Source organism: Solanum lycopersicum, chromosome 10 (genome assembly GCF_036512215.1).
Source record: "Solanum lycopersicum chromosome 10, SLM_r2.1".
Lineage (NCBI taxonomy): Eukaryota > Viridiplantae > Streptophyta > Magnoliopsida > Solanales > Solanaceae > Solanum > Solanum lycopersicum.
The window spans coordinates 64,322,640-64,463,078 of NC_090809.1; the positions used below are offsets into that span (position 1 = coordinate 64,322,640).

A 140,439-nucleotide genomic window follows, 5' to 3' on the forward strand; every position below is an offset into this window, starting at 1 on the left:
ACTTATTGATAGCATAATTACTCTTGCTATAAAATAAGCATACATTTTATCATTGTTATCTTCTCAATAATGTGAAATAATTTCAAAAATCGAATTAAACGATAAAAATACTGATTTTAAGGTGCCAAATAAATACATTTTACAACTAGAAGGTAAGATATTCAAAATAATATCCATCAATTGTAGAATACTAAAGATATTTGCCTTTCTAATATTCACTCTTTCTAATGTTTCACAATCTTTTATACCAACTAAACGAAATTATATAAATTGCCAAAAATTGAATTACATTTAAAGCTACCAACGAATATAAATGGCATACAAATTAAAATAAATAAATAGATAAATAAATACTGATTAATCCACCACTCGATGGTGGTTTAGCTCTAATTAACTAATAAAATTTCCTAAGACGACACTCTATAGTATCTATTTTTCAGCTTTTACATATTAAATTTTTGTACAATTTAGCTGAACCAATCAAATAAAAATGAGGTCGCTCTATTTCATAGACAAGACTCCTAATTAGAGTTTGAGTCTTCCAAAAAGGTGGACGAAAGTTGATCATTTTCACATAATAAAACAACCATTAGGATTTTCATCACTAAACATTTGAGGCGCGTTCAGGTATGTTGGTGGAGGAGGTGGTGGCACATACTGAGGCTGGTGGCCATACTCGACTACGTAGCCCGTATGAGCATAACCATGATTGTACATTGTCGCGCCATAGTCTTGATTCATATAACTCTGATGTTGCATAGGCATCGCGTAAAATGTATTTGCATTATAACCATAGTATTCCATTTTGTTGACCACCTCACTCCCTCCTCCTCCACCACCACCACTAGCCACCTTTGATTCACCGTCTTTTTTCTCCGTATCGCCTTTTTCTTTCTTGTCACCGCCTTTGCCGCCACCGCCGCTCTCTTTCTCCTTCTTGTCATTGTCACCTTCCTTGGCTTTCTTTTCACCACCTTCATTGTCTTTCTTAGATGGAACCACTTCAACATTTTGCTTCAATTTATCAATCAAATAAGGAGTTAACTTCTTTATATCCATTGACCCCTTTACCGTGGCCAAATCTTTTTCTGATTCTATATTCACTTCTTGTACCCCTGTTCAAAGAAAATGAACATGTTTAATCAGTATATTAAGTTTTCATAATTAATGTTGGTATAACGAATTCTAAATTAGGTAATTAATTAAGGGGATTCAGTGTATGTATGTTACCTTTAATCTTTTTAATAACTCGTTTGATTTTATGTGCACATCCATCACAATGCACCCGAATCTTTAATGCCACCACACTGATTACTTGAGCCTAAAAAATAACCACAAAAAAAAAATTAGTGCTAATTCAACTAATAGAGTCCATAATTAACCAACAGAAAGAACATTCATTATGTAATTAACACTTCTACTTACCTCTTTGGGTTTCTTCTCGTCTTCCTTCTTGTCCTCTGTTTTTTCACCGGACTTTTTATCTCCGCCGCTCTTTTTATCTCCGGCGTCCTTTTTGGGCGGCGATGATATAAGCTCCACCTTCTTTTTGGTTTTGATCTCCACTCTCTCCCGGAGCCATGAAGGGTCAACGTCACCTTTAACCGTCAGTTTTCCAGTTTCACAATCCGATTTCACTTTTTCCACACCTTCATTACAATTAATTAAACACAAATTCATTAAGCCCCAAATTCTGAATTCCGAATAAGAAAAATTAAAAAAAAAACAAATTGGGGAAATCGATAAATAGAAATTAGTTTAGTTTTACCATGAGTATGGCGAATGAATCGTCTGAGTTTTTGTGCACAACCTTCACAATGCAAATCCAGTTTTAAAACAATTGAACTTTCGTTCTTCTTCTCTGCTCCTTCAACTTTGATTTTTTCACCCATTGGTTGAGAATAATTAATATTAGTATAAAGTTTTTGCGACGATTTAATTAATGCAATCGAAAGTATTTATAGAAAAAAAAAGATAATCATGATTATGAAGGCGGTAGGAAACTGACTGCTAATATTGACTACAAAATGATAAGGCGGTTTTGTTACTTGTGCTTACGTGTCAAACCAGCCTAATTTGACTAGTAATACCACATTCCTCCTCATCTTCATCTTCCTTTTTTTTTTGTTACACTTTTTACAGTTCATGAAAATACAACTACTACTATAAAATGGTCTATAAATTCGTTATCCGTAATATTCATATCGTTAATTTATTTATTACTATTTAATAATTTTATTTTAAGTTTTTATCATACATTTTTACAAATAAACAATTTAAAGCTAATCATAATGAACAACGTGCTATAATTTCAAACATTATTTTTATTTAAAATAATATAATATAATACGCTAAAAATTACGTAAGCGAAAATGTCACAAAGAGATAAAAGTTAAGTAGGTGGGTTCAATGGCTGAGTTAAAAGTCATTGGTGACGATCATAATTGTCTCAGCTGGCCCAACAAATAATTATGTACCTTCAGCGTTGAAATTTAAAAATATTTATAATTTTCTTAAACCATCGAGTTAATCAATAGTATAAAATCAACACACTTTTGGGCATAGAAAACTACACAGTTACTAAATACTATTGCTAATATATAAATCAACCTATATAGTAGGTATTTTTTTTTTTAATGTTATATACTTATATTGATTTATTTTTTCTTCTATGAGATGGTCATGACCAGAAAAAATATTTATTTAATTTGTGACACTTTTTGTTTTTCATAATAGATAAGACACGCCAAAATAATAATCCATATAGCAAGGAGAAAAGAAGCTTCCTAGTATGTCTCATTAGACATGTGCTTTTCTTTGAGAAAAATTAAAATTTCTCCTAAAGAGAAACTTCCTTGAAAACGTCATATTTGTACGGATTCGACATGGCATTCCCCACAATTTAAAAACACCAATAACGTTTGTCTTTCGCAGTCAATATTTCCGTGGAACTAATCGTGGTATACCTACCTACCTTGAATAGATAGAGCTAATTGAGTGTGCGAAACGATACTCGAAAATCATGGTATAAAAAAAATATTAGCTATGAGAAATTTTATATTATTATTTATTTATTTAGTAAAAAGTAAAAATAAAATGATGAGTTTAATATGTTAATGTAAAAGTTAAGAAGTAATAAGAGATAGAAAGAGTTTATACTATTATGATTTTACAAACTGCAATTTGCATTCGTTGTTTCATTTTCAATGTTTTAATACAATTTAATTGTATCTAATTTTGTGTTCATGATTTCGTCACATCACACAAAGGTTCACAGCTATTGTTGGACATGGTGGAGTATATAGCTAAATTCACTCATCAAATATTACAATTAATTATTTTGTATATATTTGATTTGATACATCTTTAAAAATAATAAATCAAATGACAAAATAGTTTGTCTATAACGATAATATTGTTCAAATATTTATATTTTTTAAATTTATTAGTTCTGAATTCGAGATAACATACGAGTGCAATTTTTTCTTTGGGAATTATCACTCTAGCATGTCATGCATTCCTTGTATATGGAATTTGATACATAGAGGGATCTCCTGTTGATACTCCTTACTGAAGTCAAACTCAGGTGTTTGGGGTTCAAGTTTTGTTGTTACTTGAAGGTACCGAGTATAACATATAATAATCTTGGGTAAAATATAAATAAAATTGTGTAAATTATTTTTAAATGAAGTTACTTGTTTATTCGTTAACTTTAAGGATATACACAATTTAAAAGAATGACTGTAAAGGTATATACGATCTTAAAGCACAGCGAAGAGTATTAACATACTATATATAATATTTTGAGGTATATTTATCATTTTCTCTTTTTATTTATTATCATGTATAACAATACATAATGATACTATGGCAAATCTGCAATATATAATCAAAATAATCATATATTCAATATATATGTATTATAACTGTTTTTTTTTCAAAAATATATTATGTTTGTTTGGTAAGAAATTGATACATTGTATTATAAGTGTATTAGAACGTGCGATAAATCTATTATGATATTACCATCAGTAAAACTTGTGTTATATGAGCTTTATAAATTGTTGTTTGTAATATGTATTTTAAATTGTATGATAAATCTATTAAAAGTTATCAAGTGAAAAAAGAATGTTTTTGCCATGAATAATAAATATTATTTTAAATAATATACCATAATTATGCAAATTTCTCCAAAAAAAAATGACAAAAGAAAAAAGTAATGCAAAAGGAGATGATGATCCAAGCCCAAAAATTGAGCCCAATTCCATAGAATTAAAAAAAAAAAAAGACTTGCTGCATGTGGGATTTGAACCCACAACATAAAGGCACTTCTTGAACTGTTTTAAAACTGAGCTAAGCTTCTCTCTTCCTCTCAAGGGTTCATTTTAATATATTTATTCATAAATCAGAATATTTTTACGAGTGTGTGCAACTTTTCGACGATGGGTTCGGTTAAAGTCCGCCCCGAATATATATATAATGCAGTATCTATATGTTCTGATAATATCAAACAATAATTGAACATTCAAATAATGTTTTTTCTCTTGATGCCATGGGAGCAAATATATACTCTATCGGTATCAAGGTAACATAGTTATATTTTCTGTAAAACAGTGTTTCATCCTTTATGATACGATATATATATTGATGGTATTAAATAGTAAACGTGAATTAGTAGTTAAAAACAAGGACATGAAAGTAAGGGGGATATGCACTTGTAAATAGCTTCCCTTCTGGGTACAAATGTTATTTTCCCTTAATTTTATGTATTTGTCAACTATCAATCGTAACATATTAATTTTAGGAAAAATTATGCGGTTAATCAAACATATACTAATTAATTAGCAAACATAGTTGAAGTTTGAATTAATTACCACTCGCAGCTTAATTTTGGTTGTAATTACATGCACCTCTCACCTCCTCTCTCCTCTCTATCGCCTCTCTTCTTGCTTACACATATACAAATACAAATTATATATATGCTTATAATATTTATATGATAGATATACAAATGCAATCACTACTTCCTTCTCTCGCTCGCCAGAGATATGTATGTATATCAGTTGCCCATATACATTTATCTGATTGATATACATATACAACTCACCTCTCTCCTCCTTCTCTCAATCTCGCTCATAATTAGCAAAGTATAACTATGAAATCTAATTAAAATTATTTTAGTAACTATTTCTGAAAATTCCCCTAATTTTAATGAGGCCTTGTATCAATTATACGTCTCTTGATTTTTCCGTGGCCCAAGAGTTTCTGAAAACCAGGTTACTTTGGCATAGTGACATTCGAAAGTAACCAAATCATTTTATTGGAGTTACGTAAGCTTTCTTTTTCTTAATAAGTCTAATGGTTTACATTTACCTCTACTTTGAAATAATTATATATATAACAAAATTAATACAAGACAAGTATAAATAGACATATATAATAAGACACATGAAATTAATATTAGATTATATAATAAGATACATGTAATTAATAGTAGACATATATAATGAATACAAGAAATTAACGTTAGATACTTCTATGACAATGAATGTGCTTGTATGATACTCATATATCTAAGTGTTTAGTTTATTGCATAATCATATATTGATAATAAATATATTAAATTAATGAATTTATTACTTTAAATGTAATAAAATGAAATTTATCAAATCACAAGACCAAGATATATAAAATAAAACTAATTAAACATCATTACACTCTTGATTTTCTTGCCTTATATTAAGGAATTTGATTAATTTAAAAAATTTAGAATTAATTATCCATTCGGCAGATACATGTCGAAACATGAAATATGATTGAGGAAGTAATATTTGAAACTATCGAGAATCTTAGTAATTAAGACCTAAACTAGTGAAATTTATGTAGTTGAAAAAAAACTATTTCCCTCTTAGAATTTTACATTGAAAAATATTTTCATAAATATATTGATTGAATCAGTAAAAAAAATGTTCATTCAACTAATTTGATGAAAATAAAGTGAAAAAAACATACTTTATAATAAATATTCTTTTATTAATTCACACTGAGAAACGTCTATTTCGATAATGTGAATTAAAATGGGTGGATAGTTCAAATAATTTGTACATTTGATTTAATGAAAATAAAGTAAAAAAGAATCATATCTCATAACATATCGTTTAGAGCATAAAACCTCGATTTGCGATAATGGGAGCCAAAATGTGTGGACAATTCAAACTAATTTGTCCATTAGTTTAATGACAATAAAAATCATATTTCATAACATATCGTGCAAAACAGAAAAGATCTATTTGCGATAAGGGGAGCCAAAATATGTGGACACTTCAAAAAAATTTATCCATCAACTTTATTTCAATTTAATGAAAAAAGTTATCTTATACATATTGGGATATATAACCTTCATTTTCAAAAGATGGAGGGTTTTTTGTTGTGTTATCATTAAGATGTGATTAACTTTGAAATTAGGTGCAAATTAGATTAAGAAATGTATAGACGTCTTTTAACAACTTGAATAAAGAAAAAGATTTTGCAAAAGTATAATTTGTATGTTATTTTTGCATCTATTAGATATAAAAATGAAAGTCTTCTCCAAAGAGGTAATTTTATAAAGAGTGTCCTTTAATAATAAATGTGATTATTATTATCATTAAAATATTTAAAAAAATCGTTCCAAGAGATAAATAGTCATTATAGTGAAATACTATCATAACAAGTAAAGTATTTGTCAGTTATTGATTAAAGCCAAAACCTAGTCAATCTAGTCGTTTTTTAAAATTTCTAAAAATCAAATTAAAAAAACCATCCACTTGATTTATTCCTTTTTACATTTTTCACTTGCTGATTATCTTCCTACAAAAAATAGTTTTTATTCAAAAGTATATCAATTATAAATTCAGATATAAAATTGTATAAAATACTATAGACTTCAATAATAACTATTTCAAAAAAACATCATTGTCAATAAAATAAAAATTGACAGATGAAATTTGATGATTAGTTTTTTACTATACGTTTGAAATACTAGGCACCCTTGTCTTGTCAGATTATGAAACATCGTAGGGAGAAAAAGAAGACATGAATCCATAATTTTCTCCTAAAATATACTATTTTTTTATAATTATTTTAAAATAATAATATAATCAATACATTTAATTTTTATTAAGACATAATACTTTAAATGTGTCAGAATTCTTCTAATAATTCTCCTCTTTTATATGAAAAGTTTATTTTTCACCGATAGGAATTACTATTATTTTTTCAAACAACTAACAAGGAAAGGTGCATTGGCTATTCTCATAAGTTTAAGAGACAACTTTAATAATATAATATTGACAAAATTTGATTTAGACTGATAGATAATGAACTCAAATGACATACAATAATATTTGAATCCCAAAAAATTGATTAGCTTTAGCGCTGGTTGTGGTGTTTAATTTGTTAATAGTTGATGATCTATTAAAGTTATTGAAATTTTATCGGGTAGAACTCAAAATTTTTCTTTTATCAATTTTTTATCCACCTATCAAAATTACTATTTTATCTTTTTTTTTAATTAATACAGATAAATTTAGAAATCAAAATGATAAATTTGGGGACTAAATCAACATATGAGATCGTATGTGATGATACTATCACTCACAACAATAGAATATAGACTAAACTATAGTATTTTGAAATTTTATCTCTTTCAAATATTGTTTTAATGCATAAGCAATATAACTAAACAAAAACATAACTACCATATATACATAATCTACCATTACTTTTAAAATTTTTATCTAGCATAACTATACTTGAAGTCCTATAAAATTTTTACCTAAATTATTATTTTCTATTCAGATAAGATGAGACTTACCTCAAAACCAAGCTACCACAAAGTTATGAAGCATCAAATAAGAACTAACAAAATTTAAAAATTAGAATCTAAGAAAAGTTATTAAAAATTGTAGGTTACCGTTGAAAGTCAACAACGTGATTTATACATATTTAAAGAGAGACGAATAAAAATGCTGACCTTTATGACCGATAAATGCAATCAAAGAAATAAAATTTTGCATCTATTTAAGTAGTAACTATTGTAACTTATAAGTGACTTAACTTCTCTTTTTGAAATATATTTATACTATTTTTATGTTATTTAAATTATATAAATTATTTTCTTTATTTCATTTTACGTGAATTGATAAAAATACAAGATTTTATCAATCGAGTTCTTTAAATGTTTTTGAAAATATTTTAAATTATTAATTATTAAAATTTTATATTACATTTATTATTTTTAAATAATATATATTATTTCCTCAATCTCATTTTTATGTGTCATGGATTAAAAATTGAGAGTCAAGTAAACTTCTTAATTATTAAATATTCTATGTTGCTAATTATTGTAACTTACCTATAACATTCTTAAGAAATATTTAAATATATAATTATTTTTTAAAACAAGATAAATAAGTTAAATTTTAAAAATATAAAGATTTTGTAAATACTCTAAGCTAGAAATAAACATGTCAATAAAGAAATGTTTGTTTCTAGCTACTTCTATAATGATCAAATTATTCTACTTCTATAATGAAAATTATTCTAGTCTAAAAAGCAATCACGTAGACAGATTTATTTAAGACACTTTTATATAGTAGTAATAATGTAATGTAATTTATTTATTATTTATTATTATCTTTTTAATTAGAATACTTATTTTTATTTTTCAAAAAATACTTTTAATTATTTATGTATTTTTTCACTTCATTTTAAAATCATTATTTCGCCCATCAAATGCAACTGAACTTGTATTCGAAATAACTCTTCTTTTTCTTTTTTATTTTTATCTTCTTTTTTTTCAGAAAACTTTTTTTCCATTCAAATTATATTTAATGTTTAAATATGCTTCAGCATAAGAAAAAGTATATTCAAACAGTTAAACATAATTTGTTAAAATTATAATCATCGCCACTCTCCGTCTTCAACTTCAATTTTTTGAATTTTAAAAAAAATTAAAATAACATATAATAGCCCATATCTATGATCTAAATTTATGACATTATATTATTAATTATTTTGCAAAATCAGAGGAACCATTATGAAACATTACGGCACATTTGGTTGATTACAATCCATCCACGTCCCTTCTATACTTTACTATTGTTCTTAATATCTATATAGATCGATAGATTTTCACTCATTTTGTATAACAAATTTGTGGAAAGAGCAAAAGAAAAAAAAAACACCACCAAAGTACAAAAGGGTTTCTAAAAGGTCTTTTTTCTATATAGTTGTGTTTTTAGTATTATTTCGTTATCATCCCCTTGTTTTAACTTTACTTTCTTACCTCTTTTTATTCATTTTAAAATTTCACTTCACATTATTAAATCATAGTTTAATATGTAAGATTATAAAATTTTGAAGTGTTTTGAATTTAGGGGTAGAGTTATTAGCATGTATACATGTTTGATTGAATTCAATACATTTTATTAAAATAATATATGTATGTTAATAAATTTATTAATATATACAAATATTATATTATTTTTACTTAAAATCGTTATTGTAGGCCTTAAACTCAATAGTTGCTTTTGGTTTTGGAATTATTTGCAGTATTTGTGACTTAACATATCATGAATATTGCCAAGACATTGGGAGTGAGAAAAGGTTCATGGACTGAAGATGAAGATATTCTTTTGAGGAAATGTATTGACAAGTATGGAGAAGGAAAGTGGCATCTTGTTCCTTTTAGAGCTGGTAAAGCGAAATTAAGATTTTAGTTTTATAAATTTTAAATTTTATGATAATAAATAAGTTCTAAATTTATGTAGATATTAAGTAATAATTTGTTAATGCAAAAATAATATTTAGGCAAAATCTATTAGATTATACTAAATTTCCTTTTTAAGAAAAGAGAAACTTAACCTTTTGTTGTGATAGTGGCGTCCCAACCTATAACTCTAGCATGAATAGCATTTCATGCCTCCTTTTTTATTACCGAGTCATAAATCAATTTCGTTAGGAGTTTACAAATTAATATACACATATATTTAGTTAAATTTTTTTAGTTCATATATAACATCTACCAAAAAAATTACTGGATTCGTTCAATCCACAAATCCCCACTTACTATTATTTCATGTGAATATATGCAGGTCTAAATAGATGTCGAAAGAGTTGTAGACTGAGGTGGTTGAATTATCTAAGGCCACATATCAAGAGAGGTGACTTTGCTCTGGATGAAATAGATCTCATTTTGAGACTTCACAAGCTTCTAGGCAATAGGCAAATCAAAAATTTCGTTAAAAAATATTTAAAAATTATTGTACATATATATATTCACGAAAAGTAATTTTTGACATATAAATTTACGTACATACTAGTCTCTCGAATATATTATAGTAAGTTATCTTTGATGCCATATTTTTATATTTTTTTGGTTTAGATGGTCACTTATTGCTGGGAGACTTCCTGGAAGAACAGCAAACGATGTGAAAAACTATTGGAACACACACCTACACAAGAAGTTATTAATAACTCCTCCTCAGATACAAGAGAATAAGTACAATAATACCCTCAAGATTATCACTGAAAGCACTATACTACGACCACGACCAAGACCAGGACCTCAACCTCGAACCTTCTCAAGTGAAAATAATATTTCTTGGTGCACTAACAATAGTATGATCACAAACACATTAGACAAAGATGACGAACAACACAACAAAGAAATCGCAGTAAATATTTGTGAGAAGCCAACAAAAAAAACACCGTCATCGTCTATAGACGATGATGGAGTTCAATGGTGGACAAATTTACTGGAAAATTGGAAAGAATTTGAGGAAGAAGCAACAGCAGTATTGAACTTTGAGGAAGAAAATAAGTTGTTGCCAAATTTGTTGTATGAGGAACATAATTCAACAACCATGCAACATGGAGAAAATGATGACTTTTCAGTTGATATTGACCTATGGAATCTATTTAATTAGTTTTATAAAATTAAAGACATATAATTAATGGTATTGTAGTACTACTTGTACTAGCATTACATTATATTTTCTATTTCTATTTCTTTTATTATATAAGAGACAGTTATGCAGCAGCATGTTTTGACAAAAAAAATTATTTTAATTCAATTATTGTTTAATTTTTTTTGAAATTATGAGAATTTTTTTTTAAAAATTATTTATTTTGTTCTACTTTAATTTAATTAGTGTATAACTTTTTCGAAATTATGAAATTCATTTTAGCTATGGCATTTAATTTTAAATTTAAGACTTTACATTGAAGCAGACACGTCTCCGTCGACGTACCTGCTAACTTCAGCGTGTTTCAGAAAAAAATTACTTCTTTTTTTCTACTTTACTTTAATTAGTATACAATATTTTCAAAATTATGGAATCAATTTTAGCTATGACTTCTAGTTTTAAATTCATATTCTTTAGTTATTGCCTTATTATTTTAAATGTCTGGTAATATTTGTTTTTATCTTGTAACTATTTTGAGTAAAAAATCAATATTGATGACGAAAAATATTTCAATTATGAACATTTTAATGAACCACTTCACAATAAATTTACAAAAAACAAAAAGTACTTAACAACTTAAATATTTAAAAATTTTATTTAAATTTAATTATCTTTCTAAATTTTATCGATACCACATAAATTAAAATAAAAAATACTAAAATATTAAACCTGTCCAAGCACGGACACATGTGTCCAGTTATTATCTAAGTAGGGTCTATATTTTACTGTTTCATATTAGAGTTTTAAAGTTTTAAGTTATTAAATATAAATTTTGTATGAGAGTATTTAGCTACACCTATAGCAAATGCAATCATAAGTTAATACATGATTTCTCTATGCATGTGATCTAAAGCAAACTTTATAAATAGGTTTTAAATTCTTTTTCTAGTTGATAGATATAAATGGAATAGTAATGGTATATTTAGTGTAATTTTATTAGTGAAATCAAGAGAGAATAAAGTATATACTTGTGCAAACTTTATAATGTAGAATATATGAATGAAAATTTTCAAAAAAAAAAAAAATTATATAAAGTTAGAATAATAAAATATAGATCAAGAATCTAAAAGTTTGATATAATAATATCGAAATAATATTACGTTAAATTTGATAAGTTGATATAATAATATTTAAGTGTTGACTTAGCTTGTTTCGGGGCTTGAAATTGAAGAAGATTCCAAAAAGATAAATTTATAATAAAAAATAATAGATTTCTGCATATTACATAAGATTTGACTGTTTGAGTTTCAAGAATAAGTAATAGAATTAGTGAAAGGGAATGATATATGTAAATATAAAAATAATAATATAAGTCTATTTTAATTGTCACGATATAAATAAAAGAAACAAAATAAATAGCGAATAATAGAAAAATACAATTAGCTGGAAACTATTCCATTTCTCATTATTAAAATAATTCTTACATTTTCAGTAACTCTCTCCGCCTACATGAAAAAGCGAAAGCCTTCTAAAAATTGTCATTACTTTAGTTATAATTAGGTAGGTCTCTCCTCCTAATTATCGAAAGTATCGTTTACATAAATGTTTATGATTTTTATAAAATGATTTTGTGATGGAGTGAATTTGTGTGAGGATTCACTTGATAAAGATGAGAAAAGACAATATGTTTGAACGTTTGTTTTGATAGAGTGGCTAGGGAAGGGGATATATCACTTAGGTAACAAAGAAGTGGAAGCAACGAAAGCAAAAAGAAAGACATATGGAAGACAATATAGTTGGGACGATAAAATAACTGAGGAGTTTGTTCCAAGACACCTAGCGATGCGACAGACAAAGCAAATTATTTAACAGTATCAATATGTTCAACTAGATCCAAAAATCCACAAAGAAGGTATGAAGCATCATGTGTTGCTGGATAGGTTTGAAGAGGAAGACAAGAGAAAAATACTTCAAATTACTTTTGATGGGCAATCAATCTTTTTTGATTCATGCTTTCGTAATAGAAATTTTGAGGCTGGTAACTCAACATTCTTCTTGATTGACATATATTTACATTATTTAAGCATCCTAATTTGTAATATCATCATAAAGTATTATAAAATCTGTGATGATTGTTGACACCCAATTTTTGACCCACGTTGATATAACTTAATTATCGAGCTTCGTGAGTTTTTCAAATTATTTAAGTTAATTAGTTTTATAAATCTTGCGAAAATTAAAATATATATATATATATATATAATATTATTATATATATATATATATATGTATATGTATATATATATGTATATATGTATATCTTAAGTTTAGAAAGTATTCTATTAATCTAGTTTGCTTTAAATCACAACTATATTTTGAATCATTATTTTATAATTCAAATAGTTATGTTACTAAATAAATAGGCTCGTTAATGAATTTATACCAAATTCGTTTTAAATCAATTGGCCATTATTTAAATTTAACTCTTTCCTTTAATCCTTTTGAAGAACTGAATTCAGGCCCAACCTCCTTCAATTTCAATCCAACCCAATTCAAACCCAGCGGCCCATTTCTTAATTCTCAGGCCCATCCCGAATTGCCCCTCAACCCAACCCATCTCCCTTTTGATGTGCAAGACCACATGTGGGCCTCCTCTCCAAAATCCGGCGGCCCACTCCCCTTCTCTCCCAATTTCGGCCCAAGTTTCCAACCCCTTTGTGATTCCTCACCCAGGCCCAAATCCCCTCAATCTTTACCCGACCCAATCCCACTTTATCAATTAAATCCAGCCCAAAACACAACTCCAGCCCATCTTTTAACCCAACCCACCTCTGACCCGACCCATTCCCTCCTCTTCCCCCTCCTTCGTCCCCAAATTCCCAGGCGCCATTCTCAGAGAAAAAAACAAAATTCCCAGAAAAGAAAAAAGAAACGCGGAAGAAACAGACCCAAAAATGGAAACGCGACCCCCCACGCTCTCTCCCCCTCGCGTCTCTATCCTTCTCTCTCCCTCTCTCCCGCGTCTTCCTCACGCGTCCCCCTCACTCTCATCCTCTCTCCCACGCTGCTGCGCAACGGCTCTTTGGAGTCGTCCTCGCCTGCAGATCGTACGCAGCCTCCCAGTGAGCACAAGGCGACAAGCGTTTCGTCCTTGTTAGCTGAGATCGAGCCACGTAGCTCGCAAGGACAACGATTTCATCTCAGCCCTCCACCTCGCCTCAAACTCCCTTCCCGCTCGAAATTTCGGCTAAGATTTTGAGATTTTGAATTGGAATGGGCCGAAACTCTTGCAACCCATCCCAATTTCGAAACCCTAAATCGTCTTCCTGTATAAACCCCCACCCTAGTCCTTGCATCCGTTCTGTTGTTTCGAGCATGTTCATTCTGTTTCTTTAGTGCGAGTCTTTATTTAGTTCTTGACATGCTTCATTTGCGTTGAGGTTTGCATAATAGAGAATGGTACCTTGTGCTCTTTAATGTCGAAGTTTAGAGTTTTCGGTGACATGAATGATAGAAAGGGATAATCCCCCCTTAAGCTAAGTCTGTCGTTGGTTATTATTCACTGTTGAAGGGGCCTTTCAGTGGCGTTTTTCATAGGTGAAACTATGTTAGCTGTTTATTTCTTTTCTTTCTCTCTCTTTCATATCACAAGTCCGAGTCAGCGAGCTTCTTGATACGTTTCATATGTGTCTAGGGTTCATTTGGATCAGCCTCTCTGTCTTGTATGGCGGAGGTAAGGCTGAGGCTTCCATGGCTGGATGGTTTGACATTGATGAAATGCTGTTACATGGTGTGTATGTTGAAGTGATTAGCTGTTAGGTGCTGTTATCTATCTGTTTTAAATTTCAAAAGAATTCTATTGTACTGTTCGCTGAAGTTCATTTTCCATGTCAAAGAGAGATTTCTATTTCGTCGAGTTCGAAAATCCATACATGTGCTCTTCACCTACTATTAGCTCTCTTCGGTTGGAAATATTGTGCTATACAGTTGCTCTTTCTGCTTTGAGTTTACTGTGTCGTGCTCAATCTAACTTCCCTTTCTCAAACATGTAGAGTTTATCATAAAATATACATCTCTATTAGTTTCTTTTATCTTCAGTTGCTTGGTTTTTGTGGTTTCATATGTGATGTTTTTTTTTATTTGTCAAGCTGTTTATATTCATGCTTTCTGGAAATTACAGAAATTATTATTACTACAACTTACACCATTTTGATTACTACATTATTGTTATGTTGTTGCTGGTTATTTCCTATCCTTCTTTTTTATATTTATTATTTATTTCACCTTCATTTGCAGTTTGTTTACTTGTCAGCTGATTGTTAATCGATCATTATTTGTTCATGCGATGTCCAGTTGATTGTTTGCTTTTGGTGTTGTGATTGTTACGTATTGTGTATTTTCCTTAGCGTCACTTATATAATCCCTTTGTACGTTTGCATGTAAAATCGCTGGCGAGTCTCGTGGATTTCATCTCCATCTCTTGCATGTCCCCGCTGAGCCGTAAAGGCTCAAAAGCTCTTCCCATCGAGTCAGCCTATCGAGACAGAAGTGCAGATTCGAAAATCCACGGAGATTGAAGAAAATCCAAGAATGGACTAGAAGATTTCCTTAGCTTCTTTTATATATTTTGCATTTATTTATTTTGTAATGGGCATAAGCCCTCGTCGTTTCCATTCTTTTATAGTTTATTTTGTATGTTTAGATTAGGACTGGTACAAATGGGTCAAAAACCCGAAAACAGGTGGGTCCAAATTCGGTCAAGGCGAACAGAACCCGAGCTTGGACCCAAATCTCTCTCTCTCCCTCTCTCTCTCTCTCTATTACTTTGTTTGTGCGTTCGTTTAAATTCTCGTTAGTATTAGGATGGGAAAACTCCAAACCCCTCGGAACGCCTATCTATTTTATCAAACTTAAGAAGTTTAACTAAAGGTGGAATCTCAAAGAGATAAATATTTCGAAACTTGTAAAGTTTGCCTAGATATCGTAAGAAGTTCAAAATTTGCAAGATAAATATTTTAAAAGTTGCAAAGTTTGTTTAAGTAGATCTTGATAAAGTTTTAACTTCGACTTGTAAAAATTAAAACAAAATAGTCAAATAGTCCGTCGTCGGAAAATCGTATTTAGCGGAGTATCTTAGGTGCCTTAAACACCTTCCTAAGATACTAATAGGAATCCCGAACCCTTAGAATAGTTTTCAAAATGATTATTTTCTGGTTAGTTGTTTTGAAAAATAAGTTTTCTTGATTTTTCTTAAAAAATTAAGTGGCGACTCCCAAAAGTCGAAAATACCCTTTAATAAAACAAACTCTTTTAGAAAATTATTTTTCGATAAAACAATGATCAGAAAATACTTAGTTCTCTAGCTCTTATTTTATTCATGCTTGTTAGGTTGCAGAAGTAGCTACACTTCATTAAGATTAGTAAGGTAAGATCTAGGCCCTCTTGTTTGTACTTGTCCCTATTGATATCTTTTATGTTTAATAAAATGAAAAATTTGTTATAAAAAATACTAATAATGGGCATAATCATTGTTATAAAAAAATACTAATAATAGTAATAATCAAGTGTACATTAGGCCTTGGAGAAAATGTACTTTTTTTTAGGTACTGTGTTGTTTTGCTTTTTGTGCTGTTCAATCATCTCTACTTACCATTCAAAGATGAGATGATGGTAAGTGTATGTTATTTTAATATCACATATGTGATTTATTTGTTTATATTGCATGGTTTAGATTCTAAGTTATTAAATATATTTGTTATACTTATTTGATTTAAATAAATCTTGATTATTAAAACATTAAATAAAAGCTTAATATGATTAAGAGAAATTTTGTATGGATAAATTTTACTACCACTCCACCAATTACTATTGTGGATCTTATTATGGTGGAATATGGGTGCACGTGGTGGTTTCATGGACAGAAAAGGTTCCAATCTCTAATAGGTAGCCTTCAAGAAATATCTCCAAAAACATGTATAATATGTGAATATTATATCATCGTTTTATTGAGAACAAGTTATTTCAAAATTAATTATTTTGAGCTTAGTTATTTTGCGATAACTTATCTCACTCTGTATATGGAATAACTTATTTCATCACAATTGTATAAATGGTGAAATAAGTTTTTTCAAACACGTCAACTAAACTAAATATCAAATTCTTATCCCAGGATTATATATTTTTTTCCCTCATATTAAACGATCCCATGCATAAATAGTGAGTATATATATATTTATTATACATGAATTATATGCATATAAAAAAGGAAGCTACTTTTGACTTATTTTGATTTTTCTTCTTCTTAGCCACACAAAAGGAGGCAAGAAGGAAACCTAAAAAGTGTTGCACCCCAAAGACGTATATGCATGGTGACGGAGGCAAATTTTTTATTAAGGGGTTTAAATATGAAAAGTAAACACTAAGAAAAGTTAAAAGGAATTTAACATTTGTATATATATAAAAAGTAATTCTAATTATGTATTAATAATATACAATAAGTTATAGTTGAAATAAATTGAATAAAAATATATTCATGATTAAAGTGTGGATATTTCGTTATCTTAAAAGAGATTCAAGTTTAGTATGACATATTCTTCACTTTGGTATCAGTAGTATAACTCTTGACTTGTTTATTAAAAAAATATAACAGTCCAATAACATCGTATAAGTACTCAAATAATTTTAAATTAATTGAAAAGTCCAAAACTTCATCCAATAAATAATTATTCAAACACTCGACAAGAAAAAAAAAAGCATCCTTCATACAGGTGAGCATTTCTTTCATCTAGTAAATGAGAGAGTAGTGCGATATTATGTGAAGTAAATCATGTAGTATGGTTACAATATTTAAAATTTAATGGGGTAAATAATTAAGTGGTGTAGCATATTTTAGTGGTTATATAAGTTACACCAAGAAATTATGACTTCTTTCACCGCTAATTTATTCAATTTAATATTTATTTTAGCATTAAAATGCAATATACATCAACAGAAAATTTAAATAATATGTATAAAAATATTATTGAGAATAGAATAAACAAAAAAAAAAAAAATTAAAATTCAAAATCATTTCTCCACCATAAGGCTTTCTCTAGTTGTCATATTTTATTATTATACTTGTTATTGTTCCAATTATTTTATGTATGTATATATATCTTGCGTTTTATATTTGATTTCAACATTTTATCCTTTTTGTATGAGATCATAATAATCAAATGATATTTTCAAAATAGGAAAAGGGTGTTTCAAATTTTTTCAACTAACGAGAAATAGAATAAATTTGTCATTTATTTGATCTTAAATATTCTCTTGTTGTTTGATGGGCTGACTCAAATTTGCCACTGAAATATGATAAGTAACCTCTAATTGATTATTGTGATCTCAAATATACCATTATCGTTAAAATACTTGTTTAGATTTACCTCTCAAGTCACTTTTTATTTTGTCAAATATAAATTGTTACTTTTAAAAATTGTAGAGGAAGAATTAGCGCGAGAAATATTGTGGGAGAGATAATTAGACAAGATATAAGACTGCTTTCAACTTATTAAGGACATGATCTTAGATATAAAAGGGTATGGAGGATATATATAGATTAGATAGAAGGTTAATAGGTTTCAGTGTGTTATCTTGTTGTTCCTTAATATTAGTAGTCGTAATATTGCTCCCGTAATTTCTTATCCTTCAATTTTTATTACTATCTATTATTTCTCGTAATTCATATTGTTATTATCTATTGATTTTTGTACTTCCTTTCAATCATATGCAGTGTGAAACATATAATGAATACTCCTATGTGCACATCATTGGGAGTTAGGAAAGGTTCGTGGACTGAACAAGAAGATTTTCACTTGAGAAAATGCATTAAAAAGTATGGTGAAGGAAAGTGGAATCTTGTTCCTTCTAGAGCTGGTAATTAAACGTTATAATAATACTATTATTTTCCGATTCATCATTCTTTCTTTCTTAAATTTCGTGTTAATACATGTGGGTCTAAATAGATGTCGGAAAAGCTGTAGACTGAGATGGCTAAATTATCTACGGCCACATATCAAAGAGAGGTGTCTTTGAACGGGATGAAGTGGATTTAATTTTGACGCTTCATTAGCTCTTAGGCAACAGGCAATTAATTAGTACTTTATAATGTTTAATACTTTAATCTCATATATATTAGTTACACTCGATTACATAAATTATACTACTATGTATTATATAACATGTCCGCTCATGCAATACTATATGTTGTAAAATGTATAACCATATCATCGAAAGATTATGTTATTTCGTGTAGGTGGACACTTATTGCTGGTAGACTTCCGGGAAGGACAGCAAACGATATAAAAAACTACTGGAATACTCGTCTTCTAAGAAGTTAAATACTAATATTACGAATAATGAAATAACAAAACCTCAACCTCAGACGTTATCATCAAATGCAAAGAATGTTTCTTTGTGCAACAACAAAAGTATGATCACAAACACATTAGATAAAGATGATGAACAACGCAACAAAGAAATCGTAGTAAATATTTGGGAGAAGCCAACGGGAGAAACAACAACATTGCCATCGTCTATAGACGATGACAGAGTTGAATGGTGGACAAGCTTACTGGAAAATTGTAAAGAAATTGAGGATGAAGAAGCAGTAGTATTGAGCTTTGAAGAAGAAACTAAGTTATTATCAAATTTGTTGCATGAGGAAAATAATAATTCACCAATCATGCTACAAGGAGAAAGTCATGGTTGGGATATTGACTTATTATGGAATCTACTTAATTAATGTCATTAATATCTCTATTAAAGACTATTTATAATCAATGATATTGTGTACTGTCTGATGAGTCCTGTTATTGTCCCTCATTTTCTCTGTAACTGATAATTTTGTATACTCAGTAACTCGAAGTGGTGTCATTTTATATTATATAGAATGTAATATTTACATGTTTGATCAAGAGTTAATGAGTAAACATATAAGCATTCCTTTGATATATCTGTTCGCGTTTGGTCCTAGTTCGGAGAGTTTTATGAGCAACAACTACTTAGTGATTGTGTTGTTTGTTGTTGTTGTTGTTTCTGTATCAATATATTTTTCTTCCCTGAAACAGATCCTTCTTCCAGAAGACTAGGCACCTCCATTATCTAGTTAAGTTGTCCATTAAGAAGATCAATAAAAAGGCGAACAGTGAATGTAACATCTCTGTTGAATTGTACAGTGAGTAAAGGGAATACAGCACATACGTACCTTTAACGTGAGCTCTTCAAAGCATTGCTCTACATTTGCGCGAGTTTTAGCACTACATTCGAGAAATAAACTTCCAAGCTCTTTTGCTAGAGCAACACCTTCCTCCCTGCGAACAACTCTCTCAGATTCCTGAAATTCCATATGAATTAATCAATCTCCGTAGTGACTTTAAGCATACAAAGAATATATACACAAGCATATTCATTCTAGCAGAAAACTTACTCTGTCAACTTTGTTTCCGACTAACATCTTAACACAATCTTCATTAGTACAATAAAGCTCCACTTCTTTTGCCCACACATCAGACAGGTTTGTGAATGTATCTCTCCTTGTCACATCATAAACTGTGATTTACAGTAATGTTTATCCGATATTATAAACACAGATACGAAAACACAAATGAAAAATTCAGACGAAACATAGTAATACAAGAAATAAATCCGGAAAAAAATGACCCTCTATCAGTCATATAACATACCAAGAATGATCCCCTGAGCACCTCTGAAGTAGGAGCTTGTCAATGTCCTGAACTTCTCCTGTCCAGCTGTAGAAGATATGTTAAAAAATTACAACCTGGCATTAAATCTTCAATACAACTCGAAAAAAAAAACACACCTCGAAAAGTATTAGGACGTACTTCACAGTTAGTCTTAACTGTTACGGAATACAGAAAAATCTTACCTGTGTCCCAAATGGTAAGCTTCAATCTTTTCCCACCAACAGTGAGCGTCTTGATCTTAAAATCGACACCTAGTCGATCAATGAAACGTTCAATTCAGATGCTTAAAAGTAACGGCTACTAATCCAGCAAAATCCACAATAATGCAACCATAAGATGCAGAGTAATTAGTTTTTCGATAGATTTATTTTTTCAAGAAAAAACAAATTATATAGCTAAGAAAAAGGGCAGCCCGATGCACTCTAGATATTACATTAAGATAAGTTTAAATGATCAATGCTCATCTTCCGGAGGATTCCTATTACTGACTCCAACTTAGCTTAAATTAAAGCATACATCTAGTAATATAATTGTTGTAGGATGAAGATGAATATACCAATGGTAGGGGTAACATCGTCAACAGCATTAGAAATGAAACTGAGGAGCAAGCTGCTCTTCCCTACTCCTGAATCACCGATTAATAAAATCTTAAACGACAGATCATAGCTGCTGCTGTTCTGCATGGCCGTTGATGATCCTATTCTCTTTCTCCCTTGATCAATGAAAAACTTACTCTCTCTAGCTCCACCAAGAAAGATGCAATAAAATCCTATGACATATCATTCACCCTGTAATATATAGAGAGGGAGAGAAGAGAGAAAAAAATGGGTGGCTGAAGAGTAAGAACAATGTCATTGCAAGTTATGGTTATTCTTTTCCCTTTCTTCTACTTTCTTTCATTCCTGGAGTGCCATTGAGGTAAAGATAGATTGTATTAAGGGGTCAGGCTCCACCAACAAATATTACCACTTTTTAAACTGCTAAGCAAACTTTAGGCAATATTTTAATATTAATTTGAACTTCTAACTACATAGTATTTTTTTTTAATATGAAAATATCTTGGATTAAAGCACCTGATGGCTGAACTCCATTTCAAATCAAGGTCCTCTATACTGAATTGAAATTCTAGTAGCTATAAGCCTATAACAATATTAATACCAGTAATAGTCTAATTTATGATTTCGAGGATTCTCATCTGAATACTAATAACACAGGGAATCCAGAAAACATTGTGTTGGTGGTATCTTCATAATAGAAAACGGAAGTATAAGATGCAGAAATGTTATGGCAGTAAAGAAAAGTATTGTAGCCAGAAGAGTTCAAATTTATTTTCTTCAAAAAAAATTGAAAATCACTATGTACATAATCTGTCTTGCGTATTCTCACTGAACGCTAACAGTAGATAAATATCTGCCAACTACAAAACAAATCATGGGACTAATCCCTGTTTGAGGTTAAGTATGAGGTGTAAACGACAATGTACAAACTCTTCTAATTTACTAAAGAACGTGCAGGAAACACCTTTCGGATGAACTGTAAAAAACGCTGCGAGTAAAATGTTGGTTCCACAGCAGATATGGACATAGAATCAAACAGAACTGATTTGTGTGCATGTTCTATTTTCTTACGTAGATTGTATACTTGCAATATGTCAATGATGCCGACATACAATACAACATCGTATACTTCAAGAAACATTCGTGTATCACCTTTCCCGGGTATATGATCTGCCCTTGCTGGCATATTCACTCCAAGCTGAATCTGGAGCCTGTTTAGGGACATGAAAGACGTGACTTTTAGAATATATATCAACAAAAACAGTAAACCAAAATGGTACAAACTAATCAATAGTATAGTCTACACGCGAAATACTGGCTGTAGGGATGGAGACAGGTAAGGCCGAGGGGGTTCATCCAAACCTCCTTCGGCGGAAAATTGCATTGTTTATACATAGTTAAAATTATTTTTTATGTATATATAGTAGATGTTGAACCCCCTTCGGGTTCTTCGTGTGCTTACTTCTTCATCTACAGAACACCCTTAGTGAAAATCCTGGCATTGCCATTGACTGGCTCAACTTGTAAGTTTTGTGTTAACTACAGTCTTTTGAGTGGCACGGAACTCCTAATAAACAGTAGTATTCATACTTAAACATACTCGCTGCACTGTGGTTCTAGTAACCTACTGAGTCCTGCAGTACATTGTCTTAGCATGGTTCTCTGAGTGTGCTTAAAATGCACCACAAAAGGAAAGTAGCACGTTCAAGCTTCTCGAAAATACCTTGCTGTCCCAGGGAGGAGGAGATCCACTTCCTTGTCACCACCAGTGGCAGATGATGTTCGCAATCGTCTGCCTCTGACATGAGAACCCACTACTACACAATTATCATCTGCACCACGAGGGACTAAAACAAGGCCTTGGGGTAATATTTCATCCTCTAGAGACTCTGTAATTTACAAAAGAAGAAAAAGTTCAGAAATAGCGATCAGTTCTAGAGGCAAATCCATGATTTTTAGTTTGTGTTCTGGACCATAATCCTTCCTTTGTTGTTTTACTGGGTTCTGGATAAATGATTCATACATAGTAAATGAAATTTTTATACAAAAACAAAGCTAGAGCCAAAGCTATTGGGTTCTATCGAACCCGTAAGTATAAAGGTGGAGCTCCACCCCTGGTGATCGTGCGCCCTCACAAATTAGAAAGGAGATCAGTAATATACATTAAAGAAACTATTATGCTTTCTGCCCCATAAAAAAATTACAAAGAACTCCTAGTATTGATACGAAACTTCTGGATTGTATAAATACATCTAGTATTGATATATACAAAGTATGCACAAGCTACATTTAACACAGAAAGAGCCTTAAAACTCTGGTCTATTACTAGAACGCTGAAGTCGATGACAAATTCACTGTACAACGTAAATTCTTTTACTGTTCTGATGCCTATGTCACATACTTGTTTGGACGTTTTTTAAAAGAACGGGAGAGGTATTTCACATCCATTTCTAAATAATTTGATGGCTTTACAATTATAATGTGTCCCACTGTGACCTGCAGTTACGATCTGTGTGCCCAACTTCTATAGAAATGGCATGAGCTAGATGGAAAAGTTCAAAAATTTGAAACCACTGAAGTTCATCGAAATCAGAGTCAATAGAAGTAAGGTTCTACCATGGGCTTCCATTGCTAGTTATCTCACATTTTTGGTTACAAAGGTCCCAAAAATGATTGATAGCATAACAATAGAATAACTCCTAAGCCTGTTTATTAGTGAAAATTAAAGGGCACTCACCTTTGCCTAAATGTTGAAAGAAATGTCCACTAGTCCGCTGGCTGTTCCATAGTCTTTCAATATTTCTAACTCGTCCATACTCAGCAAACAACCAATTCAGAAAGTTTGTCTAATTTTGTACTCTGGAATTTATTCTTTGAGATTAGATTGGTGTTCAGGGCTCTCGTAAATAAGTATTATCTAGACTTTACTCCTGTTCAGATCTTCTGGACCAGTTATAAATTATAGTTACCAGATACTCAATTTACCCGGTTTCACGGTGATAAGCCTCAGAGTTGTTCAACCACGTAATTACTTATAATCTTTCAGAAACAAACCTACCATCATCTGCAACAATTCCCAATCCTTCTGTTGTTGTACATCCACTGCACGAGATGGGAGATCGTAGATGCTGGGGTGCTCTATAATGAACACCTAACAAGAGGCTGTAATCCATTATGTGCTGCTGCTCCAAAAATTTGCTGTCAATCTCAATCTGCCTGTACAGGTACATGGATGTCAACAAACAAAACGAGAGCATTTAAAAGGATTTTTATTGAAATGAAAAAAACAAACATTATTTCAAATCACTTATCCAACTATTTCAACTTTCAGTATATTGTTTAATACATTAATTGTATACTTATTACCATAGGAACTTGAATGAATTCATAGATTTCTCATTTTGGTGTGAAGTATGTGACCATATAAAAGTGAAGACTGTCAGATGATCTCTGGAAGCCACAATTTTTTTATTCCAGGCCAAAGTACCAGATGTGTTAATGCACTCGAAACTTTACTGTGTTTCTTAAACTTGAAGAAATTTGCAAGAACGCATAAATCAGCAAGGGGTTGAAAAGTTAAGGAACTGCTTCACAGGGCAGGGTGGAGCGGGTTGAGATTTTTGCAGGTTAAGCCAACCCCCAACCCAACCCCATTGTCATCCTTATTAACATAGAGACTCTAGAGAAGTCAGGGATCATCAAGCATAAAGAGAAATACTCTCGAACAGTTTTTGAATGCAAGTGGTAACTGATCACAGGTAAAGCACTAATAGATCCATGTTCTCTAAACCATCTTATTAAACATGCAGAAATACAAGAACTAGCCACCTCCATCTTAGAAGAATGGAGAAAACAGCAAGAAAAACATTCACTATTTGCAAATATTTGGTATGAGCAAAACCGGAACTTTCCACCATATTTGATCAGATGAATGATGCAAAACTGTTACTAAGATGCAAAACTGTTACTAAGAATACGGCCTATTTCAAAAAAATGTCACTAAAGCATACAGCTACTATAGTGGCTTAGAAATACTGATAGCCTAATGCAAGGAAATAGTTGTTTTCCCTCTGTTCCAAAATAATTGTTTCAACTATCAAAAGGCCTCAAAAGTATCATGCTACTGACGGGCATTAATCGAAGGGCTAACTGAACCACTTTTTGCAGTACAGCAATGTTACCAGAAAAGCATGACTGGTGCTGTTCAAATCCTTGGATATCTAACTGCACAAAGTACTTCCTATTTTAAATGCTAAATAACTAAAGGACAAGATCAAACTTAAGAATGAAATTTTGTTCAAGCTAGAAAAAAGATTTTAAGAAACAAGAAGTCCTTTTTACTTACATTCCACCAATTTTTTTTAAAAAAAAAGATTCCATGGAAGAAGTCCTAGCATATGAACATTCGCTAACTAAACAAGAAGCCCTATGGAAGATCTATGTACAAATAAGAAGAAAAGAAAAGGTTCGGTGCATAAACATCAGAGGAAACACATGCAAAATACGGAATATTTTACCAAGACTCACTTTAGTAAAGCTTCACGCCAAGAAGGCTCTAGATAAAAGCAGTAGTTCAAATCTAGATCCTTGAGAATTGTGTTCTCGTCAATTTCGACCTTATTTGCAGATCGTCCAAGTGAGGAACCTTTAAGATCAAATCTTCGGTGGATTCTTAACTCTGTGCAGAACATATTTCCCATTACTACAAAGCGTAACTGCAAATGTAATTGAAAAGAAAAAGAGTTAAGCTTTTTATATGCAAGAGTCTACACATTCTTTCTTCAAATGAGATCATGAACGTTAAAAAGTGTTCTGGAACCATACCACCAAATGAAAAAGACATGGAGAAAAATGATACTCCATCTCATAATGGTTGTATATGTGTTCAACATATTGAATTAACTTGCGGATTATAGTAATGATAATGAAGCTGAAGCATATGGTGATATAACATTTGCACATCAAATTTTAAAATTTGAGTAGTTTATATTGTGAAAGCTGTATAGAAACGGAATGGTGCCAAACATTTTGGGACATCCAAAATGGAAGGAGAGTTAGTGTGCTACAAGATGTATGATCAAAGTACAAAAAAAAGTGAACAAATCATTATATATTAAGATGAATGATCAATCATAAAAAGACAGAAAAATGAAAGAAAGAAACAATACAAAGCAAAAGCAAAAAACTCATTCTGCGTGCACATTAAATTGGTTTATACATTTAGCATAATAACATAGATGGTTAAGTTCTTCCTTTTGACAAGTATAAAACACTTTCACAAATTTTACTCAGATAAACATATGAGTTGGTTATAATTAAATATCTCAACATGTTAGTATGTACATATCAATTTAAAGTTTTTCAGATGTGTTATATGATATTTCATGATTAGTCATTTTTTCTTCTAGGATAAATCAACATCTTACTTAAATTTGTAACAGAACTTTATGAAATTTTGTGTTCATTATTAAAGAGTACACATATTTGATGTAATATAACTTCTTAAGTTATCCTAACTTTATGTTACTCGGTTTGAGGAAACTCACAAGTAAAAGAAGGGAATGATGAAATAATTTGAATGTCTAAATTTATACCATTTGTCCTCTTGAGGGCTTTATCATGTGAAGACCAAAGAATTTAGTGATGAGAGTATTCTCATATGCCTTGACATGACGATGATAATTTGGAAGCATTCGCAGAAGAACCTACATGTAAAAAGTGCATGCAATAAGAATGATTACCAACCCACTAATTGGAGAAGTTCTCTTTTTCATATACCTAACTTAAATGTATCAGAGGATTGCTAATAAATTAGTCAGAGATTTAAAAAAAGAGTTGTTTTGAGAAGTTAACTACATTGTAAGCACTATTTTAGTGCTGCTATGCAATAAATTACGTATCAAAACAAAGACTTTATAGCTATAACAAGAACAAGAAAACATGCCAAGCATTAGCCCGGAAGGATAGGTCTTCAAGAGGCATGTTGAAAGAGAAGAAAGCAGAAATTCCAGATTCGATATTTCCAAGGCAATCTAACGAGATAAATGAAACTTTCGGAATGAGGAAGTAGTTCGATTATCCCTATCTCTATCTCTTAAATAATCTTTTCCAACTACGTGTAGATGTGTTCTCTGAACTGAACAATCATGACCACCACCCTGGTAAAATAGTTTAAGAGGCGGACTGTGATACATCAACTCATGAGATTTAATCATTTAAGCTAAGATAGCATACCTTAACTTCTGACTTCCGTAATGTCTTAATCATGAAACGATCATCTTGAGACAGGAAAAACACACTGCCACTTTTCCCAGGAGAAGAAAGTTCTCTAAGTGCATCATTTCCACAGATGGACATCATGTAGTCAGCAGTATCAATCTTGAACAATTCCCTAAGATTCCTACAAGAAGGTAAATTCATATCCACTTATTCCACACATGCATATAAATGAAGAAACAAAATACTAATAATTAGTTCGACTTCTAAGACACCATCTGTTGCACCTAGAAAATGAATATATGAAGGGATACAAGTGGTTGGCTCAGTTGATCAGTTATTCAAATAAAAATGTTGTATGATTATGCTAAGGGCTTGTATGCGACCCCTTCGGGGTCAACTACGCCATTTTACGTCTAGGGTGTAACCCCCGGTCGTGACAAAAAACAATGGAATCACAAATTGCAATTGATTTTGAAGGTAGAAGATGGTAAATGACAAACCTGAAAACAACTGGACAATAATCTTTCCATTTGAAATCTTCTGATTGATGAGAAGGTGTCAATTGAGATCCTTTTTTAGGAAAATACATCCGAGAGCACGCACAGGCACCAAAATCAGAAGCTCCCACTTCTCGCCTTTGTCCCGGTGTAACTTTCCCCACGCTGTATCTGGTCATATTTCAAAACTTTTCAAAATGAGAAAACTAGAAGCTTAACTGGTCATAAAGTTTCATATACGATAAACAGGAGGACAGTAACTATTTGTCCAGTATGATTGCCTTTATTTGAACCTCAGTGTCACATATGGAGCATGGTGTCTGTTATGTTCAATATTTGACGGGAGTTACCAAAAACTATCAGTGAACCAATTTCAAGCTGGTGATTACAAAGATAGGAAAAGAGAAGAACGTAATTGAAAGAACATCACTGCACTATGTCTCTTTTGGTTTATATGGACTGAAAGAACCAGTGAACTTTTCAATATAGTGAGAGTATTAAAGGATCGTTTTTGTTTCATTTATACTTTTGTGTAAAGAGAGAATCTCTGCTTGTATAAATAGATGGGATGACTTGTTATATGATGGTGCTGAGCCGCAAAACATGTTTGAATATATTTTAATAATCAACCTGGTACATTTATAATGAAATTGAGAGGTACAATATTAGCGCACTTGGCGCAATTGAGTCAAAAGAATTTCATAAGCAACATTACTGTGCATGACTAAAACATGTGCTGAATTGCAGTGAAGAATTTAGCGGTAGACAAACCTCACCTTCATTTGTTTGCGCAGCATTTTAGGAGAAATCAAGGCAAAAACAAATAAAAGTGTCGACATGGTTAACCTCTTCATATAACAAATGGGTCCTACTAATAAACAAGTCTTCACATCCAATACTATTCTATTCAGGAATAACACAGAAATTATAGATGGGATAAAAAGGCTTTTACCAACTCCTCTGACATAAGATGTTTCTATCATCAATTTGAATTCTAGTTTTCTCTAAGACTTGCCCTTTGTTCAATTTATTATTATCTGATTAATTACGTAGTATGCTCCTGCTTCCAACAGACATCTTTTGAGAGAAGTGTATGTAAACATTTCTTAGGAAAAAATATTGTGCAAAAAGAAAAAATATCTGGATTTATGTAGTTTTTCTGAAGATTTTTGAGTGCTTGGTGGAATTAAGAAAAACTTCTTTTTCAAAAACACACCAAAATCACTTTTTAAAAAAACAGCTTTATGAAAGAAATTTTTTGCAAAACGTCTTGAAGAAACTTCAACAAATATGGATTTCTGGAAAAAAGAATGTTACAAGATCTCAGAAAAGTAATGACAAACAAATTCCACCTAAATGGATGTGACCAAAATACCAACCATGATCAACCTCGTTAACATAATCCTCTGACCCTTCGAGTTTAGGAACTTGTTATTCTGTTTTTCGCCTATGATATATTTTACCTTTTTTTAAGTATTAACATGAAATAAATATCAAAAGAAACTACACTTTTTTTTTACTGAATGGTATTCCTTCATTTTTCCATGATTATATAATACAATTTAACAACTTTCAGCATCTGACTCAGAAATCCAGTAGATAGCACTTTGTGGAGATGCAACCGTCCTTTGACTTGCAAAGACATAACTTCGTGAAGATGCAAACTTCTTTTTTAGTTGCCATGATACCAAGGACTTCCATCCTTCCTCCAATTTATAGTGATTTACAGAAAAATAAGAATCATAGCAGGCAATTCTAATGGTCCTTCCAAGTATTCAAGTAAATCGTAAGACGAAACCATGATTGTTAACTACTTCATTTCCAACTCAATATCAAATTCAACTCTCTCCTTTTTCCTTTTTCTTTTCGTTTTTTGTTAACTACCATAGCTAAAGAAGATAGTGGAAATAAACTTAGAAAGGGACTAGTATTATAGCATGATAGATTTATATTTTATCAGTTTATCTGTTGCTTAAGTAGTTCGACAAACAAAAAGGAATCAACAAAAGAACAGCACCAACAAAGTCCAGCTAAAGTCAACCTGCTGCAAACATGAGAGAAAAACAAACTTTGAGCAGATGTAAGTAGTGTACCTGATACCAAGCTGCAAACTAAGCATTACATTGTAACGCCTATGACCCTTAATAATTGCTTCACCTGGCCTCTTTGACTCCCTCACAAGTTTCCTTTGTCTCCTTTTTGCTGCTGTTCTAGCTGGTGAGAATCGATCATTTAGGACAACCTCACTGATTAGTACACCTTGCATGTATTCTCTTTCTAAAATTGGAGTATTCATATCGTTCCCAGTGTCAACACCATCTAAATCATTTCCAATTACCTTCTCAATAGCTACTTCAAGACTCCATCGTCTTTCCAGAGTAACATTAGTGGGATGTGACTGTTCAAGATTTGATATGTCCCCCTTTGAAAGCCTATCATATGAATATCTTGAGGATCCTTTGTTTCCACTTACTTTAACATTTCCTGTATCTACTGAAGAGGAGTGAGAAATATGCGAGACTCGTTTTTGTTTTCTCAAATCTGGCAGTAATCCTTGTTTTCTCAAAGCATTGAGGTAAAATTCCTGGCCAGCCGTAAGTCTGCTACCGCTAGGATAAAATGTTCCCTTTCCATCTTTTAGTCCATGTGTCCATGTCCCAATATAACAGCCACCATCTCTCCAAGTATATGCACCAGGACCATGCATCATGCCATTTAACCAGCTTCCTTCATATGAATCTCCATTGATCCAAGTGAGAGTTCCTTTTCCAGATAACGTCCCTCCCTTCATATTACCCACATAGACATTACCATTCGCCCATTTATACTTACCAGGTCCTTCAGGGGTTCCTCTAATCCAGGACCCTTCGAAAAAATCTCCATTGGGATACACTTGATACCCTAAACCATGTTTGAGGTTGAACCGCCAGCGTCCCCTATAAGTCACTTTATCAGGTGCAATATGCATTCCCTCACCATGCATATAGCCACCTGAAAATTCACCATCATATACAGCACCAGTAGGCCATTCTAGTTTCCCATGCCCGTGCCTCATTCCATGTCTCCACTCACCCTCATACCGACTACCATCAGACCAGACATACTTTCCTGAACCCTCAGGTATTTTTCCCAGCAGAGATCCAGAATACGAGTCCCCATTTGGTAAGAAGAGATCCCTAATTCTAAAGCTGGCGCTTTCAGAAGTATGATTGACTTCACTGTTTGTCCATTTCCTAGAGCGGTTATTTTCATTAATTGACACAGGGTCGAGAGACTTTGTTCTATCTGACAAAGAAAGTGTTTTTCCAATGCTATCAACAATGGCCACAGAGCCAGACATGCAAAATTCCAAGAAGTTTCAGGTTTATATTATATGGAGAGGCAAGATTCTCTCACTAGCTAAAGCGCACACCCAGTATAAAATGATTTGATGAATTCCCCCTGCTTTGACCTGAAAGAAAGAAAAGCAGAGTAGTTGAACTCATCGATAGACATATTCGACCTATAGAACAAAAGAACAAAGTAAATACAAATAAGAATAGGAAGCCAGACCTCTATTCTAATAGTTGTTGCAGTTTGTTGACTCATTTAAGAAATAATAACCATGAAAGTCATATCCAACACCATATTTACCACAAAAGGTCTATGAATTGAATATTCATGAACAGATGGGTATACCATTTATCAGATCATATTGACCTCAATAATATGAACAAGGAGAGTATGCCTAATACAGCATCCTAACTTCCAGGAAATTTTTAGTCCCAAATGATGAGCTAACACTATCTTAACGGCCAAGAATCAACACAAATTTTTTATCTTTTTATACGTTAAGCATAAAACTATTAATCATCTCACTTGGAATCCTTATTCTCAAGTCATTACCCCCCAAAGATGATGCAAATTTACAATTCATATCTACTGGTAGCCCTAAACTGCTGTAGAATTTGCAGAAGAAAAGTGAAACCATAAAGAAACACACACACGAGTCATGATGCCCCCGAAAATACCATTTAAAGGTTGCATCAAACAAATGCCTATCAACTTAAGTCACAGTAATATCAAATACTTTATTCTCCTCCATACTAAAGGAACAAAAAGAAATTGTCTTTTTCGAACAAGATCACACAACCGGTCCCAATTCCAGATAAAGGAGAAGGGTTATGGTAGGCTGACACCCAACGTAAAACTTGCCAATTTACGATGAAACCTCATAATACTAATGGAATAGTGAGTATTCACAAAACCGATCCTACTTTGCTATAACCGGTCCCAATTCCAGATAAAGGAGAAGGGTTATGGTAGGCTGACACCCAACGTAAAACTTGCCAATTTACGATGAAACCTCATAATACTAATGGAATAGTGAGTATTCACAAAACCGATCCTACTTTGCTATTTTTGTCAACATTATCATGTTTTATGGTAGAGAGAACTGTAGAATAGGAATTCACCTTCTCACCATCCTATTAAATTCTGTTAGGGATAACTTGCACCCACCTCGACCAGTTCTACGTGATACCTGTCACCTTCCACCAGCAACGGATATACCCTAACACTCCAGAGTTCTCAACCTACTTCATCGACGACTAGACCATCATTTCTATTGCTCAAAGCAAACTAACCTCCAATAAACGATCAAAAAGGCAGCTTGCAAACAGTTACACATTAATAATTAAAAATTTCAAAGAGATTTCGCTGCCATCTTTTTATCACGCTTTAAGCGTGTTGAATTCAAATTTTTCAAGATAAACAAAAGTAAAATTAATCAGTGTACATAAAAAATATTAAAAATCTGAAAGAGAACCATCTAAACCTCAAAAAGAATTACAAAGCAACAATTTACATTATACAATGCAATATTTTTCTATTCGAAAGAGAATAATTAAAAATTATACAGAAACATAACAATCATATACTATATATTTAAAATATATCTTGTAGAGAGAGAATGATACCCTGAAGGACGAGCAATGTAGAGAGAGAAAGAAAGCGGAAAGTTGGAAGAAGTAAAAAGTGCCTTTCAGTTTCAGTTCATGTTTCGCTTTCTTCATTATATGTATGAATTTCGTTTTTTAGCAGGCGAGAAAAAAAAACAGAAAGACAACTTTGCCCATGCAAATACCTTTTTTATTTAATAATAAATTAAGAAGAAAATATTAGGACGACGATACGATCACATTAAATTGATCGTTCCAATCTTTTTATCATTATTTAATAATAAATTTAAATAATATAATATAATAATATTTATATAACAATCAAATAAGCATTATAATTAAACTAACAATACAGTACAAAAAGTAACAATTACCCTCCAAAGAAGGTGTATGAATAGTGTAGTAGTATTGTTTAGAAGGAAATTTGATGTCCTATTTTGGCACATAAATTATAGGGAAAAGGTTAAAAGAAAATTCTCCTAAACTTTTATTTACTAGTTAGATTTATCCTTCGTTATACTATATGATTATTTGTGTTTAGTTGTCATTTTGATGGTTTTCTCAAATCGATTGAATTTACTCAATTTCAACTTAAATTACTGATTTCATTTCAAGCCAGCTCATCTAAATTAATGTAAAATTATTTTATTCTCATTTTATGTTTCATTATTCTTTTTTAAAGTTCAGTTATAATTTATGTTCGAATCGAAATTCTATTTACGAGCAAAGTATTCTATTTAATTAAACAGAAAACTCTTCGATTAAAAATAAAATAATAATTATAATTTTATCTTTAAAAACTTAAATAAAAATAAATGAACTTTTACTACTTCACCATAATTTTTGTGTTACACGAAATTCAAACTTTGTTGCTTGGTGCAAGTATCCAACGAAAGTCTTTACTTTAAAGAGACGATTTCTTTCTTAATTACAAGGAAAGTTGATTAAAAATTAATCTAACTTAATTTGTCTATAATATATAATAAGTCAAATAGAGTTGTATTAAATAAATTGAAGCTAAGAGTTTTCATCAAGTAAGGAATGCGTAATTGCACATACGCTGACTTTGGTTTATTTGTCAACCAATTCTTATAATTATTTTTAATTTAATTAGTGCTTCATCAAATACTCACTTATTTTTTTTTAATTAAAAAACGGAATGTTGTCATCAACGTGCACAAATCATTATGAATTGAATATGGAATTCAAATATTTAATTAGCAAGCTTTGGGAATTAAACTCATATTAAAAATTGACATTTAACTCCTAAATGTTCTTTCCTTATCGATGTGTTTATTTAGCTCATAATTTGTTTTATATGTTAGCCCACTATTTCCTTAGTTCATTTTTACTAGTCATTTATTGACTTAATATTCTTCCTTTAAGTACCTATGTACATTAAATGATTGTTTAAGATATTATTATCAATCCAAATGCTGTCACAATGCATCAATCTTCCTCATCATAATGGAATGCCCATAACATGTGTAGCACAACATTGTTATAAAATAATTTTGGTCGGTATATTCTGATAAGGACTACTCAATTTGTATCATCATTTCCACTATATAATGAACAAACCTATTATTTATTTTTAAAAATAATTGAAGTTCCTAGGTCAAGGAAGTTACTTGTTTTTTTTTTTTATTATTATTATTATATAAGATTTATTAGTATTTAAATCTTATAACTTGAATGAAAAAGACGGCTTTTCATAAATAACAAAATGTCGGTTAATGAGTACTCAAACTATATTAGAAACCTAAAAGATAATTTTAAGAAATATATTTCCACTTTTTTTATTAAAAAAACAAACAGTTGTGGTGTTCCAATTTGACTTTGCTTGCTAGATAGCAGCAAATGCCTCTCCTTGTGAACTAAAAAAATTTTAAAAAATTAAAAAAGTTAGATTATTTTTTGGTTTTATAATTTATCAAAGAGATACTTGTATGAAAATTACATTTTTAATTGGCAAAATTACGTAGTTAAGTAGATATATATTAATTAATTAGTAATCATAGTTATAGTTTTAGTTAATTATTATTTGTGACTATATTTAGTGATAATCTTGTGGGTTATATGAGTTTCAAATTTGTGTGATTCGCATGTTTGTATAATTCGAAATTTTTATAATTTTTGTGTAATATAATTTGTATACTTGTTTAAAGTTTACATGTTTATTTTTGTATAAATTTGATATTTCGAGTTTATATAAAAATAACTCAATTATGTAAACATACCAACAAATTATACAAACACACCCACGAATTATACAAACCAACAAATTATACAAACACGCGAAATTATACAAATAAGACAACTTAAATTATACCTACAACCGTAAATATGCAAACTATAGCTATGAAACATGATTAAATTTATTATAGTGGTTATTTGCGAAATTTCCCTTAACAACACACTATTTAGTGTAGATGTATATATAGATTCATGATTTAACTTGAATTAAATCAGTTTTAAGACCAAATTTACTGTAATGCAAACATTATGAATTTAAATTTGATTATGTTAAAATTTTAATGTGTTTTTGTATAATTATTTAAATTTTATATTAAAAAAATTATAAATTCAAATAAACCCGCCAAAAAAGGGTAAATATATCTCTGTGTTAGGCATTTCTTTTCAATATCTTTTTTTCTCTTCAATATAATATATATATAAGGTCTTACCAAAAGGGGAATATTTTAATGGAGTTTCTTGATGTTATTCATTTGTTTGTGTCATACGTTGAAAGATTATTCTAAAAAATATTATGTGGAATTTAGCGTCTGCTTGTATCTATCTATTAGACATTTTTTTTCTTTTAATCCAAAACAAAAATAATATTATATATCACTAACCAGGATCATTAAAATAAATTGGATTGATACAAAAATAATAATTATTTTGAGTTCTACACAACACTAATTTTGTTTGAGATTTTTCGGGTGGGGCTACTAAATTGGAAGATAAAAAAAGTATTACACAATTAGTGTTAATTATTTGATATATGAAGTAATATTTTTTTAGATAAACGTATTTCTAATTAATACATGTGACATTTCTGGAAAATGGAGTTGAAATTCAAAGGATTGACAAGAGATATGAGATATCGAAGGATGATTTATGTGATTCAAAAAATAGACACTTAAAAAATAAGGAACAATTTATAAAGTTCAAACCTTTATAAGTTCAAAACCGAAAAACGACATAATGTTCAAAAACTTATCAAAACTTAAGAGCTGAGGAACGATTTATGAAATTCAAACCTAATATTATAAAACTGATGAATGATTTCATATAATTCAAACTTTACGTAAAAGTAAAATCAACGAATAATTCATGTGATTCAATTCTTTCTAATTTTTTTGGTCATGCCTTAAGCAAGGTTATTTTCTTATGTTCAAATTTTATTTTCGCATTATAGTATGGCTATTTCTTATTATTTTTCAAACGATGACTAAAAACTCATAGCAGACTCGAAAACGGGTCATTCTATCTAACTCTTACACAAACCATTTTAAGCCCAAAATTTACCATAATTGGGCTTCCACTGATTTAATATTGGGCCTTAAAATAACGGGCCTAAGTTAACAAGTGATGCAAAACTCAGCCTAAATACAAATAAAGTCATCTTCATCTCCAAAACCCTAATCAGCAGCTTCTGTCAGTTCGTATTGGATTTTTCGCATTGTATTTAGCTATGGCTCCAGCTAAAGGTATACTTTTTGCTCTACTTGATCTCATGATGTCAATTTTCTGTTATTCGCTATATTTTACTCCAATTATCGATAGATTTAAAGACCATGCGGTATGAATTTGCTTGTGTTGTTAGAACTGTGAAAAATATTTTCTAGCGTTTGGTGTTTCTCTTAGCTTTTTGGCAGTACAGAAGGTATTGAACTCTTTGTTTTTGTTTTTTAATCAGAGTTTGTGAGTATTAATTCATTGATTACGTAGAGATAGATATTAGGTAGTCCTAATTTGTCTTAAAAGAACAATAAATAGTGATAGTGGAAATAAGATCCCGGTAGCGCATAATGAGTATTGATTTTCTTATAACAATGAATCCGATTACCTTGTGATTTAGGCATTGATGAACTTGTTGCTGTTATGGTACATTTTTATGGCTAGATTTTTGCTGGTTAAAAGTTCTCTTTTCTTTTATTGAAGGGGGTGTAGGGTGGGAGTGAGACATGGCTTGGTATAGGTTGGGGCATGCATGTTTGATTTTGTTGAATAGAGGCTGGTGTTATTGAGTTTTTGCTTCCTTTCCGCAAACCAATAGACTGCCATCAGTGATCATCTTAAAAAAAAAAATTGATTACCTGGGGCATGTATGTTTATTTTGTTGAATAGAAGCTGGTGTTATTGATTTTTTGCTGCATTTTTTTTATACCAATAGACTGCCATTAGTGATCATCTTCCCTTTGTCTTTTTATGGAGAAGAATTTATTACCTGGGTTTCAATAAAGGCTGGTGTTATTAGTTTTTGCTGCCACTTTTTTGATACCAGTAGACTGCCATTTAAGAAGCATAATTGAATAGATAACTTGAAATGTTGCAACGTTGAGGATTTACTTGTTTTGAGAGATTATTTGGACTTAGTTGCATCTTAGACATGCTCCTAATTAGTAATTACCATGAGGAAGAACTTCTCTATGACTGTTTAGTTTGGAAATTGGATGTTGGATACTTGGATTTGTTGTGTGTTGTTACTGTACTGGCATAGATCCTGCAACTTGATTCTGTTAATGTAATTCTGATATCTTATTTGCAGTGGACTTAACAAAAAAGAAAGACCCCAAAGCCCAGGCTGTCAAGGCTGCCAAGGCTGTTAAGTCTGGATCAACCTTTAAGAAGAAGTCAAGTAAGATAAGGACAAAAGTTACTTTCCATCGACCTAAGACATTGAAGAAGGATAGGAATCCCAAGTACCCTCGCATTAGTGCACCTGGAAGGAACAGACTTGATCAGTACCAGGTTCTAAAATGTCCTCTTACGACCGAGTCTGCAATGAAGAAGATTGAGGACAACAATACCCTTGTTTTCATTGTTGACATTCATGCTGACAAGAAGAAGATAAAAGATGCAGTGAAGAAAATGTATGACATCCAGATAAAGAAAGTCAATACCTTGATCAGGTAATACCCTGCATTTTTTTCTCATATGTTTTATGCTTTGCTCGTTTAGCACTTGTTTTGTGACTGACTCTTGTTTTTTAAAGATCATCATGTGTCTGTTTTTAGATTGTTTTTCTTGATGATGTATCTCTTGAAATTGTACCAAATCTTGATCCTGTTGCATGAAACCACATCCTTGTTTCAATTCAATTATATAATGTTATTTACTAATGTCTCTATATTAATCCAAATCAGGTAAAATATTGGCATGATTTTGACCTTGAGTGGTGAATTCACGGTGTTTCATTTGACATGCTGTAGGAATCAAATTTGTATGCTAACAAGCCCCTGTTTTTAATTGAATATTGTTATGTGTTTTGGGCTAGATTATTTGCTAAATAGTATATTTTTTTTCAGAAGCTGTATTTTGATTATATACTGTAACAGAAAATTTAGCTGCATTTCTTGTGAAATTTTAAGTTTGCCTGTTTCTTCTTGTATCCGGTGTGTATGCTTTTACTTGGTAACTTCTGCCTGTCTTTGCTAATCTACTTTCCTTCGTCCTTGTACAGGCCTGATGGGACAAAGAAGGCTTATGTGAGGTTGACACCCGACTATGATGCTTTGGATGTGGCCAACAAAATTGGAATTATCTAAATCGATTACCTAGTTTTGAATATTTCTCAGTCTTGAGTCTTTATATGAGTTCTATGGAAACTTTTGAACGGAAGTTCCTTGGTATATTCATTTTGAATATTGAGTTTCAGCTATGTACTTTGTTCCATATAGTCAGGCAAGCTTCTTTTCACATATTTATTTTAAGCATTTTAACTTCAAGCTTCTATGTCTTTTTCATACAACCTCGTTACCTCCACAATGAAGGTTTGTGTATGTTCCACCCTCGCATTGAATGTGTTTGCAACTTTCAAGCTTCCAAGTTCTTACTCCTAACTACGCAGTTGTCAAGTCAACAACAGTACATGTCTGTTCGATGAAATGTGCAGTGTACTATTGTAGTATTAGTGTGTAGTAAGCATTGCCATTGTTGAGATGGAGAGAAAGTTACATTTGCTAAAATAACAATTGAATTTTCGTAGCTGATGTGACTTTTTTCCTCCAGTTTTTGGTATTTAATGATATTATAGGGAGAGGATTTTTCGACATTTCAAACTAGTTAATAATCTGAAAATGATTTCGTACATAATTATGTAGGTGTTTGGATAATAATCAAGTGAAATTAAGAAAAAGGAGTATTTGAAGCTCAGTAGAAGTTTGTGAAAAGGTATCATAACACATAATCCTTAAACTGCATTTGTTACGCCCTTTATATTTGTAACGGCTAAAACATTTTTGCCTCTTAAAAATCATTGTCCGTCTGATTCATTGTATCCAAATGCATATTTTACTAGAGTTGAATTTCTGCAACTTTTCAACATAACTTTATGAAAACAATAAAGCAAAAAAGAGATTATTTAGTGTAATTTCGATGTCTTTTATTCTCCTACAAAATCAAATTGCTTCTTTCCCTCTCCCATTTTGAGGATATAGTGGTTGATTGAGAATTTGAAGGTAGCTGGTACACCATTGTTTTAATACGAGACTATGAAGTCAAAGAGGAGGTATGTATTTGATTGATCTGATAAGTTCTGCGTTAAATTAATTTTATTTTTGTTGGATTTTTGCTTAGTTGAGTTCACTAATAAAAAACAAGTATTTTTCACGAAATAAATGGTTCAAATCAAACGTTGATATGATATTGAGTACTATAAATCTATGTTTCTACGATCACATATGGAAGTCCAGATCAAACATTCAACTAGTACAAGAAAATAACAGGAACTTAATAATTGTGGTGAAATATTCGAGAGATTTCGAATATGAGCCATGAAAATAAAAAAAAAAAAATTCTCACCAAAAAATAAATAAATACAATATTTCGATTCTAAGTAATCAATAGACAATTATAGTGCTATGAGGCATGAGCTGTTTACTCTTTTTACATTTATGTACTTTCCTTTCCAGTGATCCGTAAAAGTGAAAAAGGAAAAAAATTAAATCTACATTTTGAATTTTACGTAAACGGGGGCCCGCCCCGCCCACCTGTACCCATTTTATTCAAAAAGTAGTAGCCGTTTGAAACATCATATAGTAGCACTACATTTCCCAAAGTCCAATAATACTCGAATCAAATTATAGCGTAATTCAAGCGGAGCTTTCGATTCGATTTTTTCTTTCTTTCATAGTTGCCTGGTGAGAAAACATATTTCTTTTTCTTAATTTTGGTTTGTTTAGCTGACTCGAACTAATTTGGGATTAATGATTGATTATTTGAATTTGATAGCTTATATCTGTTGTTTGATTTGTTTCTCAGCAGTAGATTTGGGGGGATTGCAGATATCATGTCGTTAACACCAGATGTAAATCGGAAAGTTGGTGTCGGAGTAGCTCCATCTCCATCGCCGTTTTTTACACCTAGACCGGAACGGAGGAGAGGACCGGATCCCAGAGGAATTGATTACGGATCTAATCGGTTGGATGAAGATAAAGAGGTCAATGTCCAAGTTCTGGTTAGATGCAGGTGCCAGTTCATCTACTCACTCTTTAGTGTGTGGTTTGAAAGACGCGAATATATACTGATTCTATATCAATTTATGCTGTTTAGTGTGCTAATTCATACTTTTGTGCCTTCCTGTAATTTGCATTTGGATGTGTCTGATTATTTACTGTTGCTTTTTTTTTTCTGAAAAAAAGACTGATTCTTTAATAAAATTGGGGTTGGGGAAGAGAAAGGGGAAATGTTAACAGAAATGAAGAAAGTTCCATCTGTGTTTCTGTTTCCCTAAGTTTTTATCTGGTATAGTTTGCTTCTTGCTCCTCTTTGCAATAATGCTGAGAGAATTGGGACTTGTGACAGCTTATTATAGCTAACAATTAGTGTTGTTCCTTTTCTATGAGATCAAAATCAAGATATTTTAATTTTAAATAGGATGCTTCTGTTTTTCTGTGCTTACATGGATTTGCTAAAACAAGTGTGAGCTCTGATCAATAATTGTCAGTTTTATGATGAGTATATCCTTCAGTACCTGAAATTTAACCAAGATGAAACATTTCCTAGACACAAAAACTGCCTCTAAACAGATCAAGCAAAATAGGTCCAAGGCATGATTTAAATCACCTTTACATGATGAGTCACCTGTTCAAAAATTTGTGCTTATAAAATTGAATGTGAAAAATATAGCTCATCACGCACATCAGTGGCTTGTGATTGATGTATTGTTGTGCATGGTCGGTCAATGTTGTAACACACTAGTTTCAAGCAAAAGAAATGCTTCATTTTTCATTTGGCTAATCTTGATTGTTGTTTTAGGCCGTTGAATGAGGATGAGCAAAGGATAAATGTTCCAAAGGCCATAACATGTAATGAAAGCAAAAGAGAAATTTCTATTGTACAAAATGTAGCTAATAAGCAAGTAGACAAAGTCTTCACGTTTGACAAGGTACAGTTCCCTTGTTTTTATAGTAGCTTGCTTTTTGGTCATTAATTTGATGGTTGACATGCTCTACATGTTAGAATTACAATCGGCTTAAAAAAATGCTATTTACCAGGTTTTTGGCCCTAAAGCACAGCAAAGATCAATATATGATCAAGCCATTTCGCCCATAGTTAAGGAAGTTCTTGATGGATTTAATTGCACTGTATTTGCATACGGGCAGACTGGTACAGGAAAAACATATACAATGGAAGGAGGGATGAGGAATAAGGTATTAAGTGGTTCACTCACTCTACACCATATCATCTTTCACTTTGATCTATCCTGGTCTTTAAATCTTGTTCTTTTGTTATGTCATAGGCTGGTGAATTACCAGCTGAAGCAGGTATAATTCCAAGGGCAGTTCGACAAATTTTTGATACACTTGAAGCGCAACATGCAGACTACAGCATGAAAGTGACCTTTTGGGAACTATACAATGAGGAAATCATTGACTTGCTAGCTTCAGAAGAGCCCTCAAAGTTTTCAGAAGAGAGACAAAGGAAGCCCATATCCCTCATGGAGGATGGAAAAGGTTTAGTTGTAGTGAGGGGCCTTGAGGAAGAAGCTGTTTACAGTGCAAATGACATTTATAACCTCCTGGAACGAGGAGCAGCTAGGAGGCGCACAGCAGACACTCTATTAAACAAGCGAAGCAGGTAGGACCTATTAGTATTCGTCGATTCAAAATGTAAATGCGAGCAAATATTTAAAGTTGCTCTTCTTCTGCAGTCGCTCTCACTCTGTATTTAGCATAACTATTCATGTCAAAGAAATGACTGTTGGAGATGAGGAGCTCATTAAGTGTGGCAAGCTCAATCTTGTTGATTTAGCAGGATCAGAAAATATTTCTCGATCAGGCGCCCGAGAGGTATGATATTAGTATCACAGATTATGCACTTAAAATGATCCCTTGCTGTTGTCATACAACAGTTCAGTGCTGTATGAATGCAAAATATCTACCTGAAGTGTCAATATCCATAAGCTGAACCTATCTTTAGTTTGCGGAGAGGAAATTATACTTCCATGACTTACAGAAGGAGTAGCAGATGTCAAATTAGCGCTGGGAAAATTTACGCTTAGGCGTGACATAAAAGTAATACGGGGAAGCTTTTTTACATACACTATCTCTCAAGCTATCCATCCAAGTAACTGTTAAATTGAATGACAAATTAGCCCTGAGAAATGCTTCAAAATAATTGTGTCTTTCTTCTGGAGAGGTGGTAACAAGTCCTGGACCGCATTTACTACATTAACCTTAATGAAGGGAATCCAGCTCATAACATATATATCTGCTTGAACTCAGGGCCGTGCAAGAGAAGCTGGAGAAATCAACAAGAGTTTGCTTACTCTTGGTCGTGTCATAACAGCTTTGGTTGAACACTCCATTCATGTACCTTACAGGTTTGTGCCAAGAAACACTTCTTTTGGTGTTCTCCCTTTTCTCCCTCTTAAATATTCTTATTTTTTATTACACAGGGATAGTAAGCTCACAAGACTACTGCGAGATTCACTAGGAGGAAAAACGAAAACTTGTATCATTGCAACAATTTCTCCCTCCACCCACTGTCTCGAAGAAACTTTAAGCACTCTAGATTATGCACACCGTGCTAAAAACATCAAAAACAAACCGGAGGTTCTACTGTGATTCTTTTGCTTAAAGTATTTTCTATTTGAAGTTATATATGTAAATTGGGCGGAAAAATCTCTGTATTTCAGGCTAACCAGAGAATGTCCAAGGCAGTGCTGCTCAAAGATCTATATTTGGAACTAGAAAGGATGAAACAAGGTATGTTACTGCACTTTGTTTATCATTTCCCCCCCTGTTTTCTTTGTTTTTCTACTAGGATACTGAATTTACCAGTTGTGTCATTTGCCTTATCATTAAATCAGATGTCCGAGCTGCAAGAGAAAAGAATGGAGTTTATGTTCCACATGAAAGATTCTTGCAGGATGAAGCGGAAAAGAAGGTATATGTTCTCAGATTAGCTCGCAACTTCTAATAATAATTAACTCAGACGGGATCATCTGTGAGTTTCTCTGACCACAGTACAATTTCCCCTTGTGTAGAAAATTGGCCTTCAACCAGAGATTATAGTTTAGTCTTAAATTATTTTGTTCTGGACTACAGACCTCATATATTTGGAATTAAATCGTGCAAGATTGGACAATTCTCTGGGTCTCAAGGACTTTCGTAGCCCTTTCTGATTTATTTAAATTTTAAATGTCATTATTGTATCTTATAGGCAAAGAATGAGAAAATAGAGCAGCTGGAGATTGATCTAAACATTAGTGAAAAGGTAAATTTTGGCATTGTGTTTGCTTTTACTTTATTTGTTAAAGCTTATAAGACCCAAAATTATTTGATATATGCACTTACTGGATGCTTCCCCTTCACTCAACAGCAAGTTCATAAATTCCGTGAGCTTTATCTTAGTGAGCAAGAAGAAAAATTGAACCTCAAAGCTGAACTCAAAGAATGCCAGGTAATCCTAAAGAAGAAGCTTATTAATCATGCATATTGCGTCTTTTTCGGATAATAATTTGTATGTTCCAAATATTGCGCAGTCGAATCTGGAAAATAGTAAAAAGACATTACATGAGCTTCAAGAGAATTACAGGATTGCTATTTCAACACTGAAGGAAAAAGAGTTGATTATTTCTAAACAGATACATTCAGGTATCTGAAGCAATAAGCCTTTTACAAATGATTTTTTCTTCATATGACCTTTACCTATCATCATTATGTGATTATTCCATGATTTGGAAACAGAAAATTGTCTGATCGATTGTGCAAAGGACTTGCGGAAAAATTTGCAGAATGCATCAGAAGATATAACTTCACTTTTTGCAAGAATAGGTACTCTTGGATTTTTGTTCGTCTACATTTTTTGCTGGCATTATATTTTGTATCTATATTCTACTGATGGTAAACTATCAACTCTTCAGGAATAAAAAATTTAGCAGCCTTTAGATTATACATGTTAGCATAGATCACACCCTTTTAATGTTTAAGGCTGTGCTAAAGAAGTTAAATGATCTCTCTATTTTTTCACTCTTCCCTATTATTAGCAGCAATATATTGGGCCTTCCAGGATTGCAACCCTTTTTTCATATTTCGATGTAAACTGAACGTGTCAATTTTTATATATAAGCAAGGTGTGCACTCTTCTAAAGGTTCTATTTAACACAGATCACAAAGACAAGCTGGAAGCAGATAATCAAAATCTGCTACATACGTTTGGTTCACGGCTTGATGATAGTTTAAATGACCTGCATAAGGTTATTCACGGGTTGATATCCCAGCAACAGCAGCAATTAAGAGGCATGGAGGAGCATGTCAACTCATTTCTTGCCAGCAAATATGATGTAAGATATTAATTCTGAGCTTTGTACTGACCTTTAGCCCTTCCAAGGTCATTGGTTGAGGAAGTGAATACCTTTTTAATGCATACCACCAACCAGGTAACTAAGGTCATGGAATCAAAGATCAATAAAATGACTCAGACGTACACTTCTGGCATGACTAGCTTGAAGGAGCTTGTTGATGTGTTGCAGTTGGAAGCTTCTTCTGATTTGGACCAGATCAAGTCTACAATATCATCTCAAGCTACCAAAGTTGAGAAGGTAAGAAGTGTCAGTTTCTGATGAATTGTTGATATTAGGTTACTTAAATTAAGCGAGAATCTTTGCAATGCAGTTCCTTACAGCTGCATCTTTGGAGGCGAAAGATTTTGTTTGTGATATTAAGAATTCTCTGGACGAACAAAGACAAATACTAGATTGGTCTGCTAAACAACAAGAAGAGGTTAGTCAAATTTTTCCGCTTGTTTATTTTCACAAGAATCATGTGTACAGCCTCATTATGTGATTTTATTTACTGAAACATAGAACTGAACATATCATGAATTTCACAGGGTCTTCGTCGAAGCCTTGTTTCAGCAGAGTTAATTTCTCAGGCAACTGTAAACTTCTTTGATGATCTCCATCAACGTGCTTCTGAAGTGATGAAACTTCTAGATAAGAGCAATATTAGTACAGCTGACCAACTACAAAAGTTTGAGAAGGAATTCAAGGTTAAGGAGACAGAAGTGACTCAACTATGTTCAACCAATAACTAAGTGCCAGGAGGCTAAAATCTCTCTTTTTCTCCTTGTTGCAGGAAGAGTCGCTTAAAGAAGAAAATTCAGCTCTTGAGAAAATTGCTGCAATACTGGCAACTCTAACAACTAAAAAAGCAGCTATGGTGAGTTTGTTGCATCTCTTATCATGTATGACACTCAATAAAACATTTATTCATCACGAAATATTTAATGTCAGGTGTCAGAGGCATCAAGAAACTTCCAGGATTCTAGTGCAAAAGAAAATAAGCAGCTATTCGAAGAATTATCAGGCGTCCAGCTGGTTTTAGCTAGTGCAAAGCAAAAACTGAATGGATACATAAATGAGGTGAAACGAAATTTCTTGGAAGACACATTCATGTACTCAGAAAATAGACTTACTTTGGAAAATTGTCTTCAAGAATGGTAAGCTTTCTGTTCTTTTTATGGCCTGATTTTTCATTTTGAAGGAAGACAAGTTAGTTACAGGCAAAGTAAGTTTAGAAGAAAGAGAGAGGATGTTGACATCGGAGAGATAACACTGCTATATATGAACAAACCAACAGAAACACTTGAAGTTTGTCAAATAACAGTTTCAAAGATTGGATTATCCATAATGAAGTGTTTGAATACATAAACAAGTTACTGTGAAGAATTTTTGGTCTTAAATCCTCTCTTAAAAAAGAAAAGGATGAGAAGATAGTTGGTTTGGTTGGAAAGACTCGCAAGAAGTTCTTTGCAACAGAAACTCATTGTTTTTTTGTTTCTTCTCATTTAGCACAAACAAGGTGGATAACCTGAATGGACAATTGGGAGAAACTCAATTAGGAGTCCATCAAATTTTTGCAAACAATCTTGCAGATATAGAACACATTTCACGGTAAGTTCTCACTTGCAACCTTTTTCAGGTTTCTGTTATTTGTTATTTGAATTCTAATTCTTTAATCTCCCCCTCAACAGGGAAAGCTCCACAAGAATTGGCTGTGCATATAACAAAGTTCTCTCTACTTCCTCATCTGTGGACGAGAAAGTTGAAGCCCATAGTCGTGACTTGCAGACTTCTTTCAATGGTATCTGAATCTTCTGGATACAGATTATGACTCTCTCCCCCCTCAAACTGAGATTTTTTCACTTAACAAAGTTATCATGTATTTGCAGATTCTTTGACAATGGACACGGAACACAAGAAAAGAATCGAGTCAACGAGTAGCATCTGCCTGAATCAGCTGAACTCTACTCAACAGAACCATGGTGATTGTATCTCAGATATACAATGTACAGCAGAACAATGCCTCCAAAAAGACTACATGGTATATTAGCTTAGGACTTTTGAGTTACATGATTTTGAAGTTCTATTCCCTGTTTTGCTGCATTCTAGTTTATTGAGCAATAATTTTGTGGACAGGTTGATATGTGCACTGATAAGACACCAATGAAGCGAGCCATACAAATTCCGAGCCTTTCATTCATTGAAGATATGAGAACAGTGATATCTAAAGTTAGTTCAGAGAATGAATCGAAGTGGAGTAGTGCTGAGGGCAAGAATCAGAGGCAATGTAATGGAGTATCACCCAATAGAACTCCATTTGCAGATGTCAATTGATTGACATTATTAGATTAGAAGGATTGCCATCTCTGTGAACCATTCTTATGTGCGCACTCATCTACTGATGAGTAATGAATATATATTTTCCCCAACTATAACTGTTGTAAGTTGTGGTGCTGTTGTTGAATCCTCGTATTGTTCTATAATTTATGAAATTTAAAAACCTAATTCGCTTGGCGTGTTTTGTAAAATAAGTTATGTAGTATTTTACAGAAATGGAAGGTATGCCATATGTTCTTAATCATTTTTAGGAGGGGAGGGTAGAATATGGGATTGCATATATATGCTGCACTATGTTATGAAATATTATGATACAAAATATATAAGCTTACATTTCAACATCTGTTAGCCACCTAAAATCAATCCGTTTCTTCATGTTTGTTGCTGAATTCAGAAACAAAAATATGTGAACAGTATATATTAAACCTTTCATCATTTTAGAAGTAACTTAATTGTTTTCGGATGGTCAAATGTCTACTTGATTTCCATCTCGATCACTTGTTTCCCCTTTTCTCTAACAACAGTGTTATCCAGTCGAAGAACACTCTGATAAGGCTGGATAAAAAGGACGACAAAACAGCTCTTCCAGTTCTCTTGTAAGCCAGGAATAGTAAACAAGAAATATAATATAGCTTCCACAAAGTATGTCATGGCAAAGATTAATTTGCCCTCCCATCCAACGGTAACTTAAAGAGTTTAATGTATTCTCCATCATCCTATCTTTATCCCACCAATCTATTAAGAACCACAGCAAGCTGATTTTTGGGCAGATTGAATACCTCCTGCTGTCTGGTCGGGTTGATTAATCTTGATGGTCTGAGGCTGCAACGTTCAGGAAAGCATGAATCAGTACGTACACTCAACAAGTGCTAGGAGAAATCTCCGGGCAAAGATTTTGCCCTTGTAGATCACAACAGATTAACCATAATCACCAATCTCAGTAGATGAGTTACAAAAAATGTTTTTCCTAATCAATAAACAGAAAGGGAAAGGGGATTGACTCTACAAAGTAGAAACTAATACCTCAGCCTTTGAGTCAGATTCAGCAATTCTTTGCTTTATATCCCGGGCTATTGAAAAGAAAGCCTCCTGAACATTCATATTCGTTTTGGCACTCTGCACGAAAAATATCACTAGAACCTAAGTATGAATGCTACCGGCAAATAGCTCCAATGCTCAAAATCAGTTCCACTTACAGTCTCAAAGAATTTAATGCCATATTCATCAGCTAGTGCTTGACCTTTGGATGTAGGAACAGCCTATAGAAGGCTTATAACAAGTGAGACAACAATAGTAAAGCAAGGCGATATATACAGATATGAGCAAATAAATGGTGAACAAAAGGATAGCGAGAGAGATAGAGAGAACACCCGTTTGCTTTCATCCATATCAGCCTTGTTTCCCACAAGTATTTTGTTGACATTGTCAGAAGCATGTTGTTCAATGTTTCGGATCCAATTCCTGATGTCTAAACAATAGCAAATGTTACTCTTGAGTTGAACCAATGCAAATACTACTCTAATTTGTTTAAAGGAACTTCACATAATATGAACTATGAAGAAGAGAGGCATACCACAAATAATACAAGGCAAACAAATATATTTCAGAGAATGGTAGCCTGCTAAGAGGTTGGAGGATCTTTCTAAGCTCAAATATATCTAAGTATATGACTGGACCCTCACCATTAATCCTACCCTGGGTTTACAGGACAAAACCATCATCTAAAAAGCAAGAAAAAGCACTCCGTATCCAGATTGAAAAGTCCTACTCCAAGCATCTCTATAAACTAGTGGAACTTACTGTTAAAAGATGACTCATCAGTCACATCATATACCAGCAAGATACCCATGGCTCCGCGGTAGTAAGCTGCACGAGAAGCAAAGTACTAAAGATATTAACAGGTTGAAATTCTAAAAAGAAGCAAATTGATAGGTGACTGAAAGAAAGATAATTAACAGAAGAAGACAGCATAGCACTCCGGCAAACATTGTTAAGAACAGTCTCCTAATAAGAGCATAAGTAGCTCCATAAACTTTCAAGACACTAATCTTAGCATACTTATAAATAATAATGAACAACTCAACAGGTCAACATTTATTCCAGTATCCCTGTCTCCGAATCTCATATATGCCCTACATTCTTAATACTCAAACAAAGGAAATTGCAAAAGTTCAAAGTATCATAAGCAACCTATTCCATGGAGTTGGAGCAACCACAACAGTCAAAGTCGTGTTGCAATACATGGAGCAAACACTCCCAGTTATTGTTGTCGTTTTGGTATTCTCTCTAACTTAGTTTCTAAATGATGAACCTAAGTATCAGAAAGTAAAACATTATTTTATGGAATTCCTGTATATTTATCAGAACAAAACTCTTGAATAGTAGTAAGATATGGTCTATTCTTGATGCAAAAATGCAGTTGACTTCAAGATAAGTGATAGTTCTCTTTTACAAAGGCATAATATTCTCTCAGCTGACCACAGAAACCTCCGTTACCAGAAGAGAAGGCTGAGTATTCATGTAAGGCTATATGCTCAGGTTAAAGGCAGCATACAGATGACCTATGTTGCTCGAATTCTTCAAAATCTTTGTTGCCCCCATGTCAACACGACATGGGTGTGGGATCCACACCGGATTTGGTAACTTACCATGGGTGCTTTGACTACGTCTTTGACCGAGAAGTATAGATTGATTGAGAATTTGGTTTGATCTTTGGGTTTATGTCACACACACACACACACAGACATATATTACACGAGATATCATATGAACATAATATTGGATGTTTATAAGGAATTAAGATGTACTCCCCCCGTTTCAAAAATGATGGCCTAATTTGACTTGGAACGGAGTTTAAGAAAAGAAAAAAGAGTTTTTAATCTTGTGGTTCTAAACCAAAGTTGTGTCAAATATACCAAAATGCCCTTTAATCTTTTGGTCTTAAACATGCCATGTGGAAAGTTAAAGTTAAAGTGTTGCCAAAAAAGGAAAGGGGTCATTCTTTTTGAAACTGACTGAAAAGGAAATAGGGTCATTCTTTTTGAGACGGAAGGAGTATTAGTTTTAGTTCAATACCTTTATCTAATCAAAATACATAACCTTTTTTTTAAGAATAACTGGTAACATGAATCAAGATATATACTTAATATATCGTAATATACATTTATTGGCCGTATCTCAGAACCAGTGTTCACACTTGAATCTATACGCCCGAATCCTAAAATTTATGTGATGAAGAATCTCATTTTTAGATCCGCACCCGAGTCTAAGCAACTTAACAGATGCCTGACTTGTTCTATGTTTCAGGCAAATGATTAATAGCAAACACATACATGCATACCAGTTGTAATTGTTCGGAACCGCTCCTGACCAGCAGTATCCCAAATTTGCAGTTTGATTCGCTTGCCGTCAAGTTCTACAGTCTTTATCTTGAAATCAATGCTGTGAAAAGAAATTACTTGCATTAGAACCAATTGCAGAAAAATAAAAAATAGAGAACCTTTGAGAATCCTTACTCATAAAGACTTGATAGAGACCATTAGAATTCTCAATCTTGCTGGAGACCACGTCACTGAACTTTTTTCTGATTTACATTTAATTTTAAGAGGTTCTCTCATGCTATTAAATAAGAAATCCTATATCATTGTGAAGTTTCACTTCTATTACAAGTTTGCAACAACATACCCAATGTAGTCCCACAAAGTGGGGTGGGGGGGTTCACTTCTATTACATTCCCAAACTTTTCTTTATGTTTGAAATACAAGAAGTTAATGAAAAATACCAAAAAAATAAAAATGAAAACAGTAGAGAGTCAAGAAATGAGAGGATAACTACCCAATAGTGGTAATGAAACTGGTGGTGAAGGATCCATCCGAGAAACGTAAAAGAAGGCAACTTTTACCTACACCTGAGAATTTAAACATATGTTGGAGATGATAAAAATCAGAAAAACCAAATAAGTAATAAAAACATCATGTTCATCATATCAACAGATCAATTGATCGACCAATTTGAGAATAGTTATTTAGCTATTCTCAATTTACCCTCAGCAGTCAACCTTCAAATGGAAATTTCTAGGAGTTCCTACACAGAAAGAGTTTAATAGAAGACCAAGTGTGTTAACAGATGTCAAAGATTGAGCTTGGTGAGAAATATTGATCTAAACATTTGCTGGGGATATACTATCATGATATCAGTAGCATTCTAGAGTTCACCGGCAATGTGGTTCCTTGACTTGTTCCAATGAGCACTATCGTGCTTGAGGAGATTTTTCCAATATTCTTATCGACTAAGTCATCTACTTGGTGAAATGAGAGAAGAGCTTAGGGGGTGGGAATTACAGAAGCAGCTCTTTTTGACATGCTAACAATTTTCCAACACCTTCAATTCGAAAACTCTCTAGTGCTAATGATGGCTCAAGGAAAAAAATAGAAAGCACTATGTTTATCTTCACTTCCATAATCTTCTGGTTACTGGTTATCTATCGATTTGTGGTAGTCTTTAATCTCTTAGTTTGGAACAGAGTCCTAATTATTTTTAAGAGTTTTGACTTGAGGAAAAAGGTTGCTGATTTATGAAGGGGAGCAGTAATGGATGAAAGGATCAAGAAATGACATAGATCAGTTTGTAAGTCCACACCTTATGTGCCTCATATACAATCAACACAGGCATGGCATAATATGGTGCTTACAGTGTGCACATTGAAAATCGTTAATGTAACATAGAGAAATGCAGTACAAAAGTATTCTTCGCTAGATCACTCCCATAAATTGAAGGATATCAGCGCACCTAGTTGTTAAAGTTGTACTACCTTTAAACTTAAGTTCAGAAGCCTTCATCCCTGTCCTTACTTACATTTCTCGATAGATAGGCTTTCCATCAGATACAATTTGAACTAACCTTTTTCTCAGTATTTAAGTCATAGATAGTAGAATTAATGAACTAACGCGCCACAGACCAACTCATTTCATCTCAAATGCAAGATAACCAATAAAATTTGAATAAACTCTCAATAGCTAAGTAATTTAAAAGTTCAGAAATCCTTCTTCCCTGGATTAGCTTCCATCACATAGATTTTTGTGCTAGCAGTTTACAATATTACAATTATGATTCAGCCAGCCAGCCAGCCAGCAAGCAACTGGCAGTAAATGCTCATACAAAGTAGAATCAATCATTTTAACAAAACAACCAAAAAAAATTGAATTAATCAAGGAAAATGAGAACAAAAAGTTACCGCTATCGCCGATCAAGAGTAATTTGATGAGGTGATCGTAATCGGCACGAGCTCTAGCAGGTGGAGCAGCCATTTCGTCTCACCAATCCAGGAAAATGATGAATTACAAACCCTAGATAAAGTTTGCAAAATTGAACAAAATCAAATTCATAGATATATATATATGTATAAATACAAATACGTACCGGATCGGAGAACAGGTTGAAAATAGAATGGAGATCTAACAGTTTAAGGGGAAACAAAAATCAAATTTTAGTCTCTCAGCACTCAACTAGCACGGCACTGGTCCGTTATTGAGTTTCGTTTACCTTATTTTCTTATTCTCCCTTTGACTTTTCACGACTTAATTTTAATCAACATCCTTTTATTTTATTTTATATCCATAATCCAATCAACATTAAACAAAAATACATATTAGAGTATATAAAAGTAAAAATCCTTATTTTGTTATACTAAAATTTGTTCCCAACTAAACAACCACACAGTGTTTTACCCCTCGTTTACATGGTTGTTATTTAAATTTTATTATATCGTATTAACTAAATAACGATAAAAGACTTATTTTATGAAACAATTGATTTGGTGTGTTTGTCTTGTTATCTTAATATTTCTTTTCATTTTATCTTTATATATTATTTAATAATTGTATTTCATTTTCTACCCTACCTTTTCATAGTATCTCTATCATGTACTTTCTTTACTTTTAGATTTATTATTCAAATCATGGTTGTGTGACATTATGTAACGACAGAAAATGATATAAACTATCTAAATATTGTATTTATTAAAACAATACAATATGATTCATTATGAAACAACACTTAACAACCATCCAAACAAAGTGCAGAGCGTAAGGCAAGACATTTTACTTAGTATATGGCGAGGTATAAGCCTTGAGATGTGGGGCGCAAGACCTATGAATCTTTAAATTTTTAATTTACAATATAGTATAATAACACAAATCATAAAAATACTCAATAGTCTGAAATAATTATAAATGTGATTAAAAAAACTCATACAAAATGAAACTTCTAACATGATTATACAAGTATAAATAATATAACATCTTAGCCTTTTAATAATAAAAGAAGCATTATTTCTAAAAAATTATTTCTATCAAACTATACAACTTACTAGAACTTACTAGTATTATAATAAAAACATCATTACATCACGAAGTGAGTTTTTTCAAAGCTGATATGGCGCGGAATAGATTGCATACATATATGATTGTGCATGTTGTAAAAGTGACAAAATATTATTTATTAAGATAATTTCTATGAAGCTACTAAAATATTGAAGACACTAAAATAAATACAATATTTTACATTTTTTTCAATTGACATCTAAAAAGTAAAATTTTAAATCACTCTCCTATTAAATTAATACAAATTAATGAAAAATGAATTTATTTTTAATACCAAACTTAACTAGAAAAAGAAATATTAAAAAAATTAGACATAATACATAAATGTGCCCTTTTAACTTAACTTCAAATCACATTTATACCCTTCAACTTCGGATGTGCAAAAATAGACACTTAAACTTGTATAATGTTGAACAAATAAACACACATGTCATGTTTTGTCTAACGTGGTGTTCTACGTGTATTGCGTCATGTAGGATTTATGCGTTTATTTATTTAAAAGTTGGATTGTTAAGGTGCCTATTTATATATTATGAAAGTTGAAGATTAACGTTAAAATTTGAAACTAAATTTATAATCTAATATATATATTATGATGTAATAGGGTCTATGCAAAATGGAGCGGGGCAGGTTGAAAATGAAAAAAATTAATTATGCAGGAAGAAGGGAATTAAAAATTTGACAGGTTAAGCACAACCTGTTAAATTAATGATTCAAATGTTATAATTATAAAAAGAATTCATATTCTGCTGAATTTTCTTTTTCCAAAAATATCAATATATATATCCACTAACCGTGTGCGCTTGTTTGCACGGTTCCTCATTTTTTATTTGCCGGATAAGGCGTTTCTGTCCGATTTATGCTCTTCTACTTTCTTCACTCCTTTTCGATGTCAATCTTCGTGATATAATCATTTCATTTCATCTTTTCAAATCGTAAAAAAATAAAAATATTATTGGTTTTCATCTTCTCTAAGCTGATCCCCCAGCTAGGGTTTTGAATTAGGGATTTTATTGTTGAAGAGCATCGAGCAATGCATTCGGTGCCTTCTGTATTTGATCTATTCACTCCACCGCATGCTGCATCTTTCTATGGTTTTTTGTGCTTTCATCGTCTGAAAAACATGGAGAAATTTGATTGGGCTAATAGTCTTAGTTAACGTTTACTTTTTTTTTTTGAATCATCGGTTTTCCAATTGCTCATTGCGGTTTCGTTTCCTGATATTTGTACCCAAATCTGTTGGTATAGTTCGTGATCTTTGGCGTGTCTTTGTTTAGAGGATCTGACAAGTTCATTTCAATCGTCAAACGCAGAGGTAATATTCTGAGATTAGTTTTGTTTAATTTTTATTTGTTAATTTCTTATAAAACATGAAATGTTGTTTGGAATAATCTTCTATTCACTTCAATTGTTATTATGGTGCTGGACTTACAGGCGGATCAAGGATTTGAAGTTTATTTGTATGCTGATTATTGCTTTTTATTTGTATTTTGAATGTGTGTATCCATTGGACGTCCGTCCATCTGCAGTTGTGAAGTTGTAACATTATAGCGTGAATAAGTGGGTTTCTTTGTTAAACTGCGTCCTTGTCTTCCTCATTTTCATTTATTTGTATATTGTCTAAGTGGATATATATTGTTAATTGTTTTTCTTTTAATTTGTAATGTTTTGTATGTAGCGGAGAAGAAAGTCAAACGTGGTCTTGTTGTGTCTAACATGATAAGCAAATATCTAGAAGGACTTACAAACCTATAGAAAACAAGAACGACAACATTTATAGTATAGTTCTACAAGGTGGTGTCTGTAGAGTTTATGCTTATGCTGTTACGCAAACATGACCTCTACCTTAGAGGTAGAACAGTTGTTTCCAATTGACCCTTGGCTCAAGATAAAAACACTCTAGAAAAAGAAGTAATAGAAACAACGGACAGAACGTAAAGTAATAAAAACAACAGATAGTAGCAATCTAGCAGAGCAATATCATAAGAAAATAATATTATGATCAAACTACACGAAACGACATATAATAACAAAAATCAAAGAACAAGAAACTAGAGTGCTATGACTAATAGAATGAATAACAAGTCAAAACAATCCTAGCTACTACCCTTCTACCCTAATCCGTGACCACTACACCTTCCTATATAAGAGCTACATCACCTCTCCCAATTCTCTATGGTTTATCTCTACCTCTCTTGAATTCATTCATAGAGAACTTCTCATGCCTTCGCAATAGGGCATCTGTGTCTTTCCTCATCACATGTCTAAATCATCTCTATCTCCTTCCTGGATTTTGTCTTCCACCAAAGTCACTCCTACCTTATCTCAGATATTGTCATTTTAATCTTATTTCTTCTAGTCTATCCACACATCCATCGTAGCATCCTTATTTTCGTCACTTTCAGTTTTTGAATGTGAGAGTTCTATTGTACTCCTTATAGCCTATAGGAACCTATAGAAAAGATCGAAGAAAAATAAAATTTTGTACTCTCTTGGCTTCAATTTGATTGTTTGGTTTACTAAAGATGATGTAGAATGTCAATGACCTTGAATCTTATGATTTTGAACATGTCACATGGAAAGTTAGAAATATATAGTTTTTAAGACATACTTTTTGAAGCAAGCTAAAAAGAAAAGCAGACAAATAAATTGAAACAAAGAGAGCATATCATGATTCATGGGTTATCAATCACCACCCAAAAAACTCAAGATCCATAACCGATGCTCAATTTTCCCCTTATCGAGCAAACCATATTTATAAATCCTAACCATTCAATAACATCAATAGAAACATCCATCAATAATAATTAATCTAACAAGCAATTAAGAATCAAATCGTAATTGAATTCTTTTACTTAAGTAAATAATTAAAAGGGATTTAAACCCAAGAATTCACTGGGTGGTGGTTGTTAAACCAAATCACATAGTATCCTTTGGGGTAGCCCAGTGGTTCGGGCTTGAGACTTCCATGTTGGAGGTCTCCAGTTTAAAATCCCCTGCCAATGAAAGCAAGGGGTTTGCCTTCTAGGTCGAACACATCAGACCGAGCTTGCCTGAAATGTGTGATTTGCGAGTTATTGCATAGAAGCGGGGTTTTACCCTTTGTGCACCCAAAGGGTAGCGGGTTTTCCTTGTCATCACAAAAAAAAAAAATCACACATTAAAAGGAGCATCTAAGAATTCAAACGAAATATAGTCCGAAAAACAAGAATACAAACGATAATTGGATAAAGATTTTGAGCCACCACACAACTTAATTGGTTGGCTTTTACCATTAATGTTGTCGTCCAACAGGATCACAATCAGTCATGTGGTTCGCTGGTGCATGGAATTGAATGTGCAAAGCTATATAAAAAGATAAAGGGAGTCTGAGAGTGAGTACATATAAGTCTCATAGACCGTCCTAAAGGTCCTGGCGGCATTTTATGCAGTAGAGAATTTAATACCATTTATAATATGCTGCAGATAAGTCATATACATAGTTTGATGTTTGTGTATGCATGTTATTGAGTTCTGTTTGTATTTTTAATGTGGGTGTATCCGTTGCACCATATCAATCATCCATCTGCAATTGTGAAGTTGTAACACATTAGCCCAAAAAAGTGAATTTCTGTGTTAAAATTCGTCCACGTCTTGCTCGTTTTCATTTATTTGTGTCTTGTCAAACACAATATATGTATCATAATTGTTTTTTTGTCGTTTGTAATGTTTTGTACATAGCGGAGAAGAAAGTTAAATATTAATGTCTTTCTATGATTAGCAAATATCTAAAAGGATTTACAAACCTATAGGAAAGAAACCAAAAAAAGAAAATATTTGAGTGGTCAATGAAGTGGGTTAAGAACCATGAGGTCTCAGATTGAAAGAAATCCTAGAGGGAACAAAAACACTAGGTGATTTTTTTTTGAGGAAGAGCTTCTTTTCTTAGAGAGGAAACACTAGGTGATTTCTTTCTATTTGTTTGTCTTACCCTGGTGGATGGAGTTAGCTGAAATATGTTGTTGGTGGGACGTGACAGGTTTTTATGAAATTAGTCGAGGTCTATGCAAGCTAGCCCGGACATCCCGGTTATTAAAAAAAAGAATCACCACCCAAAAACTCAAGATCCGTAACTGGTGCTCAATTTGTCCTTATTAAGCGAACCTTATTTATTACATCCAAACCATTCAATAACATAAATAGAAAAATCCAACAAGCACAGATTAATAATCAAAGCATAACTGAATTCATACTTAAGTACATACTGGAAAACAAATTTAAACCCAATCACAAAGCAAAAGGAGCATCTAAGAATCCAACTGAAACTCAGTCCCGCAAACAAGAATAAAATGGTAATTTAATAAAGACACTGAGCAATCACATAACTAAAGTGGTTGGGCTTACCACTAAAGTAGCCATCCAACTGGATCACAATCAGTCATGCGGTTTGCTGGTGCTTAGAGTTGAATACGTTGAGTTATATAAAAACAGATACGGGGAAGGGAGTAAGTAATATACATCTAGCAAGTCTCTTAAAGGATGTGGCGGCAATTTATGCAGTAGGAATTTAATGTCATATATAATGTGCGGTGCATAGATAAGTCACATAACCATATGCACAGCAATCCAATCTAAGTGTAAAAACATGTAAAATATGCATACATTCAAATTCTGTACATTGGTATGTCCAGGGGCTTATCCAATTAATCTATGAGTTCATCTGTACCCAGGAACATCCTTGGTTCACGATAAAATATATGTAGATATTTAGTTGATTTCTTATTATATATACATGGTCTGTAGAAAAGTTAACTGGCACATGATATATGCAGGATCTGCTACTGGTGGTGGTTGGGTTTCTCCCATTTTTACCTGTGCGTCTAAATTTTTTTTGATCATTCTTATTTCTTAAACCGTGTGGGTAGATTGTTAGTTTTTGATGAATCTGAATGGCATGTAAGATCCTTATCTGATTTTATTTAATAGACCGGTTGGGATAGAAGTAATTACTGCATTTGATTGGTTTATGATTCCTTGTTTTCTAGATCTGTTTCAACTCATGCAAGATGGATGGAATAGTAAAGGTTCAAAAGTTAATCGTATATTGCAGAGAAAATCATAGCTTGTTGCTAATTCAGTTCCTTTAGCTGTCTACATTAGTTCTACAAACGAACATTCTTGGTACTATTGTGCTTAGATTTTCTTTGCACATTTTGGCAGGTCTTTGCTGCTCTCTTTGTAATTGATGGACGATTGCCCTGCTAGCTACAATTTGGCGTCTGAAAATGTAGGCGCTCATTGCGAGTCATCAAAGGGGATGCCTAATTGTGCTTTTGGAAATGTAGAAGGTCTTTCTCTAAATGATTTTGGCCACCATTTCACTGAATGTCTCAATATTCAGGATGCTGAAGACTCAAATGATAAGTGCAATGTTGAGACTGTGAAGGAAGATGTAACTAAAGATTCCCATGGAAGTGATTCTGGTAGTGCTTCTGTAAAATGCTTGATCAAATGTGCAACTTTTCCATGCTCTGGTATTAGCGTGCCTCCTGCAGAATTTGGTGGGAAGGAGCCAGAGGGAAATATGAATGCTGAAGTAATGACACATGGTGCTGAAGCCAAATCTCCTGATTTGCCTTACTCACGTTCCATATCTCTGCCAGTGAGTTTTCTGTGTCTTCAATAATGTTCATCAAGTTCCTTATCCTTAATGTATTGATATTATGATAGAGGCCTTCTTGATCTTTTTGCCAATTTGTTATTCGTGAAAATATATAGCCAATACTTACATATATCTTGTTTTCGTTAAGACAATCAACGTCTCTTGTCACTTTAGTTAGTGGTAATCTTGGATTCTACTTGTGAAGTGTTGATGGTGAGGTACAGATGTGTATTAAATTCTATTATTATGTAGAATGATTGTTTAAAACGTAGGAATGAACTCACTTTCTCCTTTTTATATCCTTCTTTGGACATGGTTTGACCACTTCTCTGTGGTATCTTGCTTACGGTTTTTAGCAGTTCTTTTTGGGGTTATTGTTGATTTGAAATTCCACAAGCCACAATTTCCTCTCTTTCTTGGATTAAGTTTTTGATTTGAGTTGTTTGTAACCATGACTTGCTCTTGGTTTTTAGTTGCTTGGTCTTATAAACTTTGACGATGAGTACTAGGTCATCGTGGATACTACTGTTGGGATTTTTTAATGTTTGTATACCATGGTTCAGTTTCTTCTGGGATACATTTTGGTTTTGGCCGATTCAGCGTAGGATTCATTTTGCTATCCATTTTTATGAATAGGTTATGTATTATATCTAGAAAAGAGAAAAAACATATCTGTAGAAGAAATACAATATACCCTGTCAAAAAAAGAATAGGATACACATGAATATTCATTCATACCCATATATTGGTTGGTTTTTTTGGTTATACTCTGACCACCTTTCCCTGGTATGCTGCTTCTGGTCTCTGCATTCTCCTTGGGTTTGTCAGCATTATGACTCCCACAAGCCATTATTTCTTGGCTTTAGTTTGTATTGTAAGCAATGTGGCTAGTTGTATCATACTATAGTTACAGTATAGTGGAAACAGCACTGGAGCATAGAACTGCTTTTTCAGATACAGAGAACGACACTAAATGGCGATTGTTTCACGGTTGAGCGATCAAGTAACTGCAGATGTTAACAGTCCTATTTTTTCCTCTTTCCTTCTGTGTTTTATTTATTCACAGACTCCTTTGAAGCTTGTATCTGCCATGAAAGGTGGCCGTGAGAAACAAGGCAGTCTATCGAGGAAGCTGACTGTAACATGGGCTCCAGATGTGTATGATCCTATTCCAACATCAGTGTCACATGTGCCAAATCCAAACAAGGGACAAAACCATAAGAATGGCAAGAAGAAGAATGGGAAGAATAAGCAGAAAAACAATGGCAAATCCTCACGAGGGAGCAAGGGTAGAGACAAGAAGCAAGCTCGTAAACATGGAGAGAGTTCTCAGATAAGTAACCATCCTCTGGATGATAGCAATATCGAACCTTCGTCAAGCGAGGTACAGTCTAGCGTTGTGGATTTGGATATTGACAGCCCAGATCCATTTTGTGGGAGAAGTTTTCTTCAGAACTCTATCACAAAACTGCACTTCCCGGTTGCAAAGGCCAGCTGAACTCCCTTTTTGATCTTAGTGGCTTGGCTCTCTTGAAGATTTCATCAGAGTGTTATGTAAATAAATAAGTGTGTGAGGGCTTTGTTAAGCAGTGAAACGAGAATCGTAGTTAGTCGTGGTATGTTTATGCTAAAGTTTTTGTTATGTCAGTTGACTCTTAAATTTGTTCTATGCTATATTTAGAAAGTAGAATATAAGATTTGAAAATAAATAAAAAAATTGTGAGTGGACTTGAAAAGTAGTGAGAATAACTTTTTCAAATTAGAAACGCGTCTTCCGTTGTTATTTTAAAAACAATATATGTCAGAACATCGCTTATTTTAGGGAAGCACAAAGGTAATTCCCACCAAAAAAAAAGGAAGAAGAGAAAGATGAGTTCACGAGAGATATCCATGGATACAATTATGGAAGATGAAGATTCCTTTGTTTCTAATACAAATGCGATCATCTACGCTGCTTCAGATATCTCAGGCTGGACCCACAGTTTGTTCTCAGATAACAATATTCCTAATTCATCCTCTTCTACCAGTGTAGACGAGCACCATCAGCAGATTTCAACTGCTGCCGGTGACGGTGGTAAAGAGGATGATTCGATGATTGTATCATCAAGTGCATCTTCCAGCTGGTTTAATGATAATAAGCAAATTGATGATCACCAAGAGATTAGGATATTTAACGTTGATTTCAGTTCACTTTGCAACAACACTTGCAGTGGATTTGAATCTCATGGTGGTTTATTGCCGGATACTGGTCGTACAGTGAACGGAGACGCTAGTGTTTTGCTTGTCAATATCATAGTAGCTTGTGCCAAGGCAGACAAAAAGAACTACTCATGTCTAGCGGACAGATTAATTCGTAACATAATAAGGAGATTTGAAGTTGCACAATTTGGAGGAGCAATGAAGAAAGTGGCGACACATTTTGCAGATGCTTTCGATAATAAGATTCACAGATTGATTCCACAAGATATTGTTGGATTATCCTATAACCATACGAGTGTCTACGGGAACTGCCTCTTCCTCAAATTTGCCCACTTCACTGCCAATCAATCAATTTTGGAGGCCTTTGCCAATTTCAATAGAGTACATGTCATTGATTTCAGCTTCAATCAAGGTTTGCAATGGCAGGCACTTTTGCAGGCTCTTGCTTTGCGTCCTGGCGGTCCACCAGCTTTTCGGCTCTCAGGAATTAGTGGCCAACCTAAGTCTGATGATGGTAGCGATCCGTTACAGGAAGTTGGTTTTAAGCTCGCCCAATTTGCAGAGTCAATTGGTGTCGAATTTGAATTCTGTGGATTTATGGCCTATGCTTTAGCTGATCTTGAAGCATCGATGTTGAACATTAGACCTAGTAATGAGGAAGCAGTGGCTGTGAACTCTGTTTTCGAGCTTCAACCTCTGTTTTCCATTCCAGGGGCAATTGAGAAAGTGATGGATTTAATAAAACAGATAGAGCCCAAGGTTGTGACCATCACCGAACAAGAAGTGAATCACAATGGGAGAGTCTTTAGTAGCAGGATTATTGAAGCATCACGTTACTATTCAACAATGTTTGATTTTCTGGAGAATTTAGAATCAATTAGTCCCAACAATTTAGACACGGTCATGGAAAAGCAGTGCCTAGATGTAATGGTGTCAGAGATCTATAATTTGGTGGCTTGCGAAGGGACTAAGCGAATTGTGAGACGTGGGACTCTGGGTCAATGGCAAGTGAGGATCTACTCTGCAGGGTTCAACCTGGTTCCCCTGACTTCAGATACTTACAAACAGGGAGCTATGTTATTGGCCTCTTTCCCAAATGCAGAGGGATATAAAGTAGAAGTGAAAGATGGGTCTCTTATGCTGAGCTGGAATAGTCTCCCTCTCATAGCCAACTCCACTTGGCGGCTATGTAGCCAAGTCTAGGGAGTCTGGTCAATGGCTGAGGTTGCTCGGCAGCTGTCCTGGAATAGCTTGCTGCTCTGCAACTGTCCTGCATCATCCAGTACGTAGTTTTATATGTCAACTAACTCAGAGCGCGCACACACTTGTGTTACTCTTCTTTTACTATTTACATGTATCGTCTCAGATGTATCTGACAGTACAAATTGATAACATTTGTAAGATGGTTCTTTTCTTTGACCTCACTGATATTAAGAGGATCTCTGCAGTAGCCATCAACTTAGATAACGTCAAGGACACAGTCTTTTGGAAACAGTTGTCTCTACCTCCATGTGATAGGAATGTTTGAGTACACTCTACCCTCCCCAAACCCTGCTTATGGGACTACACTAGATTAACTTAGATAAAGCGAAGGGCACCATCTTTTGGAAACAATCTCTCTACCTCTGTGAGATAGGGGTAAGGTTTGCCACACTCTACCCTCTCCAGGGACCTTACCAATGGGACTACACTAGATTTATTGTTACTGTTGAGGGTAGTACCTTGATGTTCCTCGTTTTTATGTTATCAGAACTTGTTATTGTCTGTGATGCAACGCTATTTTCTCTATTTAACATTTGTCTTAGATCAATTATGTTATCTGTAATACCTTTTCTGTTTTTAATTGTCTAAATTTTTCCAGGCTTGAATGACAAATTAATTGTGATTCCCAAAGGAAAAAAATTAGGCCTTCATCATAGCTACTGTTCTATATACATTAGGTATTGCCTTCTGTAGAAGACGAGGCACTTCTTATCTCTGCATCATTCATTATGCTTATTTTTCCAGAGTATTGAAGCTGAAGGTCTCAGGGATCGATCACTCGTCACATTTGGCTGAATCCCTTGATGACTCAAAGACAATGATCTATCCCTATTCCCTGCAAAGAAGGTTTCCAAAGCTCTCGCATTTAGCAGTGGTAGTAGAGAAGGAGCACAAGAGACTTCTTACGCGATAATCCATAACTAAGAAAAGTAAAGAAGAGCATTAATGTGCTTCCCTCATTCATAGGCTTGGAAGTTGGAAATAAGATTGCTATAACTACCCTAAGTGAATGGTTAAACTATTTTACTTTGTTGTGCATGAAAGGTTCAACTTTGCAGTTATTACAAGCAGGTCCGGCTCTTGCTAGTTAGTCGTGGCATGTTCATACTAAACTTTTCAACCTTTGTTATGTTAGCTGACTCTTTAATTTGTTCTATGCTATATTTCATGTTAGTTCGAACAAGGACTCCTTAGTTCCATGACTCTTGGTGCTTATTCAAAACTCAAAAGTCAGTCTACTGGTTTTTTCAAGATGAAAGCTCCTTGGTTTGAAGATTAAATTTGCAAATTTGGACTGTCAATCGCGTGTATAGCTTAGCATAGAAGGGTTAACACTGACTCTCGTTTACCGTCATTTTTAGGTATTTAGTCAAATAGTTGAGACCTGTCACAGCTCTATATGAGGCCATAGTGTAGGCCTCATATAGAGCTACACTATATAGGCAAACCTGATGGGCTAGCTTAACTCATATTTTATTTTTTTTGTTAATTAGGACCAAAGTCGGTTGACTTTTATGTCCCAACGAAATAGAAAAACGACTTTTGTGTGATAAATTTGACTTTTATATGACTAAAAAATAATAGCTGAATGACTGTCTTCGTTAAAATGTATCTTTCATTTTAATAACCATTGAATCAAGCTTGATTGGTAGAATTAAAAATAGGAGTCTAGACTCAATTGTCAATTGCCCAGAAAATAATTCAATATATGACAAAACCTTTTAAATAAAGAAATATCCATATCCAAATGGGACCTGTCTAGTATTTGGATCACTGTCCTTTGTTGACTAAGTTGATGCTTTGTTGTTGAAAAATACATACTCTCTGCGTTCACATTTCATGTCTAATTTTTATCATAATATCTATATTAATTGATATTTAATATGAAATGAAAGCGAAATATAACTTTTTTTTAAGGATGAGTTCACTTGAGATATCCATGGATACAATTATGGAAGATGAAGATTCCTTTGTTTCTAATACAGAAGCAATCATCTACGCTGCTTCTGATATTTCAGGCTGGACTCACAGTTTGATCTCTGATCACAATATTCCTAATTCGTCGTCTTCTACCAGTTTAGACGAACACCACCACCATCACCAGCAGATTTCGACTGCTGCTGGTGGCGGTGGTAATGAGGATGATTCAATGATTGTATCATCATGTGCTTCTTCCAGATGGTTTAATAATAATAAGCAAATTGATGATCAGCAAGAGATTAGGATATTTAATGTTGATCTCAGGGCACTTTGTGAAAACAGACTGAAATCTTGTGGTGGATCTGAATCTCGTGACTGTTTAGTATACGAAGAGAGTAGTGTTAGGCTTGTCAATACGTTGATGGCTTGTGCCGAGGCGATCCAAGATAACAACTTAAGTCTAGCGGATGAACTAATCAGTGATATAAGAAGAATTTCAGTTTCACAAATGGGAGGAGCAATGAAGAAAGAGGCTACTTATTTTGCAGACGCTTTGTATCATAAGATTCACAGAACAAATTCGGAAGATATTGATGAATCATCCTATCCCAAGGATCAAGTCTTGAGTATGAGCTTCTACGATAGCTGCCTCTTCCTCAAATTCGCTCACTTCATTGCCAATCAATCCATTTTGGAGGCCTTTGCAGATTCCAAGAGAGTACATGTAATTGATTTCAGCTTAAATCAAGGTTCACAATGGCCAGCACTTTTACAGGCTCTCACTTTGCGTCCTGGTGGTCCACCGGCTCTTCGGCTCACAGGAATTCGTGGCCACTCTCAGCCTGAGGACACTACCGATGCCTTACAAGAAGTTGGTCGGGAGCTCGCCCAACTTGCAGAGTCAACAGGTGTAGAATTTGAGTTTCGTGGATTCGTGGTCCATACTTTAGCTGATCTTGAAGCACCAATGTTGAATATTAGACCCAGTAATGTGGAATCAGTGGCCGTGAACTCTGTTTTCAAGCTTCACCGTCTGTTTTCCATTCCAGGAGCAATTGAGAAAGTGCTGGATTTGATAAAACAAATAGACCCGAAGATTGTGACCATTGCTGAACGTGAAGTGAATCACAATGAGACTGTTTTTATGAACAGGATTAAGGAAGCATGGTATTACTATTCAACAATGTTTGATTTGCTGGAGAACTCAGAGTGGACTAAGCGCAGCACTATAGACTTGGAGATTGCGGCAGAGCACCTAGGGAGGGAGATCTATAATTTGGTGGCTTGTGAAGGGACTAAGCGAGTAGTGAGACACGAGACGTTTGGTCAATGGCGAGTGAGGTTTAATTCTGCAGGGTTCAACCTGGTTCCCCTGGGTTCAAATACGTACAGACACGCAAACATGTTGTTGGCCTTGTACACAAATGGAAAAAGATATAGAGTAGAAGAGAAAGATGGGTGTCTTATGTTGAGTTGGCATAGTCGCCCTCTCATCACCACATCTGCTTGGCGTGGCTATGTCGCCAATTCTAGGGATTAGTCAATGGGTGAGGTTGCTCTGCAGCTGTCCTGGAAAATCCTGCTACTCAGAGGAGGTTTGATTGCACTTGTCCTGCAGCATCCAATACGTAGTTTTATATGTTACTCTTCTTTTACTGTTTACAGGTACCGTGTTAGATGTATCAGAAAGTCCAAATAGATAATCTTTGTAAGATGGTTCTTTCTTCGACCTGACTGTTATATGTTATTGAGAGGATCTCTGCAGTAGAAATTAAATTTGATAACGCAAAGGGCACAATCTCTTGTCTCTTTACCTGCAGATTTGCGTATACTCTATCCTCCCTACTAAACCTGTGTATGGGACTACATTAGATTATTTGTTGTTGTTGTTGAGGGTAGCACCTGGATGTTCCTCCTTATTGAAAACTTATCTGTGTTGTAACACTATTTTCTGTATCAAAGTTTCCTCCTTAATGCACCCGATTATACTTTTCTTTTGTTATTCTCTATAGGATCACTTGTCACATTTGGCTGAATCCCTTAACAACGCAAGGACAACGATCTGCTTCCCTCATTCATAGGCTTGGGACTAAGATTGTTGAAAACTACTATAAGTGATACGTTAAACTAGCTTACTTGTTACAGACATGAAAAGGTTCAACTAAAATTAAATAGACGTTTTCACAGTCATTACAAGGTCAATTGAGAATCGAAAAGAGAGCAAAAAACTAAAATTCTAGACACATTTAAAACATAAGTAAGCTAACATAAACAAACATACACAGATAGACTATAAATTGGGAACAGAACCAGATAAGCTTAAAGCTACAACCTTCTACAACTGTTTCACAACATATGAATGCAAAATTGTAGTAATAACAACTTGCAGGATTTCCAATGACTCTCTTCTACTTATCAATAATCTTTTGAGATGCATTTATCAGATTGTTGCTGAAATCCCAAAGACTCCTACCTAACACTTCGTCTCGTGCAAGCTTGCTTGGCTTATACTCGTTGCAATCAGAAAAGTACTTTCCTGTCACTCCCTTTAAACTTGGATGGAGGGCGACATAGCAAGTTGTAGCTGCCCCCTGGAAAATAAATCAACATTTTTCAGCTTTCAAATGTAAAATGAGAAACTATCGGCCTATTGTTTCTCAGGCTCTTTAAAATGTGTACTCCCGGTTTGTGTAGGATCATCCAAAGGCTATATATTTGGAGGGTTCGAGCAATATAGTTGTTACCTGAGGGATATTCTTCCACAGTAAACAAGTGAAAACCCTTAAGATTCCTGCCAATCAGAAGAAAGATATTCCAATTAAAACTGGGAAAATCCTCTAGCTAATCTTTTGTATGAGGGTTATATGTAGCGTACTCATCAAAAAGGCTGAATGTCTCATGAGATTCGTCATTATCAGACCCGGATGAACTGAATTGACAGTGATATTTGCTCCCTCTTCCTGCATTTCACGACAGAATTGCATTTCTAACACCCTTCGAGTATCTTTTTATATAAATGTCGTTCTTTAATTCGTCTCAAATGAAGTTGAATGAAATAGACAGCAATACATTAGCTTAAATATTCATCCAGGGGCAGGACAGCTAGTAGTAACTAGTATGCAGACTTAGACAATTACCTGCAAACGGCGAGATAGCTCGTTGGCATGTAATAGGTTGGCTAATTTAGATTGTCCATAGGCCACTTTATCTTGATAACTGATCAGTGAAACGAGTAATCACAATGTAGAAATCGATTCCACAACGTACCATGGCTATATAACTTTGTGAATAAAGTGTACCTGTTTTTATCGTTGATATTTTGGAATCGTATTCCTTCACGAGGGCAAACTAGGTGAGCTACTGATGACAAATTCACAATTCTACCTTCAATACCAGTAGATTTTGCTGTTTCCTTCATTTTGTCTAGAAGAAGGCTAGTCAAGTAGAAATGACCTGAAAATTTCCCCCAAAAAAAACAGAATCAAATTAGCCATATACATGAGAGAAATGATCTCCGAAATAATATTAAAAGTTACGCGTTATACCAAGATGATTTGTAGCAAACTGCATCTCTATTCCATCCTCAGAAAGCTGAAATGGACAGAACATGATACCTGCATTGTTTCTGTTTTCGCAAAATATGTTTGAAAATAACATGGTAGACTCGTATTAGACAGCTAAAAAGTTGAATATTCTCGTAAAACAGTAGCAGTACAGATGCAAAATCCAACAATATATCAATGAATGAAGATCGAATCAATTACATTAAGATGTTGAGTGGAAGGTTAAGAGCTAAGAAGTTATCTGCAAATGCCTTGACTGATTTCAATGAGCTGAGATCGAGTTTCAGAATATCAATACGTGCACTAGCGTTTTCATTCAAAATTTGCTGTTTTGCTTCATTTGCAGCCTCCATATTTCTTGCAGCAATAATAACATGGGCTTTTCTCAGAGCTAAAACTCGTGCTGTCTCCAAACCAATACCGCTTGCACCTCCTGTGGACAAAATGTATACAAATTACTTCAAACTTACCAGCAGCACCATCATCAGAATTTAGACGTACGATTGTGAGTTCTGAATATATGTTTTAACTCTATATATACTTATATTTAATATCATATAATTAGACGTTATTTTGGTATATTAGATATGTCATTTAACAAAGATCAATACGTAGAGTTCGATCAAAACTAAGATAAACAAATTGAAATGAAAGAAAGTATGTGAAACCTGTAATAATAACTGTGAGAGCGGTAGCATCAACGCCATCAGTAACCTCCTCAGCAGTAGAAGCTGAGCCAAATCCAGTTGCTCCTCTTATGCCTGTTATCAATCTCAACATTTTTTTTTCTGATGAAAAAATTGTGTGTTTTTTTTCTACAAGTAAGAAAGATTCTAAAAGTATATGTGGTGAGAGGTGATCAGAAAGTAGAACCTCTATTTATATATATAAAATAAAAGGAATATAATTTATTAAATTAAATATATAAAAGATGGAAATGGCAAAAATGAAAAATGACGTGGCAGTGGGATATGCAGAGATAGAGAAAAAATACAAAAAAATGGTAAAGTAAGATATTGGGAGATTGTTGGTAGTTAATTTGTTAGACAAAAAGACATACGCACGCATTCAATGTTCCAGTCGGTTACTCCCCCTCTGATTTACCCTTTACTAACTTTTCAACTGTATTTCCATATTTAGGTTTGAAGAAGAAAGAGTGATTAAGTGATTAAATTGAGTTGCGGAAAATATCAATGGCTTAGTTAATTGATAAATCTGAATTTTTGTTTTGTTAGTGAGGTGTTGAAAGTCAAGGCTTCAAATGAATCTATGGTTATAAAGTTGTTGGGTATTATATGTCTGAGTTTGTTATTATAATTAGATTTTTCTTTACCTAAAAAGAAAAACATGAAGTCTTCATTTTTCTCGAAGGAAAATGTTTAAACTCTATAAATTCATTCCCTTGTAATCAAATCAACATTCGCGACGTAGTCTAGGAATTTCGAGAGTTTTTGTTGGAGGGATATTTTTTAGAAAACAAGAGATACGTTAATACTTTTGTGGACCTCTTTGTATCCATTTATTGAACCTCACCCTCTTTTACGGTGGATTAGACGTAAGATCAATCAAATAAGTATTGAAGCCATTTTAACGGCGTTTACATCTAAATAATGGTTCTCTTTTATCAATCATACATAATTACATATCTTCCTTTGAGCAACAAAAAAAAAACATAACATAAATATCTTAGCGTATTGTCTAAATTTTTATTTTTTATCGATAACTAAATTAAACTAAATTATAGTCGGATATTTTTTGTCTGGCTAATACCAAATCAAACAAAAATAAAAATAACAACATATATGGTGAAATTTCACAATAAAATGTGCGGATCTTAAAACTATCGCGTAAAGATAGAGTGTATGCAGACCTTAAACGCATTTCATTTTAAAATGACATACTTTAATTTGCTCAGAAATAATGTAACAATTAATATATATTTGAGTTCAAATTATATATTTTCTTCAATAATAAACTTGTAAGATACTAACAACACAATACTTTTTTTCATAAAACTTGTTGAAGTAATAATGGTGTAATAAGTCCTTTGGTGCTGGAATTGCAAATATTGGTTGGACACCCAAAAGTAGAAGGTCTAGAACATACACTAGTTGAAGTCATAATGAAAATGCAACAAAAGTTTATGTTACACATCGAGTATAAGAAAATTTCACATCATAATTATGTCACCTTTAATAATTATAACATCTAGAACTATTTTATTTACGAGATAATATATTCTAGGTATCATTACTTTTAATCAAATCTCATATCCACCGCAACAAAATAATTCTAATAAAGTAATGTTTATTAAATTTGCCTTTTAAGTAAAAATTGACCGTATAGATTTAAATTTTGCTTTTCACAATCGTAGCTATTTTGTTATTATTTTATGTAAATATCTTGAAAAAAGAAATTGTTGGACATAAAACTTTTTTGAAATTGAATAACTTTGAGTCTATTACTCATTACCACTCAAACCAAATAGAGATATTAATGAGCAAGTTAATTAGTAACAATAATACGACAAACTTTATTAGAAATATTAACCTAGTTTTGATAATATAGATCACAATAAAACATGCACAGAAAAAGACAACTTTCATCTATTAAAATGATGGTTTGACTGGATTTTCAGTTTGCACTCCTTTTGTTATTTTTAATAGTTATTTTAATTGATTTTTTATTTAACTTGACCTAGTTCAATCCTCGTAAGTTATTAAGACTTATTCAAATTGAATTTAAAAGTCATGTTTTTAAATAAGCTTCAAAAATCATAACTCAATCTTATTAATAAATTATGAACTAAGTTAAACTAACTTAATAGACTAAATTCTTATTGACTACTCTAACTTCCAACTTCCAACTTATTAGAAATAGCACAATAAAAATTCAATTCAAAAAGTAAAATTAGTGAGATTCAAATATGTGAGTACTATTTTATTCCAAGCATCTAAAATCAATGGGCTACAAGAGTTTGTTATATTAAGAAACCAAAATATGTTATTTAATTATTTCATGTATCATTTTACTTGTATATATGATATTTTCTTCCCGACGAATTAGACACCCCAACTATCATGTAACTATGTCATTGGATATAATGCAGAAGACTCTACGTTCATAATATATCAAAAACTTGTAAGTAAGTAAAATAATTATAATAATATTTCAAAATCCATATAAAAATTCTGAATTCACTTTCGCTCGCAAATTATAAAATATCATGTTAACACTATCTAATAATAGGAGTAGACAAGATTTTTTTTCTTGTTTTGTTATGTATATGTTTTTTCGACCTCCTACAACTTACAACTTACAAGGATACAACAAGTTTCTATTTTTTTTATAGCTTTTGGCAGAAGTGTTCACGGTTTAATTAGAAATTAATTTAAACCAGAACTTCTATATATCAATTCATCTAAAGAAATTGATTTTTATTTAGTTTTGACTTGGATTTAAATTTTAGAAAATCAATAACATTTTGTTTGGTTTGGTTTTGTTAAAAATAAATCGAAGAAAAAGTCGAAAAATATTTTAATTCAAAATTAGTATGCATAAATCTTATAATTATATATTACGCAATGTATTGTTTTTTATAAATACATTTATGTTTTTATCATGGAAAAATTACATATATCTAATATAAACTTTATTCCTGAAGCTCATTTCTTAAAAGAAACTTATCAATCTAAACTTATATATTCAAACAAAAAGACTATGAGATCCATCTAGATTATTTCCATACGTTTGTTTGGCAACTCAAATGTTAGAATAGGAATATGTATGAGACTTAGAGAACCTAATATTGAGGAACTCCTACGTTTGTTTATTAATTCAAATGTTAGCGTAGAAATATTATGGGTAAAACTTATACTTGATGTGAATATTTAATGCGGGTAAATTTTTTTCGAATATTATTTATTAGACTTAGAGAATTTAATGTTGAAAAACTGATCGTGTACGTTTGTTTGGCTATTCAAATGAAAAAAATACGCATAAGTAACAACAAATCAATTTTAATTTTTAGAAGACATTACACTTCAAGTTACATTTAATTACAAAGATTCAATGGAATAATTGGGCAGTGAAGGCATTTATGTATCATAAATGAGTATTTATGGAACACAAATGGGTCAAGTCATAGAGTACAATAAGTCGATAAATAAAAAAAACACATTTGTTTTGTTTTTCATTTGGTCCTCGAATAAGTAAATATTTGACTCAAAGCCTTCCTAAAATCAGAGGCGGAGCTATGTAGGGGTTCATGGATTATGAATTATGAATAATTTAGTAAATTTTTTGTAGACTCTATATTTATATAAAAAAATAATTAAATATTTATGTATATTAATTTGTGAACCCCTAAAAAGTTAATTCACAATTATTAAGAAATTTAGTGTCCAAACTCTTAATTCTTGTGAGCAAATATCAACCAGGTAGATAATGTGTCTTTATGATATGATGGTTTCATTATCGTCGAGACATTCAATCTATTAGTATAGTATTTAATAAATGGTCCTCCACATTTGTCTATTTTCAAAAGTGGTGGTCCAATCCTGCCCATTTTTGGTTAATTAATTGTCAAGAAGAAATTACAAGATTAGTTCTTTTATTGAAAAGAAAACATGCAAAATATTGATTTAACTCTCTAGACATATATAATTATATAAGTAGACATACTTTTTTTCATTAAATTTTCAATAAAAAATCAACTTACTTTCATATGTTATAAGAAAGTTTGTGGATGAAAATTTTAAAACATACATAATATAATGAGTTATTATATTAATAAAAGATGATCAGTTTGATACAAAAATGTATTATCATACAAAAAAGAAAATGAATGAAACCGTATGTTTTTACAATCATAAAATTAATTAAGCTGTAAAAATATTTGTAAGAATCTTTACTTTTCCTATAATGCCATACATTTATTGCTAACTGAAGATCTTCTCTCTTTCGGTTCTGGGCTAAAACCCTTTTTCCCCAAATTTCATAACCCTCATCCAGATCTCAATTTTCATACCATTTGTTGTACAAATTATGTCAAATCTTGATGTATCTCTCGATGATTTGATCAAAAGGAACAAAAGTTCCAGTAGTCGGAACCCTAGACCCAGAACAACCGGATTCGGCTCTGGTCCAGGTCCAAGGCGTCGCTTCCCTAACCGTGCCACCAACAGGCCGGCGCCATATTCCGTAAGCAGTCTTTGTTTAATGTTTCCATTTTGTTAATTGTATTTTGTTTGTGAATTTTTTAGGTTTTAAGTAATTTTTACAGGTCCATGCACCGGAGTCTACTTGGGACCATGATATGTTTGCGGATCATAACCCGTCGTCTGTCCGAAGACCTGGGGTGTCCGGTATTGGGACCGGGATCAAGCTCCTCATTTCCAATTTGGATTATGCGGTTTCAAATGAAGATATCAAGGTGATAGTTAAAAGCTTGCCTTTTTTGCTCTAAGGGGTCTTAATTGTGTAATTATGCTGGTAAAATTGTTAAGCTGCTAATGCTACTTATTTAGGAGAATGATGAAAAAACACTAAATGACATTTGAACTTGTTAAATAATACTGAACTTTGACTTTAGGGATAACTCTTTGTGCTCATTATTAAGAAATGGGAGTGTACACCAATAGATTGCTGATATCTCACATTAGTATTGTCTCATTGTAGTACATAAATGAGCCATAACTGTATTCTGTAAATTACACCCTTACCGTGAAATGAGCTTAATGATGTTAAATAAATTTTCAGTGACAAGAATAGAGTTCCTAACCTTTTGTGTGAGTGTGCAGTATGATGTAGCAACAACCAAATTTCATTGCATAAAGTCATGTAGTTAGCCTTCTGTTGTTGCAACGACATTAACTTAATGTAGAAATTTGTAGTTGCCAAAAAAAGGGGGAAATGAAAAAAGAACAAGAAGTACTGAGTTGGATTATACAAAGAAAAGATTGATATTTTTTTCATGGATGTTACACAATGGCAGGTATATGCATCTAGTTATTGTCAAGTTAATTGAAGAATCATGATTAAGAACGATAGATGTATGCATCCTTTTGTGTCTTCTATTTCTGTCTAGTGATAATTTTGTATCTGCTTGAGTATTGCTAGACACCCTTTCTGCTCTCTATAGTTTTGGGTAATTGATTTCCACATCATAAGTCATGTAATGAATGACATTCTCGGGCTATAACTCCCCTTCATAGGGAAAAGAACTAAAAGAATGAAAGCATGAAATCTAATGCCTTTCATGTGGTGTTTTTATAGGAGCTTTTCTTAGAAGCTGGTGATATAAAGCGTTACTCAATTCATTATGACAAGAGTGGAAGATCAAAGGTATTTGTATTGCTGTGTGTAGTTGGCAAGATTAAGTTGCTTCAGGAGTTTCGATAAAGATTATCTATTTTAGGGAACTGCAGAAGTAATCTTTTCACGGCGAAGGGATGCAGAGGCAGCCATTAAGAGATATAACAATGTTCAGCTGGATGGGAAGCCCATGAAAATTGAGCTTGCTGGAACAAATATTGCTCCTCCAGCTCTTCCTCCCATTCGAAATCGTTTATATGGAAATCCAAATCCTGCTACAAGAAGGTATTTTTCTGTTGTTGATGGATCTATATCTTCCACTTCTCATTCAAAATCTGTTGGGGATTTCTCAGACTACTCCACGCAGTGTGGACTCAACATGTTGAGCTTCACTCGCTTGGGACCACTAATTTTTTCTTTTATCAAATATTTTAATTTACTACTTAGTGTATAAAGTGGAAGATAAGCAAGCTGTTGAAAAAAAATGAAATAATGAAGTTTGAGGCTACAGTTTTTTGTATTGTATGCTAAGATGAATGAATCATTTGTGTGAATTAACTCCTTATATGGTTGCTATGTAATGCCAGGTGTTAATTTTCTCTCCTCCCCCTCCCTCCCTTTTTTTGTTGTTTGAGATTGTAACATATTTTGTTGCAACAACCATAATTACAGTGTGTAAAAACAAAGAAGCAGTCAACCGCCATCTCACAAGACTTCCAGAACATCAAAAAGTGATTTTATGTCCTCTAGGGCGATTCCTGTTTTACACCATAAGTAAAACAAAAATACATTTCATCTTGATTTTTTTGGTGAAAGCTGTATAATTTTGTAAAATATCTCCAGTTCCTCTCTCCGACTTGTCCCCCAGATACTAGATGGGTACAATTTTGCATCTCTTTCTGTATCTTGAGTTCCTCTCTTTTCAACTTGTCCGCCATATACTAGATGGGTACAATTTTGTATCTCCTTCTGGCTTGACTATCTTCAATCAATGCTGTATGAGAGGCAGTAGTTTTTGTTGTCCAAGGATTTTTGTTGTCATATTTTTCCTGGATGATTTCATTCCGTGGTGGTTGACCCTCCTTAACAATTACTTAAGTTGGCTATGATTGTGCTTTCTCAGGTTTCTGATCCCTATCTCGCCTTCCTTTTTACTGTCTGATAATGTTCTTCAGTTGACAAATAGTTGTCTCTTTAATCGGAGGAACTTCTCAAGACATCAATTATCTTTTTAACACTATCATACTGACAAATATGAAGAATAAAAAAATCATACAAGTAGGCAATGCATCCAATATACTTTTCATGAAAACTAGTCTTCCACCTAATGATAAGTATTGACCCTTTCACCTTGTTAGTTACTTCTCACACCTCACCAATACCCCATTCCAGATATCGTTTGATTTGCTTTCAGTTCCCAGTGGCATTCCCAAGTATGTTGTTGGCAGGTTTCCCAATACACCTCCGAGTATTTTTGGTAGGCTTTGCATTCTTTGCACCTTATTCACATGATAAAGTTGTCTTTTTATCCATTTTATAAGTAGACCGGAAGTGTCTGCAAAACATATGAGGATCACCCTCAGGGACATCAGTTGTTCCCTGCTGTCAGTATGACAATAAATAAAAGTACCATCTGCATTTGGCAAATAAGTGGTCTACATCTGCCAGTTGTTAATTTACTTATCTAGCTATTACACCCTGTTGTTTTCAACATATCATTTAACCCTTCACGACTATACCTAGTCTTAAGCCCTGTGAGATTGTTCCTACTGATCCACCTCCATACGAATCCCATCTTCTTAAGCATTCCCAGTAAGCTTTTTCGATTCACATGATTGAAAGCTTTATCAATATCAAGCTTACAATATAGCATCCATTCTTTGTGTTTGGATGAAATTTTCCTTTTTGGACTGAAAGAAAAAGATTGTGTGAAGTTCGTGGTACTTCTTTTGTTGCAGACAATTTTAGCATACTTGCTCTTTTTGGATCCTTCAATTTTCTTATCTTAAATATCTGGTATTGTTTGCGTTTTCTGTTTACCGGCATATAATTCATCACGATGACTTCTAACGAATTATGTTAAAAATGGATGCTGCTTAGTACGGAAGGACAGTCTGAGATATCGTTATATTCTACCGGCCTCTTTCTTTATTCAGAATAAGCCCACGCATGTTTTTTTATTTCAGTAGACATTATTTATATTATATAGATCATGTTCAAATAATGTTACTAGAGTGTCTGTTTCCCTTCATCTTGGATGCTTCTTGAAACTTCACACAATTTTGAAACACTAAGTTGAGTTAATACCATAACAAATAAAAAGTTGTTACCCTATATATGGTCAAACAATGAAATACAATCTTCACAAAGTAACAGTTAAAAAAGTGTCCTAGTGTTGGGAGATCTTTGTCAAAAAAAAAAGTGTTCTAGTGTTGGGAGATGTCCATACCTATAGTTGGTAAAACAGGATTCAAGCTTAATGTATTATATGTTGTGTACTAAAAATTTGTGTTTTTTTGAAGAGTGAAGAAGTTCTAGTGTCATTAAACTCATATTGTTTTTATGTAATTGGGTGTATTGATTTGATTAGAGTGAAATGAACAATTTATATTGGCACTAGATGAGAATAAACGAAGTAACATGGTTGATGAGGTTCCATATAACGAACTTCAACTTGTTTGGCACTAAAGTGTAGTTGCTTGTATTAATATGTAAAGAAAATTCGATGTGGCAGAAGCAGTTTTCTCATCCCAGTGTGTAGTATTAAAATGATTGTATTTTCAAGACGTGTGGCAACTGGTGGATGTACACCATATCAGTGAAGTTTGTTTTAGTTTGATAAGGATATTACTTTTGGTCTTCTTTCTTCTGTTTCAGCTATTATCTCGTGTGGATATTATGTCCTCGCCATGAATAACATTTCTAACTTTATCTTGGAATAATTTAACAGTCAACAAAGAGGTGGTGGATTTAGCCGTCCTCGAGGTGGTGGTGGTAGAGGGAGCATGAGAAAGGATGGTGGAAGGGGCAGAGGCCGTGGTCAGAACGTTTCTGCAGAAGATCTTGATGCTGAATTGGAGAAGTATCATGCAGAAGCCATGCAGACAAACTAACATTCAGACATGCTTGATGAGATACTTGTGTAGTAACATGTGCAAGCATCCACAGGATCAAAGGTTATTCTTATCAGGAATTGGTACAAACGATTCTTGATTAAGTCTGATACAGATTCTGGGAAAACACTGAAAGGTGCAGAGCCTATGTACTGCTAGAAAATCATAAAACTTGTATTTCAAAGAGTGTGCTTGGTATTTTCTCCACATTTGATGGTGTACAACTCTTGCCTTGTAGCTTTCCCTTGTGTTTATCTTTATGTAAAACTAATCGAGGAGAAATTCCTTACTTTCACAAATCGATTGCTAGAGTAGTTGTGAAATTATGGTAGTTGTTGGTTCAACCAAGTCTGGTTGAACGCCTCGCAAGGTTAGTGAAACCTTGTAACTTTTGCAGCTGCTGGACAAGTCCTAGTCATCTACTATGTGAAAGTGGTATCTGCAGAAATTTAAATATTCATTTCCAACAAGCCTTGCGATGAGCTATAGGAACTTTGAATGCACTTCTCATTTAGTTCCACTGATATACGTTCTGATAATATGCAAAACAAAACAAAATTTCTGTTTGAATTATGAGTTACTTAAAATGGCCTCAAGAAAATTTCAACGGCCTAAGCAAATCTCATAATAAAAAGTAATTTACTTTTCTTAATTTTTATTTAGTATGCTTTTTTTAGTCTCTCCATATATATTAAGCTTCTATATGAATGTATTAGAACAGTATTGAATATCAATCGAATTATATGTGGATATTCAAGATGGGCATGGCATGGTATGTTTTTATAGTATTTGAAAGTTTTGTTATTTAATTTTTAAAATATTATACCATCACCATATTTGTTAGTATTTTGGTCATGTATATTATTTATGTAACTATATATTTATATGGAAAAATTTAAAACATACTCCCCAACTTTTCATTGGACCGAATCGAGGCGCCTACTAGTGAGTGAAGTCGGCTGGGGACAATTGGATATATAAAATGGTCGTACTTTTCAATGAAACAACTTTTCATGTTTTATTTCCACAAAATATGGGACGTTTTCAACTTATGCATATAAGTCTACATCAATTAATACAAATTTGACTCCGCAATTTTTCGAAAATAAATGATTTTTTCCTTAAGAAGCAAGATACGTTTGTATTAATTTATATAATAAATGTGATTTAGAAAATATAGCTTTTTAAGTGGTTCTTTTTATTAATTTGAAAGAAGGTGAAATTTGAAAATTAGATCCAACTTTTATAAAATTACAAATAAATTTACTTATATTTAATTATTAAAATTAGATCAAATCAAATACGATAATATACAAAATATGGATAGATTGACTATATATATAATTATAAAAAATAGTGTATATAATTTGTTTGTTTGATTCGATTTTTTCTTTGATTTGTTTTAACAGAACAAATAATATTATTTTTTTAAAATAAATAATTAAATTCATAAAAAACACAAACACACACATAAAAAAAATCAATCAAATTTAATTTTTAATTTAATTTTGATTTTTTGTCGTATTAAGATGAAATCAAATTTTAAAATTGTTGCATAAATTCAAATGTATTTTGATTTGAATTGTAATTCAAATTGAAGTCTTTTGGAGATGTAACGGTAGTCGGCCTACTCATTTTGTTCGGAACATTCCAGAATATGAACCTCTCTCTATATAATACTCGTCTTTACCACCTACAATCTGTCTCGAAAAAACCTACTTCTTCAAAGCTTTCATTCAGATTTCAGCTCCTCTTTCCTCAGTAACTAGCCGACTCTAAAAGAAAAGATATGGCCGGCAAGGGAGAAGGACCGGCGATCGGAATTGATCTCGGTACTACATACTCATGCGTCGGTGTATGGCAACACGATCGTGTTGAAATCATTGCCAATGATCAAGGTAACAGAACGACGCCGTCCTACGTTGGTTTCACTGATTCTGAGCGTCTCATTGGTGATGCTGCCAAAAATCAAGTCGCCATGAATCCTATCAACACGGTTTTTGGTAAGATTTCTTGCTTGCGGTTCTAAAATCAGAATTCTGATCATACGTTCTGTGCGTTTTTATTTGTTTTGTGTATCTTTACTGTAACTCGAGATTTGATTTCGATATGTTGATTTGAAGTGATTTAGTTATTAGAACTATGCATAATTTTTTAAATTTTTATTCGAATTAGCTATGTTGATCTGTTGTTGCTTCAGTTCAGAACCGCGTCTTTGAATTGGTTGGATTAGATTAGATCTAAAACTAGATCTTAATTTGGACTACTTGGATTGTTTATCATGAACTTATGCTTGATTATCTACCATCTTCGAAGAAGCACTACTTGAAGTGGTAAAAGGTTAATCCCTTTGTTCAATTTATGATTTTGATTTGGTCTGAGTTTAAGAAATGAATCATGGGTCTTAAACTAAAGATTTTATTGTGTCAAAAAGCCCTTTGTGTTTTTAAAAATGTCATTTGGGAAATTAGAACGGAGCCCTTAAAAAAAGGGAAATGACATTTTTTTGTAGGGAGTTGAAAGGAAAGTAAAAATCAAATTGTAACAGATACATAGAGTAGTATTTTGGGGTATTGTGTTTGCTAAATCTGCCAGACTTATTAAGATGCAAAGCAGGATATAATATAAGTTTTGACATATTTGGTTAACTTGGCTTATTTAATTTGAAGATGAGTTAGTGTATATTCTGCCTTCTCATGCCATTTTGGCATTAAATTATTTTTTCAGATAAAAAGCTGAATATATAACAAATTAATTTTCTTTTTGGATCATATTGTTTATTAGATACTACCTGATAAGCAGATAGAAATTGGTTATTTAGTGATGGTATTCTTATGAAGAAAAGACCTGATTTTTGGTTAGATTACAATCATTTTAATGTATTAGAAATTCATCTGAAGCTTTTATGGTTGTTTGGAGTACAAAGCACATAATTTTTTAGTTTGTTTTTCTGTTTCTGAGACAACATTCTTTAATTGTTGACTTAAATTTGTTGACCATGCAGATGCTAAAAGGTTGATTGGTAGGAGGTTTAGTGATGCTTCTGTGCAGAGTGACATGAAGTTATGGCCATTCAAGGTTATTCCTGGTCCTGGCGATAAGCCCATGATTGTTGTCAACTACAAGGGTGAGGAGAAGCAGTTTTCTGCGGAGGAGATCTCATCTATGGTGCTCATTAAGATGAAAGAAATCGCTGAAGCTTTCCTTGGAACAACTGTTAAGAATGCTGTGGTTACTGTTCCAGCCTACTTTAATGACTCTCAACGTCAGGCCACCAAGGATGCTGGTGTTATTTCTGGCCTAAATGTGATGCGTATTATCAATGAACCAACGGCAGCTGCTATTGCTTATGGTCTTGATAAGAAGGCAACCAGTGTTGGTGAGAAGAACGTGCTCATCTTTGATCTTGGTGGTGGTACATTTGATGTCTCTCTACTCACAATTGAGGAAGGTATCTTTGAGGTGAAGGCTACTGCTGGAGATACTCATCTTGGAGGTGAGGACTTTGACAACAGGATGGTAAATCATTTTGTTCAGGAATTTAAAAGGAAGAACAAAAAGGATATCACTGGTAATCCTAGGGCACTCAGGAGGTTGAGAACTGCATGTGAGAGGGCAAAGAGGACACTTTCATCCACTGCTCAGACCACCATTGAGATCGACTCTCTGTATGAGGGTATTGATTTTTACTCCACCATCACACGTGCTAGATTTGAAGAGCTTAACATGGATCTGTTTAGGAAGTGTATGGAACCAGTTGAGAAGTGTTTGAGGGATGCCAAGATGGACAAGAGCACAGTTCATGATGTCGTTTTGGTTGGTGGCTCCACTAGAATCCCAAAAGTTCAACAACTTTTGCAGGACTTCTTCAACGGGAAGGAGCTCTGCAAGAGCATCAACCCTGATGAGGCTGTTGCTTATGGTGCTGCAGTGCAAGCTGCAATTTTGAGTGGCGAGGGTAATGAGAAGGTGCAGGACCTTTTGCTGTTGGATGTTACCCCTCTTTCCCTTGGTCTGGAGACAGCTGGTGGTGTCATGACTGTGTTGATTCCCAGAAACACGACTATCCCAACCAAGAAGGAGCAGGTCTTCTCAACCTACTCTGACAACCAGCCTGGTGTGTTGATTCAAGTGTATGAAGGTGAGAGAACAAGGACCAGGGACAACAACTTGCTTGGCAAATTTGAGCTTTCCGGTATCCCTCCTGCCCCCAGGGGAGTTCCTCAAATCACAGTGTGCTTCGACATTGATGCGAATGGTATCTTAAATGTCTCTGCTGAGGATAAGACCACCGGACAGAAGAACAAGATAACCATCACTAATGACAAGGGCAGACTCTCAAAGGAGGAGATTGAGAAGATGGTTCAGGAAGCAGAGAAATACAAATCTGAGGATGAGGAGCACAAGAAGAAGGTTGAGGCAAAGAATGCTTTGGAGAACTACGCGTACAATATGAGGAACACAATAAAGGATGAGAAGATTGCATCCAAACTGTCCGCTGATGACAGGACTAAGATTGAAGATGCTATTGAGCAAGCCATCCAGTGGCTTGATGGTAACCAGCTCGCTGAGGCTGAAGAGTTTGAGGACAAGATGAAGGAGCTAGAGAGTCTTTGCAACCCTATCATTGCAAAAATGTACCAAGGAGCAGGTGGTGACATGGATGACGAAGGTCCTGCTCCTAGTGGTGGTGGTGCTGGTCCTAAGATTGAGGAGGTGGACTAAGTTTGTGGTTCCTATATTGTTTTTTATTAGATACCTGTCATTTTTGTCTCAGAGAACTCTATGAATATCTTTTTCTTTCTTCAATGAAATACAATGTTATATGTTGTAGTAATCCGAATTCCCAAGATATTGCTCTTTACCATGGCTGCCTCAAGTTTCTCAAACTTAACCAAAAATGTTGCTCTGTTAACAGTTGGATGGTTTTAGTCAAATTTGAGAAACTTTAGTGGTTGATGTGAACAATAGGGATAATATTGATCAAACAACTCTATTAAGTTGTCGAAAGTAAAGAATCCAGAATTGCATATGGTGTTCTACAATTTGTTTATATTATCTGTTTGTGCACAAGACGATGTAGATTTGGGTCAATGATGTATGTAGGATTTGAGAAAACAGCAATCTCAAATCTGAAAGGCCAAGGTTTCTCCACCTCTTCGACTTCAGCAATAGCTAAATTTCCAGTATCTTGACCTAGCCACCTTATGCCAATTCGCACAACAAATGTCCTAATAGGAAATTATAATTAAAAAAGGTATTCTCATTAGGTATATCCAAGACAAAGAACAATTAGTGGGAAAATAATAATAATTGTAGTCTCAATCCACTCTTAAAGAGAATTGTCAAAAACTAGGTTTTGTGAGTTAGGCCTAAGACCTAATTTTCACATGGTATCAGAGCAGGGCCCGTCTCACCCGATGTTGGGGTCCCCAAAATTAAAATTGCCCACGCACCAGATGCTAAGCACTGGGCGTGAGGTGGGGTGTTAAAGAATGACAAAAGTCCCACATCGGTGATTAATGAGACGGGTGGACTCTTTATAAGGCTTGGACAATCCTCCTCCCTTTGAGCTTAGCTTTTGGGGTGTGAGTTAGGCCTAAGACCTAATTTTAGAGTATCTATATCTAGTCCACCGCGGAGTTATTGGTTCCCATGAGGTGGATTTGTGGTCCTAACGCATAAGATAAGTCTAGTGCGTCCCAAGAGGGATTCTTCAACCAAAAACTACCCCAAACCAATTAAGGAACTTAAGAAAGTGACTAAATTTGTTTGGTTAGTGGTTGAGAGGAAGTAGCTTACTCAAAATTTTCTTCTTGAGCATCCAGATAAACAAGCAGGAAAAGTAATAGTAACACTACAATGAAGACTTCAGTTGATAGATTTAAAACAAAACTAGGGATTGCTTTAAGCACCTACCAATCCTGACCACATCAAATATAACCTCGTACTTCCCATTAGTGATTTGCAAGGGAGCATAAGAGTTGAAACAACTACACTATCAACTACCATTTCGTCTCCGTTTATCGTTATTTGTTCACTATATTAATTCTCTCAATTTATTTGAGTAAGACATTCATGATGTGGACTTGCGGTCCTTAACTGATAACACACAAGTCTGCTAAAGTTTTCAAGTGGTTTTTTTTCTTCCTTTAATAAAAGTAGTGTTCAGCCTCAAGCCCTCAACTAACTCCATCAGCATAAATGTCGAATAACTCTGTCTACCTAAGGGTAGAGTGAACAAGACCATAAAAGTTGCCTTTTCTATTAATGATGGCAGATGCTACAATGAAAATATCATTTTCTTGCAGGTTAGATGAGTGTGCCTCAAGGATAGATGTCTTGTGGTTGCCTTGTACCTTTCTATTTCTGTGGGCTTGGTTTTTTATGAAAAGATTTCATGGTACAATACATTCATATAGAGCACACAAACTATTCAAAGCCGTCTATTATCAAGTTAGCACTGAATAGCCAATCAATTCGATTTCTCGCGATGGATAAGATCTTATCCATCCCACTACAATGCAGCATATACATGCTACTGAAAAAGAAGGAAGCAAGCCCAAAAACCAAACTCCCAACAATAAAAATAAGTCATACTTCTTTTTGTTAGCTTACCGAATTGCTACGCTAAACTAAGCATGAAAAGCTATGAAATTAATAGATGAACACAATATCAGTGACTATACTAATAAACCAACTGGTGAAATTTCATAGCAAACACTGTTACAATAAAAACTAGTTAAGATAAACAACTGCCAACCACAACATTTAGTGTGTTTTGATAAAACCACACTACAGATACTACAAAGTTGGTGCTGAACGAAGCACCAGCCCTAACAACCACCTATGCGTTACTCCAAGTACACGTCTAGGTCAACATCAGGTCATTTCCAACAAGGTGAGGACGGAGACAAACCCGAACTTCATGTTCTTCTTCTGGACCATCGCGAACTTTTGGCACCAATATCTCCAGCACCGTTCCTGATTCATCATAATATGCTTCAAGTTTAGCATCTTCAGGAATTCTGGCTGGAAGAGGAATTTCTCGAACGAACTCTCCTGGAAGGCAGTGTTCTGAGGATGAAACTTGAAGCTTGAAAGTTCTATTCTGTCTCTTGATGAACGGGATCCGAGATGTGCTCAGACAAGACACCTTAATTATCCCATGTGTGGGTGTGTTCCGCCATGAAACTTTGACTCTTTGAAGATCTACAAATGGCAAGCTGATTACGATCAAATAACCTTCTTCATCTTCGTAGATACTTTTTGCAGCTGTAACAGGGCCATAAGCATCCCTCATCACCCCAGTAAATTCATTTAACCAATTCGGTTCATTTGGGTGAATTTCAAGGTCTGGAATTTGATAGGAAGGAGGATTCACTTGCAGATAACACTCTTCTTCAGTTCCATTTGAGAAGAAGTCCTTTTTCCTTTTGCCGTTGACAGGTAGTAGATCCATTGCGTCTCCATTGCTATGATTGGACGGCTGAGTTGACAAATTAAGTCCAGAACCATTAAGCAGCTTCTTTGAGTTGGACTGTGGGTTACCCTTTATTGGCGGAAGCGGCCTCTCAAGCTCAAATTCGGTGTTGGGGAGGTTTCTCCATGTACTGAAATCACTAGCTTCCGGTGGGATAGTGAAGTTCGCATCCCTACCAGTGAGTTCCTTCCATCTTTTGCGCTCCTCTTCATCAAGAACCATGAGATTGGGAGACGACACAATCTCAATCCCATGAACACACTGAGGATTTGATAGGCCTCTGTAATGCTTCCTTTGCATCCTATGAGATCGAATGAAACCCCTATCAGCGCTAAATGGAAATGGACGTTCCCCTTGTCGAGAATGCCCATTCATGTAACTCCGTAGCTGCATCTTACCCAATGCATTCTCAGGTCTATCCTTAAATACCCACATATACATATTCTCCATATCATGTTGAACCATGAAAACATCAAGCTGGAGATCACTTTTATCAAACCCGGAAATTCCATTACTATCCCGGATCATCTTAGCCTTAGATTTCTCATTTAGAACAGGCTTAAAATAGAAACTAAAGAAAAACCAAGCACCCCAGATGCTATCTACACGTTTTGCACATTTCCTCCCTACTTTAGGCACACTAAGGAAAGTTTCAGTTTCATAGATCTGTGTCCCTAACCCGACATCAAGAATATCATTCCACGGCTGAGTAGGCGAGCTACGGTCAGCTGATAAGGGCAAATTAATATCAGGGGGACGAGTTATGACAACTTGGCGATTCATCTCAAGGTCTAATTCATCATGTGAAGAAGAAGCACTGGAATCCATGGACAAAAGGGTTGAAGGATGATGATTCTCCATTGACAGAGTTGTAAGAAGAGTATCTACCATTTCACAAATTTCTCCCTTGAAAATAGGGACTCTCTAATTACTAATCCTAGCTCCAATTCTTAAGTACCCAAATGAACTTTCTTGAAAAAAATTCAATCTTTACAAACAACACATCCATCATACTAATCCCAACAACAACAACAACATTTACACCACCATCAAATCCTTTTTACTTATTCATCACATAACTACAAACCCTCAAAAAACCCAAATAACAAAATAGTCAAAAATAACATACAAGTCGAAAGAAAAACTAGATGAACACTGTATTCAACCCTAACCCAAGAATCTCATTAAACCCTTCAAAGACAGGTGAGAGAAACTGAGTAAATCTTGCAAACCCCATAATCTTTATTCCCCAAATTAACCTCTTTTTTTTCACCTCTAATAAACAGAACTATATAATATAATTTGTGTATCTTTTTCAATGTATAGTATTACCAATCTATGAATCCAAGACCCAAGAAAAGGACTAAATCAGAAGGGATCTTGGAAGAGTACCTTTTGGGATAAGCTTCAACAACCAAGAACCCACAAATACTAGGACATTCTGAAGAATCAATGGCTCTTACCATCCTCATCCTTCTATAATTTTTTCTACAATCTCTTTGAGGAATTTACACAAACACTTCAACTTACATGAGTAAAATGAAGATGAAAAGTCAAGAAACACACAAATATAGAGAAAGGAAAAAAAGGGGACAACAAAAACAAATGCAATTTGGTATTTGGTGGTGACAAAGTGAACAGAAATACCCTGTACTAGATAACACCGTAAATGAATGATGATTCAAGAATCAGCACCGTTCATCTGGAACAACAACAGTTGTCACCGTTACTCAAAACGGTGACGGTGCTTTTTTTGACTGATTTTGGTGGGGTTGGGGGTAGATGAAATGTAGTATCCAGAAAATTATGTTAGAAAATGTCTTTCTAAAGTGTGTCACTATTCAAATTTTCAATTGTATTATATCGTATAATTTAAATTTAATTAAATTTTTATATTGTAATAAAATTATTAATTAGAAATTTTAAATTTGAACATGAGTATAGAGAAAATTGTGTTAAAAACATCACTCCATCATAACTTCAATACTAACTTTTTAAATAATGCTAAATAAAATTATTCATTTTTTAACTCAAAATATCAAATTTAAATTCAAATTATAAAAGAAATCTTGGTAGAAAGTACAACCTACAAATATATAAGATTATATATGGGAGTTTAAATAAATTAAATTTTGATACAGATAAAATAAAACAAGACGGATTGATAAGTTATTAATTAGGGGTTGTGTGTAGTGAGTTGCTTGTACAATTTGAAGTTTTCCACTTCATTTTTAGATTAGTATTATTTATGTTTCCAACAAATTTGATATTGGGGTACTTATGTGTCGGTACGGTTTAAATATAAATATTATTAATAATTGTGTTTATAGTACATATATAATCGATAATGAATTAATAATTCGAAGTATTGGATTATCAATTATCAATTATAAATAGCTTAGTTATGAGATCAATATATAAAGTTGTATTAATCATCTCTATCTATGTTTATTGAATTGAAATGTGGATTAAGTAGCTAAGTAGTCAAAACAAGATTCAAACATATGACCCAATAGTTGTAGGAGTCTGAACGGTTATAAAATTGACAAATCAATAATCTGAATTTTCAAATCTTTAGCAAACCTTGTTATAAATTTAGATTATTGATTTGACGTATAATTTTATTTATCGTACTTAATTTTACTTATCTTGATATATAAAGACTAATCTATTTAAAATAATTTATTAAAAATAAGTAGAAGTAAAAAGACTTTTAGAAGAATTTATTTAAGACTCGCTTTCACGTTTATAAAATATTACGAGGCTCACGTTGGGGCTTTATTCTATAATACTAGTACTTCAAGCACCCAATTAGATGGTCTATACGAGTCTTAACACTCAAAGCTCAAGCTTGCTTACAATTTCTATGCACGTCATATATAAAATTGCCAAATTAGCATCCTTCAGTTATATTTAAGTATTTTAAAAAGTCATTAGAAGAAAATTTTATATAATATTTAGAAAAAATGAATGAAAGATTCAACAAAAAAATATTTAGAAAGAATGAATGAAAGATTCAACAAAAAAATGTTTGGCTAACTTGGCATGATTTGTAAGTACAAGTTGAATGATATTTTTGTTACAAAAATAGATTAGTAACTTTTTGTGACACTCAAACAAATTAAGTAATTTTATGTTACGAGAAATAAATCTAGTAAATTTAATAATAAAATAAAACTTAAAAAGTGATCGTCGTTTATGAAATCAAACAACCAATGAATTTTGCTATTGTTGGTCAAGTTCACTTTATGTAAGTTTCATATTTTTATTAAGAAACGTTCATGTTTTTGCAACATAATTTATGTGTATTTTATCATCATCAAGTAGTCCACGCCTCTTTTAATGTTGGTTAATTTGTGATCCTATATATGGGACCTTATCCTTTCAAATCTGTTTCAAAAAAATATATGTAGAGAATTTGTTAAAAATATTTTTTTTTAATTTTTATAAAGATAAAAGAGAATAGATTATTACTTGTTATATTTTTAAAATTTATTTGTAGAATTAAATTGAATATGTTATTGTAAATATATATATATATATATATATATATGAGAACTGAGTATAAAAATAAAACTAGTAAAAATTTATAGGTTCATGTAAATCCTTTTCGATAAAAACGTATATATATAATCAAAATTATATTTATGTATTTATACATATGGTAAATATGGGACTATCATGTATTTACTTCGGCTTTAGATTATTTAGATATAATAAACGTTAAACTCTATTTAATTTTTAATTTATTCCTTCTTTGCATTTAAATTTTCTTAATAAAAATTTTCACTCCGCAATTAAAAAAATAGAAATGAAAAGAAGCCTCTCTTCAAATGAGAAAAACTGAAAAGTGAGTTGGCTTTTCTAACAGAGTATTTGTGGTGCTTATTGATTTGTCAACATTCTTGTTTTTTTGTAACGCTCCAATAAACAAAAACGGACACTTAATTAGATCCCCATTCTTTTAACTAAAAGTGCATTAATGCTTAAGTGAGCTTAATTAATTAATTAGTACTAACAATAATTGAATTATTTTAATCCATCCATCCCTGTATCTAGTTCATATATAACCTTACAAAGTGCATTCGTGGTGTTTTTAAGACATAGTTTATATGGTCCCTCTGTCTTGCATGTGCAATAATACATTATTTTAAGTCCTTTTGATTACGAAGTAAATTTACGAATTTATATGATGATTTTAAATTTTTATATATTTATAAATATTTGATGATAAATTCTTAAATTTATATAAATTAATAATTTATGAGTTAATGCCGTCCCTACCACCAACCGGCCATTTATAATTTTTCATGTTTCCTAGTATGACTCTTTTAGATGCACCCATAAAGCAAGGATCATCAAGAAATTTCTTCTTTCCTTCCTAAATGATCTATTAATTCCATATTTTACTTAATGTTTTTTTTTGTCCTATTTTATATGATTATCACTAAAAATGTGATGATAAAGAATTAAAATATTTAAAAATTGTTAATTTTACAAGATAGTGATAAACTTATTTGAATTTTTTGGGAAAAAATGTCAAATATTTTTTGAGAAGGTTATTTCTTTTTATTTGATTTTTTTAAATAAATTTTCTTTTTTGAGATAATAATTATTAATTGAATAACTATTTAAATTTCTTTTTTCGAAATAATTGTAGCATATGAAAAAAAAGTGCAACCTTATAAGGATTAACACCTGCAGAGGGAGCTCAATGATTAATTAGTTTTATAAAAATAATTTCACTTTCTGTCTCTCAATTATTAACATATTTGTATTTTGATTTCCTAGTAATATTTCACCAAGTAAATGTGTTTTTAGTCCCTTTACGTAGAAAACATATTGTATTTATCTATATTACTTTTAGTTCCATTTCGTAGTCATAGTGCAAATTTAACCTGATAAATAATTAAATGGTTTAATCATTGATAATTCAATCAAATTTTGGAGATTCAGAAAAAGGAGAATCAAATATTTTTTCATAATTCACTTTTAGTTATCACATTTTTCCTTAGCATACTCGTTAAAAAAATAATTGTTGACATAAGTATTTTTACTAAATTATTTTTATTAAATGATGCTTAGTATTAAGTCTTGAAAAATAATTTGAAGAACGAGTATTTAATGTTGAGATAACATGGAAAAATATAATTATTATTTTTTTGTATATCAAAAGTAATAAATAAAAATAATTTTTTTTAAAAAAAATGACAAATAAATATAAACGAAAAGAATATTCACAAATTTCCCATTACAAGAAGATAGACCGGAAGAATGTAATTAAGCAATTAATTAATTATGGAAAGAGGTGCGAAATAACGGTAGTTTTAGTTGACCACTAGGATGTCAATAACTAAAAAGTGCAATTACTTTCTTTTAATTAGAGAATTAATGACATGATCAGAAACAATAATCACCTCTAAAAGTATTTATTTAGAATAACCCCACCCCCAGATATTACCTTATTATTAATAATATAAGCATAATAAAAAGGTTTTGGTCTAGGTGGTTTCTTACTATGAAAGATTACCTCGTAATTTCTTGTTTAGATTTAAGTTTATTTTACTCATTTGGTAAGTGGCTAAGATATCGATTATTTCTTCTATTAATATTTTTTTTCAATTCATAAGATATACTTATCTAGCTTATCACATTCTATAACTAATCAGAAGTTAAAGAATTTATTACATATTCAAATTGATTAAAATATTTTAAAAAATAATATCTCTAAAAAAAAAAAATTCTAAAAAAATAAACTTCCTCAACGAATAAATATAGTGAAAAAATAAATTTTGATAAATAATATGCTATTAGACTTGCATTAACACATGTACATGAAAAATCATTTTTAATTTTTATAAAGCAACATCTGTCATTACTCCTTCGTTAAAGAATGTCACGTATTATGTCGCTTGACTTATTATCTGACGCATTTTACAATCAAATTTTGGTCATTAATTTTTATCTATGCCATAGATTTCACATTCAATTAAAAACTTGAAGAAAATAAAGAGGAATCGGATTCGATTATATAAAAAAAAATAGAAAATGAATGTATCATGTAACTTGACTTATAGTGTGATATATGTCGTGTTGCTTGACTTTTAATATTACACGTGTCACAATAAAATAAAATTATACGAGTCGATTAATTTGTTGTATCAACTCATAGATATAACATCCTAATAATATTTCTATTTCCCACTGTTGTTGCAGTCATTTTGTCAAACTAAACTTGTTACAATATATTAGCTTTGCTTTTGTTTATTCATTCAGTATATTAAAAAAATAATTAGGTTGACATAATATCATTATATAAGTACATTGAATTATGAATGTGTTAAGGAAAAAAAATAAGAACAAATAAACTGTATCATTTAGAGAATGGACTAAAAGGAAATGGAGTGTGTATTTATTTTAGGTTGAAGTAATTATCATTAGATTTGGTACAGTGAACAAAGAATGTGTGTCAAAGGTAAATTTGAGAAAAAGAATGAAATTCATGTCCTTTATGGAATGGAGGAAGTATTTTTCGTTTTAGGTTTGAAATAATTAATCGTTAAATATTTTTTTATTTATCAATATCATTATTTCGTATTAATTTTAAAAAGCTAAAACATCAATTATTTTGAAGTGGGGTATTCATTTTTTCTCTTATTGTTCCTATTAGTAGTATACACTTAGTTATGGTTGAATATGATTTCTTTCAAAGTTGAAAGATGTATTAATAAATTTTCTTCAAAATTATCCTTCTCTTGGATGGATTTTTCAACTATCTCTAGTTTTTTTTAAAAAAAAAAATAAAAGCAAAAGAGTAATATTGATATATTATTCTATATTTAAAGTTATTAACTAACCTTCTCATGAGGTGTGCCACTCCTCAACAAATTTATTTCCTTCAGAACAAGCATAGAAATTTAAAAATAATACGTTAATAATTAAAGCTATTAAATATCTTTTTGGAAGGATGAACAAAATTTTAATTGACAAATAATATAAAGGTAGTTTATTAATTTCAACAACATATTTATGCCCCACATACAGGTAGCACTAACCGAAAATGCCTTTTAACATGAAAGGCAGTTAGAGAAATATTTGAAAAGGATTAACAAAGAAACATGACTAAATTCATTGTTGTCAAAATTGAGATAAGTTGGTTGGTTCAAATAAAGTATCCCATCCATTCACAAAAAAGCAAAAAAAAATAAAAAATATTGCTTTCCTTTTAATTTATTTTTTCCTAAGAAAAAAAAAAGTAAATAAGTTTAATATATCTTATAATCTTATATTCTTGGTAAAAAGTTGAAATTAAAGAATTCTAGAACAGAAGAAAATGTACACATACTTTTATAGAAATAATACAGACAAATAAATTGAAAGAGAAGCACAACGACAACCAAAAAGAAAATAAGATTTGAAGAGAATAAAATATACATAATCTTTATTTCTAGAGGCAGAGAAATTATTGTGGACGTTAAAAGTAAATTAGGGAGGGAAAAAGAAAGTATCATATCATCATGTCAATAATTGAAGAAAGCACCATTGTTTTGGTGGAATTTTAAATGATGATAATATTTCCATTATAACTTTGTTGACAGAGATATCTGAATCTTATTAGCTGATAAGGAGTTCACTTTGTCTAGATCTGCAGAATCAATAATTTCTGAAATGCTATAATCTGTGTAAACATTTCTTTTTTCCTTTTTCAAATAAGTGGTGTCGATCATACATTGATTATAGCAAAAATATAGTGGAAATGTGATTCAGGACATTTATTTGAATAGTTCGAGTGATTAATAAGAATAATTTTAAAAATAAGTGATGTTAAATTTAAGCAAGGCAACATTATTAAAAATTGGACTTAGAGAAAGCGAGAGTGAAAAATTCATTTTAAGAACGTATCTATGTGACTATCAGTGGACTAAGCTTTGTGGCTAAAAGTCCAGTCAAAAACATGGCCTGGCTTTTTGATCAATTGGGCTTTGAAGACATAAAGAGTCAAAAGACCCTTTCATTGGTCCAACCCCATATTGATCTTCACAGTTCAATACGGAAAAAGTTAGATTCTACTATCATATATAATATTATTACTTATATTTTTAAAATATTACATATTTTATCCTCGATAAAAAGTTTTCTTCTATATGTTGATGAAGATATAACTAGATGCATGTATATAGAGGCGAACGAGATAGTCATATATCTCAGATATATGAGAATTACACGTATTTCGTGTGATTCACATAAATCTGTGATAACCAAATGCATAGAAAATAATTACGTTCCTACCATAATTATTGATTCTCAATTACTAAATTCTCTCAATAGTATGAAATAATTACTAATTATAGTTTCACACAAAATTTCAAGTCAGATACATAATTTTTGCTACTAGATACACTGAAATAGGGCGAGAGGCGAGTGAGCACAGGAGGAAGGTAACGAAAATTTGTTTATGTATTAAAAATACATGTATTTAATATGATCCGAATGTATATAAGATATCAGATTTGTCTATGTATCCTCGTTACATGCGAATTCACTTGGATATAGTGTATCTAGAACAAATCACACCTAATTTTATCTCCATATATCTCGAGATATGTGTATATATATAAACACACCAAAATTTGATAAAATTTGTAATACTATAACTTACTATGCATCTAAGTAGTTAATTCCTAATTAGTGGAATTTCTATAAATTATTAGTCCAGATATGCAAGCCCAATTTTTACATTAATTGGGCTCTTAAGCAGGTCAACACCCCTAATTATGTCGTTCACAACTATATATGGACTAGTTTTCGAAAATGTGCGTTGCACGTTTATCCTAAAATACTTCATACAATGTTTGTAGTGTAAATAATAAATTTAAACAATATATATATATCAAGAATTAGCTATTATGCATGAAAAAATACTACTTTCAATCACATTTGTTATCGACCCAAAGGTATATATGTACATTTCACAAATTTCTTCAATAATTCATTTCCTCGTAAATTCAAAAAATAATGAAGTTACAGTGGTTCATCAACTTATAAGACACCATTGATTCTCTTTATCTTCATTTTTATTCTCTTCATGTTCATTTTTTTCTTTTTTTAATTTTTTTGTTAGTGAGTTGGATTCACTTGTACAGAATCACATCAACTTTTTGTCTTGTAGGATATTCCATTGATTGTCATGAATGCAGTGATAAAGCTAGAAGTCTTTCTTCTTGTCCTTGTGTAAAAGATTCCTTTTTTGGATAATCCAATTAAGTGTACCGTCTCAACTTCTATAAAATAATTTTTATTTAAAAATCAAAACCAAAATTTTATTAAGAACATATCAACTTACACAAAAATAATTAATCGCATATAAGGAACAATGATTTATTACCTGAAAATTAATACCACTTGAAACAGTTCAATCTGTGTTGCTTCACTTACTGCATCATCACTATGAAATATTAGCGTCATTTCTTAATTGTATCTTCATAAAAAAAAAGTCAAATTTAAAAAATTTATTAGTAGTTGAAATATTCAACAATTTAGATGAGTTCAAATAAAGATAAATAAAACATTGAGCATAACAAACTCATATAAAAAAAGAAAAAAAGATAACATGATTACATGAGAAAGTATAATATATAATATAGGAAAATGGAGAATCTGCTAATAGAAGATAAAAACGTTACAAATTAAGTGACCCAAGAAGTGCCATCAACTTCTTGAGAGTGTGGAAAGATTATGAAGGTGTGAATATTAATGATGAGATAGTGGAGGTGTGGTATTAATACACATTATGACAAAATTACACCTAAAACTGATCAGATAGAGAAATGAAAAGTTTCTCTAATAAGTTTTCGTAATAACTTTATAATTAATTATTTTTACAACTATTCATTCTCCTACATTATTTTAACAATAAGTGAATCAACTTAATTAACAATTTAAGCATATTTAATATTTAATTAATTAATTATTTTATAATATTTTAATTTAGTATAAGGCTAAAATGGTAATTCAAACTTTTAAGTTTTGACCTTCATGCTTATAATATGATTATTTTTTTTTTAATTCATCTTCAAAGTTATTTGCTTGCACTCCCCCACAAGTGTTAGTGTGTCGAGGTTATATATATATCATTAGTCATACCATTATTCATTAGGGTTAAAAAGAGAAGGATAAAAAGAAATTAGAGAATAATATTACGCTATCATTATCATTATTATTATTAGATAATAGATGACAAAGGTGGAACTCCCCTCTGCCTCTCAAATGATTGAGGTCAGCTCTATGCCAAATTCAATGTGATATTTGTGCTGACATTTTTTTTTAATAAGGAGTGTTTCTCCGGTTTAACGAATCATATTTGATGCAAATTTAAATTAATCAAGACTCCCGACAGCCTGACGTAAGTATATATAACTAAGACACAAAAATATTATTAGATAGATAAAAACTTTTCTCATTTAATTATTTGAAAAAAAGTTTTAATGAAAATTCCCACAACACCCTATAAGCAAGTCAACATGATACTCATAGACGTGAGGGGAACTAAAAGACACTCCATTGACCATTTCCTTTTTCCCTCTACACAATCCATCCAATTTCCTTTACACAAACATAACTACTTTCTTTTTCCTCCTTTTTCTCTCTTCCACTCTCTTCTCCTTAGCAATTTTCTATGATGAAGAAACAAACAACAGGTACAATAATTGCCATCTAACATTTGATTTTCTTAAATGTTCTTACAATGTATCGCAGGACGCTGACTATAAACTGGGATGGTATTGGAGAAGACGATGACGATGATCACTTCTTCGAGTCCCACGACCGCCTTTCCACGGTGGTTCCCCAAGACTTGGCGTCCTCGGGATCAGATGATGAGGTCGAGTTTGAGGATAGTAGACGTTCCTTCTCGGCCTCAGTTTCTATCAAGAATAATACCTTCCCAGGCCTTGAGATGGGGACAACAACGAAAACAAAAACAGTATCCATCTCCGATCCACCTCCTCCTATTGTCATGGAAGATTACGGCATGTGGATGGCTGAACCAGGAGATGTTAAAGAGCGTAGAAAACGCTTACTCCAGGGAATGGGATTGACAAGTAGTAAGGAACTCCTAAAGCTAACAAGTGCGAAAGTTGTGAGAGCCATTTCAAGAAAAGTTGATACATGTCCAGATGATTCCACACCTAAAGATGAAATTACTTCTTCCAAGGAAGAGATAATTAAACAAGAACATGAGCCAGAGGCTTCGCATTCCCCACCAATTTTACTGCTCAGGTCGAGATCAGACGGTGACATAGAGTTTTTCTCTGTAAATACAAAGAAAAGGAAACAAGAGTTACTCGGAGATGTGTCTAAACAACGTCTTGCAAGGACATTTTCAGGAGTTTTGGGACCAGCTACAAGAATATGCCAGTATACCAATTCGGCGGCTGTAGTGGTGCCGCCTAAAAAGGGAACATGTAAATCTACATCACCACAAAATGGAGATGAAACACCATCATCCACATTGCCAAATGGAAATGCTGATTCGGGATTTGCTTCGTTTTTCCTGATAAAAAATCTGGACACTGGAAATGAATTCATTGTTAAAGAGTCCAATGAAGAGGGAATGTGGAATAAGCTCAGTGATCTACAAACAGGGAAGCAACTTTCCATGGAGGAATTTGAGAAATCTGTGGGATACTCACCTGTTGTTAAGGAACTAATGCGCCGTGCAAATGTTTCAACAAATGATGGAAGAAAACTTAACGTAAACGCCTATCTCAGCAAGAGTTTCAGATATAGCAAGAAAACAGGAGTGGCTCTCTTGAAGAACATAAAAGGAGTTGCAAATAGTATGAGCATGTCAAAAGTTGATAAAGACATTGAGATACCTGCACTAGTGGAACAGAAACAGAAACAGAATTCCTCCCAATGGATTAAAGCGCGGCAGCAAGGAAAGATTCACAAAGAATTCACAGCTTTGCAATTGTGTCAGGAAATTCAAGCTCATGAAGGCTCCATATGGACCCTAAGATTCACCGCAGATGGTCGGTATCTAGCAACTGCAGGGGAAGACAGGGTAATTCATGTATGGGAAGTGCAAGAATGTGATGTTATGTCTACAAAACAAGCTGATGATCCGAATTCTGTGAGTGACACACCAACGGCTGGTAGTAATTCGGATCGTCCACCTCTGCCAGTGATGACTAATATGCAATCAGAGAAAAGGAAAAAGGGAAAGACTTCTAATAAGAAGAAGGGAAATTCACTTCCAGAGTATGTAAATGTACCTGAAATTGTATTTGCTCTCTCAGAAAAACCAGTATGCACTTTCAGTGGTCATCAAGATGATGTCCTGGACCTGTCTTGGTCAAGTTCTCAGGTCAGTTTTCATGCTCCTATCAGTTTACCACTCCGTTTCCTTCTAATCTGTACCAAAAAGAACATACCTTTCTATATTTACGATAAACTTAACTCTAAGAATTGATATTATTCTTAATGACATGCTCTTATAGACATAGGGATGTGCATTTACACACTACTGATATATGACTCCACAACAGTCAAACTACATCATATAAAATGAAATGGAGTGAGATAAAATATCAATTTTTGAACAAGAAGGAAATATCTGATAAAGAGTGAAATCTTGACATGACATGCTAGATGAAATTTTGATGCAGCAACTCCTTTCATCCTCAATGGACAAGACAGTCAGGCTATGGGATATCGAGACTCAGAGCTGCTTAAAAATGTTTGCACATAATGATTATGGTGAGATACCATGTTACATTTCCCGTGTTAAATTTACCATCACATATTTTTTACATCTGATGAATCTGTGTGACAGTGACCTGCATACACTTCAATCCAGTAGATGACGACCACTTTATCAGCGGTTCACTGGATGGAAAAGTTCGAATTTGGAATATATCTGATCGGAAAGTTGTGGACTGGACAGATCTTCATGAAATGGTTACTGCTACTTGCTACTCTCCTGATGGCGAGGTAGCTATATTCCCAACTTTTACTGGTTTTCGACATGCAAAAAATCGCTTCCCCTCACTTGTAGAGCATTGACAACTCACTTCAGAATCAACAAAAGAAACAAAACAATTGTGATTGTCTAAGAAAAGGTAAAATTGTATCACTGATATTTTTTTGTTTTCCCATTGTTGAAGGGTGCTCTAATTGGCTCACATAAAGGGAGCTGCCGCTTGTACAGTACATCTGGTAAGTAAATCATTGCAAAGGATCTTCTATTGAAGTGATAATCTGCAGAAAAATAACTTCCAACGTGTTTGTGATTTAGAATGCAAGCTGGAACAAAAGGACAGCTTTGAACTCGAACCCAAAAAGAAGTCCCCAGCCAAAAAAGTCACTGGTTTTCAGGTATTTCTCTTTTCTATATCAACTATTCATTAGGTAACCTTATTTTGCAGGAGATCTATCTAAGACCTGAACTTGTTTATGTCCAGTTTGCTCCAGGGAATCCAGCAGAAGTGCTTATAACTTCAGCTGATTCGCGTGTCAGAATATTTGATGGATCAGAAATGACCCATAAATTTAAAGGTACTTTCTTTAAGATATAATGCAGTTGGAGAGCTTGAAATAGGTTATTGAGTACATTAACTGTGGATCCATCAGGTTTCCGGAATACAAGCAGCCAAATTTCAGCTACATTTAGTCAAGATGGAAAGTATATCGTTAGCGCAAGTGAAGACTCTCAGGTGTATATCTGGAAGAGAGAAGAACCTAAAAGTGCAACCAGTAAAACTAAAAGTGTAGTAAATGTTCAATCGTACGAGCACTTCCCATGTAAAGATGTCTCAGTTGCCATCGTGTGGCCTGGCAGTATAAAGAATCAGCCACCACTTGCAGATCAGATACATTCAAGAAGGGATTCGAAACGTTCCCCACCACCTCCACTTCCCATGAGTGGTTCTCCCACGGGGGAAGACAACTCGGCTGGTGCAAATAGCAAGAGGAATTTACCGCCTCTGCCAGCCAAGAAAAACAGTGCAGTGGAGAAAATTCAAACTTGTCAAGATGAGGACTCCACTCAAGAATCTCCAACAGATCCTGGAGTTGGTGCTAGTGAATCGTTTTCATCGATCAGAGATGGCGACTCACCTTCTATGTCTTCTTCCAGCAGGTTTGATGGTAGCAACAACCAAGGAAATAACATTATCCAGTCCACAGCATGGGGCATGGTAATCGTGACAGCAAGCTCGGGAGGGGAAATCAGAGTCTATCAAAACTTCGGGATGCCATTGAAAGCTAGTCGACCCAACAATCTCTTTTGACACTTAACAACTTTGTGAATTGACAAAAAAAAAAATGCTGATGTCTTACGCTTCCAAACACCTATGACGTCAAACAGGAGATTTTGGTACCATTTTAGATTAGAAACCAATTAGTCACAGTTTTGTTCAATGTTACAAGAAATTTGTCTTGTGAACTTGCTCTGTTGTCTTTCCTAAGTGTCAGCAGATCGGCTGCTATATAAAATCAATAGTTGGATACATGAGATTTTAACACATTTATTACTTACAAATTTTTACAACATGATAATTTGAGCTTTTCGAAGAAAGAAGATCACTTGGTAGTGGCTAAGACTCAGATAGATTACCAAAGGATAGAGTCCTTTGTAAGGACTGCAAGGTTATCCTCCCACTACCCGAATGTCCGACATAAGCTTTTGGCAATGGACTTGGATATCAAGAGGAAGAAGAAGACTTGGTTTGACCGGTCGAGGATCAAACAGGGTGGCTTATGATACAGTACGATACAATCAAACCAAACAATTAAAACGTTATTAAACAACAACAAATAATACGATCTAGCCAAGCATTGTATCTACCATACAATAGAGTACAATACATTATGAAACAATGAATAACAATGATCCAAACAAAGTGTAAAATGTCACTTAATTATTGTTATTTTATTTAAAAATTGTTTATTAATTATAATTTCTTTCTTATATTTTATTGGGATGAAAGTTTTAATCTGTTTATCATATTTTTATAGAATAAACTGCTTGGTTCATTTTTACTTAGTAAAAACTATTACTTGTCGTATATGGACTCGGTACATTTATTAATATATTTTGTAATATTTAATGTACATTTATTCAATATATTATATTTTTTAAATATTTTTTATTTAGTGTTTGATAATTATATTAGAGCATTTAAAGGCTAAATAAATCTTAATTCGATTCGATAGTTCATAAGGCAGGTCCAAATCGTCTGCTTTTAATATAAGAATAAAATGTTTTTAAACAAAAATGACTCTAGTATTAATTCCCCAAAAGAAAAATGAAGTCAGTGCTTATTTATGTGAAAGCTTTGGAATATTTACTTTTAAAACTTTTAAATTTGGATGGTCTTGGTACTCCTATATATTTTAAATTTTTCGTTTTTCAATAGATACTTAAACGACGCAATAATGATTTATTAATTTGTTAGTAAAGAGGTTGAAACTCAACTTTTAAAATTTGGTGTGTTGTAAATGTGAACCATTTCGCGTAAATAATGTATACATTGAAAGATTCAAATTATTAAGAGGAGCTCATATATAAAATTGGAATTATGTAGAAGAGATTTATGTTATTAGAATATAGAATAAGTATAAAAATATTGTATAAATAATGTACTTGTATGTATATATAGTTATGCACCATATATCCATTGTTATACAATATTGATACACTTAACAGATATACATTGCATATACACAGCTATTTTGTTGATTTTTTTTACATTTATTCTAATCTTTGTTAATTTATTTCGTACACGAGAATTACTGTCTTAGTTCATGTTTTGTTATTCATCTTGAAAGTTCTTAAAAAATAAAATAAGTACTTAAATGAGAAATTTAACATAATACACATACTAATTAATGTACTATTTTAGATTTTGAGAATAAAGATGTATGGCTTTTCTTTATCTGTATGTATTTTTAGGGAATATCTCGTAAATCAAATTAAAAAATTACCATCAAATTTCATAAACTTACAAACTTATTTGTTACATACTTATATTAGAACACCCTTAATTGAGAATACTATCTTAGAATACTGTCATCATGTGTTATGAATTATAGTTTGTACATTATTCCCCCAAAATTAATATATATTATATTCACATATATTATGTGAGTATTATTTATGAAAATTAAAGACGTAAAATTGCAACTAATAATGTATATCTTATTAACAGACAAATGTAATCAAGTAATTATGTATCTTATTTCAAAGATTATATCTTATTAACAGACAAATGTATATCAAGTAATCTTATTTCAAAATAACTTTAAGCTAAGATTTTTAGATGAAAACATCACATACCTTGATTTGTTATTAAAGGCTCTGAAAATTAAATCTCATACTATTTATGTTATTCCCATGAGAAACAAATCAAAACCATAATTAAAAAACTTTGAAAATATAATAATAATAAAGTAAATAAAAGTCTATCAAATTATTATAATAAAAGCAAATTAAATAATAAATTAGTTAAATGTGCACCATGGATTTATTGGATTCTCTTTAATAATTTTTGTGTTAAGGTAAATATTCGATGAAAAATTATGCAGAATAGAATATATTAGTCTATATCAGTTATAATTTGAAAAAAAAATGTAATTTAAGCTATATTTTTTTTAATTGTTGATATTCGCCTGATTTGTATAATTCGTTTGATTTGTACAATTTTGTACATGATTATATGAATTCAAAATTTTGTACTTATGATTATCCTAACTATTTGCTACGATTTAAGAAAAAATCATAATATTTACTTTATTATATATTGACAAGTAAACTACAAATATATTTACAATTTGCAAATGAAATATACAAAGCGTAATCCTTTAGCATCTGAGTTATAATTACGGACATGGGCTATGTCTTTACGTAGCACAATTATTGAAATTATAACTATAAAACGTTTGCTATTTCTATAATTTTGTTTTGTGAGTAAACAATTGATCAACTTTGACTATATATATGGGGTGTGTGGACCAGACTGAAAACATGATATTTTCTTTGTCAGAAGCATGAAGAATACATACAAAAAGCAACAATATAATGCAGTGCCCATATGGCAATTTAGTCAGCCACATTCATCAAAATCAAGAAAGAAGTATCTCTAAGCCAGAAGAAGAACAATTTAAAGACTGTTCTATTCTTCTCGAATTTCGTGCCAACAAATCAGAAACAACACAATCCTACCACTTTGTCATGCATGTTTCAGTCTTGTTTTATTTGACTGCTTACCTCATCCTTATTTTCTAATTTTCATGCAACTTTACACACACACACATATATATATACCCCAATAGGATAAGTTGCATTAAAATTGGAAAAAGACATAAAATTATTATTGAAGTTATCTCAAATTTTTAAAATTATTTAGTGGAGTAATAGGATAGTTGCAAAGTTAAGATGTTTTTATAAAAATTCGAGACAACTTCAATAGTAAATTTATGTCTTTTATCTAAAATTAATAACATTTCATCTAGTTTATAATGACATAAAAGAGTTAAGACAAGTGATTGCACACATTTTTTCTACAGTCTTCATATTTAAAATTTCTAATTAAAAATAAAATCGTCCAAATTTATATCATAAAGTTTATTGCGAATGGAGTGAGTGTGTTACAGTAGAAACTATGAAATCGTTAGCGTGATTGTTGGACAATTGGTCACGAAACCCTAGAATTATTTTGGGTGAGGTGTTAAAAGTACAGTAAACACAGAAACCTCGGAGTCTGGGAATGTAACAGGGTGGTCTAGATTTTTTTTGTGTGTGTGGAAATGGGTGGGCATATTTTGGTGTCTTTTAAGAATGTTGTCCCCATATTCTTGTATGTGTGCATAACTCTCTCTCTTAATTTTTTATTGATATCTTGTCAAGATATTTAAGCTGAAATCTATTAAATTTAGATTCACGCAAAAAAATTTTATATATTAAAATGATTTCATACTGATTAAAGAGATTCAAATTCAAAACATTAGATTAAAAATAAATAAATACTTACTACTTCATCCACAACCCTTATTTGTCACTTTTATATTTCTTCTACTTCATATTACTATTCTTTAAGAAAGCTTTAATAAAAAAAAATATTTCATTAATAATGCCAAATCAATACACAATACAAGTAAAATGGGAGGGAGGAAGTAGCAATTATATGATCAAGTTTATCATTATAGAATCATTAGTACAAAATTGTTTAAGAAATCATTATTGAAATTATTGCAATTGGTAGAATCAAACATCGGGAACATGACTTTAGTTTCTTGGGAAAATGAATATTATATTCCCCCTAGATCTAAGCTAGATTTATAAGAATAATTCCTAGAATTGGACAAAACTAACAAATTGGAATTTTTCAAGTAATACTCTATTGGTGCCGTACTCCCTCCGTATCACTTGTGAGGAAATTTTAAAGGATAACTGTAAAATTATTTTTATTTAACAATCCTAAGACGATTAATTTCAAAATAATTTATTTATGAATTATAACTTATTCATAATCAAACAAGCCCTGAATAAATTAATTTTGGTAAAAAGCTGTGTAGATTTTCAATGTTTTTGAAATCAAAATTACGTACTAAAAGATGAAGTATTATATATTATATTATAAGTATTGCTGAATAACTAGTGGATAACTATCGTAGAACTGAAAGAGTACTAGTTATTGGAGTAATAATTAGAAATATTTCAAAAAGAACATCTTACTCCATAATTAATAACATTTGCTAGTACTATTGCTAAAGTAATTGAAATAGAAGGAGAATAAAAGAATATGAGACATTAATAATACAAGATATTCACCACCATAAAAGATTGTGATTGGGCGTTCTAGAGGGAGCAATATAAAACAATACTAACAACATATATATATATATATATATATATATATATATATATATCTAACATAATTCTATAAAGGGATTAAGAAAGCGCTAAGATAAGAGATTGTTTTGATAGATCCTCGACTTAAAAAGAAATTGTAATCAAAGCACGACCAAAAGAAAAATATCGGCAACAAAATAGCAAAATATATAAACAGAAGTTGTATATGCATTAGACGATCATATTCAAATGAACAATATTATGCATAATTGATCGTGGAAATATTTGCTGGATACAATTCATGCATTAAGGGGAATATCTTTTGTATCATTTCATGGATCAAATGTTGGAGTATTAGCATACAATAACTAAAGTATTTAACACTAGGAATATCTCATTCGGATTAAAACATAAGAAATTTTAGAGTTATAGAATTGGTGATCAAAAAAATTAGTTAGGACAATAACTTATCTAAAATTATACTCTAAGATATATACTCAGGAATTAAAATTTAGATTTCATGTCTAATATAAAGCTACTACAAATAACTATTAAAAAATACACCCATTCTCCAAAACATATTCAGCATAAATTAAAACAAAGCAAACTACAAAAAAAAAATGTAAAGATAAACCCCTAAAACGAAAAACCTAGAGATTCTAGGGTTTCTTCCTAACATATGACTTCCTTCTACAGTGCTGACAAAACTGTCAGACATAGGAAAAGAAGGTCAAATAGAGGATTGAAAACAAGATAGCGCCAACTCAGCAACATTTCATCTATTAGTAATTATAGTACATTATTACTAGTAGAAGAAGAGCTAAAACTTGCGGAAAGCTCATTCCAATTAGCATTACTTGTCCAGTTTTCATTCCCTAAAAACTGACGTGGCATACTTGCAACATGATCTTGATCGTCTTCCATTTTCATCAATGCCAGCTGAGTCAACATAGGGTTTGAAACTTTTGGCCTTATTTGACTTATGACCCCCCCACCACTCGCGTCATAATGAGCCTGGTGGAAAGGGTAAAGGCCGGAGGCAGAGGCAGAGCCAGAACCAGAAGCAGGAGATGAATCCAATCCCCCGTATAAATTATAAGGGAATTGGTTCACTAGTTGTTGGTGTAGCCGCCATTGCTCTAAGTTGCTACCCATTCCAAGCTGAAAATTCATGTTTTCATTTGTTCCCATGACGATTGGAGCTGGTGATGGCGAAGAAATTGATGTGTAATTCATTTCATTTGGGGTGAAGTGTTGATCAGTCAATGGTCCTAACGGGGACATGAAACGTAGTGGGTGAATTGGAGGGTTCATAAGACCTAGTAAACTAGCTGCTGATGATGGACTTGAATTGTTATTGCTTGTAGAACCAGAATTAGTAGTTTGGCTAGAACCTTGAGATTTGGTATTATTATTACTGGATTTAGCACTAGTACTACTATTACTAGTGCTACTTCTTTTGTTCCTACGACAGCCTCCACCCACGGGGACGCTCCTTAGAGCGCCCCCTCTCGTCCAATACCTTCTGCAAGTCTTGCAGAAATGACGAGGTTGGGAGAGGCTGTAGTTGTTAAAGTAGCAAAACTTTGTGTTTGTTGACTCACAACGAGGACATTTTTGAGTTGCCTCTGACATTGGGATGTTTGCTAACCGGGCTCGATCTGCCATCGAGCCTGGTCTGATTGAACCTCCACCACCCACATGATGAGGCTGAGGTGGAGGTGGTGGTGGTGGTGGAGGAGGAGGAGTGCTCGCTAATGGCCGCGGTGGTGTTGGTTGTGATAGTCCTGATGGAAGCTGAGGATTTGGGATGCTATATCCAACTTGCTGAAAAATGAATTAAAAGAAAGTTTAGTATATGGTACAAATAATTTAAAGAAGTTTAAATACAAATTAAAGTTGAATAAGTTTTTTCCTTTATCTTTTATGAATTCTTTACTTTTTTGTTCAAGAAGCTAGGTATTGACATTAGAATTTAGAATCATCATATAATTGTAAGAAGAAAAAAAAAACATACCTGTTGCCAGTTGGATGGATCAAGATAAGCAGAAATAGAGGAAAAAACCATAGTTTAATTTCTTGAATAATGTAAAATTCACTTTTGTAAAAGTTTGGAATGGGATATTGTTAGTGGAGAATATCACATCAAAATGGAGGAAGAAAGAAAGAAAGAAAGAAAGAAAGAAAGAAAGGGAGAAAGCAAGAGAGAATAAAGCTAAAGAGAATTGAGAATATATATAAGGAGCAAGGAGGTTGAATAAAGGACTATATAATATACTATTGCATTTATATATTATTCTCTCATATATACACAATTAGGTACTTGGTTTATTTCTCACTTGTCTATTTTTGTTTTGTTTATTTTGCTTTTTAAGAGTTCAAGAGGATCTTTGCTTGCTTAGTCTTTAAGCTTCTTAATTATTAAACTTCTTGAGTTAACGCTCATCTTACCTTGCTAATTATAAGAGTCGTTTGATTCACATTTACAAAAAAAATAATATATAGTTACAGAAGAAAAATATTTATGCAGGAATTGTCACCTTGTTTCAATTTGTTTGTCTAATTTTGTCTTGATACAGAATTCAAAAAAGTAAAAGAAACTTTTGAATCTTGTTGTATTAAACTAAAGATGTATAAAAAATCACTAAAACATCTTTTAACATTGTTATATGTAAAATTGTAATTAAAGAATTATCAAATTGAAATGGATTGAGGAATAGAATGTGACTATGTGGATGGCCTTATTTAAGAGCATTTTTTGCATTTAGATATACTCTTATTCATTTATCGCAAATACACTTCCTTTCTTATTTAATCTCATATAAAATTGTACTATATAAATTCTAATAATTTTTTTTCTTATGTGATCAACCACATTGTTTAGAAGGGATTTTACTGTGTATCATTGGCTCTATGCATGGTTGAATCAATCGAGGACCTTTGTGCATAAATTTAAGTACCAAATTAATGGTCCTTTAGATAATATAGTACGTGGTCTGATATATATTGTCATGTTGAATGCGTATAGCAGAAGTAGTGAGTGAGTTGTCCATTGATTTAGAACGACAATGTAATTAAGAGCATTTCCATTGACATACTTATAATTAACTACATATAATTTCTTGAGGTTTATACAATAAGCACTAATGTAATGTGTAATTTACATAAAAAAAAATTAGTGTGAAGATCTAATTATATTATTTTCTTACTATAAAATTTATGAATTTCGGATATATTACTAGATTTTCGAATACATTACTGAACTCCCGGATATATTATTGGACTTAAGGATACATAAACAGACATTCATATAGGATAGGGATGTATGGAAGGAATGTATCCAAGAAGAAAGGAATGTATTAACCAGAGGAGAGTAATGTATCTGAAAGGGAACGAAGAAGAAACTTTAAAAATATTGTAAAAATAAATGTGTCTATGATAATTTGCCTAATCTAATTACCTACGGCATTCATAATATATACAATCCAATAGAAATAATATTTTTAGCTGGTATTATGTGCATCTTAAAAATAAAGTCAAGTTTACTACTTTTCTGAATATTCTATGTAGCGTGGAAACCAATACAATAAAATAATACTCGCATAGGATATAATATGTTACTCTCCCAAGATAAATGATTAAAACTAATGATGAAATAATTAATTTTATAAAAAAGGACAGTCTTGGATGCTTTAGACAAATATTCTCAATTTTGTGAGGGACCAAATCAAATGTAACTTTTTCTAGCCCCCTCCCACCCCACCCCACCCCACCCCCCAAACCTGCCCCTACCTACTAAAAGGAGGGGGGGGGGTTGGATATAATATTTTGTGAAAATGAAAAGTTCTGTGACGTATATTATAAAATTAGTGGTACAGAAATTAAAGAGAAGGATAGTCCTTCCTGGGGAGTTGGGACCTCACATTCTAAAGTGAATAGAATCAGACATTCTGTCTAAATAGCTAATATAACAAAAATTTATGAGGCTAATGTTATATGTGTGAATATGATCTTATTTTGTGCGAAATATTTATTGCATGGTTCAGTATGAAGTTAATTAAATTATAAAATAGCATATTCTTCTGTGGTGGTATTCAGATTCTTGAGAGTCTAAGCTTTTCGCCCCAATTCATCTTTTGTTAGTTCAAGGACTATAATAATTTTTATATTCTTAATGTTGATCTCGAATAGTTCTTTTACCTCTATTTAAGCCGGATACATAATATCTATAGGGGAGTATAGGAGTACTCGCGAGAAGCCTTTGCTGGAGTGTAAATTTGTAGTCGAGCTCAGTCTATTACTCTCTTGCAATTTGACAAAATTGTACATTTTGTCTTAAAATGAACTAATCTTTAATTTTTGTCCTAAAAAAAATTGTGTTTTTCATTTATTTTTTCCTTAGCAATTGATTTACACCTATTGGGAAATAAGTTCTATAGAAACAAAATTCATATCTGGACATACCATATGAAATATTATAATACAAAAACATAAATATACACCTTGTGACTTCATTTTTAAGTTACGAGGAACATAAATTAAAGATGAATGTAAAATAAGGACAAAAGTGACAATGATCCTTGCAAGTTTTAGATGGGCCATCATTCTGATCTATAGGGTGGCTAAAATTGGGCCTCAGTACAAGATAGGCCTACAGGCTTGGACAGAATAGGCCCATTGGATATTCAGGGCCCGATAGAAAAAAGGCATTACCTTTCAGAACCATCCACATATCTAACAGATAGATACAGAAATTTGCATAAAACTGAACAAACAGAAATATTCTATGTGAAGATAAATCAACGGATTTTACCTTCTAGTTCATTTCCTATAAGTACAAGACTACGTACTCATTTTCACTAGCTCTTTATAAGTCTAATAACAATTTAATGTAAAGATAGAAAATGAGATCTTCCTAACTATGAAGCAAATGAAGAAAAAAAATCAACAAAAAGTGTTTTGACTTTACATTTCAACCATAATATACCAAGAGTAAAAGCATGATATATATATAAACCTTGGATGCTAAAAATTGGTTAAGATAAGATATGATCATGCACCATAGAGCATTAAATTATATAGGGAATTAGTAGTAGTAGTTGTTAGAAAGTCATGAGAAGTTGAAAACTAAGATGACCACACGTGCCTTGTTGTATGATTAAACTTCTACAATTACCAAGTTCTAACCTACTATGAACATGATATTTGTATTTGCACTTACTATATTCTAATTCTATGTGCTTTGACAAAGACACATAAAAATGAAATTTGGAGTAAAATATTAGAATTTTTGATTAAGAATGAAGAAATAATTGTCATCCATTGTAATATACGTTGGCCGTGAGGCTCTACTTTACCTTTCTCTATTTTTAATTTCGATCAGTGGCGGAATCGAAATTTTCAATAATGAAATTCAAATATAAAGAAGTAAGCGTACGAAGAAGTCAAATAGATTCAACATCTACTACATATATATACATAAAAAATAATGTTAATTAACATGAATTTTGTGGTGAAATACTCAAATATATTAATCATTGTTTCTAAAGAGTAAGTCAAAGTTAAAAGTGAACAGAGTAAGAATAACAATTAAAAGAACTCCGTAAACATAACGATTTTGATATTAAGATTCACTCTAAATAATAGCTTAACAAATTTAATGATGGCCCGAGGAATCATAGTAGCTCGATATTGGCTAGCTTAAGTACTTCCTATTTATTTCCCACTATGTAAATTCCTCCCCCATTTCTCAAACCCCTATTCCTATTTAAAAAATAAAAATAATTATAGAAGTACTAAATTTTTACAATTTTATGAAATGTATATTTCATATATGATATGTGTATAATTAATACTTCATTATACACTAAATTTATACTAGCAATATCTACAAATTGTTACAGCTAGGAGTATGAAAATGTGTTTAGCCAGCTCACTAAAAATATGGAGATGGCATTTTTATTCCTCAACCAATATTATATCTCCTTCTCTTTTATTTATTTATTATTAATGTTAAAAAACCACATTTCTTTCTCTTTTTCTCCTCCACTCTTCCTCAACCCATCGTCTTTTACTCAAAGTTTTGATCTCATAACTCAACTCATGACAAATCACTCAATAATTAAGTGAGCATCATTTTTCTTGTCATTGTGCTTGTTCAGATCAGGTCTACTTGCGATCCTTCTTCAAAAATAGAATATTCTTTAGATATGTCGAATCCAGACCTTTTCCAAGTAAAACAAGAAGAAGATGATGAGAAAAAGATTATTACTTACAAAATTCCAGATAGGGGCATAGAGGATATTGCACCTAGTCAACATGACACCGTTGACCAAAACCAAGATGAAAACAATCCAGATCATGATGATAAAAAAGAAATACTATTTCAAGAAGAGGATCTAGATAAAGGAAGCCCATGTTCAGGACAATTTGGAACGATACAGAGAAGATCAACACAGACGTTGTGTGAAGATGATGACACATACAAATCGAGAAATGATGATAGCGACGATGATGATGGTGGATTTACAACTCCAACTTCTTCGGATCACAAAATCCCAGTGATGACAACGTGTCCACCAGCACCTAAAAAAAGTATCAAAAGAAAAGTTTCAGATTCACCGAACATACATCCAACTCTTCATGTTGACTTTGTAGATTTGGAAGAGAATATCAAGAAATTAAGAAGAAATGATCATCAAGAATGAACTTTATTTATATTAAAGGTGAGAAATAAAATTCATCGACCTTTACATATATTCTATGGATTTGAGTTACATAAAATAATACCATATATGATAATTGTAACATCTTATAATTTATATGTATTACCCTAGGATACAAATTAATATATATGCGTAATTAATTACCTTTATATTGGCATCTCCTTGGCTGATAATAATTACAAGTACTCCATATCATTTGATTTTGGTATTTTTCCATTGTGAAGCATATTATTCCAAAAACTTGTGATTTTTTAAGGATTCATCCTTTTATGATTGATTATTTTGGACGGTTTATATTGTGTTGTTAATTTAAATTTTAAATAGAATATTTTTTATTTAAAATTATAGTACATTATGATTAGATTTATTGCTATGATACAATTAAACATATCATTCTATGCAACAATTGATTTGGTGTTATCATATTATTATCTTTTTTTCTCAATTTATCATTGCTTATTACCTAATAATTCTCCATTTTATCATTTAGCTTCTTCTTTTTTTTTATCTATTATAGTTTTATCTAGTCTCCTATTTTTCTTGTAGATTTATCCCTTAGATTATTGATATCTGACATTATGTTATAACAAAATATAAAATAATCTATTCAAATATTATATTAATCAAAATAATACATTATAATACAATATAATACGATATAATATGATACATTATAGAATGATATATAACGACGATCCAAACAAGATGTTAAGCAACCGAAATAGATATGTAGTACTCCCTTTGTCGGGGATTGTTGTCATGTTTCACTTTTCGAAAATCAATTTGACTAATTTTCAAAGTTAAATTATATCACATTAATTCGATATCTTAAACAAAAAAAATTAGATATCTTAAAGCTATATGAAAAGTACTATAAATTGCAATCTTTTGCATATTAATATGATGAAAAAAATATATCTTAGAATGTTAGTCAAAGTTTTTATAGTTTGACTCTAAAAATAGAAATCATGACAAAAAATATCGAACGGTGATAGTAGTAAGTACTAGTGTAGGAAATTTATGAGTTTCTCCTTGTGGAAGTGGATTTAATTTGCATTAATCACAATTTTGAGTTATTGATAGTATAAACTCCTTACAAAGACGAATCAACTTTCTCATATTCACAAGCTAAATATTATCTACTAAGGTCTGAGAGGCAAACAATTTTGCAAATTAAATTTATGGAAGGGAGAACATATACAAGTTAATGATCTAACTAGCTTCTTTATAGATCCACTACAACGAATGAATGATTTAGCGGTAATAATATAATTATTGTTACATTATATATTTGATAGAAATAATAATAAATATAAATATTTATTACTATCATTTTATAAATTATCGCTAAAGGATTTAACAACTGTGAATATAATAACTTTAACTCAAAATATTAATGCTAAAAAATAATAATTTATCATTAATATTAAATATCTCTTTTGTTACAATGATATAACCGACCCAATAGCATTTTCTAACAAAATATACTAGAAATTCAACCCTATTAATGAAAGAAGAAAACCTAGTACTGTTTCAGATGCAGTGCTTGGGAAGCTTTCTAGCTAGGTCATATATATTTATGGTGCTTTAATTTCAACAATATTATATTTTGGAGATATAATATATTAATATTTCTAAATACTACCATTCAATTCACAAGTCACAACACGCTTTGGTAATGTGGTTGATTTTTTGAACTTTAGGTAGACAACAAATTTAAATATTTCTTTTATTATTATAAGATTTTCTACAATATTTATCATGAAAATGATATGCATGTAGAAAAAATAATATATACTGCCAAGAATGATTGTAGCAATCATAACGCTGTATTTGTAGCCCTAGTTACTGTTTTTAGCTTGAAGGTCAGCATTCGTGGTAATTTTATTTAATGTTTGACATCTATTTTGAGCCTCGATTAATTTTATTCACACTACATCAAAAGCCGATTCATTAAAGTTAGGGCAATGTTCCCCTTGTATCGAATTTTGTCTATTCCCCTGCTCAAATTCCAGACTACTTGTCAAGGAGCGGAGAGATCTTATACATCTCATCACCACCGGCGGTGGTGGGTAATCAAGGTTGGATCATCGTGCTCAATAGCTTTTGACGATCAAGTATTTATGTTAAATTTTTCATTATATATATAAAGACATTAAAAGGGAGAATTACTGATAACACTTGAAAGTCTAGTATTACCATAAGTCAAACACACGTAAGAATGATTGAATTGGTGTAGCAGGTGATATTTCATAAAGAAAGCTAAGAATCAATTAACATCTTTTCTTTTCAATCAAGCTCGTCACACTCCAATTATACTAGCGCAATTTAAATTTCTAATCTAATTTATGAAATTGTTACACTAGAGAAATTTACCTTGTATTGACTCAAAAAAATAATGATCACAAATTTTTCTGATATTCCCCCCAAAAAATATATATATATATATATGTCCAAAAATTACTAAAGTACAAAATTTGCTATTTGTACAAGTGGCTTCTCATCGTTTCTGATTTGAATGATTCTTTTGGCATATTGGTCATGTAATGAGTATAAAAAATGTACGTGATACGATTGAGCTTTAGTTTGTCATTGTACAGTGTAATCAAAAGCGTACGTAGTAAGTCAATCAAAAGCGTACGTGGGAAGATCAATCATAGTTCATTTAGAATATGCATATACTTATTATAGTGAGTGCTTAATCGTTAAAATAAAATAATCTTTTTATTATATTAGAAACTTTTGAAGTTAAAATTATATTTAGTCATACACTTTTAAATTGACAAAATATAAACTTTATGATAATCTATATGTGATGTCTTTTAATTTTATCTATAAATCAATCAAACAGGAAATAAAGAAAAATCAATTTAGAAAAAATGGGTTGAAATTATAAAATACAATATTCATATTCAGAAAAAGCAATAAACTACACAGTACAGTACACACCAAGGAAAAGTCAAAATCAAAAGTGAAGGCAAATACAAATTAATAATGGAAGAAAAAATCATTTTAATTAATTGCAACTCTCATTTAAAAAACCAGTAAAATTCAAAAAAAAAAAAAAAACAGAAAAAAAGATGACATGAATATTTTAACATTCTACTAATAATGGTTGTTATAGCTATATTGGACTTAGTTAATAAATGGTGAATTATTAACTTATTCAAATGCTATGTAAATTAAAATGCGAGTTATAATCTTATCAAACTCTTCAAAATATATCAAGTTTTAATTATCTTGTTTATTTTTTAAAAATTTTTAATATCTATTAGTAACATAATTTTGTATTATAACTATATATAAAATATTAAATTAAAAAAATACTTCATATTAAAATAGAAATTACACATCCATCTATTTTTTAATGATTTAACCTTGTAAATATGTAATTCTTTTTTGGGTCTTTAACAAACGATTCAAATGTTTTACCGTAGAGCCGACTCGGTGTGATGATCAGTGATTTGTGGCGGTGGTTATACTAAGGTAGCTAATTTCAGTGGTTGATTATTTTTAAAAAATTTAACTAATTTAAATTGTGAAGTAAAGTTATGTATTAAAAAAAGTATAATAGAAAATGGTTCAATCATAATAGATGAAATAATGCATGATACATGATTATAGATATGTATAAATAAATTTGTATAAAATTGAATAAATAGATATATTTATTTTATTCCATATCTTATATAACATTTTTATGTTTTATATGACATTTTAAATATATTATGTCATTTAAAATAAAATGTATATATCTATTTATGCATATTTAAAATTGAAAGGCATAATATCAAAGATAAATGACATAATAATGTATTAAGCCATGAAATAATTTTTTTACTGAAGTGAAACTTAAATAATTTATTATTAGAGTTAGAAATAATGGGAAAAATCAGTGGATTAATGTGTGGCCGTTTCTAATTTTTCTCAACCCCTTTAACGTTATAGGGTAACGCTTCATCATCAGATCCGACTTTGTCGTTTATTTTCTTCTTTTTCTCATCTTTCTTAACAAAGCACTATCCATTTTTCGATTTCACTCATACACAAGCAAATTCTACCTCTAAATTTAAAATTAAAAAAAAAAAGAAAAAAAGAAAAAAAGGTGAGAATATGATCACAATCATATATGTTCTCCAATTACTTAATTTTATTCTTCTTCATTTTATTATTACTATATATATTGTTCTTCTCTAGCTCAAACTCTGCTAGTGCATGTGATCTGTGAAATATTTTTGAATTATTAATTATTGCGATTTGCATCCATTATTACTTTCTTGAACATGTACCTTTATTGTAAGTTTAGATTCGACGTCAATGTATTCGTTTTCCCATTAGGTGACTGTTGCAATATCTTTATTTGTGCATTTCCTTCATTATTTATGTGTGTTTAACTTCTCTTGAATTATAATTGATTGGTTAATGAGATTGATATTTTAGAAATCCTTCTTGTGCAAATTGAATATGTTATGAGAAAATTTTAACTATCGTAAATGTGAAACTACAGTCTAATATTTTGTCAATGTAAATCAACAATATTTGAGTGAGTCATTAGCATTTCTTGGGATGTTAAAGGAAAGCTACAAAGAACTTGGAGATCATGAGGAAACTTTGTAGTGAAATTTATCCAGCCTTTGTAAAATACTACTCCTTTTGTTTCAATTTATGTGACAGTTATTTGACTTGACACAAAGTTTAAAAATAAAAGTTACTTTTGATGTCTAAAATAAGTTATTGATATAGAAACGTGTCTTTGTTTTTTGTAGTGGCTAAAACGTAAATTGTGTCAAATAAATTGAGACAGAAGGAGTATAGGATATATGCAACTAGATTAGAGCTTCATAGTGTTTTTTAGTTGTATGTATGTATCATGGAATGTTATAGGATATTTTTGGTATTATTTGTTGCTAACATATTTGTTGTTCAATATTAGTAAAAAATGGCTGATGTTGATGATATTCAACCTCTTGTTTGTGACAATGGAACCGGCATGGTTAAGGTAATGAATTGAACCATCAATTATTAACATTTTGATTGAAGAAATTCGAAATGTGTTCTCAGCTGTAGTATGTGTATCTTATATAGGCTGGTTTTGCTGGAGATGATGCCCCAAGGGCAGTTTTTCCTAGCATTGTTGGACGTCCTCGACATACTGGAGTGATGGTTGGAATGGGGCAGAAGGATGCCTATGTTGGAGATGAGGCTCAGTCGAAACGTGGTATTCTGACATTGAAGTATCCTATTGAACATGGTATTGTTAATAACTGGGATGACATGGAGAAGATTTGGCATCACACTTTCTACAATGAACTTCGAGTTGCTCCAGAAGAGCATCCAGTTCTTCTCACTGAGGCACCTCTCAATCCAAAGGCTAATCGTGAGAAAATGACTCAAATCATGTTCGAAACATTCAATTGCCCTGCAATGTATGTTGCAATTCAAGCTGTTCTGTCTTTATATGCTAGTGGTCGTACTACTGGTAAGATATTCACATTCTGTACTTCCTTTTTTCTTTTTTTGGATGTTGTTCATGTTCCAATTTTCTATAATTAAGGATCCGTTCTTACTAGGAATCAGTCTCATGGATATTTGTGACACTTTTTTTGATGATTTGTTTCGGAGATGTCATTAGTTATTACTCATGATTGTGAGTATAGATGGAGAAGTGTTAGAAAAGATGAGGAAATTCATGGAATGATTTTACTAACTTGGTAACAAGTGAAGAATTAATCTGTCTAGGTTGTTGAGCGAAAAGCATGATAATACATAAATCAAATCTCAAAAGATAGTTAAAGAAGACGTAACTTGTGGTGGTTTTTGAAATGTTTTGATAGGCTTTTACTTGATCTGAGGGTCTATCGAAAATAGACTCTCTATCTTCCAAGGTATGGTAAGTTCTGCATACACTTCCCACGTCCCATTTGTTGTTGTTGGTTAAGATGAAAAGTATATGATTCTTGTCTGCCTTGTAGGTATTGTTTTGGATTCCGGAGATGGTGTTAGCCACACAGTTCCTATCTACGAAGGTTATGCACTTCCTCACGCTATCCTTCGTCTTGACCTTGCTGGTCGTGACCTCACAGAGCATTTGGCAAAGATCCTCACAGAGCGTGGATACTCATTCACAACCAGTGCTGAGAAGGAAATTGTGAGAGACATGAAGGAGAAGCTGTCATACATTGCTCTAGACTTTGAGCAGGAGTTGGATATGGTTAAGTCAAGCAGCTCTGTTGAGAAAAACTTTGAGCTTCCAGATGGTCAAGTGATTACCATTGGAGCTGAGCGTTTCCGTTGCCCAGAAGTGCTGTTCCAGCCTTCCACAATCGGAATGGAAGCTGCTGGTATCCACGAGACAACATACAACTCCATAATGAAGTGTGATGTTGATATCAGGAAGGATCTGTACGGGAACATTGTACTTAGTGGTGGATCCACTATGTTTCCTGGTATTGCTGACAGAATGAGCAAGGAGATCACCGCGTTAGCTCCTAGCAGCATGAAGATTAAGGTTGTTGCGCCCCCTGAAAGGAAGTACAGTGTGTGGATTGGAGGTTCCATCTTGGCATCCCTCAGTACCTTCCAGCAGGTAATTAAGCATTTAGTTTTTCAATTAGTATACTCGTTAGACGATGAAACGATGCTCAAAATATTTGTCTTCTTTGAAATGTAGATGTGGATTGCGAAGGCAGAGTTTGATGAGTCTGGCCCATCAATTGTGCATAGGAAATGTTTCTAATCGGAGCAAAGATAATCTGTATCTCTCTGATATCGCGCTACGCCTATGTTCTTTTTGTTTTGTTTCTTGATATAGCAGCTTTTGGATAGTTATTATTGCTGTCGAACTAATTTCAGGTCTCTAGTTTTCATTTGATTGTCTGATGATTTTGTCAAATTTCGATATACTCTTTATTTCTTTTATAGTCCAGGAGGACTAATGTAATAAGTTGTTCAACTCACTTGAAGTGTGCTTTTCATTATATGCATTGCTCAAGGAATTTTGTTGTACTTCATGTTTTGCCCAGTAGAGTGAAGCCTTTTTTTAAAAAAAAAAATTGTCAAGCCTATCACATCTTAAATTGCTTTATTACATGTGCCTTTCAAATTCAATTTTTAACATTTGTGATTTATCTTATAATATATATGATATTCGAGCGAGCTCGAGTAGAAGTATATTTTTAGAATATTTTTAATTATCAAGAGCATGCTAATAAATCATTTCATTTACTACTAAATATGTACCATGATTTATCCATTTGAATTATGACCCCAATGCATCAAATAATGAGAAGAGTTCTTTAGCACGAATAAACTCCATTAAGCCGATGGAAGTCTGTCAGTCACATTATAGGAATAGCGGACTAAAGTGTAAAAAAATGAACGTAAGGTGGCAAAACATCCCAAATCTTCAACAAATGCAATTCGAATTGCAAAAATCGAAATTACTGATTTGTGTAATTTGACAAATGGGAATATCTTGCTTGTGTTCAACTCTCTGTAGATTTCCAGTAGATTATCCACAGTGGTTGGTCAGCCAAACCCATGGCTATGGCTGCTTATTCAGTGCTCGCAAACCACTACAAGCAGTTGCCACAAGTACTGTCCTTGTCGATGTTTCTCAGGAAGGACGGAAATACGTTACTGCTACGGAGTTGCGGAAGCCAATAACTGCGGCGATACTGGCGGCAGCTGCAGCATGTGCTGTGATTGTAGCGGTGAATGGGGCGGAGGCGTTGGCGGTGCCGGCGCAGATTGAAACGCAACAGGAGGTACTTGGTGAGACATTTTCGAATGTACCGCAAACGTTATCCGGCGATTGTGTTGATGGTCAGAAGAATTGCAAGAAGGCGAGGATTCAAAGACCTAAGTCAAGGCAAGCAGAGACTTGCACGGTCAAATGTGTCAATACTTGTATTCGTGGTGGCAGTGGATCTCCTGGTGAAGGTCCTCTTAACGTAAGAAGGTATGATTTGTATGTAAATTTGACTACCAAGCCTTTGTTGAAACTGTTCCTTTTGATTGCCTGTGGATTCAAACAAACATATTACTTAAATAGGGAGGGGATTACAAGGTGAGGGATAAAAGTTCACGTAGTCAACCAATCGAGTTACTAAGAACTGTTCTCTGTATATCTGTCTAATTTTCGGAGGAGATAGATTTTGCCTTTTTGTATTTGTTGGAAGATGAACTTAGTTCAGCTGAGAAAGACTAAAGAGGACCAGAGTTCTGTCCAGAAAATTTGGAAATGTGAAAATATCTCCGTTTCAAGTACACTTGAGCAATGCCCCTTATATAAAAAAAGTTAACCACGGATTCAATTAGTTCGAACAACTAATCTATCATCTCACCTAATCTTATATTTACAACTTTAATCGGGAATCTTTTCTCTTCCTTGAATTCTCTAACTTGAAAGAGCTTCATGTCTAAACTCCCCAATCTTAAAGAAGGTAGTCTTATTATCCTAGTGACGCGAATGATGAATCTCTTTTAGGTTAGGAAATCCGAGAACTACAAGTTTCTTTAAGAGGATAAATAGCAATGGTGGATACAGACTACACAAGATTGAAATTCTCTTTGCTGCTAGTATTTTCTTAGTTCCATATTCAAGATAGACCTGTCAATTCTAACATTTTTTATTCCACCAAAGAGTTGTTCCATGATGGTGTAGAAGAGCATGTTAGAGCAAAAATAAAAGTTTGTGAAAGGGCGAAGCCAATGTCACTCGGACCTTGTATATTTATAGGTGCATTATGTAGAGTGCCGACTCATTTAGTACATATCATGCTCCTATTGTTTATGAGATACCATTCCAAAATAAGCTACCAAATTTAGGTTAAACTAATTTGCTAGCTATCTTATGTAACCTGGATATATTTCTCCGATCTGAGTTGGAATATATGGATCATATGTTTCATAATTTGCCAGAAATGCACGTTGGCATCAAATCATAATTCTTTCTTTCGGGCTTGATAGGATGGAAAAAACAAAATCAGAATATTGAAAATCAAATGGACAACCTTCTAATATTTTTTTAATGTGGCATTTTGTAGTTGCAACCTTCTAAATATAGAGTTATAACCTAAATTCTGAACACCTTTTCTTACAAAACCTGTTTGCAAGCATTCGTTGTTTACCGTAGGAAGGATTGTAGCATAAAGCCTGCTCGAACAACTAACAATTAGCTCCGCAGTCGCCAGTCAGGTTGACAGAAACTGAGACATAATGAGGGTAAGGAAGGTAAGAAAGGGAGGGAGAAATCAGTTATACTTCAATCTTAGTGCATGTGGTCTTTAGAGACCATTTATATACTGGTAGATTTGAATGTAGAGAAGTGTCAAGTTAAAAGCTTCAAACAAGCATGAAATTAGCTTGTTAGGTAGAAGAATGTACACAGCCATTTCATTAAAAAAACTTGGGGAGGATAATGTACATTAGATACATTCTAAACTAAGCTGCAGGAAATCCTGAGACTGATATTCTGATAAAACTAGATACAAAGCATGAGCTACTCTTGGTTTGAAAAGGGTAAGGATGTGAAGCTATTTCTAGCATTTGTTTCATGTCTGACATTATTTCGCTTATATACCAATCAACTCTCTTAGTTATACTTATGTCTTTGTTGACTATTGGTGAAGCGTGTCTGCTATAGAAGGATAAAAAGATATCAAGTACTCATATCTGAACAGATATGATGCATCTTTAAAATTGGAACTGAAGTTATATGATAGGGGCAGTTTGACTAATAATATGTCATCTAACTTCTTCTGGTCGATTATTTTAATCTTCTGGAGTTCCTTTTTCTTTTGTCCCTCCTTGATAATGATTGAAAATGCTTGCAGGAAAACATAAGCAGGTAAGTGAAAAGCTAATTAGATGCCTACTTCCATGGTATATAGTATTTCTAGTTTGCTTCCTCCAACCTGTGACCTGCCCCCTATACTATGAAAATTTTAGAACAAAAGAAGAGAAAATGAGAAGCAAATAGGAAAGGGAAAATGAACATGTCATAAGAGATACCTTTCTGTAGAATTAATTGAATGCCGATAGGATGTAAGATATATTGACAAAGAGATATTGTTGAGTAAGTCATTTTAAGAGGTTTGATTTTACTTCTTTTGTCTACAGGCCTTTGGTGGTGTTTAAGCAAGGGTTTCGCAGTCGCCAATACTGGTAATTGCTTTTCCTTCAAACTCATAGTCTTTATATTTCAGTTTCTTAAGCCTCCATAAGTACATAATATTTGTTCTACGCAATTGTGCAACTAATCACTTGCCAAATTCTTGTTAAATATGCAATACTGAACGAGTAACCGTATGTGGCAAGTTTGTAAAGAAGACATCATGTTGTTGTTGTTACGGAAGATGGAAAGTTTTAAAAATAGCTGTGCTCTTCATTAAATGCTGGTCTTAAGTGTTGCTAAACCGTCAATGTTACATAAACACAATTCATACAAGTTTTGCCTGGACTGCTAAAAGCCAGTCCACCTTTATTTATCATATCGTTCTTACCAAAAGGGTAATGAACTTATCTTTCATCTAATTTCCAATACATAGTGAAAATCATATATCTTCTACACCTTTACTACATTGGAAGGTATAATCGGTAAACATGGTAAGTAACTATAGAAGTTGTTCAGTTAGAGATGAATATATAATTGGAGAGAAGAAAAATGAAACCAAGGAGAGAAATGGAGAAAATGGCGTACATCGGTATTCCTTCCTGCCTCTTCAACTTTTAAGACTTAAGTTTACTTCTCTACCTTTTGATCTTGCTAAAGTAAAAGTTTAGGAAGCATTGCATTGTTTGTAAAATAAATGAATTGTAGTTTCATTCTTTCCTTCTTGAGACATAATCCCTATAAGTAATTAAATATGTTTTTCTAACGGCTTAAGTTTTTAGATAAGATGATCACGAACTCTAAAACAATATCTAAGCATGCATGAAGTCCTTGGTCCAAATATGTCGCTCGAAAAAAGGCCCAATTTCATGAGAAGCAATCCCAACAGACCCTGCCTTAACCTGTCTCTCGAACAGTCAGCCCTCACCAGGCTGCTTGCATTGCTAAATGCAGGAGCATATTTCCACGTGTTTGGGCATGAGAACGAATCAAACCCACACGTGAGGAGGTATGATGGGATAGAATATAATTACGTAATTTAAAGTATGTTCTGTATGACAACTTGAATATAACACATTACGAAAGTGAAATGCTTGGTACTTACCATTGCAGCCTAAATTTTTTATAAATGTTGAAATTGAGCTACATTTGGAATCTTTCTATTGTAGGAGCAAACAATGTGATGAAAGCTGCATCAATTACTGCAAACTAGGATATATCATTGTGTAATATCCATCAGAAATAACTTAATGTTTCAGTTTGAAAATTTCACTGCATAGATCTAGTGAGGAACATGATTACCCGCCATATAATGTTTTCTGAATGACTGAAATATTTGTTAATGAAAACTGACTTGTGTTTTTGTTTCTTTTTAATGTTTCTTCTTGCAGTTTGGTGGAATGCTCTGATATATGTAATTTGATGAAAGATGGTGAAGATGGACCGTAGGATGTACATTTACTAATCTTAATTTTAGGTTAAATTCTTTCTCTGAGCCTACAAAATTCCCTGGTGCTCCTTTCGTATAATTAAAGCTTTGATTGGGTTGTATATTATCTATCCAGAAAATTTGACAGGCTTTATGTATGTATATACACCTACTTTTTCTTCCACCTTCCCAATATTATTTAGGATATCTTGTATTCTAAAGTGAGAAATGCGAATTGGAAATTAAAATACCACATCTTATTTCGTGGTAGTGCAGAAAGTTAGGAATGAAAAATGAAGAATTATTTAAATGCAAAGGGGTTTCTTTGTGAAAGTAGTAAGGACGATCAAGGTGTGACCTAGTAGTCAATGAAGTTGAGAATTTTTAAGTCTCAAGTTTAATATTCAGTGGAGACAAAAAAAATACTATGTGATTCTTTTCATATGTACTAGTTGGACAGAGTCATTTGAAAACTATTGTTGGTGGATAGTGGTAGGGTTTGAGGTATTCCATGACATTAATCGTGGTCTACGTAATTCTTTTCATATGTATTAGATATGCAAAAATTGATTCGGACACTATAATCATAAAATGATCCCTTTTTCTGGGGTTAATCTTCCTTGGAGGATATTCTGTTACTTGTATGTTTAATAGGTACTCTGTTTTTACTGAAAAAATAAAACTCATTGATTATTAATTATTTTATTTGTTCATCTAACCGATGTGGATAATTTATAGGGAAATGGTCAAAGATGCCTTAAGCTACGTTAAATAAAAAAAAAAGTTTAGTATTTATGGTTTGGTTCAAAAATATTTTTATTGTTAATATTTTTAATTTAAAAATATCTTTATTATTATTTAATGAAAAAATGTTCATTTTTCAAATAAGTATAGGACTTCTTTGACTTTTAGAAAAAAAATTGTCTGAATTTGTTCATTTGAAATTTGGGTTATTATTTCTATTAATATTTTTTAAAATTAATAAATGTTTATCCTACTTCGATTTTAAAGAAATAAAAATAAAATATTTCTTATTTCATCATAGCTATCTTTTACCGTTTTATAAATAAATGATGGATATACTTGATCTTATATAGTATATGTTTATCCGTCAAAAGCATACATAAAGTCATTCTATTTTAATTGATGAAATGAGATTAAAAAGAAAAAATTATTTCTTACGTTTTTATTTGTTTAAACGATTTTAAAAGAAAGAAAATAAAAATAAGATTCTTTAATAATATTTTAATTAGGAACAAGATGTGCTTAAAAAATTAATATATCTTTTCGGAAAGCGTATTTGTGATAATTAATCGAACCTTAATATAAATATAAATATCAAATAAAAAATTATAACTACTATTCAAATAACCGTTACTTGATATTATCTCAAATTTACAACACATATCTTTTAAAAATTAAATGGATAGTATATGAACTAGATCACTTTAACAATTGTCAAATCGAAATTACAATTTTTAGAAATAATTTTTTTATTCTTTAAAGTTCTTGATATGAGATCAGTCATAATAATGGAATCGGTTGAGTTGATATGCACTAAATTGAATTTAGTTTTATCCAATAAATGGTTCATGGAAATTTCAAGTCAAGAATTTAACTTGGTTAATATTTCGGATGTATTTACGTGACATTACGTACCAAAACTCTTTTAAACCTATTTAAAAATAACAAATAAGATAATCAACATCAAAATATAACTAAAAAATAACTTAATTTTCTTTATAGACTTTTATTTTGGACAATTATGTCTAATAAAAAATTAATTTTTTTTTTTAGATCTGAATTTCATCTGTATCATCTTCATATATGAGGTTCATTATTATATAAATAAGTTACAAATTTTGCTTATATTTATTTTTAACCTTAAATCATATAACTTCACTTTATTGAAGGTCTATATCATTTATGTTTATTTATTTCAATACTAAATTAAATTTGTAATACTGAAAATAGGAATACTATTGTTATTATATATGTTTGTAAGGATTAATTCAAAGTTAATATGATGTAGTCATATAATTGCAATACAATCTATTGGATGTTATTATAAAAAAATTTATTTATTAATATAAAGATTTGTATAGCTAAATATAAATAAAAAAAATTTATGTTTTTATACAAATTTATCTATTTTTACTTTTTATTTTTATTTTATCACAAACTTCAATATTTGTCTAAACAACAAAATAAAATCATAACATGTACTATGATCAAACAAAATTAGGCCTAAGCAAAGACTTTACTATCCTCCTCCTTAAGCCACCCCATTAGAGGTAATGGTGTAACCCCAAGTACAAATGCAAGTATGCAACCATTCCTAACAAAATTTATTAATGCCTTTAATGAAATGAAATACATTCTCTAAGTTTCGAAATTTTTGATTTATATAAATACTTTTCGAAGTCATTGAAAGTAATCATAAAAAAACATTCTCTAGCTAGATATTCATAACAATGACAACATTTATGAGTAGTCTGAAAATTAAGTAATATTTGTCTAAACAAATTTAGAAACAAAATACTCCATTCATCTACCTTTAGTTGTTGTAATCATTTTTTGAAAATCAATTTGACTAACTTAAAGTTAAATTTTTTATAATAATGAAAACCACAATATTGAAATAAAGTGAGTATAAGTTTTTTTTAAAATAGTGTTGAGAATATCCTTAAATTTTAATACAAATTATTAATTTTGAGCCTGCTTGGGCTCAGCTTAAAAGCTGGTCAAACTGACTTAAAAGCTGGTTTTTGACTTATTTAACTGTTTGGCAATACTCAAAATAGCTTATTTTAAGTTAAAAAAAACTTATTTTAAGCCAAAAGTTAAAAACTGGGATAGGGGTGCTTTTTTTTTTTTAGCTTATAAGCTGTTTTAAGTTGACCACATTTTTATGTTTTTTCCCTTAATATTTTTATACAATCTTCAAATTACTCATATAACCCTAACATCTCTTTCTTCTATTTTTCCCTTTTCACGTTTGGCATAACAACTTCAGCACTTTTATCCAAACGCATAACTGCTTATTTTAAAAATAAGTTTCAGCACTTTGAAAAGTACTTTTTAAAGCTGCTTTTATTAAGCCCATCCAAACGGGCCCAAATTATCTCGATATTAATAACCTTAAGAATATATGTCTATTTGACTAACTAAATTTAAATTTACTCCGACGTACAACATGATATAGTAAGTGATGTCAAATTTGTGTAAGAATATGTTGCTCTTAAAAGAAAAGTCGAGAAATTTGATTTTAAAAAAATCCCTTAATGAGAATTTGAATAGTATTTTACTCAAGTAAAGAGATATTTACAGAACTGTTGATAATATAACCCTCGAGTTTAGACGATGGTCCAAATTAAAATTTTAAAAGTCAGTTACCCATTTTATAGTGTTTCACCTACCGAAGCCCAACCAACAAAAAGAAAAGACAAATAAGTACAGCTCAAATGCTTAGAGACAAAATCTATTGATCCCAAATCAAAATCAAAAATGGCGAATCATAGATTTCAATTCCTAAAATGGTGGCGAAAATTGACAAGAAGAGAGTGGACTATTGCAGCAGCTTCATTGGCTATTCTAGTTTTTACACTTTCCTTCATCTCTCACTCCAATAATTCAGCGATTCCTGCTAACGATTTGATGATACCCTTTACCCCTTTAAGCAATGCCCAACAAAAATCTGCCTGTAAATTTCTCTTCCACATTTTGTTTTGTGGACTTCAATTTGTTATTTTTAATTTATTTTTTTTAGTGTAATTGGGTATGTGAGCAGTTCAAATTGGATGGTGAAGGTGCAGATTATATGTTTTGTGAATTTATTTGCAGTTTGTTTAGATGGAAGCTTACCTGGGTATCATTTACAGAAGGGTTTTGGATCTGGGTCTGACAAATGGGTTCTTCACATTGAGGTTAGCTTCTATCTCTTATTAACTGAGTTGATCAATTGTTAAAATGTGTTTTCTTGCTTCAAAAACTTTTCTTTAGATCCGAGGTCTATCGGAAATTGTTGCTCTACTTTGTAATGAGTTAACAAAGTCATTTTCTTTTTTGGTAAAGCAAAAAGTGATTAACTATTGGAAATGATGTGCAAAGTTTTTTTTTTGTTAACAGAAATGTCACTTTACTATTGCTATATCAGACCAAATATTCTCTTAGCAGTAAAATGTATTTCCAGTAACAATTTAATGATGTGACACAATGTTTGAAGCCAAAAGATTAAAAAACGTAAAACCCATCATTTCAACCGATATAGGACTATTCAACTCATGAATTCGACCCGTCTTACTTGGAAAAAGTTATAGAGTGTTTGAAAAAAGATGGTGTGTGCTCTAAAGACTGTTCATGTTTATGAAAAATTGGTCATAATGTTGCTAACAGTCATATAGATCTGGTGATACAAAGTGGTCTATTGTTGATGACTTTTCCTTATCTTAAAATGATGTTATTCTCAAAGATGGGAACTTTTATGCTGTTGATAATACTGGGAGGGGGTGCATGTTAAATTGGGTGATTTGTCATTGCCTGAGTTAATAGTTGTTGCTCATTTTGTGTTTGTAAGAGCTAAAATGTTTCTTGTGAAGTCTTGTGAGAACTTGTTGATGGTTGACAAGTATCTGAGTATTGGTTTTGAACATGATCTTGGATACAATGATGATGTTGAATTTCATGAGGAATTTGAGCTTGATTGTTGGGATAAAGGGAACCGTATACTCTTCAGAAAACAGTGTTTTTGTGGTTTTTGTACAGATAAAAGAAGGTTAAGGCAGTCGGTTCATGGTTTAGTAGTCCTATGGAGTATGGACCTATATTGGTTAAAATGGTTGGATTTATGTTCTATTTTTGCTTCTAATATTGTGTGGCACATAACTTCATCATGTTGGTCGCTAAAATAGAACATATGTCTTGTAATTCTTAAATTCCTTAATAGAGTGGTAATACACTTCAACATAGCACCTGAATAGGTAGAGGTATTGGGTTCGAGTCATATCATTCCCACAAACAAAAAACATTCTCATGAAAAAAGAAAAATCCAGTCATAAGTTAAGGGACATGTTCTCTATCTTTTGTTCTGTTGACATTAGTTAAGGCCAAAGTAGTAGCCATGCACACAACATTAGCCTGCAGATGTGATACGTCAATATTCTAGTTTGCTCTTTCCCTTTTCTTGTTGACTATGTTTTTGTGTTAATCTTGCATTGCAGGGTGGAGGCTGGTGTAACTCAGTAGAAACATGTTCTTTTCGGCAGACAACAAAGTTGGGCTCCTCGAGGTTCATGGAGCATGAAGTTCAGTTTTTTGGGATTTTGAGCTCTGACCCATCACAAAATCCGGGTAAGCAACTCTAATGGTGATTTAAATATTACTCTCTTGATATTTATCGAAAAGGAAAACGAATTGACTCCTTCAGTTCAGTTATTAGATCTTGTTAGCTCCATGAGCAATTAGCATAGCCTAGCTGATTTTTATTGTAGCAAGCTCTACCATTTTTAATCCCTTGAGGATCTGTTAGCATCTTCTTGATGCCTTCATTGAAACCTCAAAAAGAAAAAAAGACTTGACTCCTTGATATATTGTGTTCAGTGATTTTTATTATTATACTCTTGCTACAAATTTTCATTATGCTTATAATTGTGTTATCTTAAAGTTTAAATCCTCCAGCAGTTTTATTTACCAAACGAAGACATCAAGTTTGTAAGTACACATTGATAGCTCATCATTTTATATTTTTCTGTTGCCAATGAATTAAACATCTACAAAAGTTCATGTTTTCCAAGAGGAATAATAGGAACTTACTTGAACACATTTCCTTTTTGGCTGTTAATCCACATAGTTTTTCTTTTCGTATTTGTTGATGAAACTAGTATCAGTTTTGACAAAAAGTAGGTACTAATAATTGACTTATTTTTGTTTTGAATGAAAATCTGCTTCGTTAAGGGATCTTATGCTCTTGTTTGGCCAATTTGACTTTATTCAGATTTCTTCGACTGGAACAAAGTCAAGATACGCTATTGCGATGGTGGATCCTTTTCTGGACACCCAGACAGTGAATTTAAAGTAAGTTCATGGAGCATTTATTAAAGACTATGAATGTTGTGTTTTTCCATGACATCCATCAAGAAGATGAGGGAAAGAAGGCAAAGAAAGCATTGAGTACCTTTGTTATCTATTGAATTATGGCAGAATGGAACAGAATTCTTCTTCAGAGGCCAGGTTATTTGGGAAGCAGTAATGGATGAACTCTTGTCAATAGGACTTTCTTATGCTAAAAAGGTATTCTTTTTCGCTTTGTCTCATTGAATTTTTGGGTTTTTCAATTCTCAGTTATATAAAACATTTTGCTCAGCCCCCACCTTAATTTTTTCAGTTAATTTAATTCGTTTGTTCTGTAGTATGTATTTTAAAAACTAACAGATACTCAATTAAAAAATTTACACCATTCTGAATTCATAGTTCTAATCAATATACTGTATCTTTCTAAAGTGCACTAAGAGGTGATCACTTCTTTTTCTTCTTTAGAAAAAGAGGTTGTTATTGCTTTAATTGGAATACTGGACCTGGTCACCTTGAAGTCCTAGACTTGCACCTTTTTATGCCTAACTTTGCAGGCACTTCTTTCGGGATGTTCCGCTGGAGGTCTGGCAACTCTCATACATTGCGATGACTTTCGAGAGATTTTACCCAAGGATGCCAATGTCAAGTGCCTTGTTGATGCAGGTTTTTTCCTTAATGAGTATGTCTCCTAGAACACTGTGCATATTAAAGTTCCAATTACTAATATATCTATTTCTTGATCTTGAACCTCAAACATGATTAGTATACCTGTTTTTGGAAGCAGGTATAATATCAAATCTGAAAAAAGATTTTTGGAATATAATCTACACATAGGAGAAATTATAGGAAGAAACTTGATGATATTAAACAATTCTTTAGTTATGCATTGTAAAACACAGCCAGGAAATCATGAAATGTTAGCTAATGAATGAGCTAATATGCCTGCAACTGAGAAGAATAAACAATAAGTACCAGTTTTACTTCTAAAAATTTGGTAAATAGACATGCACATAGTTTTAAGCTTTTAGATAGTACTCCCCAAGATAGCCAGGAAAGGGTGGAAGGTGAAATACTGAATGATACAATATGCTGACGACTGAAATTTTTTTTAATCGAAGGTGCAAACACTCATGCTAAAAACTTATTAATAGGTTAGGACTGGATTACCATAATAATCAGAATCTCGTACTGCAATAGTTGATAAAATTTCAATGAAGAAAATACATGACTCACTAGGGCAGGAAGAGACTATGGAACATCTTGGTGTGTTGATCATTTTGTCCAAAAGGGGCACCTTCTCCTTTAAATTAAAACTCTAACCAAATATTGAGGAAGAATCTTTTTGTCAAAAAGTTTGCATGAGAATTTGTAAGATGAGATTGACAGTTTCATTCCCAATAACGTAGAGGTGTACAGTTCTAAGAACTGTAAGGTTTCTTTGTGTGTTTAGTCCAAATTAGAATCAACCGTAAGTCTATTATTGCTTGCACTATTTCAGAAAGGACGTTGCTGGAAGTCCCACCATTGAGCGATTTTATCAAGATGTTGTTAACCTCCAGGTTTTTCCTTGTACTTCAGAAGCTACTTTTTTGTGTGTGTGCATGCTTTTGTTCCTTCTGTGTTTGTGATCAGTTGTCTCAACATATTTCTGGTCATACACCGATGTGATGAATGATCCTTCAGGTGTAATTAGATGTTGATGCAGAAATTATTGGTGTAAACGTATGAGGAAAAAACAATTCAACTTGGAAGGGAGTTGATGAGAGTTTCATTTTGTACTTGTTGCATATGGACCAATAGAAAAAATAATCATGGAATAGAAAAATAGAAGTGATACTTGTGCATATTACGGTGCAAATGGATATTGTTCTATCAGAATTTTGAGAGGTCTAAATGAGAGTCTGTAACTAAATTGTTTGTCCTACTAACTGTTTGTAATGTATATGATTAAGTTTTGTACATGGTACATTCTACTAAGAGTTATGAAGTTCCTAAGATTTATATAAAAAGGGGCAGCCCGGTGCATTAAGCTACTGTTATGCATGGGTCCGGGGAAGGACCGGATCATGTAATGAGTAAATATATCTTGAAATCTGATGCCACTCGATTTCTTCTTCTGAACCAAATATGAATCTTAGACAGGGAAAAGACTGGGAAACATTTTATAAGTGATGCAATTATTTAAGGTTTTACTTCTTTGAGGAAAGGGGAAGAAGGTGTTTACGATCATCAATTGTACAAGCATCACAAGAACACATGAATGTGAATGCTGATGTAGTTTTCTTCTTATTGGTTCTCTGTAGATGTGATAGAACAATGTTTCTGCTGTATTTCCTGCTTGATCAACAAAATGTTGTTAATAATTAGTGGTATAATTTCTTAAGTGCTGCTTGAACAAATTACGATGTTTAAAAATTATCTACGTATGCACCTGGTTTTTTTATTGCAATTTCCAACTATTATTGTTATCACTATTTATTCGTGTTCCCTGTTTCTTGATTGCATTTGTTCTGATTTCTGACTCAAACCTGATTGCAATTTGATCATTCTCAGGGTGTGGCAAAAAGTTTAAAGAAGGATTGCACGTCAAGATTGGAACCCTACAAGGTGCCCTTTTTTCGTTTATATTTGAGATACTAACATAGTTTCTTCTTTTGCCATTCACCTTTTCACCATTGTGACTTTATGTTGGCTTCATCCTCAGTGTTTTTTCCCTCAAGAATTTATAAGCAACATAAAGACCCCTGTTTTCCTTGTTCAACCAGGATATGATTTTTGGCAAGTAAGTTTTCGTCCCATGCTGTTTCAGCTTCTAGTTAATAATTTTCTTTCTAAATGCTCTACTAACTTACTGTTTATACTTACAGATACAAAACATCTTGGTACCTCGTTCATCAGATCCACATCAAAGTTGGTTCAGATGCAAGCTAAATATTAACAACTGTAATTCCAAACAGCTTGAAGTCCTGCAAGGTGAATATTTGCATCTAAAAACAGCAATTGTAGATACCGCAGCCAGGCTTTTCATTTGAGGAGTCCAGGTATTAGGATACTTGCATGCTTGCTATGTTGTCACCTTATGAAATTATTCATTATCTACAGATTTCCGAAATTCTTTGCTCAAAACGCTCGATGGATTTCACAAAAATCCAGAAGGGGGCATGTTCATAAATTCTTGCTTTATACATTGCCAAACATGGGTGACTGAGACATGGCATTCTCCTCGTTCTCCAAAAATCAATAACAAAGTAAGTTTTTCCCTTTATATTCTATCTATGGTCTGAAGGTGGTTCTAATTTTATCAGCATAGCTTTTAGTAAGTTACATATAATGTTATTAGATAAAATCAGACCCCATGTTCACCATGCGCCTAAGAGTTAGAGATAGCAAGATGGATAAGCGGTTGGTAGATGCAAAAGTAATAACTAACTGTTCGCATATGTGATCCATCCTTTTTACCCATTCACCAACAGTGAAAACATAATGGTTTGTGAAAACTGAAATCTTTAGAAACCAAAGTAACAGACGCTCGAAAAGTTAATAAACATCTAACTTAATGCGCAGTTTGACCTACAAGCTTAAGTTAGATCTTTCTAGAGGTCAACTGTGCTAATATTTTACTCCAGATGTAACCATAAACAGTGGGATTTTCACATAATAGTTTTCTTCAAAGCCTTCTTGGGGAATTATCTTAGGTTTGTACTTTGACATAAAGAACATTTTATTAGGATCACGCTGAATATGTTATTGTTGTTGTTGGGCTAGAATAATTTAATTCTAATTTCTCTTCAACATCTCATCATGCTAGTTCATTTCGGGATTGCTTTGTACCATATAGTAGAATAGGAGAAGCTTACACCAAATTTTTCTTCAGACTGTATCAATATCTTCTCCAGTGTTTTCTCCGTTTTTGAGACCAGATATATGTTATATCAAGAAACCATCTCTAAGAAGATGTAGCTAATCTACTTTCTTGCTTTCATTAATAGCATGTTGTGGTACCATTGACTCTAATATTAAGGAGAGCTATTACTCAAGACTAGTCATGTCACATTCCTAAAGCTCATGGTTGAGAGTTATTCCTCTTGAAAGAAAAATAGCATACAAGCAGATATCTAAAACCCAATGCAGTAGATGTCTGCCTTCTCTAATTTTTTTCGCAGTTTGGGAATATCTTTGAGCTTGAGTTGTTGAACTCAATACTAGCTGAGAAATGGGAAGAATATCTCTCAATTAAGCTTCTGGCTTTCATTCATTAGAAATGAAAAAATCTTTCCAAAGCTCAATATATACACACATGTCCTCATTAACTTCACTCACTGTAACTGGTGATTGTTCTCCGAATCATTGAGCAGACAATTGCAGAGGCTGTAGGAGACTGGTATTTCAACCGAGAAGAGGCAAAACATATTGATTGTCCATTTCCATGCAATCCTACTTGCTATCACATGAATTTTACTCAAGGATGACAGGCCGGTTGCTGCAAGTTTACTGATATCTTATCTAATGCTCTCATTTGACCATACTTTGTGGCACATTTTTATGCAAATATGAGAAACTATGATTCAGGCAGACAACAGCAAGGTATGCAGCCAGAGTATTCCTGTTCTTCTCTCCATATTGAGCAATCAAGCATTCTGGAATCAACGTTTAATAGTGAACCTCATCTGTCATAATTTTAGTCTGGAGTTTATCTGTAACCTTTTCAAGAACTTCATTTCTAACTTCAAACTTGCTGTTCCTTTAGCTTCTTTTTTGCCAGAGTTCCTTGTATATTTTTTTTCTTCAGATTATAGGTTTTTACACCCCTCTCTCTCTCTCTCTTTTTTCTGTATATATTCCCAGCATCAAACATTTCCAGAATTATTTGAGAGAGATCGATTTCGTATTTACTTAAATTCTGCAGAAATACAAGCAAGGTAATGTGAATTTTTTTTTATGTTTTTTATTATTCTTCATTTCTCCTTGTTTCTATATATTTGATGGAGTACACTAATCTGCTTGAGGTTAGTACTTAGTACCAAAGATCATTGTAAAACTGAAAAAGATTTGAAATGCACGTAGTGCATACACTAAATTAAAAATGCATGATATATTTTTATTCATATATTCTAATCAACTAACCATGATATATTTTACTTGCATTTTAACCATTTTTATGTGAAATCTATACACATATGTAACTTCAAACACCTTATATCTAAATTTGTTTTAAAGTAGATATATTAAAAAATTAAAAAATTGTGTAAAAGTTAAATAAGAGTATCCAAATAAGGTAGTGAAATTTTTACTCTATAATCTCAATCTAAGTTTTTAATTTTAATTTGTGGGTCAAAATAGACAAAAGGATTGGATCTCCCAAAACAGGAACGATTTTTTCTCTAAAAGTAATGTGTTTTTGCATCCTTTGATGGAATTTACACTACTAAAAAAATCAATATTTTCCTATTGAAATTTCTCATAAGAAAATGTTTGGTGGTTAGTTCGTATAGATGTTTTAATTGAATTAATGAGAAAAGAAAAAAATTTCAGAAGCTATTTTCCGTATTTCAAAAAGAATGTGTTTTCTACCCTGTGTTTTTCTAATGAGTTGGTTTGAGAGGACTGAAATGAAAAAAGCATATATAATAATACAAATTTTTCATTAATTTGTGATAGTAATTATGATATTGGTGTAGGTAAAAACTATGTCAAATTGTCAATGCCATGCCCTACTTTGAATATAAATTAAATACAAATATGGTGTGATTTTGTCTATATAATTATAAATTAAATGCTAAGACATCAAGTGCAAATATTTTAGGAGTTGATTTGATCTTCTAGAAAGTGGATGACAGATTTTGTTCTTCTAATCTTTAAACTTGAAGCTGCATTAACCAATTAAAAATTCTCTAAACACAAAATATGTATGGTCTGACTTTGGAATTTGGAATTTGCAATTTGCAATTTAACAAATCCAAAATAATCCAATTTGGATCCTTTTACCAAGAAATTGTATTTGATTTGATTCACTAATTTTGTATATAAACCAACCAAAAAAAAAGATGTTGAATAGGAGAAGATGGAATCTTTTTTATTTGGAGAATCTCAATGAGAGAATAAAACTTTTGTAGTTCATTGTGAAAATAAAATAAAATAATTGCAAGTACCTTTTAACTTTAATAATTGTTTTACATGTTGTTTCGTATCAATTGATAGTACTTAGTAGTGTGCATTTTGTGCAATTTATGCCAATAATTAAGCTCAAATGGTATGATTCAAATCTTAATTACTTTAAATCTGGCATTTCTTTTTTCTTTTTAAATTTTTATTCGGTATGGATTGAGAATGTTATTGTTAAGTTCAATCACTACGAGAAATAAAGATTTTTCTAAAGTAAACCAATAAAAAGAAGTTCATTTAGTTTCCGATCGAACCATCTTAACATGGGAAAATGTATGGTAGGAAACCTTTAAGTTTTTTCGTACGAAAATATTAGTATTTATTTTCTCACAAATTCAATTAAACTATATGATTACTGGACATTTCTCAAGGACAAATAATATTTTTTTAAAATAGTGAATCGAACTAAATATTTTTTACATGAAATACAAACATAATAAATTTTAAGTTATGAACTCGTAATTTCAATTTTCAAATGTTTGAGTTCACAAATTTCAACCACAAATTCAGTCAAATTTCCAACCATCCACCTGAAATTAGGGATCAATTAGGAAAATTTAAAAACAAAATAGTTTTATTTAAAAAAGGCAAAAAAAAAAAAGAATTATAAATAGGAAATTATAAAATGGATAATCGAACTAGTATTAATAAAATAAAATTTTAAGATATAATCAACTAATTGAATTATTAAAATTCTCTAAAAAGGAATATAATATAATTGTAATTTTGATAAAAGATTTTTTTTTCTTTAGATATTTTTATAGGTGAAATAACCATCACCATCACTCTGCTAGCATGTTAACCAGCACAGGTATTTTCAAGTGAATGATGTTGATAGTCAAAAAATAAATAAAAACCAACTCTTCTATATTATTTTCAGTGTTTGACTTTTTTTAAAGAAAAAAAAAACTTTATGGATATATAAGCTCACTAGATATAATTAGAGTTTGCCAAAACCACAAGTAACTCTGTACAATAAATTAATCTTAATTACTTTTCACGTAGCTGATTTTCCCCTCCATGTTCATGCATCTCGTGATTTTTCTTTATGGTTCGTTTATTTGAATTTTGATATAAGAATTTTAGTGTCTTGATTAATTTAAACTTCTTTTTTGGTTAAAAATTTCATAAGATTAATTTACACTTTTTAGTGATTTATTTTAGATTTTTTCCTATGATTAAAAGTTGTGTAAATAATTTTAGAGAATTTACTTTTTCAAATAATATTGAATTCGAATTTAATATTTAGAGAATTTATTTTTTCAGATAGTATTAAATTCGAATATAATATTTATTCCTATGTTACTCAATTATCTTACCAATAAAATATTAAATTATCGAATAACATTTGTAGTAATTTGCAAATTTCAGATTGTGGTCAAAATTTTAATAAAAAACTATTTACTAAATAATCGTTTAAAAAAAATTCATAAATTTTTCACGAGAAGGGTCCTATAAAAAATTTATTTCCACTATTCAAAATAATATATTTTATTAATAGTGAAGATAGATATTCATTCATCTCAACACACCACTCGACCATCATCCTATTTATATTATCATTAACCATCATCCATTTTTTTATTTTAAATATTGGCTAATTGGTAATTACATAAGCTTTTTGTCTGGTAGCTTCGGCCTTTGGGTCAACTACTTTTGATCAAACTAATCAGGATTTATTTATTCTTGACGAAAGTTTTGAGTTTCTACTTCTAGATATGGAATTGTATTGTCTATAGTAAAGTAATAAATATTTATTTATTTTTAATTAAAATTTTGAGTTTGAACTTTTAAATATGAAGTTGTTTTTATTAGTAAGTATTATATTTTTCAATATGGGACGTTTTCTATATGAATTTCAATTAATTAGATTTCAATACAAATATTAAAACATTAAAAAAATACTTTTACTTTTATTTATTTATCTCTTAGTTTTGTGCGAACAAGTCATCCTCCATAATCAGACATCTTGATCAGTTTAAGTAGTCCTAAATATGAAATTACCTTTGATGGGAAGGACTATCCTCGCTAATGTAAAACTCTTCGACATAAATTTAAATTTAATTAATTTTTTTCTTTTGAAAAGGTAAAACAAATTTGTAATATTCCAAAAAAAAAAGAGAGAGATATTCACATTAAATAAAATTGTTATTTTTAGTTCTTTTTTCTTAAAAGATGCCTATAAGGGAAAAATAGACCATTAATATAGAGGGAGTAACATGTCAGGTACTACTATTTATGTTTTTTTCTAGCTGGATCAATATGCACCTACTTTCTTAATATTTCATACGTCACAAACTATGACTTATATGGCTCTTTTATTTTATTTTCTCTTGCTATTAGTGGATTGGATTAACTAAAGAAAACGCGTAGGTTTATTGAAAATCAAGAGCTTAATTGACTATGTTTATCAAAAATCATGAGCTTAATTAATTTATTTTGGGACAATCATCATGAGATTAATTGACTATCTCCATTTTCAGCCAACAACTTTCCATCTAAGTAGTAATAGAGGATTAAGTAGTAATGAAAGTCTTCTTAAACTGGAGAATTCTAGTGGATCTTCAAATTTGAATTCCAACACCATTAACTCTAATGATCTTTCTAGACCTTTCAAAATAAATTTTAAAAATATATATATAAAAACAATGAATTGTCTTTTCGTATTTTATTTCAATTCTAACATTCCCAACATAATAACCAAATTGGTGATGACCAATTATTTTATTTATAAGAACATTGTTGGTTTAGTTTACACGTATCTTAATTATTTTGATCCGATCTACGGCCTCTTATTAGCATAGTCTAGGGTGAAGGGCATAGAAGTATAAGAGTTGTAAAATTATACAATTTTTTATTTTTTTACATGCATATAAATTTTGAGTTCTTTTGGGATGAATTTCTAACTTAGCCGTTGAGCAAAACTACTACTACAAATTTTTGTCCATAAAGCTTTCCACATTTAAGAAATAATCACTCAATATCATTTTTGTCTATGCTAATATTTGAACTCTAATCTCCAAAGGAGCGAAAGTCACACTTGTTCGAGAGGAATCAATTTAATTTTCTCTTGAATTTCCTTAAGATATATTTTTATATTTTGATTTTCATTAATGAAAAATGAATATAATTCTATCCCTACTGATCTCTCATGATTTTCATCCGCTTCATATTTCATTGATGATGACCTATATTGGGTAGGTTTTGGTCTACTAGGATGATTCATGATTAAACAATTAGCAAAAGTAAAGCAAGAAGCTGTTTGAAATGGAAGACAAAATCAGTAGTATAGTTCAAGCTTCCACCAACAATTACTAATTGTTTTATATTTTGAAATTTATATTACACACCCCACCCACCCCCACAGCTAAACAACATATGGATAATAAGAGTGGCAAAAGAATTCCACAAGCACTTCAAATTTATTTCAACCATTCCCTCTTGACAATTCAATTTGCTTTAAAGCATTATGCCATATACATAGTGATTCCTCCTGCAGATTCTTCTTGGATAAGTTATAATATGTTCACAAAAGTAAGTACAAGATTTGTATAATCTAAAACTAAGACCAAAAAGTATGGAGAAAAATAAACGAATTTTCGACCAATAAGATCGAGTCTATTTGAGGTATCAGGTTGTGTGATTGATACATCTAGGAATATATGTACAATGAGCACAATATTTTGTTACAAATATCCTAAAGATTTTTACTTTTGAAGGGAAAAAAGGGGCAACTTTATTGGCACCTTGACAATCCCCCTGAGCGACAAACATGTTAATGAGCAAAACTAGTTCTAAGTGTATTGTTTTGTGTGGATAATTATAGAAACAAAGGGTTGAATCTCAATGGATCGTTGCAGTTAGGCCGCTCTGTCACTTACAACATTCCAACAAAAAAGGCTTGCTTTATACAGTCGATTTACACGGATGATCTCCATATCCTACCTTCGAATGATATGATGATGATTGAGACATCATCATGGTACTTCCTACGATCTCCTTGTGGTATATCAAGCAACTCGTGGAAGTCCATGCCTGTGAAAATCGTAGGACAAAAGGCATTTAGTTCAATTTCTATGAGAAATCGTAGTATTTAGAATTCTCACAAGTTGAGATATATATTTACCAGCTTTCTTTGCAGCTCTAAATAACACTTCTTCAACAAGATGTTGCGCGGGATCTCCCTCGGGGAATATAGACATGAAAGTCTCAACTTCAGAGACTGCTTCTTCATTTGTGAAGTACTGATAAAGTCCATCAGATGATAAGATTAGAAATCTGTCTCTGAGGCCAAGTCTATGGTGGTATAATGATGGTATACAGTTGATATACGGTGCACTTCCAACGTAGTCTATTCTGAAGACACCTAGAAGTCCATTGTTCCATTTAGGCTGTAATATCACACAAACAGAAATAACATTAACACGAAAACTTGTTAAATTGTACAACGAGTCAAAAGAAATTCGATATTTTGAAGAGAATGCTCTACGCATTTCTTATGACACGAAAAGTGTAATGTTAACGTTGAGAATACCTGTTTAAGAAAGCCTGCACCAAAAGCTCGAGTAACGTTCAAAGAACCTTTCACTCTTCCATTTTTAATAGGAGACGTGTCAGTAGGATGCTCGCTTCTAATCCTGAGAACTTCCTGCAACAATTTCCCAGACAAGCATGAGTATTAGTCTATGAAACATCAAAATATCGAAATATTTGGACTAAAAGTGGTATGTACCTCTTTAACAGATGTGCTATGGTCAGTAGTGAGTTGACAAGAAGTAAGATTGTGTTTTCTGTCTGATACAACTCTGTAGAGTGTATCAATGCTATTTCGACTCCCCTCATTGATCGGTCCCAAGTTACCAATGGAACGATCGGGTTCAGGATTTTGAGCCAAAACTGCTCTGCTATCTCCAACATTCATCAAGTAAACATCATTGCCTTTCATCAACATCACTAAAACACATGATCCCATTAAGGCTAACTCGGGGTTTTCATTCACCATTGTGTCCGTTATCTCCAAATAGGATGCCTCAGCTCTCCTCAACGCCTCTGATAACGCATTCAACACGTCTAAATGATCAATCTTTGATTGATCAACTTCTTGATTTTGAACAATAACTGTGTCGTTGCACATGAGATTTTCGGAGGATTCTGATTTGTCAGTCCATAGCAATCCCTTGAGTTCTTTGAATACGTTCGAATAAAGATTTTTCAACAAAAACTCAGTAGCATCAGGTCCATTAAAACCATCATAAATCCCAACAAATACCCATCCATATTCCTCAGAAATCACTACATGTACTCTGTCTTCCCCTGCTTTCCCCTGAGCCCATTGCACGTTTCGACTTTGAAATGGTCCATTATTCTCATCATCTTCATACAAACGGTTTACACTAATCAAAGATCCAATATTCTTCTTCTCTGCCAAATTCATTGACAAAACTTTCTTTAAATTCCTAACTATATCCCATTTACTAGACTCAGGCTTGTACCTCTGTAGCTGCTGATCATACGGATTCTCCAACGGGCCAGAAGTAAAACTCCGCTCCATCGGGCCAGAGAGGAATCCCCTCTCGATTGGGCCGGAGCCCGAGTTAGAAACTCGGGGAATCGGGCCCGAACATATAGAGTGGATTGATCTCCGGGGAATTGGCTGAAGAGGAAAAGAAGAAAACCACTGAGAGCTCTCAAAAGCGGACGACTTCTCAATGTAAGTATTTGAAACGTCGACGAGGGCGGTGGATAGCGGCGTGGTAGAGGTGTTGGCGGAGATGGAAGCGCCGGAAATAGTACGAAAGGCGTTGGTTTGGCTGGTGCTGCTGCTGCTACTGGAGATAGTTGTAGTAGCGGAAGAAGAAGAATCTTCTAGAAAATGTTGATTCTTAGATGATGAATCATGCAATATATAACAAAATGAATGGCCTAATCCTTTATCAAAACTATCCATTAAGT

General features: G+C 32.3%; 19 protein-coding genes and 1 pseudogene across 26 annotated transcripts in view; 13 read left to right on the forward strand and 7 right to left on the reverse strand.

Moving 5' to 3' along the window:
- Positions 1–240: 240 nt before the first annotated feature.
- Positions 241–2,140, reverse strand: LOC101259996 (heavy metal-associated isoprenylated plant protein 3). Its single transcript, XM_004249566.5, has 4 exons — positions 1,769–2,140; positions 1,426–1,649; positions 1,231–1,321; positions 241–1,115 (listed from the first exon to the last, which is right to left on the reverse strand). Exons 1-4 carry the CDS (start codon positions 1,890–1,892, stop codon positions 571–573), a joined length of 984 nt encoding a protein of 327 aa, XP_004249614.1. The 5' UTR covers positions 1,893–2,140; the 3' UTR covers positions 241–570.
- A 7,067-nt stretch (positions 2,141–9,207) lies between these two features.
- Positions 9,208–11,084, forward strand: LOC101250648 (R2R3-MYB transcription factor SlAN2-like). The gene is made up of 4 exons (NM_001375636.1): positions 9,208–9,255; positions 9,595–9,738; positions 10,137–10,266; positions 10,427–11,084. Exons 2-4 carry the CDS (start codon positions 9,615–9,617, stop codon positions 10,968–10,970), a joined length of 798 nt encoding a protein of 265 aa, NP_001362565.1. The 5' UTR covers positions 9,208–9,255; positions 9,595–9,614; the 3' UTR covers positions 10,971–11,084.
- Positions 11,085–13,302: 2,218 nt separating this feature from the next.
- LOC101254149 (transcription factor MYB113-like) lies at positions 13,303–19,766 on the forward strand (annotated as a pseudogene).
- Positions 19,767–19,841: 75 nt separating this feature from the next.
- On the reverse strand, positions 19,842–33,005 carry LOC101250943 (phosphatidylinositol 4-phosphate 5-kinase 9-like). Of its 3 annotated transcripts, none has more exons than XM_010314047.4 (15): positions 32,921–33,005; positions 30,056–31,413; positions 27,966–28,133; positions 27,481–27,646; positions 26,841–26,951; positions 25,774–25,961; positions 24,305–24,462; positions 22,970–23,135; positions 22,399–22,457; positions 21,246–21,458; positions 20,872–20,940; positions 20,669–20,734; positions 20,413–20,534; positions 20,191–20,319; positions 19,842–20,087 (listed from the first exon to the last, which is right to left on the reverse strand). In XM_010314047.4, exons 2-15 carry the CDS (start codon positions 31,300–31,302, stop codon positions 19,971–19,973), a joined length of 2,979 nt encoding a protein of 992 aa, XP_010312349.1. In that variant the 5' UTR covers positions 31,303–31,413; positions 32,921–33,005; the 3' UTR covers positions 19,842–19,970. The 3 variants fall into 3 exon arrangements, with proteins under 3 accessions (XP_010312349.1, XP_004249584.2, XP_019071381.1); XM_004249536.5 differs by having other exon boundaries at positions 22,318–22,457; XM_019215836.3 differs by lacking the exon at positions 26,841–26,951 and having other exon boundaries at positions 22,318–22,457.
- Positions 33,006–36,476: 3,471 nt separating this feature from the next.
- Positions 36,477–38,859, forward strand: LOC101247574 (large ribosomal subunit protein uL23-like). The gene is made up of 3 exons (XM_004249612.5): positions 36,477–36,618; positions 37,680–38,043; positions 38,595–38,859. The coding sequence occupies exons 1-3, from the start codon at positions 36,603–36,605 to the stop codon at positions 38,677–38,679; spliced, it is 465 nt and encodes a 154-aa protein (XP_004249660.1). The 5' UTR covers positions 36,477–36,602; the 3' UTR covers positions 38,680–38,859.
- Positions 38,860–40,135: 1,276 nt separating this feature from the next.
- LOC101268334 (kinesin-like protein KIN-5B) lies at positions 40,136–47,426 on the forward strand. 2 transcript variants are annotated; one of them, XM_004249508.5, is made up of 24 exons: positions 40,136–40,272; positions 40,394–40,600; positions 41,390–41,519; positions 41,629–41,784; positions 41,874–42,211; positions 42,285–42,423; positions 42,859–42,956; positions 43,032–43,188; positions 43,272–43,341; positions 43,446–43,522; positions 43,799–43,852; positions 43,958–44,038; positions 44,121–44,232; positions 44,326–44,412; positions 44,746–44,921; positions 45,018–45,179; positions 45,253–45,360; positions 45,470–45,628; positions 45,715–45,798; positions 45,873–46,078; positions 46,431–46,532; positions 46,613–46,722; positions 46,811–46,962; positions 47,058–47,426. In XM_004249508.5, the coding sequence occupies exons 2-24, from the start codon at positions 40,422–40,424 to the stop codon at positions 47,253–47,255; spliced, it is 3,135 nt and encodes a 1,044-aa protein (XP_004249556.1). In that variant the 5' UTR covers positions 40,136–40,272; positions 40,394–40,421; the 3' UTR covers positions 47,256–47,426. The 2 variants fall into 2 exon arrangements, with proteins under 2 accessions (XP_004249556.1, XP_010312350.1); XM_010314048.4 differs by having other exon boundaries at positions 40,178–40,272; positions 40,397–40,600.
- Positions 47,427–47,554: 128 nt separating this feature from the next.
- Positions 47,555–52,880, reverse strand: LOC101264577 (ras-related protein RABE1c). Of its 2 annotated transcripts, none has more exons than XM_004249583.5 (9): positions 52,677–52,880; positions 52,492–52,603; positions 51,093–51,165; positions 50,599–50,699; positions 49,059–49,124; positions 48,629–48,726; positions 48,455–48,517; positions 48,282–48,374; positions 47,555–48,080 (listed from the first exon to the last, which is right to left on the reverse strand). In XM_004249583.5, the coding sequence occupies exons 2-9, from the start codon at positions 52,562–52,564 to the stop codon at positions 47,997–47,999; spliced, it is 651 nt and encodes a 216-aa protein (XP_004249631.1). In that variant the 5' UTR covers positions 52,565–52,603; positions 52,677–52,880; the 3' UTR covers positions 47,555–47,996. The 2 variants fall into 2 exon arrangements, with proteins under 2 accessions (XP_004249631.1, XP_010312351.1); XM_010314049.4 differs by having other exon boundaries at positions 52,800–52,879.
- Positions 52,881–54,357: 1,477 nt separating this feature from the next.
- LOC101244434 (uncharacterized) lies at positions 54,358–61,038 on the forward strand. Of its 2 annotated transcripts, NM_001347951.1 has the most exons (4): positions 54,450–54,953; positions 58,838–58,904; positions 59,019–59,279; positions 60,346–61,038. In NM_001347951.1, the coding sequence occupies exons 2-4, from the start codon at positions 58,863–58,865 to the stop codon at positions 60,775–60,777; spliced, it is 735 nt and encodes a 244-aa protein (NP_001334880.1). In that variant the 5' UTR covers positions 54,450–54,953; positions 58,838–58,862; the 3' UTR covers positions 60,778–61,038. The 2 variants fall into 2 exon arrangements, with proteins under 2 accessions (XP_004249648.1, NP_001334880.1); XM_004249600.5 differs by having other exon boundaries at positions 54,358–54,953; positions 58,838–59,279; positions 60,346–61,015.
- A 74-nt stretch (positions 61,039–61,112) lies between these two features.
- LOC101262579 (DELLA protein GAI-like) lies at positions 61,113–63,999 on the forward strand. The gene is made up of 2 exons (XM_069290362.1): positions 61,113–62,760; positions 63,486–63,999. Exon 1 carries the CDS (start codon positions 61,149–61,151, stop codon positions 62,679–62,681), a length of 1,533 nt encoding a protein of 510 aa, XP_069146463.1. The 5' UTR covers positions 61,113–61,148; the 3' UTR covers positions 62,682–62,760; positions 63,486–63,999.
- Positions 64,000–64,514: 515 nt separating this feature from the next.
- On the forward strand, positions 64,515–66,663 carry LOC101265384 (DELLA protein GAI). Its single transcript, XM_004249585.4, has one exon. It carries the CDS (start codon positions 64,630–64,632, stop codon positions 66,199–66,201), a length of 1,572 nt encoding a protein of 523 aa, XP_004249633.3. The 5' UTR covers positions 64,515–64,629; the 3' UTR covers positions 66,202–66,663.
- Positions 66,664–66,797: 134 nt separating this feature from the next.
- On the reverse strand, positions 66,798–69,086 carry LOC101263363 (short-chain dehydrogenase TIC 32 B, chloroplastic). Its single transcript, XM_004249578.5, has 8 exons — positions 68,893–69,086; positions 68,426–68,657; positions 68,207–68,286; positions 67,961–68,114; positions 67,799–67,877; positions 67,537–67,621; positions 67,406–67,452; positions 66,798–67,252 (listed from the first exon to the last, which is right to left on the reverse strand). The coding sequence occupies exons 1-8, from the start codon at positions 69,002–69,004 to the stop codon at positions 67,070–67,072; spliced, it is 972 nt and encodes a 323-aa protein (XP_004249626.1). The 5' UTR covers positions 69,005–69,086; the 3' UTR covers positions 66,798–67,069.
- A 4,080-nt stretch (positions 69,087–73,166) lies between these two features.
- On the forward strand, positions 73,167–78,119 carry LOC101262878 (THO complex subunit 4A). The gene is made up of 5 exons (NM_001347950.1): positions 73,167–73,426; positions 73,509–73,658; positions 74,501–74,569; positions 74,643–74,824; positions 77,490–78,119. The coding sequence occupies exons 1-5, from the start codon at positions 73,271–73,273 to the stop codon at positions 77,650–77,652; spliced, it is 720 nt and encodes a 239-aa protein (NP_001334879.1). The 5' UTR covers positions 73,167–73,270; the 3' UTR covers positions 77,653–78,119.
- Positions 78,120–79,354: 1,235 nt separating this feature from the next.
- On the forward strand, positions 79,355–82,487 carry Hsc70.2 (heat shock cognate 70 kDa protein 2). Its single transcript, NM_001347949.1, has 2 exons — positions 79,355–79,655; positions 80,657–82,487. Exons 1-2 carry the CDS (start codon positions 79,442–79,444, stop codon positions 82,375–82,377), a joined length of 1,935 nt encoding a protein of 644 aa, NP_001334878.1. The 5' UTR covers positions 79,355–79,441; the 3' UTR covers positions 82,378–82,487.
- A 1,845-nt stretch (positions 82,488–84,332) lies between these two features.
- LOC101258910 (uncharacterized) lies at positions 84,333–86,961 on the reverse strand. The gene has a single exon (XM_004249562.5). It carries the CDS (start codon positions 86,024–86,026, stop codon positions 84,524–84,526), a length of 1,503 nt encoding a protein of 500 aa, XP_004249610.1. The 5' UTR covers positions 86,027–86,961; the 3' UTR covers positions 84,333–84,523.
- Positions 86,962–95,675: 8,714 nt separating this feature from the next.
- Positions 95,676–99,645, forward strand: LOC101244822 (uncharacterized). Its single transcript, XM_004249514.5, has 7 exons — positions 95,676–97,502; positions 97,804–97,894; positions 97,971–98,128; positions 98,302–98,353; positions 98,433–98,512; positions 98,599–98,692; positions 98,768–99,645. Exons 1-7 carry the CDS (start codon positions 95,880–95,882, stop codon positions 99,424–99,426), a joined length of 2,757 nt encoding a protein of 918 aa, XP_004249562.1. The 5' UTR covers positions 95,676–95,879; the 3' UTR covers positions 99,427–99,645.
- Positions 99,646–104,480: 4,835 nt separating this feature from the next.
- On the reverse strand, positions 104,481–106,333 carry LOC101262880 (dof zinc finger protein DOF2.4-like). Its single transcript, XM_004249788.5, has 2 exons — positions 106,006–106,333; positions 104,481–105,815 (listed from the first exon to the last, which is right to left on the reverse strand). Exons 1-2 carry the CDS (start codon positions 106,054–106,056, stop codon positions 104,778–104,780), a joined length of 1,089 nt encoding a protein of 362 aa, XP_004249836.1. The 5' UTR covers positions 106,057–106,333; the 3' UTR covers positions 104,481–104,777.
- Positions 106,334–114,666: 8,333 nt separating this feature from the next.
- Positions 114,667–117,718, forward strand: LOC101255046 (actin). Of its 2 annotated transcripts, none has more exons than XM_019215855.3 (5): positions 114,667–114,818; positions 115,647–115,712; positions 115,799–116,192; positions 116,686–117,299; positions 117,384–117,718. In XM_019215855.3, the coding sequence occupies exons 2-5, from the start codon at positions 115,653–115,655 to the stop codon at positions 117,447–117,449; spliced, it is 1,134 nt and encodes a 377-aa protein (XP_019071400.1). In that variant the 5' UTR covers positions 114,667–114,818; positions 115,647–115,652; the 3' UTR covers positions 117,450–117,718. The 2 variants fall into 2 exon arrangements, with proteins under 2 accessions (XP_019071400.1, XP_004249597.1); XM_004249549.5 differs by lacking the exon at positions 114,667–114,818 and adding an exon at positions 114,924–115,009.
- A 237-nt stretch (positions 117,719–117,955) lies between these two features.
- On the forward strand, positions 117,956–122,440 carry LOC101248732 (uncharacterized). Of its 2 annotated transcripts, XM_004249616.5 has the most exons (4): positions 118,028–118,673; positions 120,836–120,880; positions 121,997–122,053; positions 122,219–122,440. In XM_004249616.5, exons 1-4 carry the CDS (start codon positions 118,177–118,179, stop codon positions 122,274–122,276), a joined length of 657 nt encoding a protein of 218 aa, XP_004249664.1. In that variant the 5' UTR covers positions 118,028–118,176; the 3' UTR covers positions 122,277–122,440. The 2 variants fall into 2 exon arrangements, with proteins under 2 accessions (XP_004249665.1, XP_004249664.1); XM_004249617.5 differs by lacking the exon at positions 121,997–122,053 and having other exon boundaries at positions 117,956–118,673.
- A 3,191-nt stretch (positions 122,441–125,631) lies between these two features.
- Positions 125,632–133,276, forward strand: LOC101255939 (pectin acetylesterase 5). The gene is made up of 12 exons (XM_004249552.5): positions 125,632–125,959; positions 126,100–126,182; positions 127,476–127,605; positions 128,249–128,328; positions 128,455–128,544; positions 128,880–129,004; positions 129,824–129,884; positions 130,879–130,932; positions 131,030–131,107; positions 131,193–131,298; positions 131,428–131,573; positions 132,681–133,276. The coding sequence occupies exons 1-12, from the start codon at positions 125,764–125,766 to the stop codon at positions 132,792–132,794; spliced, it is 1,263 nt and encodes a 420-aa protein (XP_004249600.1). The 5' UTR covers positions 125,632–125,763; the 3' UTR covers positions 132,795–133,276.
- A 4,799-nt stretch (positions 133,277–138,075) lies between these two features.
- LOC101263176 (probable protein phosphatase 2C 4) overlaps positions 138,076–140,439 on the reverse strand; it is a 2,705-nt gene continuing 341 nt past the window's right edge. Inside the window, exons 1-4 of the mRNA XM_004249789.4 lie at positions 139,220–140,439; positions 139,022–139,135; positions 138,614–138,878; positions 138,076–138,522 (exon numbers count right to left, since the gene is read on the reverse strand). The exon at positions 139,220–140,439 is cut by the window's right edge and continues 341 nt beyond it. Of these exons, the coding sequence (XP_004249837.1) occupies positions 138,407–138,522; positions 138,614–138,878; positions 139,022–139,135; positions 139,220–140,439 (1,715 nt within the window). The 3' untranslated portion in view covers positions 138,076–138,406. The remainder of the gene's footprint in view (positions 138,523–138,613; positions 138,879–139,021; positions 139,136–139,219) is intronic.

What these genes read in the sequence shown, in the direction of transcription:
- LOC101259996 (XM_004249566.5), bottom strand. Translation starts at nt 1,892, where the DNA reads ATGGGTGAAAAAATCAAAGTTGAAGGAGCAGAGAAGAAGAACGAAAGT. An exon ending in ATTCATTCGCCATACTCATG is followed by an intron (nt 1,650 to 1,768) that starts GTAAAACTAAAC and finishes ATTGTAATGAAG; the next exon opens with GTGTGGAAAAAGTGAAATCG. An exon ending in ACGAGAAGAAACCCAAAGAG is followed by an intron (nt 1,322 to 1,425) that starts GTAAGTAGAAGT and finishes GTTATTTTTTAG; the next exon opens with GCTCAAGTAATCAGTGTGGT.
- LOC101250648 (NM_001375636.1), top strand. Translation starts at nt 9,615, where the DNA reads ATGAATATTGCCAAGACATTGGGAGTGAGAAAAGGTTCATGGACTGAA. An exon ending in TCTTGTTCCTTTTAGAGCTG is followed by an intron (nt 9,739 to 10,136) that starts GTAAAGCGAAAT and finishes GAATATATGCAG; the next exon opens with GTCTAAATAGATGTCGAAAG. An exon ending in CACAAGCTTCTAGGCAATAG is followed by an intron (nt 10,267 to 10,426) that starts GCAAATCAAAAA and finishes TTTTTGGTTTAG; the next exon opens with ATGGTCACTTATTGCTGGGA.
- LOC101250943 (XM_004249536.5), bottom strand. Translation starts at nt 31,302, where the DNA reads ATGTCTGGCTCTGTGGCCATTGTTGATAGCATTGGAAAAACACTTTCT. An exon ending in TACGGAAGTCAGAAGTTAAG is followed by an intron (nt 26,952 to 27,480) that starts GTATGCTATCTT and finishes TTTTACATGTAG; the next exon opens with GTTCTTCTGCGAATGCTTCC. An exon ending in TCGGAAACAAAGTTGACAGA is followed by an intron (nt 20,320 to 20,412) that starts GTAAGTTTTCTG and finishes ATGGAATTTCAG; the next exon opens with GAATCTGAGAGAGTTGTTCG.
- LOC101247574 (XM_004249612.5), top strand. An exon ending in AAAGTCAATACCTTGATCAG is followed by an intron (nt 38,044 to 38,594) that starts GTAATACCCTGC and finishes GTCCTTGTACAG; the next exon opens with GCCTGATGGGACAAAGAAGG.
- LOC101268334 (XM_004249508.5), top strand. Translation starts at nt 40,422, where the DNA reads ATGTCGTTAACACCAGATGTAAATCGGAAAGTTGGTGTCGGAGTAGCT. An exon ending in TTCTTGCCAGCAAATATGAT is followed by an intron (nt 44,922 to 45,017) that starts GTAAGATATTAA and finishes ACCACCAACCAG; the next exon opens with GTAACTAAGGTCATGGAATC. An exon ending in AAGCTACCAAAGTTGAGAAG is followed by an intron (nt 45,180 to 45,252) that starts GTAAGAAGTGTC and finishes TTTGCAATGCAG; the next exon opens with TTCCTTACAGCTGCATCTTT.
- LOC101264577 (XM_004249583.5), bottom strand. Translation starts at nt 52,564, where the DNA reads ATGGCTGCTCCACCTGCTAGAGCTCGTGCCGATTACGATCACCTCATC. An exon ending in ACTCTTGATCGGCGATAGCG is followed by an intron (nt 51,166 to 52,491) that starts GTAACTTTTTGT and finishes TTAAATTCTCAG; the next exon opens with GTGTAGGTAAAAGTTGCCTT. An exon ending in ATATGGATGAAAGCAAACGG is followed by an intron (nt 48,518 to 48,628) that starts GTGTTCTCTCTA and finishes AGCCTTCTATAG; the next exon opens with GCTGTTCCTACATCCAAAGG.
- LOC101244434 (XM_004249600.5), top strand. Translation starts at nt 58,863, where the DNA reads ATGGACGATTGCCCTGCTAGCTACAATTTGGCGTCTGAAAATGTAGGC. An exon ending in CACGTTCCATATCTCTGCCA is followed by an intron (nt 59,280 to 60,345) that starts GTGAGTTTTCTG and finishes ATTTATTCACAG; the next exon opens with ACTCCTTTGAAGCTTGTATC.
- LOC101262579 (XM_069290362.1), top strand. Translation starts at nt 61,149, where the DNA reads ATGAGTTCACGAGAGATATCCATGGATACAATTATGGAAGATGAAGAT.
- LOC101265384 (XM_004249585.4), top strand. Translation starts at nt 64,630, where the DNA reads ATGAAAGCGAAATATAACTTTTTTTTAAGGATGAGTTCACTTGAGATA.
- LOC101263363 (XM_004249578.5), bottom strand. Translation starts at nt 69,004, where the DNA reads ATGTTGAGATTGATAACAGGCATAAGAGGAGCAACTGGATTTGGCTCA. An exon ending in AGCTATCTCGCCGTTTGCAG is followed by an intron (nt 67,622 to 67,798) that starts GTAATTGTCTAA and finishes CGTGAAATGCAG; the next exon opens with GAAGAGGGAGCAAATATCAC. An exon ending in ACATTCAGCCTTTTTGATGA is followed by an intron (nt 67,453 to 67,536) that starts GTACGCTACATA and finishes TCTGATTGGCAG; the next exon opens with GAATCTTAAGGGTTTTCACT.
- LOC101262878 (NM_001347950.1), top strand. Translation starts at nt 73,271, where the DNA reads ATGTCAAATCTTGATGTATCTCTCGATGATTTGATCAAAAGGAACAAA. An exon ending in TTTCAAATGAAGATATCAAG is followed by an intron (nt 73,659 to 74,500) that starts GTGATAGTTAAA and finishes GTGTTTTTATAG; the next exon opens with GAGCTTTTCTTAGAAGCTGG. An exon ending in CCAAATCCTGCTACAAGAAG is followed by an intron (nt 74,825 to 77,489) that starts GTATTTTTCTGT and finishes ATAATTTAACAG; the next exon opens with TCAACAAAGAGGTGGTGGAT.
- Hsc70.2 (NM_001347949.1), top strand. Translation starts at nt 79,442, where the DNA reads ATGGCCGGCAAGGGAGAAGGACCGGCGATCGGAATTGATCTCGGTACT. An exon ending in TCCTATCAACACGGTTTTTG is followed by an intron (nt 79,656 to 80,656) that starts GTAAGATTTCTT and finishes TTGACCATGCAG; the next exon opens with ATGCTAAAAGGTTGATTGGT.
- LOC101258910 (XM_004249562.5), bottom strand. Translation starts at nt 86,026, where the DNA reads ATGGTAGATACTCTTCTTACAACTCTGTCAATGGAGAATCATCATCCT.
- LOC101244822 (XM_004249514.5), top strand. Translation starts at nt 95,880, where the DNA reads ATGTATCGCAGGACGCTGACTATAAACTGGGATGGTATTGGAGAAGAC. An exon ending in GCTACTCTCCTGATGGCGAG is followed by an intron (nt 98,129 to 98,301) that starts GTAGCTATATTC and finishes CCATTGTTGAAG; the next exon opens with GGTGCTCTAATTGGCTCACA. An exon ending in AAAAAGTCACTGGTTTTCAG is followed by an intron (nt 98,513 to 98,598) that starts GTATTTCTCTTT and finishes GTTTATGTCCAG; the next exon opens with TTTGCTCCAGGGAATCCAGC.
- LOC101262880 (XM_004249788.5), bottom strand. Translation starts at nt 106,056, where the DNA reads ATGGTTTTTTCCTCTATTTCTGCTTATCTTGATCCATCCAACTGGCAA. An exon ending in ATCCATCCAACTGGCAACAG is followed by an intron (nt 105,816 to 106,005) that starts GTATGTTTTTTT and finishes TTCATTTTTCAG; the next exon opens with CAAGTTGGATATAGCATCCC.
- LOC101255046 (XM_019215855.3), top strand. Translation starts at nt 115,653, where the DNA reads ATGGCTGATGTTGATGATATTCAACCTCTTGTTTGTGACAATGGAACC. An exon ending in ATGGAACCGGCATGGTTAAG is followed by an intron (nt 115,713 to 115,798) that starts GTAATGAATTGA and finishes TATCTTATATAG; the next exon opens with GCTGGTTTTGCTGGAGATGA. An exon ending in TGCTAGTGGTCGTACTACTG is followed by an intron (nt 116,193 to 116,685) that starts GTAAGATATTCA and finishes TCTGCCTTGTAG; the next exon opens with GTATTGTTTTGGATTCCGGA.
- LOC101248732 (XM_004249616.5), top strand. Translation starts at nt 118,177, where the DNA reads ATGGGAATATCTTGCTTGTGTTCAACTCTCTGTAGATTTCCAGTAGAT. An exon ending in GGTCCTCTTAACGTAAGAAG is followed by an intron (nt 118,674 to 120,835) that starts GTATGATTTGTA and finishes TTTTGTCTACAG; the next exon opens with GCCTTTGGTGGTGTTTAAGC. An exon ending in AAACTAGGATATATCATTGT is followed by an intron (nt 122,054 to 122,218) that starts GTAATATCCATC and finishes TTCTTCTTGCAG; the next exon opens with TTTGGTGGAATGCTCTGATA.
- LOC101255939 (XM_004249552.5), top strand. Translation starts at nt 125,764, where the DNA reads ATGGCGAATCATAGATTTCAATTCCTAAAATGGTGGCGAAAATTGACA. An exon ending in CAAGATTGGAACCCTACAAG is followed by an intron (nt 130,933 to 131,029) that starts GTGCCCTTTTTT and finishes CTTCATCCTCAG; the next exon opens with TGTTTTTTCCCTCAAGAATT. An exon ending in CTCCAAAAATCAATAACAAA is followed by an intron (nt 131,574 to 132,680) that starts GTAAGTTTTTCC and finishes ATCATTGAGCAG; the next exon opens with ACAATTGCAGAGGCTGTAGG.